Source organism: Orcinus orca, chromosome 2 (genome assembly GCF_937001465.1).
Source record: "Orcinus orca chromosome 2, mOrcOrc1.1, whole genome shotgun sequence".
Lineage (NCBI taxonomy): Eukaryota > Metazoa > Chordata > Mammalia > Artiodactyla > Delphinidae > Orcinus > Orcinus orca.
The window spans coordinates 160,772,933-160,917,111 of record NC_064560.1 but is presented as its reverse complement, the minus strand read 5'-3'; the positions used below and the strand labels follow the sequence as shown (position 1 = coordinate 160,917,111).

General features: G+C 38.5%; 2 protein-coding genes and 1 long non-coding RNA gene across 3 annotated transcripts; 1 reads left to right on the top strand and 2 right to left on the bottom strand.

The window, feature by feature from the left end:
• Positions 1 to 40,963: 40,963 nt before the first annotated feature.
• On the bottom strand, positions 40,964 to 143,567 carry LOC125963580 (uncharacterized). The gene is made up of 3 exons (XR_007475748.1): positions 143,525 to 143,567; positions 100,166 to 100,261; positions 40,964 to 40,979 (listed from the first exon to the last, which is right to left on the bottom strand). It is a non-coding gene; the product is annotated as an uncharacterized LOC125963580 (long non-coding RNA).
• On the bottom strand, positions 48,000 to 50,529 carry SIX6 (SIX homeobox 6). Its single transcript, XM_004262095.3, has 2 exons — positions 49,790 to 50,529; positions 48,000 to 48,714 (listed from the first exon to the last, which is right to left on the bottom strand). The coding sequence occupies exons 1-2, from the start codon at positions 50,359 to 50,361 to the stop codon at positions 48,546 to 48,548; spliced, it is 741 nt and encodes a 246-aa protein (XP_004262143.1). The 5' UTR covers positions 50,362 to 50,529; the 3' UTR covers positions 48,000 to 48,545.
• Positions 73,508 to 130,382, top strand: C2H14orf39 (chromosome 2 C14orf39 homolog). Its single transcript, XM_049706394.1, has 18 exons — positions 73,508 to 73,556; positions 73,654 to 73,710; positions 74,709 to 74,835; positions 78,563 to 78,652; positions 104,811 to 104,998; positions 105,091 to 105,133; positions 106,824 to 106,944; positions 107,887 to 107,978; positions 109,427 to 109,560; positions 110,829 to 110,905; positions 115,420 to 115,505; positions 115,595 to 115,650; positions 118,647 to 118,708; positions 119,765 to 119,937; positions 121,335 to 121,340; positions 121,624 to 121,762; positions 125,628 to 125,685; positions 130,183 to 130,382. Exons 1-18 carry the CDS (start codon positions 73,508 to 73,510, stop codon positions 130,380 to 130,382), a joined length of 1,758 nt encoding a protein of 585 aa, XP_049562351.1.
• Positions 143,568 to 144,179: the final 612 nt, after the last annotated feature.

Here is a 144,179-nt window from a genome sequence, read left to right as displayed (position 1 = left end):
TCAACTTCTCACCTCATGTATATAACTCATCAATATCTGCCTTCTCTCTCACTTCCCTTCATCTGGTCTCAGAGGAGGAGGTGCTGCATTATGACATCTTAAGCGCCCTTATTATTTATTCAGGTGTTCATTTGCTTTCTCTGGAGCAGTTCCATGTCATTGGGCTTGCATTCTAATCATCCTACCTGTTCTACCTCTTCCTGGCTGCTAGACTGCCTTAGGTAAGGTATTATTTTTCTTTTGGGATCATTTGGGACTCAAGCCTGGTTGCTGGTATATTCTTTTTTTTTTTTTTTTTTGCGGTACGCGGGCCTCTCACTGTTGTGGCCTCTCCCGTTGCAGAGCACAGGCTCCGGTCACGCAGGCTCAGCGGCCGTGGCTCATGGGCCCAGCCGCTCCGCGGCATGTGGGATCTTCCCGGACCGGGGCACGAACCCGTGTCCCCTGCATCAGCAGGCGGACTCTCAACCACTGCGCCACCAGGGAAGCCCTACTGGTATATTCTTAAATGGTAGGGATCCTTCAGGACGTGCAAGGCAAATGGATTTTTGACCCAGCCACCAGCCCCTCCTGAGATACTTGGAGGAGGCCCTCTGCTCTCTGCCTTCCTACCTTGGAGGTCAGGGGAGATTAGCCTTACCATTGGCTCTCTCCTGGCTTTTGGGGATCAGGAAGACCAGCATACTGACATGTGGGGTCAAGATAGATTATACCAGGAGCCATGGTTTGATGAATGACAAGGTCTTCCCAGTATCCACTGCCTCTGTTCCTCACCCCAAGTACGGTTCACAGGGAAGAAAGCCCCACACCAGATTACTCCACTGGGAGCCTGCATGGCTACAGCCCCACCTATACCCAGTTGCCTGAAGGTCCTAGTAGCCCCATGACTCAGGAGAGGCAGATAGCTTGTGGGAATAGACAGGAAGGAGCTACCTTCAGGATGCCTGTATCTGGGATCCAGATAGCTAATTGTCTCTCTAGTTACTTATTGATCTCTTTCACTATTGCCAACCTTCTCAAAATAAACTATACCTGTTTTTTCCCTTTCCTATTTCACATTGCTTTCAAATCCAGTGCAATGAGACATTAGTCTCAGTGCCACTTCCCCGAAACTGCTTTGGCAAATGCAACCATTGACTTCCTAATTGCTTCATGCCTCAGGCTCTTCATGGTTCTCAGGCCTCGCTTGACCTCTCAGGTGCATTTACTCTTTTTTTTTAATTAACTTTTATTGGAGTATAGTTGCTTTACAATGTTGTCTTAGTTTCTGCTGTGCAGCAAAGTGAATCAGTAATATGTATACATATATCCCCTCTTTTTTAGATTTCCTTCCCATTTAGGTCACCACAGGGCACTGAGTAGAGTTCCCTGTGCTATACAGCAGGTTCTCATTAGTTATCTATTTTATACATAGTAGTGTATATATGTCAATCCCATTCTTCCAATTCATCCCATCCCCTCTTCCTCCCTTGGTAACTGTAAGTTTGTTCTCTACATCTGTGACTCTATTTCTGCTTTGCAAATAAGTTCATCTGTACCATTTTTCTAGATTCCACATGTAAGCGATATTATACGATATTTGTTTTTCTCTTTCTGACTTACTTCACTCTGTATGACAGATTCTAGGTCCATCCACCTTACTATAAATAACTCAATTTCATTCCTTTTTATGGCTGAGTAATATTCCTTTGTATATATATACCACATCTTCTTTATCTGTTCATCTGTCAATGGACATTTAGGTTGCTTCCATGTCCTGGCTATTGTAAATAGTGCTACAGTGAACATCGAGGTGCAGGCGTCCTTTTGAATTCTGGTTTTCTCCAGATATATGCCTAGGAGTGGAATTGCTGGGTCATATGGTAGCTCTATTTTTTGGTTTTTAAGGAACCTCCATATTGTTCTCCATAGTGGCTGTACCAATTTGTATTCCCACAAACAGTAGAGGAGGGTGCCTTTACTCTTGCTGATCACCCCCACTCCCCTTTTGACTCTTTGGCTTCCATGACAGTACTCTCTTCTAGTCCTTCTCTTATTTCTCTTGTTCTTCTTAGTCTCTTTTTCTGGCTTTTCCATTTCTCTTGTGCTCTTAGTTTTGGTATCACCCATAGTTCAGTTCTCTTCTTTTCTCACTCTACTTGCTGTCCTCTGGGGAATCTCATCTAATCCTTAAAATTTTATAGTTAGCCGCCTGTATGTGAATGATTCCCAAATTCAGGTCTCTAGCCCAGTTCTGTCTTCAGAACTCTAGATCCATTTATGCCACTGCCAACAGGACATTTCCTGGACATTCCATAGGCATTCTGAACACAGCATTCCAAAGTGGAAAGTAATCTTTCTCAGAAGTAGTCCTCTATAGCTCAGGGGTTGGCAAACTGAGGTCCATGGGCCAAATCTGGGCTACTGCCTGTGTTTTGTATGACCTGAGAACTAAAAATGATCTTCAAATTTTAAATAGTTGGGAAAAGTCAAAAGAATAATATTTCATAACACATGAAAATTATATGAAATTCAAATTTCAGTGTTTATACGAAAAGTTTTATTGTAACACAGCCTCACATGCTGTTTATGTTATTGCTCATGTGTGGCTGTCGCTTTCCCCTACAATGGCAGAGATGAGGAGTTGCAACAGAGATCAAATGGTCCACAAAACCTTCAGTATTTACTACCTGGCCCTTTATAGAAAGTTTGCTGACACCTGGTGTAGCTAAATGGACCAGCTCTACCACTTGGTTCTCAGCTCTACCACTTATTCTCCATATAACCTGGGCAAATTACTTTTCCTCTTTCAATCATAGTTTCCTCAGCTATAAAATGAGAATAATTGCTCCAAGTTTTTGTAGATTAACTGAGATAAAGCATGTAAGACACTTGGCAAAATGCTTGATATGTATTACCTTATAAATGTTAACTGTTGTTCTTTCTCCCCAAACTCACCCTTCATCTTGTTTTTTTCTATCTTTGTGACAGCTGCATAGTCTACCAGTAACCCAAGCCAGAAACTTGGGAGTCATCCTAGGCCTTACATCCTATTTGTTGCTGATTTTGCTTCCACAAAATCTAAGATGTCCACCTTTTTTTCTTCATATCCACTGCTATTGCTTTAGGACATACCCTGATCTCCTCTTGCCTAGACTGTCTCTGACTCAGATCTTGCCCACATTTCTCAGGTTTTTTTTGTGCTGCAATTTGAGTATTTTAAAGTGAAAATCTTATTGTGTTACTCTCCATCTTAAAACCATGTAAGGGGCTTCCCTGGTGGCGCAGTGGTTGAGAGTCCGCCTGCCGATGCAGGGGACACGGGTTCGTGCCCCGGTCCGGGAAGATCCCACATGCCACGGAGCGGCTGTGCCCGTGAGCCATGGCCGCTGAGCCTGCGCGTCTGGAGCTTGTGCTCCGCAACGGGAGAGGCCACAACAGTGAGAGGCCCGCGTACCGCAAAAAACAAACAAACAAACAAACAAAAAACATGTAAGGACTCCCCATTGTCTGCATGATAAAACCTAAGCTCCTTTCACCATCCTCCATGGTCAGTTGTCTGCTCAGACTTAGTTCTCACCATGCCTACCTTAGACACCATGCACCAGCCTTATAATGGCTTGAATTTCCAAGGTAACCTGGAATGCCCTTCACCACCCTGTCAATCTAGGCAGCGTGTAGTACTTCACTGTCAACATTCAACATTGAAGCATCACTGTGGCCATGAAGTAAGCTTTTCTTTCATTCTAACCTCTCCCTGTTTTTATGCAGAATTGAGCGCTTCCTTCTTTTGGTTCTTATGGATTCTATGTTCTTTAGTCACAGTAGGTAATTGTGATTCTAGGTTATAAGTTCCTGAGAGCAGGATACATATTCAAATCCCAGAGTCTAGTACAGTGTTTGACACACTGTGGAAACGTACGAGTATTTATCAAAAGATAGAAAGAACAAATTCCTACAAAAATTAGACACATATGGAGATACTCAAATGACTGTTTGTCTACCTGTTTTTTTCTCTGCGATTTTTTTTTTTAAATTGAAGTATAGTTGGTATTCTCTGTGATTTTTCAAAAGAGCAAAGTGATTCTCAAAGTGTGGTCTCCCTGGAACCACACCATCTGGCCATGTGTTAGAAATGTACATTCTTAGGCCCCATCCCACACTTCCTGAATCAGAAACTCTGAAGGTTCATTCAGCACAAATGAACCTGTATACAAAATAGAAACAGACTCACAGATATAGAGATCAGACTTGTGGGTGCCAAGGGATAGATAGGGAGGGAAAGGGATGAACTGGGAGTTTGGGGTTGGTAGATGCAAACTATTACATTTAGAATGGATAAACAGCAAGGTTCTATATATAGCATATGGAACTATATCCAATCTCCTGGGATAAACCAAAATCGAAAAGAATATTTAAAAAAAGAATATATATACGTGTTTAACTGAGTCACTGCTGCACAGCAGAGATGGCCACAACATTGTGAATCAACTAGACTTCAATAAAAAAAAAAATGAATGTGGGGCCCAGTAAGCTGTTGCCATAAGCCCTCCAGGTGATTTGGATGTATGCTGAAGTTGGAGAACCATTGCACCAGACTAGTTTTTCTTAAGTTGTGACTGTGGACCAGCTCTATTAGACTCCCCTGGGCTGACTGTTGAAGCTAAAGTGCCAGGCCTCATCCCAGACTCTCAGGGGCATGAAATAGCTATGCTTTCAACCCTGACTGCATATTGGCAGTACCTGGGCAAGACTTTTAAAAAAAATCACTAGTGCTCTGACTTTATTACCAGAGATTCTGATTCTTTGGGTTTGGTGGAGGACTGCCACCAAACTGCCCAAGTTTTTTTAAAAAGCTCTTCAGGTGATACAAAGGTACAGCCAGGGTAGGGAGCCCCTGCTCTCTGCTCTGTGAGCACGGGTTCTGGGGTCTGATGACTCAGCTTCTAGTCCTAGTGTGACTTTGGGCAAGTTAATGCTGTTTCAGTCTCTTGTCTGTTTTGAGGATTAAATGAGGTAATATGTGTGATGTGTTAAACACAGGGTCTGTCCCACAGCAATCTCTTAATAGATGTTAATTAGATTTTCATTAATGAATATAAGCCCCTATGGTTCTTTATGTACACTAACATTTAGGAACCATGGAGCCAGAGAATCTCCTATTCCCTGATACTGATTGAGTGCTGGTAGAATTACTTTGCTCTTCCTATAGTTTGATCAGGAACCATGTAAATCCCTCAAGTTCCCAGTGTGCTGTTTCATCCAGATAAACAGTCCAGTCCTATCTTGATGGTGGTGACAAAGTGCAGGTGAATCTGCAGAGACACGTAGCATTGGAAGTACTTTAAAAGTGTATTATCATAAAAAAAAAAAAGTGTATTATCATGATCTCTGGCTCAGAAGTGTTTCATAGGTATGTCTTTTCTTCCTAATTAGACTCTAATTCTTGAGGACAGGGATTGAATCTTATATTTTGTTTTCATATCATGGTGCCTAGCAGAGAGCTAGGTATACAAGAGACCTTCAACTTGACTGGAACAAAGACTCTCCACATGCCAGTCTCAGTTCTGCCTAATGCGATCCTGATTAGGTTTTCTGGATTCCTTGTGTTAAGGGAGGGAGTTAGTTATTTCAATTTACTTCCTAGGGCTGCTATAAAAAAAGGTCCACATAGCACCTTAGCATTTCTAGTATGCCTTCGATTTGCAAAAATTCAAATAAAACAGACACAAAGTTTCCCCACAGCTGGTGGGGAATACTTGTTGGAGCTCCAAGTATTTATTTTAGGTTGACATTACTGGCATCACCAAGTAACTTAGTACAGTCTTCCCTCAGTGTGATATCTCATTGTGAATGGTCATCTTACTATGAATTATATAAAAATATCCAATTACAAAAAGAATTAAGTTTTCAGGCGCAGCTGCTTTTTAAAAATTTTTTATTGAAGTATAGTTGATTTACAATGTTGTGTTAATTTCTGCTGTACAGCAAAGTGATTCAATTATACATATGTATTCTTTTTCATATTCTTTCCATTATGGTTTATCACAGGATACTGAATATAGTTCCCTGTGCTATACAGTAGGAATTTGTTGTTTATCCATCCTATATATAATCATTTGCATCTGCTAATCCCAAGTTCCCATTCCTTCCCTCCCCTACCTCCCTCCCCCTTGGCAACCACAAGTCTGTTCTCTATGTCTGTGAGTCTGTTTCTGTTTTGTAGATATGTTCATTTGTGTCATATTTTAGATACCACATATAAGTGATATCATATGGCATTTGTCTTTCTCTTTCTGACTTACTTCGCTTAGTACGATAATTAGGTCCATTCATATTGCTGCAAATGGTATTATTTCATTCTTTTTTATGGCTGAGTAATAGTCCATTGTATATATACGACATCTTATTTATCCAGTCATCTGTTGATGGACATTTAGGTTCCCTGTCTTGGCTATTGTAAATAGTGCTGCTATGAACATAGGGGTACATGTACCTTTTCGAATTATAGTTTTCTCTGGGTATATGCCCAGGAGTGGGATTGCTGGATCATATGGCAACTCTATTTGTAGTTTTTTGAGGAACTTCCATACTGTTTTCCATAGTGGCTGCACCAATTTATTGTGGCTGCACCAATACATTCCCATCAACAGTGTAGGAGGGTTCCCCTTTTTTCTACACTCTCTCCAGCATTTGTTATTTGTAGACTTTTTAATGATGGCCATTCTGACTGGTGTGAGGTGGTACCTCACTGTACTTTTGATTTGCATTTCTCTAATAATTAGTGATGTTGAGCATCTTTTCATATAGGCACAGCTGCTTTTTAAGCCTTGCTGTTGCCCTTTTATTTTCCTTCTCCTAAAGTCCTAAAAGGCATCTATTCTCTAAGATTTAATTGGCACCTTTAATAAGGAAAATAATAGTTAATTATAGAAGCACAGAAGGCCACTATGTATCTCATATACTTTATGGATGAAGAGTATGTTAAACAGATGGCTATTCTGATTTTTATCTGTGATAAAATGCATAAATCTTGTTTCCAGGACATTGATGTTGTTGTTTCAGTAATCAGGGCTTTGTAACGATGCCATCTATGTGATTTTTATCATTGAATCCATTAGGAATGATTGTCACTGTTGAAGGTTTTGGGTCAGAAATCAGTACATCAGAGAGTAGTTCCTTTGAACTGTGGTTAAAGCAGAACTTTGAAAGTCAGAAGCAGGCTGGAGTTATTCTCAAACTCACCTCTTCTCACTACAATTATGTTCTGTACCTTTCTCTATCCTTCCTTAAATCACAGAGCATTGTTCTTAAATTTTTATATATAGTTACTATAGTGCTTTAGGCAGCTGGTTTTTATTTTAGTTAGAATTAGTTACACTGTTCTCTTTGCCTTGGAATTTGTAAGAGTTTTGGATGGAGAGACTGTTCTTGGAAGCTGAGGCCTGTGTAATTTTGTTAAAGTTTTTTTGGCTTGCTGAATTCATTGTTATGGTTCTCCGCAAATGAAGGGTGTATGTGAATTGGCTGTAATTTCTTTGTTGTATCAGGCAAAACTCTCCACTGAGTGACTCCTTTTTTTTTTTAAACATCTTTATTGGAGTATAATTGCTTTACAATGTTGTGCTAGTTTCTGCTTTATAACAGAGTGAATCAGCTATACATATACATATATTCTCATATCTCCTCCCTCTTGCGTCTCCCTCCCCCCTCCCTATCCCACCCCTCTAGGTGGTCGCAAAGCTCAGAGCTGATCTCCCTGTGCTATGCAGCTGCTTCCCACTAGCTATCTATTTTACATTTGGTTCCACTGAGTGACTCTAATAAATCAGATTTATTTACTTTCTGAATGTTAGAGCATTACATAGGACTCCTAGAAAGAAGTTGGGTAGTTATGAGTACCCCTAGATTGTCTTATCACTGTAAGATTCTCCAAAATACCTCTAATTGTGTAATGATATACTATAGGAGGTGTAATTTAGGTTTGTGAGCATTTGTAGGATGATTCTGGTGTCTTTGAGTGTTAGGGCTTGGATGATCTATTTAAAACCTTCTCATTTATGTCATAATTTATCCTTCAGATAATCCAATTAGGAATTACTTAATTTTCCACCATTGAAATTTCCAGTCACATCAATGTACGTTTGTGTTTCAAAGTTGGTTTAATTTCTTGTATTTGATCAAATTCTAATGGTAAAGTTTTGCGATTCACCCTGCAGAGCTAATTGGTAGAAAACATTTAGTATTGATGTTACGGCTGATATGGTTTTTGATCTAAAAATTCCACTGAGTTCTTTCATTTGTCAGACATTTTTTGAGTCTCTGCCATGTGCCAAAGGCTGGGATACCTCTGTGCCAAGGGCTGGGATACCCTGGGAATGCAGAGATGGATGACAGCCTCTTCCCTCAGGAGCTCACAGTCAAGAGGGTGTCAGGTGGATAGTAAAAAAAATAGTCCGATACAACATGCTAAGGGCTGTGCTGGAGACGCTGTTTACAGTGCATTCCTGCTATTTTCTCCTTCTTGCCAGGGGAAGTCAGGAATGGTCTTTCTGGTCTTTCTCTACCTCAGTCTCTTCTGAAAAGTAGTGAAGACTCCGTGATTCACAGCACAGAGGCATATATGCTTCCAGTTGGTTCTTGAGGAAACAGAACAAAACAAAAAGCTTTTGCACACGAGGTGGTGCTACAGCGCTGCAGCAAGAACTAGCCATCACTCTCAGAGGTGGGTGGGAGTCTCCTAGTATCTTTTGGCTTGTGCTGAAAGGCTGAATTCTTAGACTCTATCCTCCTCGGCCTTCTAGAGCTTTTAATTCCGAGGTACATTTACTTTCAGAATGAAAAGACCTACTTCATCTCTGAAGTGCTATTCATCTCTCATCTTACAAGGGAATGCTTTTGCTTTCACTAAAAGTTATCGAGGCTTTCTTGGGAGTGTTCTTGAGAAATATGGTATTTACTACCTAAATGCCCTGGGGTTTTTTGTTTTGTTTTGTGATTTTGGTTGGCTTGATGAACTTTTGGAATGGTCTTAGCTGTTGAAGGACTTTTTTGAAAGGGTGGAATGGAGGCTGGAGAGGGAGGTCCCAAGGCGCTGAATTGCATTTGAGTTTTTACAATGGCTACAGTATTTCTGGTAAGAAAAGTTATTAGGTGTTTATGGATGTTTCAAAAGACCAAGGGAAAAAAAGCAGATTCCATGTTAAAATATCCACTTGGGGACCCTTAACACTCAGAACAGAACCTAAGCTGGGAATGCTAAGCAGTGTGATCAGCTTAAAGCAGCATTCGTTTCTAATGGGGGAGGGGTGTTAGCTGGATGCAGTCCAAGAGGAAAGGGGTTGCCAGAGCATTCCCAGGGGAGGATGGGTTGGCTTGGCCAGGTGGATCAGGAATACAGGTTTTCTTCCTACTGAGTCACACCCAGCTTCCTCCCACACAGGGAAAGCCCAGTTCGGTTAATGGAAGGCTCCCTCCTTGTCTGCCTCCTCTGGGAGCTGTGGTGGAAGCAGGCTTATGGGAAGAGATTTAAAAAATCAGAATTCCTCAAGGGGCACAAACAGGAAGTATTTTTGGCTAATAATTTTAGGTTGCTGTTTTAGAATAAAATGGTTTGTCCTCTTGTTGGAGATGAGGTTGCTTTGAATTGGTCTTTGCAGGGCAGATGAGGAAGTGACCTTGACCTGGTCCACTTGGAAACCACAAGCCACATTTGCTGTTCAGAATGTAGCATTTAGCCATGTGTTCCTTTAGAATTCAAATTTTGGAATATTCTGGGAAAAATCTGTAAGATATGTTTAAAAGGTTATGAAAATTATGTCAGATATTCTTTTCAAAATATTGTTTTGAGTCAATGGTATGAATAATGGGACCCAATGTTTATATCCTTCTAATCCCTTTAGTGCTAAGGTGGTAAAAACAGTGTACTGCCACATAACATCTCATGGTAGCGTTTGTACCCAAACTGATTTAACATATATATGCATTACACTATATTATATAAAGTACATGTAATATATGCATATTATATAAGATGATTATATAAAACATTGTGCATTGGGATGTATGTAACGTTAATAGAGGTATACAGTGCACGTTTTAGTTATATGTTAATGTATGTGGCTGCTTTTTATTGTATATTGTGGGATACGGCAGCAGTAAAAAAACTACTACTTAGTAAGATTTAGGGCTAGATAAACAGTAATTATACATTCTAAAGTTCAAATCAAATTAAATATTAATTTGGCACCTAGTCTCTGTAAAACTCTTTCCTAATCACTATTTGACATACCTATAAGTTCAGCACACAATTATGAAAAATTAACTGAATTAGGCAAGACCCAACTTATAAATGGGTTGTATTCCAAAAATTTCTTTTACATCTTTGTAAATCAGGACACATTCCTATTAAAAGGGTCATATATGAGGATTAGTTTCTCTGGGTAGGCAACAAAAGCTCGATTAAACCATAATGACATTTATAATGACTCCAGCCTGATTTCTGGGGCTTGGAAGCAAGGAGTCATGAATATAGAGATGAGAGGGAAGTAGAGTTTTTCTGCTTTTCTGAGGCAGAGCCAACCCTCGGCAACATATTTTAAACAAGAAAAATTTATATTTCTCTAGTGCCAACTTCCCTTTCTATACCCTTCTCCTGAGGATCCAGGACTCCCATACTATCCTAAATGCTTCCCACCTTGTGGCTCCCCACTCAAGTCTAACATCCTCCTAATGTACTCCATGTTCTAGAATTACCCATCCCACCCATTATGTCAGTGATTTGGGAAATATGGTCGTTGCACCACCTGCATCAGAATCACCTGGGTTGCTTGTTAAAAACATTTCTGGATCCCACCCTAGACCCACTGAATCAGAACATCCAAGGATGGGTTCTGTGAATCTATCTGGATTTATGGCAAGCTCCTTGAGTCACATTTAGTTTGGGCAACTCAGAAATGAAATTCATTTCACCAGAATAGCCAAAAGTGTAGAATATTATTCAGCCTTAAGAAAGGAGATTCTGCCATTTGTGACAACACGAATGAATCTGGGGCCGGGAGATGGGGGAAATGGGGAGATGTTGGTTAAAGGGTACAAAATTGCAGCTATGTAGGCTGAATAAATCTAGAGATCTAATGTACAGCATGATGAATGTAGTTAATATTCAATAATACTGTATTGGAACTGGAAATTTGCTCAGAGCAAATCTCAGGTACTCTCACCATATGCACACAAAAATGGTAACTATATGAGGGGATGGATATGTTAATTAATTTGACCATAGTAAGCATTTCACTCTATATATGTATTTCAAAATATCATGCTATATACCTTAAATATATACAATTTTTATTAAAAAATAAAAATATATAAAAATCATGAGAAAAAATAAATAAGAAAGAAGAGCCTACGGTGTAAACGAGTGTTTCTTGAACTTTGGCATACATCAGAATCCTCTGGTTGGCTTGTGAAAACACAGACTACTGGACCCTCATCCCCAGTTTCTGATTTAGTAGGTCTGGGGTAGGCCCCTGAATTTTCATTTCTAACAAGTCCCCAAGTAATCTTCATGCTGCTGGTTTGAGGACCACAGTTTGAGAACCATTGATCTATTTATTATGTAGACTCAGTGGAATCCAGAGATATTTGCATTTTAAAAAGAAGTTGCTTACTAACCCAAATGGATCTCAAGCAGTGGAAAACTGAAAAAAAGAAAATGGGAAGGACATAGAGGGTTAGGACTATTGGGTAGAGGCTGAGGGGTGTGTGTGTGTGTGTGTGTGTGTGTGTGTGTGTGTGTATGTGTATGTGTATACACGTGCATGGAGGAGGTTAGGGTGAGGCGAGTGAGCATCTTGAGAACTAATTAGGAATCTGACTGGAATCCTCTGCCCCCCCAGATCAGGCCCTGTTTTTCACAGCTGCTTCTCTCTAATATAATCCCACATCTTCCCCTAGTAGTCCAATAGCAATAAGAGGATAAGTTGGGTGAGGAGAGGTATGGAAGCTATGCCTCTTTTGGAATTGTTCATTTCGGAAATTTTTCTATTGTGCTCCATTTCTTTAAATTTGCTGATGTTAGGATTTTACTTTGGCCACCAGAGGGCTCTCCTAACATTGTATAAAGGATAGTGAGGCTTGAAAGAGAGAAATGGAAGTGATCCTTTAAAAGACTGGAGTGTTTGACTACATTTGCAATTACGGAGTTTCTACATTGTTTTGATTACTACGTTTGCCCAGAAATTAAAATAAGACTTAAAAATCACTAATTGATAAATAGAAAAGGACAATAATATATAAGAACGATAAGTAAACTGAGGCTTGGAAGTTTGAGTTTTTAGTGTAGATGTTGGCTAATAAAAGTTGTGTGATAATTGCCAGGTGTGTGGGGGAACAATGAGAATTAGTCTTTTAAAAGAGTCTAACAATTCCAGACTCAGAGGGGTTTTTTTTTGTTTGTTTGGTTTGGTTGTGCTTTGCTTTCTAGACCAAGAAGCCTGCATTCACAGTTCATATTTCATAGGTAAGATGTTTTTCCTATTTTGGATGGGATATGAAGTGTAAGTCCCAAGTGTCTCTACGTATCGATTCTGTGGTTCAGCCTTTTATTAGTCTTGACAAAGTGAAGGAGCTTTCAAGGCAAATCGAGTTGTTTAAATAGACAATAATATTGTGCAGAGTTCAGTTATTTGTGGGATCTTATAGACAAAATGAATACCACATTGAGAAAGATGACATATTTCCTAGCCATTCCAAAGAGACTTGTTCTAAAGTAAAATAAAAGAATGGAAGCAAGTCTTGTTTCGCAGGTTTGTGTCCTGTGCAGTCACACAGGGCCCTAAGCTTAGGAGAACCCCATGCTTGGTTTAATGTTCTTCTTGTGTTCTTAATAATTTTTGAATAAATGGCCTCACATTTTCATTTTGCACTGGCCCATGAAAATTCTGTATGTAGCTGGTTCTGAAAGCAGTAGATTGTTTTCCAACCTTCTGTTGTTTTTTTTTTAACATCTTTATTGGAGTATAATTGCTTTACAGTGGTGTGTTAGTTTCTGCCTTATAACAAAGTGAATCATCTATACATATACATATATCCCCATATTTCCTCCCTCTTGCGTCTTCCTCCCACCCTCCCTATCCCACCCCTCTCGGTGGTCACAAAGCACTGAGCTGATCTCCCTGTGCTATGTGGCTCTTCCCACTAGCTAGCTATTTTACATTTGGTAGTGTATATATGTCCATGCCACTCTCTCACTTCATCCTAGCTTACCCTTCCCCCTCCCTGTGTCCTCAAGTCCGTTTGTTTTTGAAAAGTAGTTCTTGTCTTTGGTTGCACTTTAGAATCACCTGGGGAGTTTTTGAAAATACCAATTCCCAGGCTGTCCCCAGACCGATTACACCACAATCTTCATAGGTGGGTTCCAGGCATTGGTACTTAAAAAAATTCCTCAGATGATTACAATGTGCAGCCCAGGCTGAGAACCAGTGTAAGTTTGGAGCCTTATTTCCAGAACCTTACTTCCATACCGATCTCCCTTGCTTGGATTGCTCTTGCAGTTTAATGGGCTTATAAGATTTAATTAATTTATTTATTTATAATTGAGGTATAGTTGATTTCCAATATTATGTAAGTTTCAGGTGTACAACATAGTGATTCACAATTTTTAAAGGTTATACTCCATTTATAGTTATTATAAAATATTGGCTATATTGCCTGTGTTGTACGATATATCCTTGTAGCTTATTTATTTTCTACACAATAGTTTGTACCTCATAATCCCCCACCCATATCTTGCCCCTACCCCCTTCCCTCTCCCTACTGGTAACCACTAGTTTATTCTCTATATCTGTGAGTCTGTTTATTTTTTGTTGTATTTACTAGTTTGTTTTATTTTTCGGAAACCACATGTAAGTCGTATCATATGCTTCGAAGATTTTAGATGCTTTGCACAGGTTTTGTGAGTTAGAGGAACAAAAGTGTATGAAATCTGAGTTCTTCATATGATGTTTTTTATTTTTATTACTCTTAAAGATTGTGGAGTTACAAAGAAAACCATCTTTCCTAAATATAGGTCTAATCACTCTTGTATTTCCTTTAAAGTAGCAAATTAATGTACTTTGAAAGAAAAACCTCAGTGAGATTAAAACTGAAGAGAGAAATACATAGACTTTCCTCTTTTTTGCTAATGACTGAATATTCACTAAGCACCTTGCCTGGTCTGGGCTTGTATCAGGTTTCATTAAATGCCTCTTTACTATCTATCTGAAGGTGATTTTTTTTTTTTTTTTGGATACTAATTGTTTTTTCCTTACGAGTCACCTGTGGGCTTTGGCAATAATCTAGAAGCATCTGGTCCCAATCCTTCTGGATTACAGGAATTGAAGTTCCCAATTAGAGACCTGGGGTCCTGCAAGGGCAAATCCTTTTAACCTTAATTCACTGGGGGCCTCCTCCGAACAGAGCTGTTTTGCGCCTCCAACCTTCTTTGTTCCCTAACAAAACGGCACACAAGGAATTGCTTTCTCCTTAGCGTGTCTCCCTAAAGTTATGTCTATTTTCAGATAATTTAGGGATTAATTCCAACCCTAGATATTTTACTGTAAGAGTTATATTAAATCTTTCCACTTGTTTAGCTTTGAATTGAGCATGGAACAGAGAATCGCTTAATGGCAAAGTAATTAAATGTTTAATGAAAATATTAGTAAGCTGAAACCCAAAGGGAGATGAAAAACAGAATAATCCTTTGGCTCTCGGAGCTCAGAAATTCAGACCCACAGGGAGGCAGCGTTTTACTGCTAAGACTTACGGCCAAATTAGAAACCAGAGATGATGGTGAAGCTAAAGTTTGGAATAAGTTATTTTAATATTAAACAGTTTTTCTTTAGCAAATCTCAGAGTAATCTAAATAATTTATGTATATAATTTCAAATTTTGGAACGTCAATTTGTTTTTTGCATATATCATCCTCTGAATTGGGATGTGTATTTTTTTTCAGGTTCATAAACATACCATTTAATGAGCACTCATGCAATATCAGATATGTTGCCAGGTGCTTTACATGTATTATCTCTAAACCTCAGGACAACCATGCAAGGTAGAGATTATTGTCCATTTTAGAGATGAGAAAACTGAGTCTTAGGCTAAATGACTTTCCCCCGGTCACATAGCCCGTAAATGTCAGAACTGGAACTGCAACTACCTCTTATCTCCAAGCTCTGCCTGTTTCCAATTAAAATAAATTGTGATAAAATATACATAACATAAAATTTACCACTTGAACCATTTTAAGAGTACAATTCAGTGGCATTAAGTGCACTCACATTTTTGTGCAACCATCACCATTATCCATCTCAAGATTTTTTTTCTTTATCTTAAACTGATAATGTTTCTAAGGTTCATCCATATTGTAGCATGTATCAGAATCTGATCCCTTTTTGAGGCTGCATAGTATTACACTGTAACTATATACCACATTTTATTTATCTGTTTATCCATTGGTGGAGACTTGGATTGTTTCTACCTTTTGGCTATTGTGAATAATGTTGCTTTGAACATTGGTGTTCAATTATCTGTTCAAGATCCTACTTTCAATTCTTTTGGCTGTATACCCAGAAGTGGAATTTCTGGGTCATATGGTAATTCCATGCTTAGTTTTTCTGTGGAATCACGTACTGTCTTGAAGGCATAGATTTACATTGGGGCATTTGATTTAAAAAATAAAACCTCTACATGGAAGGCTGAGATGACACTCAACTACTGAATGGACCAATAAGACCAGGTCTGTCTCTTGGTTTGTGAGCTCTGATCCAAACATAGAGTTAAGGAGACATGAAAGTCATTGAAGCGGGATATGATGAGAAAGAGATCCTCCTCCCCTCACTGTGGGCTCTTTACCAACAAGTGGCCAAGCATATTTGTCTGACTCTTGCCCCGGGTATTCCAGCAAGAAGGAAGTCCTCTTGAAAGTATGCACTTGTGGGGTAGGGTTATCTTTCTCAATACAACTAAACCCAAGCATCTCTCTTTTGGGACTCTGGAGGGAGCAAGGTCTAATCTCTGATCATTTTATTGTTCAAAATGCAGACACACAGACCCACCTTGTAACTGCAGATATTGAATAATCCAATTTATGAACCACTTGTCATGTTTTCATAATAATAATGCTGATAGATACAGATGATACTGGGCTTCTTTTTCTGTGGGGTCAGGCCAAGTAAGAACCACTGGAGAAAAAATAAAAATAGTTTGGCAGGGTGGATGTCAGTCAGCTAATGATGACTTAATAATAGGTTTCAGCTACACCTCTAATGCCTTGTGTATTAATGGATATTTAATAGGATTCTATGAATTTGCTTTGGCAATAATCATTGTATGTCCGTGTTCAATTCAGCAAACATTTATTGCATGTCTGCTCTGTCTTGCTATTAGGACTAGAGGAACAAATAACTAAAGGGCTCACCAATGATTACCCATATACTCCATTACAGGCTTTCGTCCTCATTTATACAACTATAGAGCTGGAATTTATAGAATTCATAGAATTTAGCCCAATCTCTCTCTCTTTTGATTCTACTTCCTCAACATATTATGGATGAGGAAACTGAGGCCCACAAGCACAGAGTTCTGAGTCAGAATCCCTACTTGTGTGTGTATATCTTTCAGTGGCTTACTTAAGCTTTCTTAATCTCAGTTTCTTCATCTGTAAAGGTGAGCTTCAGGCCCTCCCTTTGTTGTGAAATATTGTCTCCACACAGCCTGTGTGACACTATACCTTTCAGATTTTCTTTTTCTCTGGTTATTTATTCTCTTCTTTCAAAGTCCCTCCTCCTTTACTTGTCTCTCAAATATTGGAATTCTTAGGACTCTGCCTTGGGCCTTCTTCTCTTCTTCCTCTATACTGTTTCCTTGAGCAATCTCATCTATCCCCATCTATGGTAACCTCTAAATACGTATCTCCTGCCCTGATATTTCTCCTGAGCTCCACACCAATATACCCATTTATGTGCTTGATCTCTCTGCAGGGGTCCCTCAGGCAGTTCAACTCCACATGACCACAATGGGGCTCAGGATTTCCCCCATGCCTGCTCCTCCTCCTATATTTTCTATTTTAAGAAAAGGTACCACAGTTCCCAGAGGTTTCCAAGTCAGAAACTGAGGGAACTTTTATATCCAATCAAATTGCCAAGTTGTTTCTACCTACTGACTATATCCATCTTGTATCCATCTCCATCTCCATCTGTACCAACACTTTATTGCCACTATCCTTATTCAGATTCCCATCATTTCTTACCTAGACAACTACCACTGTCTCCTAAATAATCTTTCTGCTTCAAAGCTCACTCCCCTCCAATCCATTCTCCACACTATACTCAGAGTGATCTGTCACTCAAACACATCTGATCTATCACTCAAACACATTAAAAAAAGAAGAACCTCTATTTAAAACCCTCCAATGGGCTCCAGTTGCCCTTAGACAATACCCAAACCTCTAAACCTATGTAGCAGAGCAGAACATTTATTATCCTAACAACAGGAACTAGAATTTTTCTTATTAGGGAGAAAATGGTCTTTGTTAAGAAAAATAATGTGTTACTGGGGATGAGCTGAGGAAAGTTCTAATGACATGAGATGCCAAAAACTAAGGTAACAAAATAATTGTCAGTCAAAATAAATAGAAATATGAAGTTGGTGAAAGTCCTGATGGTGAAGAGGCTAAGGACTTTGGAGAACCAGAATTCTAGTACTCACTTTAATTTTTATGTTGCAATGTTATAACCCTCTCATACACTCTGTAAAATCTGCTACTTACACAAATTACCTGGGTGTGTTGGTGATAGTGTGTGTACATATGTGGGTGAGTGAGTGTTTGTGTGTAAAAGAAAAGAAAGGGCTGGTTCCATGTCCTGGTCAACATTGTGTAGGGATAGGACTAGTCCTCACTCATGACAGTGATAATCCTTTAACTGAATTAAGCAGAAATTCACAGTCAGTAATATAAACCTATTAGAAATTTGATGGAAGGCTTTGGGCCTTCTGAATTCTGGTGGAATGAGGTTTTAGATCTGGCTTATCTAGGTCTTTATGTAGCTGACCGTGTGTTGCACTTGATTACATTATCGTCCATTATTTCTCCATTGACTTTCTTTTCAGATTCATCTTGACATAAATCATCTCTAACCTCCTTGCCTTTGCAAATGAAGCACTGCTCTTCCCATTTTTAACTGGCCTACCTCTATTCTTCCTTCACATTGCAGCTTATATGTCATTTTGTCAGGAAACTTTGCCTCATCTTTATCTGACTCTGTTTATAAGGTAGGCTGCAGATTGATTTAGTACATAACCTGAATGGGAAAGGTAAAACTATAAAGTTAATAGAAATAATGTTTAAAAAAAAGTCTTTAATGACCTAGGTTGGGGAAGCAAAAGTCATAAGGAGAAACACTGATGACCTTGATTCTATCAAGATTGTTTCATTCAACGAATGAAAATATGGAAAAAGGAAACAGATGTGATAAATTTGGAGAAAATACTTGAAAGGACCTAATATAAGGTATTCCTACAAACCAACAAGGAAAGAGCAGAAACTACAACAGAAAAATGGGCAAAGGTCATGAATAACTAATCCACAGAAAAAAAAAATCAAAATGTTAACAAGCATGTGACAAGAGCTCAAACATTAGTTAATTAGAAAAGTGGGCATGAAAATAACGAGGGAGCACTTTACATGCATAGAAAAGGCAACAATTAGCCAGTTAGTTGAGGTCAAGTGCTGTCAGAGAGTGAGGATAGAGGAAGCTTCATGCCCTGCTTAGCACCTTTTTTAGAGAGCAGTTTGGTGCTCTACAGTCAAATTAAGTGCACCTATTCCCTATGAGCCACCAGGTCCTTCCTAGGTATGTAACAGGGAAGAGCCAAATCTGACTACATGTTGGATCTGTTTCTTTTACTTTAACCTTTGCTTCCCGTTGCTTTTGTTCACTAAAAGGATACTGTCTATACATACTGGCCTGCCCTGGGGAACCCTGCTCCTCTGCCTGAATGTTAAACCAAAGTTCAGGGAAACATCCAGACCCAGTCCACCTGTGGATGGCTGCAAGAAAGAAGAAATTAACACATCCCCTCCCTCAGGCTGCCCATTCCAAGAGATATTTGCAAAACTTATGGCCTTTTCACTTTACTTCCTCATCTCCTCCCCTTCTCTGTGCTATAAAAGAAACTGACATCCAAACCCTGATAAGATGGTTTTTCGGAGACACTAGTCCACCATCTTCTCAGTCTGCCAGCTTTCCGAATAAAGTCGTATTCCTTGCCTCAACACCTTGTCTCCAATTCATTGGCCTGTTGTGTGGCGAGCAGGGCGAGCTTGGACTTGGTAACAGGTACATATTCCAGGAAATTCCTCCACAGGTCCATAAGGAAACATATTTGCAGATGTTAATTCTTGAGTTGTTTGTGTACTAGGAGACTGAGGGCAAATTAGGTGTCCCTTACTGGGAGAGTAGAGATGAAAAAAGTGTGGTAGATACACACTGTGGAATACCATACTAAACTGGTTAAGAAGTGATGAACTAGATGTTCACCCAGCAACATGGAAAGTTGTTATAAATATGATGCTGAATGAAAAAGGAAGAAATAGGATGAAGTCTAGCACAGGATGACTTAAGAAAATAAAAATATAAACTAAACACCACATGCTTCATAAAAACACATATGAAAGGACTTCTGGTTTCCAGCCCTACATACAGATAAAGAGCTTGGAGATTGTCACTCCCATCGTCACAATAAGGAAAAAGCTGAACAAACTCAAAATCAACAACTCTTAGATTCATCAGATAATTGAGGCCACAGGGTAGACTCCTGCCCCCAAACCACAGAGACAGATGGGTGGATAAAGGGAATCACAGCTTAACAGGGACAGAAGCCTGAAGCTGAAGCTAGTATGAGTAGGAGCGCTTTAAATTTTATGTGACCAATTGCTGAGGTTTCGATGTAGACTAGCTTGAGAGTTAAAAACTCTGAGGGGTCCCAGGCTTAGGAGGCTACACTTTCACGAGTTTTACCTCCAGAAGCCCCCACCAGCTTCCCAAAGTATAGACTGGAGAAAAAAATCCCCTAGTGCTTCTGGCAGGGGGAGGGGAAGAGTAACCATTTTGAAATATGGTTACTCTCAGAGCTCTCTGTTATTCTTAACAAGGGCTGCCCTAAAGGGAAACTATTTTACCAGAACCTAACCGACTGGCACTTTACCAAAGCCTAACCAATCAGGGAAAGGGAAATACCCAACTCCAGCCTACACTAGCCTTTGACTTAGAAGAAGAAAAATACCCAGCTCAAGTTCACTAAAGGATTGAGGCCTGATCACAGGACTGTAGAACACTTCCCTTCCTTGACACCTCAACAGGGCTCCTGTGTAACAGGGGATTACAACTAAAAGAACTGAAAGCCTCAGACCCTATTTAAGGAGTCCTTAGGGAAACTCAAAGACAACAGAGGAGACAAAAACAAGGATACTGGAGGAAATTTTAGCCCCTGAAACAACAGCCACAGCCAAGAGTAATTATAACCTAACTCTTAATGAGATAGGCTAGGGGATACAAAATGGTACAGCCCCTTTGGAAGACAGCTTGGTGGTTTCTCACAAAGTCAAGCATAGTCTTACCAAACACTCCAGCAGTTGTACTGCTAGATATTTACCCAAGTGAGTTAAAAACGTACACCCACATAAAAACCTGCACACAGATATTTAGAGCAGCTTTATTCAAAATTATTAAAACTCGGAAGCATCCAAGATGTCCTTCAATAGGTAAATGGATAAACTATAGTATATACATGCTATAGAATATTATTCAGTAATAAAAAGAAATAAGCTATCAAATCGTGAAGAGACATAGGGGAAACATATTACCAAGTGAAAGAAGCCAGTCTGAAAAACTGCATGCTGTATAACTCCACGTATATGACATTCTGAAAAAAGCCAAATGTTTGGAGGCAGTAAGAAGATCAGTGGTTGCCAGAGGTTTGGGGTCAAGGAGGAATGAATAGGTAGAGAGCACAGAGAATTTTTAGGGCAGTGAAACTATTCTGAATGATAGTGTAATGGTGGATATATGTCATAATGCATTTGTTAAAACTCAATATACAACACAGTGTCATGTACAATATGGACTTTAATTAATAATAACATATCACTATAGGTTCATCAGTTGTAACAGTTGTACCACGCCACTGTAAGATGTTAATAATAGAAGAAACTGAAACTAACGGTGGTAGTGGGGGCAGAGAGAATATATAGAACATACGGGAACTCTGTATTTTTTGTTCACTTTTTCTGCAAACCTAAAACAGCTCTAAGAAATGAAATATATTAATTTCTTTCTTTTTTTTTTTTTTTTTTCGCGGTACACGGGCCTCTCACTGTTGTGGCCTCTCACATTGCGGAGCACAGGCTCCGGACGCGCAGGCTCAGCAGCCATGGCTCACGGGCTCAGCCGCTCCGCAGCATGTGGGATCTTCCTGGACCGGGGCACGAACCTGTGTCCCCTGCATCGGCAGGCGGACTCTCAACCACTGCGCCACCAGGGAAGCCCGAAATATATTAATTTTTTAAATGTCTTTTTTTAAAAAAAGCATGTGCAAGACCCAGCACAGGGAAATAGAAAAGCCAATATGCTTGGGAGCTTTTATTTTAAGCTCTTTCCACTTGGAGGTCCCGAGGTTGATCGTGATAACCTAGAAGATACTAAAGAGGCAGGTGGTGCCAAAAGACACCTCCTTGCCCATTCTGGATAGATAAGTAACAATTTTGTATCCAAAATCCCTGGGGGAAGTGTTCCAAACCAAAAGCTGCCAGTATCTGGGAGATTCCCAAGGGAGGGCCAAGTAGGTGGCTGCAGTCAGGTGGCTGGATGAGAATCAAATCTGTGGATTTGAACCTGAATCCACTGAAGTATATAATGATAAAAAAAGAAAGTTCCCAAGATTCCAACTGTAGTCTGTGATAAGGAGATGATGAGATGATAAGAGATGGTTAAATCCCTGGAGGCCATTCTGCCCCTTCCCAGTTATTGATACTCATCTTCAGAGCCAGAGGATTCTTCAAAGGAACATGAGGTTTGTGGCAACTAAAATACACTCTTCTCCTCTTAGAATTTGTTCTCATTTTGAAATACTTTTCAAATATGTTTTGCTGGACTTCCTGGTGGTCCAGTGGTTAAGACTCTGCGCTCCCAAGGCAGGGGGCATGGGTTCGATCCCTGGTCAGGGTAGACCCCCAATGCCGTGTGGTTCAGCCAAAAAAAATGGTTTTGCTTTAATAATTGATTTTATAAGTTTGCAATATATATTATCCTTCATGTGGCACCTAGAGAAAAATTGTTTTTAATGCTTTATTAATAATAACTGATTAAATCTTCAACTAAAAAAACTTCCCACCCACCTGTGATTATAACATATCAACACATTAGAATGATTACCTATTGGCAGAGAGGGGAATGGAAGTAAGGAATGGGAATAAAAGGTCTAAATAAATAAAACTAGAGATGACCTTACACACACCAATAATAGTGGTGTGTCCTGAACAGAGGATGATTCCATTAACCCTCTACAATGGCTTTTAAAAATGATCAGTAATTCTCATTTGGGGTGGAGAATGGCATATCAAAATCTCTCAGGTATGTTAGAGTGGATCAAAGGCTGAAAAGAAATGAGTTAGATGGTCTTTCCAAGCTTGTTGAAAGTGATTTGATGTAGTGAAAAGAATGCTGGATAAGGAGTCAGAAATGAGTTCTGCCTAGGCTACTTCAATGGCACAGGCAAGGGATGAAAGCCTGGATTACACAAGCAATATCAGGGGTGGGTCAAAGATGGTTTGGAGGTCAAGCCATTACAATAGGAAGTATTTTGGGTGATGAGGGTGAAGAAGAGGAAGAAATCAAGGATGACTATATAACTTCTGCTTTGGATGACTAGGAAGGTAGGGAACACAGGTGGAAAGGGAGGTTTGGCAGCTGGGTGAGATGAATTCAGTTTGGATGTATTGAGTTTGAAGTGTGTAGATGTGAGGAAAATGCACCTTGCAGAAGTGGCTGACTAGGGGTAGCGTGTTTGGTTAAGGGTCCCAGGTGCTGCTGTGTACTGACACCAATTATATCAATCAGGCCAGGCCAAGCCTCCAATGGGCAGCTCCCAGCCAGTGACTGGGTATGGCAGGAATACTGAACAGGTCCTCCAGGCAGATTTAGAATTTCTTTCTTTAATCAGCAATATTGGCTGAGGACTCTCCATCAGTCTTGCTGAAATTTCTTAGAACTGTTACCAACCAGAGTTCTTGGCCTTTCCCAAGCAATAGAAATTGACTAGAGGCCAGACAAAAAATTCAGGCAAGGCTTTATTGGGGCCCCTGCTGTGGCAGGGGGGACCAAGAACAAACAACGGGTTCCCTTGCTTGCTTGCTCACCCTGTGGGGGGTGGGTGCGAGCTGGTTCCTTATATAGGGTGAGGGTAGGGGTGTGTCCAGGGGTCGGGCCAGAGGCGTGGCTTAGGTGGTTTGCCCATCCCTTAGGTGATGTTGTGTGCAGGGGGCATGCGCAGTACTCTGCTTTTGCTCCTGACACCCTGTTTTTGCTCCAGGCTCTTCAGAAGTGGCAGTTGGGTTTTTTGGTCTCTTTGTAACTTTTGGGTCCAGAATTTGCCCCAACTGCAGCATGCACACACTTATTTTTAGTCCCATATAGTTTCTTTGTATTTTGTTGCTGGAGGAGAGGTGTGTCCAGGTGCAAGCATTGCAGCAAAGGGTCCCAGGTCCCAACAAAGGGTCCCAGGTCCCAGCCTGTCTCAGCACTGCATAGCAGAGTAAGGCTCTTCCACTCAACCCCGCTTCCTTCTTTCCTTCCTTCTCCCCTCACAAAGGGGCAGACTAGTCTGCCAGCTTTCACAGCTTCATGGACATCCTCCCCATTTTTCCCTTGCCAGTATCGCCCCCAATTAATCTCTTCCACGTCTAATCCCATTTTGACACCTGCTTCTCAGACAACCCATGCTAACACAAGTTGTTATTGGGACATCCATTTAGAGATGCCTAGCTGACGGTAGCAAATATAAGTCAAGAGCTTTAGAGAGGTTATATCAATTAGAGTGCAAGTAATAGAAAACCCAGCTCAAACTGGCTTAAATGATAAAAAAAATTCATAATCTTGTAATCTCACTCAAAAGGGAGTCCGTAGGGACAGTAATTTCTAGGAATGGTATGGACAGGGTTCTCCATTTCTCCCAGACTCTTTTGGTTCTTCTCAATTTTGCATATGGACTTTGTCCTCAGGTGATGGTATTAATCAAAAGATAGCTCTTCTTCCAGCCTCAGCTCAAATGTCTCATATTCTGTGGAGGCTTACTCAGTCAAGCCGGTTGGATGCCATTTCTCTTCCTTTCAGACTTCAGTGTCTTGGTTCAGGCTGATATGACAAAAATACTGTAGACTGAGTGGTTTAAGCAACAAACATTTATTTCTCACAATTCTGAAGACTGGGAAGTCCAAGATCAAAGCACTGGAAGATCCACTGTCTGATGAGAGCTTGCTTCCTGGCTTACATACAGCCACCTTCTCACTACACCCTCACTTGGCCTAGAGAGACATCAACTCTCTTGTGTCCGTTCTTATAAGGTCACTAATCCCATTCATGAGAGCTTCACCCTGATGACCTAATTGCCTCCCAAAGACCCCAAATACAATCACATAGGGGATTAGGACTTCAACATATGAATTTTGGGAGACACAAATATTCAGTCCAACACTTGAATCTATTTGGTACTATTTCAAGGTTAATGGTTTCCATGGCTGCCTCCTTCTAGACTGGAAGGGAAAGTAGAGACCATATTATATTGAACTTTTATCCCTATTTTAATGCTTTGCCCTATAGTTGGTGTTTAGCAAGTATTTATCCAATTAAATTTACTGTTGTTTCTTTGGATAGAGAAATGGAATTTGTGTTTGAATTCAGTTAACATTTCAAAATAATCTAGAAAAGGAGGTACATGAGAAAGCTTGACTTTCATTCATTGCATTTAGTCTCATTAGATAGTTGAACAATGTGCTGATGTGGATAAACTGCAAGAAGATGGAATGAGGATGTGGACAGATGGGTGAAATATAAGAGTTGAAATTTGGGAATGATGCATATGGCTAATGAGTTCCAAGCTATGATTTCCAACATAGGAAAGGATTTAGGAGTCCATCTGGATTATTTCTTGAAGGTTTTGACCTAATATGTTGCCTCAGTCAAAAAAAACAAACAGACAAAAGTAGAAAGAAATACAATCATAAATATATAGAGATGAAAGGTAAGAACAAATCCTCATACTCAAAATCAGAAATAAAATAGAAAACATTATCCTACCAGTGAACAAACTCCTGTTTGAATTTTGAATGATGAATCTCAAATAAAGAGCTAGAAAAGACTATAAATGCTGCTGTGAGGTAATCAAGAGAATAAAAGAATTGCTTAGTGAAGATAGATTGACAACCCAGATCTTGGGTGCAGAAAAACAGTCTGAGAGAAAATATAATCAAGCAAGAGGCACAGCTTAAGATAAAAACAGGGGACTTCCCCGGTGGTGCAGTGGTTAAGAATCTTCCTGTCAATGCAGGGGACACAGGTTTGAGCCCCTGGTCCAGGGAGATCCCACATGCCACAGAGCTTCTAAGCCCGTGTGCCACAACTACTGAACCCGTGAGCCCACAGCCTGTGCTCTGCAACAAGAGAAGCTGCCGCAAAGAGAAGCCTGCACACTGCAGTGAAGAGTAGCCCCTGCTCACTGCAACTAGAGACAGCCCATGTGCAGCAACGAAGACCCAACGCAGCCAAAAATAAATAAATAAAATAAATAAGTTTATATATATTTTAAAAAAAGATAAAAACAGAGTCTTTCTATCAAATTCCAAAATTCAAAAATTTGGGGGCACACTTAATATTGACAAAGCAATTTTAAAAGAAGAAGAAACAACCTTTTTTAACAGGCAGTTTTTAAATTCAGTACTCCAAGAGGTGATATGAATTAAGAGTTGTATTAAATTCAGGGCTATTCAGTTCATACCAAGTTATAAAAATTGGGCTGGTTTAAAAACACACAGAAGTATTTTGAGGTTGATGTTGGGGGGAATCATCATGCCCTTCTGCTAACTACCTTTTATGCCATGGATGGACCTGTTGCTTAAAATGAGAATTTTTCAGTGATCAGTAGCCACCTGCTCTTCTTGAGGGACTGTGAGTGGATCCAAAATTATGAGTCCACTGGTTTTCAGTTTTATATGTGTCTAAGAAACTATTCACACATAACCCACTATTATAGACAAATTGTTTCCCCACCCCCAAATTCATATGTTAAAGCCCTAACCCCCAATGTGACTGCATTTGAAGATAGGGCCTTTAAGGGGATAATTAAGGTTAAATGAGGTCATAAGGATATAGCCCTAATCGGATAGGACTGGTGTTCTTATAAGAAGAGGGAGAGACACCAGACTACCATGTGAGGACACATCAAGAAAGCACTGTCTGCAAGCTGAGGAGAGAGACCTCACCAGGCACCAATCCTGCCGGAACCTTGATCTTGGACTTCCAGCCTCCAGTACTGTGAGAAAATAAAGTTCTGTTGTTTAAGGCACCCAATCTGTGGTATTTTGTTATGGCAGCCTGAACAGACTGATATACTCACTAAGTGAGACACTAAAATTAAGTGAAATAATAAAATTTGGAGTCCAAAACCAAAAAGTAGTATATTATCCAGGTTATATATATGTAGTCTATATATATATATATATATATATATATATATATATATATATATATATATACACACAGACGTAGCATGCGCTAGGCACTGTTCTATGTACTTTACATATAAACACCCTTTTAATCTTTACAATTACATAAGGCTGGTGCTATTATTAACTCCATTTTACAGATGATGAAATTGAGACCCCCCCCCAGTTAATAATTTGCCTAATGACACAGACTGGGTTTCGGACTGACTCCAGACTGTGCTTCTAATCACTGAATATAGTATAGAACAGTGCTGTTCAATAGAAATATGATGTGAACCATGTATGTAATTAAAATTTTTCGAGGAGCCACATTCTAAAAAGTAATGAGAAACAGGTAAAATTAATTTTAATGATATCTTTCATTTAACACAATATATCCAAAATATCATTTCAATGTATACTTAATATAAATAATTATTAATGATATATTTTAATTCTCTCTTTACTACTTAAGTCTTCAAAATCCAGTGTGTATTTTAAACTTACAGCACATCTCAAAATTTATATTATATTTTAAGTACTCAATAGCCACTGTATTGGGCAGCACATGAAAAAAGGTATTATAGCTTAGAAAGAACCCCGAACAAGGTCCTTCAAAGCTCCTACTTTATATATGCACACATATTTGGAATTCTTCCAGTTTTTCAGAAGGAAGTTTTCTTATCACAGTATTCCATTAGTGTTGTCTTGAGTTGGTTGTGGTTTTAAATTGCTCCTATTGGAGTATGAATGAAAATATAGAATTGCTGTTATTTTTTCTTGTAAATTTATGTGTGGTTGAAATTTTGTTATTATCAAGTTCTTTTTTCCCTAGAAAGTGGGAACAGGTCGAGTAGAAGGACTTCCTGGCCCTTTCCCCACCTAAATAGGTTATATAGTTAGAAAAAAAGAAAAACTACTGGGGTAGATGGATTATTGGCCTGACGTGGACCAGCACTGTTTTATTTTATTTTTTTATAACAAGTAAGACACAGTTGTGAGATATGGTTAAAGGAGCTTCTATGATGGTGAAATAGAGTGATGCTAACCAGTTTACATAAATCCTTTATGTTGAGCGCAGTAGAACTGTAGGCCTTCTCGTTACCTTACCATACAGGTATGTATGGTTTAGAAGTGTTTCTGAAGGGGTCTTTTCTCTAACATTAGCCTAACTCCAGTGTTATAGAGAAGTGGTTATTTTTAAACCAAGTAAAAAAAGAGCTTCACCATGTTACAACGGCCACATCCCTTCAAGACTCTTAAAAAAAATGATTTTAGATTATCTCCTTCTGTTTCCCTATATACACATTTATTGCCTCTAGATTCCAAGGATAAGTGGATAAATGTGATGGTTCACATTTGCCCTGTAACTAGTTAGAATTGGTTCTCTAAGGCAAATATTTCTCCTCCTTTGCTTTAGCTTTACCAAATGATCTGAGCTGAAGCAATCTTTTAAAATGGCCACGATGCACTCAGTGTTTTCAAAAGCAAAGCACTGTAACCATTTAGATCTATCGTCATTATTACAATGCATCCAGTAGCTCTTCTTGTAGAATTAATGCATGGAGCTTCCATTAAGTGTTCTCAGAATCTGCTTGTAAATAGGCCAATCTATTGTTCTCTTGACTAAGTATTCATATGTGAGTTGAAAAATATTCAGAGACATCCCCAAGCAGGGAGGAAAAACCCCACAAATGTCAGGTTTGATAAGAAAGAGTTTCTCTCTAAAGGGTTCTTAGGAGGTTCAGGGGGGTTCCCAAGGGACGGTAGAATAAATAAGCTATCAGGAAAGCAGCTAGGAGTCTGGAGATCTGATAGTAGCCCTCAAAACCCCCAAATGGTTGTCAACTTAGAAAATCCATGGAGAATAAAAGATTAAGAAAAATACGCTGATTAGACTAATAAAAAATAACAGAAAATATTATAGCAATCTTCAGATATATGAGCTGTGCCTTAGGCAAGAAGCCTGGGTGCAAGTGAAAGAAGACGAATTCAAACTAGTTTAAGTGAAAAAGAGATTTTTAACCTGTTTACATAACTGAGGAATATCCGAGGAACATCTGCCTGTGGGTATACCTGGATCTGGGGTCTCAAGCAATGCTTTCTTGATTCTGTTTCCTTACCTGTCTCTCCTTTCTCCTCCTTTCTGCTTAGTTTCTTGCTTTTCCATTGTATGTGGCATTCCCCCCAAGGCAGAAAGATGGCCTCTGGCAATGCAGGTGTCATTGCTCTACAGCTTGGGCTCCAAAGGGAGAGAGAAAACTGTCCCTTGGCCTCCAGTTTGGAAAATTTCATGAATATTGATTGCTCTGGGTTGATTACTTGCCAGACTGGCCGCTTGGACAAATCACTGTTTCCAGGGGGCTGTAGTCCTGCGATCAGCTCAGCCTGGCTTATAGGCCTGCCCTTCCGTGGTGTGATGGGGATGAAAGACACTGTGATTAGCAGCTCCACCAAATCCACTTGGAGATTTCATTAAAGTAGCTTCCAGTTCAGTAGGTTTGAGTTGGGGGGCTGAGATTCCGTACTTATAGCAAGCTTCAGGGGCCACCCTTCTTGAGTAGCACTAATCTAGAAGACATTTGTCAATTGGGTATAATTCTATAGCATCTGGTCAGAAGAAAACTGGAGAAGGCTATGTGTGTGAGATTGAGTTTGAACGTTTTAGATTTAATTACTTGAATTATTCCTTAATGGGAGCACTATTATCCAAATTTTGATGTTCCTTTAGGCCATAGAATTTTGTCATTTGCTAAATGCTCTTGACTCGTAGGAGAGCAATGACTAGAGCACTTACTTTGAACATAGTTTTGAGAAATACAAAAGTAAGATACAAATGGAATATGTTGTTCTCCTTAAGACATGAAGTAATTTGAGAAAGAGAAGGCTATGGGGCTAGGGCTGGGACTGTGGTGTACAGTTGGGATGACACACTCACAGGGCAAGGCTGGAGCTAAGAGGATACTTTGCTGTGGGCAGTGCGAAGAAGTCCAGGTAGGCAGAGAATGGCTTATAGGTACTCAGCATCAGAGAGAATTGACCAGTAACAGGGCTCCATCTCCAGGACTGGGGTTCAAGGGACAGTATTCAAATAAAATGGGTGGGGGTGGGGAATGAGAATAAAGGCTGGCATGGGGAGGTAAAGATCAAGGTAAAGTATAGAAACTGGGAGATTGGGCAAATTATTATTATTTTTTCTTTCTTTCCGGTATGTGGGCTTCTCACTGTCGTGGCCTCTCCCGTTGTGGAGCACAGGCTCTGGACGCGCAGGCTCAGCGGCCATGGCTCACGGGCCTAGCCGCTCCGCGGCATGTGGGATCTTCCCGGACCGGGGCACGAACCCGTGTTCCCTGCATCGGCAGGCGGACTCTCAACCACTGCGCCACCAGGGAAGCCCTGGGCAAATTATTGAGATAAGCATTTAAGATACTAGAAAGGGAAAGGCAAGGGCTTAATTTTAGAAGCACAATCAAACTCCAGGTACCAAATCTGAGGTATGAGATGGAAAACAAGCTGGCTTGATGTCTATTCCGTTAGTGCTGAACCAGAGCTCTTCAGAGCCTATGGTGGAGAGAGTAAAAGTCTTGGAGCTGAAGGGAGTGGACGCAATAGGGCCATGAGTCTCGATAAAATTTTCAGGTTTGAAGTCCCACAAGTACCAGGAGTCGCAGGTGTGAAGGAGGGATGTATGGATAGGAAATCACACAAGTTATTACAACTGGAAAGTGTTCTATGGCTTTTATGGATAGCTCTTTATCGTGATTTTACAGTTATTGAGTCTAGTCATTGTTGATTAATTCACTAGTTGAGAAAGAACTGTGTCTGTTCACTGGAGTGGTAGTGACAGTAGGTAGATAAACAGATTTGTAACCCAAAGCCTATATGACTGCCCAGAGGTCCTACAAAGAGGAGGAGTCAGTTCAGACAGTTTTTTGAATCTGAGATACTTTAAGTGTAATATTTCCTCTTGGCCCTTTGGTTAGCTGCGAAGGAAACTACCTAAGTTACAAATCAAAAGCCTTACTACTTTTTACTTCTTTGGATTTATTTCTTAAAAGAATAAGGTGTTGGATCAAAAGGAGAAACCTGGTTGGTTATCTACCCAAAGTATTATGCATATAACCAGAGATGAAATATATTTGTCTTCAAAATTCAGAAATTTCTATACCAAAAATATGCAGAGCAAGGAAATTCTCCAACAATATAAAGGAAAGTGTGAGGAATTTAGATTCCATGGGGATACTTGTTTTCTTCTCTAATTCCACCTTCAAAAGGTCTGCCATTGCTTTCACTCTGCACATATTCACCCCTTCTCTCTAGTCATACTATGTGTGGAAGTGAGCTCCCTTGGGAAGCCTTTGGAACTTGCTTGGAGATGGGGAGGGTCCCCAGAACTTCCCTCGAAGCCTGACTCTACATAATGAGGGGGAAAAAGAATCAAGAATAGTCTTTATTGCTCTATTTTACTCTCCATATAAAATAGTCATGGGTCTTTGATTTCCTTAGGATAACTGCTAAACGCCTTTTGTAGAAGGAAGAGAACAAAAGAATCTTTGCAGAAGACAATAGCAGTCATGCAAGTTTTAGAAGTAATTCAGAGATTCAAAGGCAACAGTATGTTATGTTTTGTGGCAGAGATTCAAGAGTAAGAAACGGATTTTTTTAAAAACGTGGATTAGGGAATGCCACGTTAATGAGTAGATGCAAGTTAAAAACAGTAAGCCCATGGTGATTCATGGTGAGTCAGCTAAGGTAATTTGGTAATCCTAACACAGGATGTTCTTTGATGTCTCTTTCAGTTCGGGGTTTTTCATTTGTTTGTTTTGACTTTTTCTTTTTCTTTTTTTTCATCGGGGAGGAGGAGGGAGAGAGGAAATTCATTTAGGTGAATTAAAATTATGCAAAATCACTTTTCTTGGCTTTTGCAGTTTGATTTAACAAATAAATAAGCACATGTCTATTTGACACCCTTACCTGGAAGCACAAATGTGCTGGAGCCTCTCTATCATGAAGAATGTATTGACTCCAGAAAAGGTGATGATATTTTTTTACTTTTTATTTTGTAATAATTTTAGACATAGAAAATTTGAAGAAAATAGTACAAAGATGTCACATATATGCTTCATCGAGCTTCCCCTAATGTTAATTATTTACATAACTATTAATTAACAGTTAAATATGATGTTAACTATTTCCATCGTATGATGGAAGAACCAGGAAATTACTGTTATCTAAATTATTGACCTTATTGAAAGTTTACCAGTTTTCCCCCAATGTCCTAATTTTCTGTTTCAGTATCCAGTCTAGGATCCCACATTGCATTTGGTCTCTGACAATCTGTGACATTCTTTAGTCTTTCATAACCTTGGCACTTTTTTTTTTTAATTTATTTTTGGCTGTGTTGGGTCTTTTTTGCTGCGCAAGGGCTTTCTCTAGCTGTGGCACATGGGCTTCTCATTGTGGTGGCTTCTCTTGTTGTGCAGCATGGGCTCTAGGCACACAGGCTTCAGTAGTTGTGGCACGTGGGCTCAGTAGTTGTGGCTCACGGGCCCTAGAGCGCAGGTTCAGTGGTTTTGGTGCACGGGCTTAGTTGCTCTGCGACATGTGGGATCTTCGCGGACCAGGGCTCAAACCCGTGTCCCCTGCACTGGAAGGCAGATTCTTAACCACTCCGCCACCAGGGAAGCCCAACCTTCGCACTTTTGAAGAGTACTGTTTAGTTTGTAGAGTATCTCTCAATTTGGGTTTGTCTAGTGTTTTCTCATGATGGGGTTATACATTTTTGGCAATGATAATATACAAGTCATCTTATGTCCTTCTCAGGGCATCATGACAGAGGTACATGATGTTGATTTGTCTCATTATTGGTGATGTTAACTTTGATCACTTGTTTAAGTTGGTCATGTTGGGTTTCTTCACTGAAAAGTTCCCATTTTCCCTTTTGTAATTGATAACTATCTTGGTTATTTTGAGAGTAGGCTAATACCCTGTTTCTCCTAAAAGTTTTGCCCATTGATTTTTGCCTCCATAGGTGGATCTTGTCTGCAATAAATATGCAGTATAAATAATAAATACTGCAGTATTTGCCTAATAAGGTCTTTGTATTTCTTATTATCTCTACATTTGTTAATTAGAATTCTTCTATAAGGAAGAGCTGCCCTCTCTTCTCCATTTATTTATTTACTCAGTTATTTATATTGGTATGGACTCATGGATATTTATTTTATGGTTTATAATCTAATACTATCATTATTTTATTTAGTTGCTCAAGTTCTTCCACATTTGGCCATTGTAGGGTGCCTTTGGGTTGGCTCCTGCATCCTTTGACTTGCCCCATCCTTTTTTGAAAACTTCCTTGTTTTCTGGTACCACAAGATTACCCAGGTTCATCCTGCCCCAGCCCTGGAATCAACCACTTCGCTAAGAAGTCCTGATTCCTTCTATTGGCTTTGTCCTGCACTGCTCTGCCTGGGTGGGTAGCCTTTTGGATATGATGTTCTCCTATACTCAGTTTCTTTCTCTGACTTTGGACTTGGAAGGCCAATCCCTAGACATAAACTGTCCTGAGAAATAGCTAATGAACCTCTTCTGGTGCTTTCATTGTGCCTCTATGTTCCCCTCTGAACTATGGATTTTTTTTCTCCTTTGGCTCTCGGTATCTCCTAGGGACCTTTTGCTACTGTTTTATCTAGTCTGGGACCCATGGATCCCAATATTGGAACTTACTGTTTTATTTACTGTACTGACTGACCCTGACACCTCCCAAACCACATCTCACTAGGTGGCATAGTTGAATGCTATGGAGGACTAAACTCATCAGCTACCTTTAACTGTGCTGATTAGACTGAGAGGTGGGGTAGGGTAAACTTGTTCTTCTCTCTGGGCTTTTTGGGGAGAGTGTAGCTTGAATTCTTAGTGGTAGAGATGTCAACGAACTCCCAGTGAATGGATGGTCCCAGCGGGTAGAGCCAGGCCAGGAGCCCTACAAAAACCCTAAGCAACGGCCCAGTCCATGGGCTCTGATAATAGTCACTTCTAGTAGCAACTGTATTTCCTTCCTCATACTTCTTTTCTGTTATTCTCTAGCCCTTAAGTACAATTTTATTCAGAAGTTGTGGCTTCACATTAGCTGTGCTTCAGGGATTTTAGTGGCGTGTCTATCCTACATAGATGGAGATGCAAAAGGGAGAACAATACCCTCTTCCTTGAATCCAGGGAGGAAGTTACAGTGGGGTGGGGGGATCATAACTGGGAACAGCTGTGCCGGTGGAGTGGCAGTTTCATGTGGTAGTAGGAGGTGGCCATAGCAGAAAAACAACAGCACACCTGTAACACAATCTGGAGAACTTTCCAGTAGTTTCTTTCAATTGAGTCAGCAGGGTCCATTGTAACTTCCAGATTTAGTGGGAGTATGAGCTGTGACCTTATTTTGTAGTTATATGTTGTTAAAGCCTGGAAATTTGGGATAGATCTATTAAAGTTTATCTTGATAGCTTTCCCCCAATGATCCAGTAAGATCATCTTGAATTTTGTTTTTATCATCCATCATATTAATTATTGTTTTTGGTTATAATTCTGTTCATTTCAAAAACATGACTTTTTTTTTTAACCTTAATTCAAGTGCAGAATAAAAATGTTGACTTAGGATGGTGACTTGTGGCAGGCACTATGGTCCTCCCTGCAGTTAGAGAACTATGGCTCAATCTATGGTTTCTAAAATCTACCCTTTTTCCTCTTTCTGAGATAAGGAGATTATCTTCCCATTCTAGGATTCTGGCACCTCTCCCATTGTCCACTGATTCTCTAAGATTTCTTGATTCTGAGACCACCTCAGCAAGTTCCTTCGGGGTCCATGAATGTAATTCATTAAGATGTAGAAATATGAAGTCATTTAATGTGGCTAAGTGCTCCTTTCTGATCTCTACCTATTGGTCATTTACTAATAATTAGTTAAGCTGTTAAAAGATGGAGAGAATTTTAGTGTGGGTAGAAACTTTAAAGTGCCTTGTACCACACTATATGCCCAATACCTGTTGAACGATTAGATGGATGATTATAGGATGACTGAATGAGTGAATGAATTTCTGACCAGATTGCGTATCTATAATAGTGTTAGTGATACCACTGGGTGTTAACAGGGAAAGTACTTCCTCACTAGAGGAATGGGATTTCTGATTTATACAAGTTAAGATAAGTTTACTAGTTAAGATATGATAAATCAAATACCACACCGCTTCCTTTAGCTAATAGGAATGTTATTTAGCTAATTTTAAATTAGCATCTGGGTATATTGTGTGTCAAAAGATCTGACTTTTAAACTAGCGAAATAAGATTAAGACCTTTTTTTTTCTGTCCATAAACCTACTTAACTTTATTGCTTATTAGCATTATCCATCACAGTGGTTTATGTGATTTCCTTTAGGTCACAGAATCTTTCAAGATATGGGGATCCATGATTAAAAGCAAAATACAAGGAGTCCTTGGATAAAGATTGGGGATGACGAGACAAAATCTCTAAGGTCCCTTTCAATCTAACATTTTATGTTTTACGTTTTAAAAATCAGCTTTATTGATGTATAACTTACATACAACTAAATTCACCTGTCTGAAAGTGTAAATTTTAATAGGTTTTAAGAACTTTTTTTTACTGGGAAGAGAAACACTAATTGGTAGATGGAGAATTTTGTGCTCTCTGGTTTTTTTTTTAACATCTTTATTGGAGTATAATTGCTTTACAATGGTGTGTTAGTTTCTGCTTTATAACAAAGTGAATCAGTTATACATATACATATGTTCCCATATCTCTTTCCTCTTGCATCTCCCTCTCTTCCAACCTCCCTATCCCACCCCTCTAGGTGGTCACAAACCACCGAGCTGATCTCCCTGTGCTATGTGGCTGCTTCCCACTAGCTATCTCTGTTATCTTTTATTTTTTTGTGTGAAACAATTTTATTTGAACATTTTGTATTTAGCTTCAACATTGGTATCATTATCATCACCAGGGCTGTTTACTCCATTTATTGAGACCTCTAACAGAGTTGTCCAGAGCACATCATCTTCATTTCTATATAAATTATTTGATCTGTTGCACTTTTTAAACCAAAGGATGGTGCTAGCACTTCATGCATATTACATTAGGAAAGAAGGTTCTTCCTTTCATGTTGTAGGTGAATGATCGCTATAACAAAACCACTTTATTTAGAGTTTATTTTATTCATTTAGTTTGAATTATCCTTGAATAAACAATGAATCACCTGGTTAGAAAAAGTATACAGTGAAAAGTCTCCCTCTTATCTGTGAACCCCATCTGCTCAGTTGCTCCCCCAAATTTGAAATCACTTTACAGTTTCTTGTGTATCATCCAAGAGTTTATTTATTCATATATGAATAAATATAAATTTAGGTCTCACTTACGCATCTTTTAAAAAACACTGGCACCGTTTAACATTCACCATTTTCCCCTGGAAATCAGTGAGCCATTTTTTCTTTTATTTTTCTTTTGGAAAAAAGTACTTTTTATTATTTTTAGAACTTATTATTCAGACTGAAATTTCCTGAAATGAAACATAGAGATTCCATATATCCCTTTGTTATGTTCATTCATCTGTTTAATTCATCCCTTCAACAAAAATCTACTGATTTTCTTCTGTGTCAAAAGATCCTGTACTCAGTTCTCAGGATTCAAAGATTATGGATCTTGTCTTTGAAGAACATATAGTATAGTAGGAGCTATAAGACATAAAGCTAAATAACCATGAGAGACATATGAAATGCCACAGCAGTTCAGAAAAGGAAGAGATTAGCCAAATCCTATGGATCAAGGAAGGCTCTGGGAAGAAAATGACCTTTGAGCTGAGCCATGAAATTTTGAGTCTATGTACCTGTGGAGATGGGCTGAGAGAAAAGGAAGAACAAAAAGAACGATATTGGGTCATTTGTAGAGATGTGGATGGACCTAGAGTCTCTCATACAGAGTGAAGTTAGTCAGAAAGAGAAAAACAAATATCATATATTAATGCATATATGTGAAATCTAGAAAAATGGTACGGATGAACCTATTTGCCAGGCAGGAATAAAGACACAGGTGTAGAGAACGCACGTGTGGAAACAGGGCGGGGGGAAGGGGGGATGAATTGGGAGATTGTGATTGACGTATATACACCACCATGTGTAAAACAGATAGCTAGTGGGAACCTGCTGTACAGTGCAGGGAGCTCAGCTCAGTGCTCTGTGGTGACCTAGATGGGTGGGATGGAGGGGGTTGGGAGGGAGGCCCAAGAGGGAGGGGATATATGTATACATATAGCTGATTCACTTTGTCGTACAGCAGAAACTAACACAACATTGTAAAGCAACTATACCCCAATTAAAAAAAAAAGTGACAGGAACTTAAAGAAAGAAAAAGTAGGGAGGTAACGTATTAGCTTCTGTAAACAAAACTAGAAAAGACAAGGCTGGAGCTAGCATCAGTGTCAACAGCATACAAAGACTTTATTAAGTTAGGCTTTTCTGTCTCTCCTCCCTCCATAGTGCTTCTTCTCCTGGAGGCTCCTTCTTGTAACAGGTGGTATGGTTGCCAATAACTTTGGCACCATATCCTTACTGGTCTCAATCCAAGAGTAAAGAGACTGTTGCCCCTTTGCTTCCAATTCAGAAATTTTGGGAAAGAACTTGTCCAACTTGGTGATTATACCCCACTGTGAGTTGGGGAGGGAGGTCCTGTGTTTGGCAGCCCCAATAGAAACACGTCGAATTGGGGAGCAGTGCTCTAAGAGTGCTGCTACCAGAGGAAGGTAGGAAGGGTGCAGGGCAGGTACAAAGCATGGAGGCTCATTTACCTCTCTAGCATGAGCAAAGGCATGAAGGCAGAAAAATTACAGGCTGTGCTTTGAGTATGGTGAGAAGTTCAGTTAATGTTTCAGAAGCTAGACTGAGACCAGTATGAGGGAAGTGAGGCATCTCTGGTGCAAAATTTAAGGAGATACTAGCTCTCAGATGCCAATCCTGAACTTGTAAAACTCTGAGTGAGTGCCTTCTTAAATTTTGTACTTTAGGCAGGTTGCTTTCCTCAACCTAATCCTGGCCCTGTTTAGAAGGAAGGGATGCTCAATAGTGTTGAAAATCAACAGGCTGAGTTGTTTGAGGACCAAGTAGAGTGACCTTTGAGGGAACAGTTTTGATGGAATGGTGCAAGTAAAAGCCAGACTGCAGGAGATTGAGGTATAGTCTTAAAAATGGAGGCAAAGAATGTAGACTACTCTCTCATGAAGTTTGGTGGTGAAGGGAATGATAAGGAAGGAAGTGCAACTTGAGGGGAAAGCTGGGGAACCAACAAGTTTATTTTCATTTTATTTTTGATATTGGCAGTATCTGACCCCCAAATCAGTCATCTGCTTCCATGGAATGACTTGAAGTGTTCCTGGCTCTCTTCCAACCAAAACTAATTTTCTACTGGCCTATGAGTGATGTCTGAATTGCTACCATTAGTGATTTGGGGTTATTAAATTAAAGGATTATCTCCTAGCAGTTAGTAAGTACCCTCCCAGGCCCCCATCTGTAAGTAATTCATTAAGCTTTTAGCAGCTATTTGTGTGTTGATGTGAATTGGTTTATCTGATTTTTTGGTGACAACTAAAAATAGATTTTGATAAAGGGAGAGTGAAGAACACTGAAGAGTTTTTGACAGTTTGGGATGCAGCACCTGTAAAAAGGCAAGGTGAAGACACCCCCAAAAGGAAAGGTAACCAGGTTCTAAGGGGTAACCTGTCTACCTCAATTCTACCCAAGGTCAGCTTTCCATTTGCAATCTTAAGCTCTCCCTTCCTCCATCAATGGATCATTTTTAAAGACAGCTTTTGAGTAGAACCTTGTCAAAACTTTCTTGGAAAATACAATTTTGTCCCAGGTAATAGAAAAGAATACTGAACTTGGAGTCAGAAAACCTCTTTTTGTCAAACTCTCACTGGGCATGTGCAGAGGCAGAATTACCTTGAAGCAAATGATGCTTGGGTTTCAAGATACCTCACCTGCACATGCCCCTTTCAAGGCCCTGGGAGGGATTCTAGCAATCTGTTCCCATGATCATGCATTTAAAAAAAATTAGCAAAATAAGATGATGTAACTACAATAGACCACAGTCTCTTTCCACTCTTATTTTCTCTTTGTCACATTTCCCCTAAGTTCTGGGTGGCACCTGAGTAATTACAGTCATCTTTGTGATCCAGTAGCTAAAGGGAAGTTGAGTTGGAGATGCAGGTAGTTTGGATTTAGTAGTATAAATTGTTATGGTTTGCTGTCACTTCTGTGTATTGCTAGGTTATTGCTAGCTGCTTCAGTGCAAGGATGTCTTGCAGGAATATTCCTGCTGCCCACTGTGCTGCTTTATGTGTCACAACATGAATGTTTAAGGCCTTTGATCACAAAATGGTTAATGAGTGTTACCAATGCAAAGATTATTTAAGGTGGGTCACTGTTCAAGGAAACTTGAAATATCATGAAACCTTACTGCTTATATATGACAGAAACTTTATAGAGGCCTTCCCAAATTTAATACCAAATTGTATATGGCATTACCAATCATGAGCTATGAAGCTGCAAGAAACCTTTCTAAACCATAAATAATAAAAAAACATTGAAATCAACCCACATTACAGGAAAGACTGAATTATCTTTCTATTTGAGATTGTACTATAAAATTGTTGTCATATAAAGAAGGAAACAGGGACTTCCCTGGTGGCGCAGTGGTTAAGAATCCGCCTGCTAATGCAGGAGACACAGGTTCGGGCTGTGGTCTGGGAAGATCCCCCATGCCGCGGAGCAACTAAGCCCGTGCACCACAACAACTGAACCTGTGCTCTAGAGCCCGTGAGCCACAACTTCTGAGCCTCCGTCCTACAACTATTGAAGCCTGTGCGCCTAGAGCCCGTGCTCCGCAACAAGAGAAGCCACCGCAGTGAGAAGCCTGCACACCGCACCAAAGAGTAGCCCCCACTCACCGCAACTAGAGAAAGCCTGCACATAGCAACAAAGACCCAATGCAGCCAAAAATAACTAAATAAATAAACTGTTAAAAAATCATTTAAAAAAAAGAGAAGCAATCAAAGAACATAACAGAGGAAAAAAAGTAGGGAAAAACTATTCTAGAGGTTTATACAACAGTTAATTAATAAAATGATTTTGTTAGTGTTTGAATTTTGTGATGTTTGTTGTATTTGCCAGGTTTTAAAATTTTGTAATTGTTGTCACTTCTTATATCTGATTTTTTACTCACAATCTGGTATCCTTTATCTTAAAGAGTATCCTCCTCTCCAAACTGTGTTAATTTCAAGTTCTACAAAATCTGGATTCTTACCCCATCCTGTGACTTTGAGCAAGTAATGTGAGCCCCAGTTTTCTTATCTGGAAGGTGTGAATCACCATATCTGCTGACTTAACCATACAGGGTTCTTGTGAGGAAGTGAGATGATGCAGGTGAAAGAACTTTATTATTAGCTCTAAGAACCATACAAATGTAAATAAAGTGGGATCTCTGCTTCCTCCTCAAAGAAATGCACCTTGTCTTTTCTCCAAGAGATTATGTTATCTTTTCAGGATCAAACGTTACATTTGGGGTCATCCTGACTTGCAGGATGGGGCAGGATCTTTTGGAGAGTTTCACATAGATGACAAGCAGCCCCAAGCAGAGTAAAAAGCCTAGGAAAGAATGATGGTGTGTTAGCCTAAGCCCATTTATTACCACTGTTGGAAAACCAACATGCTAGGTTCTCCCTGCTGAGTGTGGTGAGCAGAGCTGCTTCTGATACTAAGGACAGCATTTAGCATTTAAATTCAACAATATTCCAAATATGTAGATGACATCTATTTAAAAAACAAATTTAAGGGGAGTTGTACAGCCTTTTTCTTTGCCCTGGCATTTAACTAGGAAAAATGGGAAAGGGGAAGTTCCATTCACTCAACACCTATTATATGTGTATTATTATGTATGGTTCTGTGCCAGGTGCTTTAAATACATTATCCCAGACACCTAGCACAGAACCATACATATAATAGGTGTTCAGTGAATTTATAGACAATTTCTCCGGATATTGTCAACCGCTTTTTGCAAAAGTAAAAACCAAGGCTTAAAGAATTGAGTGACTTGCCCACATTCACAGCGATTTGGTATTTTAAGCAAGGTGTGTTTGATTCTACCCTCCTCAGGTACCAGCTCATTGCTACATCCTGCTTACAGTCTAGTTTTCCTTTTCCTATTTGCTTGTCTGTTTTTTTTTTTTAATTATTTATTTATTTATTTTTGGCTGTGTTGGGTCTTCGTTTCTGTGCGAGGGCTTTCTCTAGTTGCGGCGAGCGGGGGCCACTCTTCATTGCGGTGCACGGGCCTCTCACTGTCGCGGCCTCTCTTGTTGCAGAGCACAAGCTCCAGACGCGCAGGCTCAGTAGTTGTGGCACACGGGCCTAGTTGCTCCACAGCATGTGGGATCTTCCCAGACCAGGGCTCGAACCCGTGTCCCCTACATTGGCAGGCAGATTCTCAACCACTGCGCTACCAGGGAAGCCCGCTTGTCTGTTTTAAATTGATGAATCCAGCTCAGTCACAATTACCTGCAAAAATAATTTTATAGATCAGATGTCTAGTATATACACATAGGTCTTTTGTTGAAATATATACTTTGTCATGAATTTATGGAAAATCAAGAATATATCCATAGCAATAGAATATGCTTTATATATATTTTTTGATGTGGACCATTTTTAAAGTCTTTATTGGATTTTTTTACAATATTGCTTCTGTTTTACATTTTGGTCTTTTGGCCATGAGGCATGTGGGATCTTAGCTCCCTGACCAGGGATCGAACCCGCACACCCTGCACTGGAAGGTGAAGTTTTAACCACTGGACCTCCAGGGAATCCCCTAGAATATGCTTTAAATGGTGCTTAATTTAAACATAAAATATGATTTAAATGGACAAATCTTTATTAGGAATTTTAAATACCTGAAAATGTTTGAGATGCACAATAAACTAGTTTACCACCAACCACGCTTTTCATATATCAATTTAATATGCACCACCTCACAACACTGTAAAGCAATTATACTCCAATAAAGATGTTAAAATATATATATATACAGAAAAAAAAATGCACCACCTGAACTCAGATATTTGATTTCATGCTAGAAAATTCAAGATTAATCTCTTCATCCAGGAAAAAAAAAAAAGGAAACCAACATTCTCAGGTTGCAGATTGACAGTACCAGGCTAAAATGGCTTTCCTCTTGGCAGCTTTATAAATATTTTATCAGAATTCAAAATTACACACAGTTCACTTGCTTCTTTCCATTAAATTTTAAAATTGAGATGAGTTTGGTAGCCAGTAGTTATTCACAGGGCTTTTGTGATTTATGATTTTAATGAAAACTCTGCCCCCTACCTCATCCCCCAGGTTAGCCTAAGCGTGGGGTGGAAATCAACACACTTTCAAAATTGGACACCTCGTCTGATTTGTGATTTTTTGTATTTACTTTTTAGTTTGTAGGTCAAAACTAAAATTGGGGAGGGAATGAGAGAGAGAGAGAGAGAGAAGAAGGGAGGTGTTATTTTGGAAGGTGAAACTTCTATCATCTTATCATAGACAAAAACTATTAGGAATTATATTCTACAGGGTTCAGAGAGTGTAACAGCTAGAATTTTCAAAACCTAAGGGAATGACTTGTACCTTTCTATTTGGGAAAATATGTTTGTGAGAAGATAATGTTCATGTTATGAACCCAAAACCACAGGATTCTGAAAAACTGTATGTCTAAAGGGAGAATCATCCCAGAGAACCTGAGAAGTAGGTACGAGCCATTAACCTGAGCTGGGAGGATTCAGGTGAACTTTGGGTCCCATCAACATAAGTCATCTTTGCTGTTCAAATGAGCACAGAGCTGCCAGAACTCCTCCATTAATTCAGAACACAGAGGGCTTCAAGGAAGATCCATTAATTCATTCAATTTAAAAATATTTATTGAGGGCTTCCCTGGTGGCGCAGTGGTTAAGAAGGAGCCTGCCGATGCAGGGGACACGGCCCAGCTCTGGTCGGGGAAGATCCCGCATGCCACGGAGCAACTAAGCCCGCGTGCCACAACTACTGAAGCCCGGGCACCTAGAGCCGGTGCTCTGCAACAATAGAAGCCACTGCGATGAGAAGCCAGCACACCGCAAGGAAGAGTAACCTACCACTCGCTGCAGCTAGAGAAAGCCCGCATAGCAACGAAGAGCCAACGCAGCCAAAAGAAAAAAGACACCTGTTTCACCTTTATTGCTCTGAAATCGTTTCTGGAACCAAGGACAGAAACCAAGTTTTATATATATATATATATATATATATATATATATATATATATATATATATATATATATATATGTATTGAGCACCTACTACTTAGGCGAGGCGCTGGGAATATACAGATGAGTAAGATTCAGTCCTTGCCCTTAAGGAGCTTACACTCTGGTGGGGGGGTGATGGGTGAGTCCAACATACAGATAAATAAATGCACAAATGTATTACGAACTTTAAAACAGACGTTTAGATAAGGTAGGGCGGCAGCATTAAAAAGGAAGTGGAAAAGTCGCTGTGGGGAGCCCAATGATTCTAGAAAGACTCCTTCGAGGAGGGGCAGGACTGATGGATTGACAGGTTAGCCATCGAGGTAGGGGGCGACGTTCTGGGCAGAGGAAACCACTGGGCAAGCGGAAATAGCTAGAAGAGAGGCACTGAGGCGTGAAACTGCTTGTTCTGCCCTGGGATCGGCCTTACACCCCTTTGTCTCCAGACAAGGAGTTCGATCCCTCACGGTAGGGTACGTCTAAAGAAGTTTGGGACTAGAAATCCTAGCAAGTAGGGCTGCTAGGCAGGATCTAGCCTGAGGAGATTTCTAAGAGCTGAAACGAAAGCGGCCAAGTTTGCAAAAGAAGGGGGCTCCGGTGGCGGCTTGCCAGAGTCTAATTGTGCGGTCGCGGACATTTGGTTCTCAGGGAGCCCTGCTCTGGGTCCCCGCCCCGACGGCTGACCCTGTGGATCTGCCAGGTGCGCAAATTCCGCTTCCTGAGCCTGGAGCCCCCCTGCTCTCCCGTCCCTGCTCGGAGACTAGCTCGGAGCCGCCGAGAGACGGCGGTGGCAAATTCTACTCTCCTCCCCGGCCACGCCAAGCTGCTCTCGGCGGCGTGTCCAGGTCCGACGCTCGCGGCCCGCCTGCGCAGGCCCCTTGCGCAGGGGCCCGACGCACGCGGCAGCAACTTGCGCAGGCCCAGACCCGCGCGACAGTCCTGCGGCGCTGGCCGCCTCCTCCCGCTCTAGGCTCACGAACCGCCGCGCTGTCAGAGGCTCGAGGGCGGGCGAGCGCCTCAGCTGCTGCCAGAGCGCACCTGTGGCTGTTTATCCCCTCACCTCTGTTTTTATTTAATTCTTCCCCACGCCCCCATTTTGAGAGGTTTCTTTCTTCGATCTGTATGTCAGGCAGTCTAACAATAGGAGTGGCTCGAGGCCTACACGTCTGAGAGCTCCCAGGGCGCCGGACGGAAAAGGTGGGTGTGTGGAGTTGTCACCTCACAGAGTCGCGATCCGGAGCCTGGAGGAAGGACCCACCTTCCCGGGTACTGCGGGCCCACTCTAGGCTTCTCCTGGGGAGCAAAGTTCGGGCTCCACTTCCTCGCTCCAGGCTGCCTCCCCTAGGAGACCCACGCGCCCACCGCTCCGGCCGCCATTTCCCACCAGGCCTCCAGGGGGCCTCCCCGCCGCGGCCTTCCAGTCGGCTGCTCCGGGCATGGGGGCGGCCGCGCGGCAGAGGGACGCGCCTCGGCGCCCGGGCCAGTGCGCGGACAATGACTCCTTCTCCCCTCGCTGCCTCCTCCTCCCGACACCACCCCCTCGCAGCCCCCAGGCAAACCTATTAGCCATTCAGACCGACAAAACCCCGCGGCCCCGCGCATTGTCCCGCGGAGCGCCCGGCCACCGTCATTAGCCCTGATTACGCTGAGCCGCCTGACAGCCCCGCGGGCCGCTCGGCGGACCACCCCCCCATTCACCGCCGACCCCCGGCCCCGCCTCACAATAGGAGCGGAAATCGTCGGCGCTCCCGCGTCCCGGATGAATAGAGCGACAAGCTGCTTCTCTTCTCCTCCCGCCCTATTCACTCTGTCGTTGGATACAATATTTTTTTTCCTTTTTGTTAAAATTGGGGAGAAGGAACGAGGTCAAGGAAGATTTTGCTTGAGCTCTTTGCCTGTCATTTGTTTAATGTAAACAAAGAACAAGTCTTCCCCCACCCCCAGCCTCTCATACCCTCCCTCCCAGATTTTTATAAACAAACTGGTGTTGGGAAAGGCGGCACAGGGAGTCGGGGTGGGATGGGGTACGAGGGCGACCGTGGAAGCCGAGTGGGTCATTAAAGTGGAGGACAGAGGAACTGCGGCATTTGGGGCGCAGGAGCTGTCGCGCTTTTGGTTTAACTGCCGGGTGGTTGAAATATTTATTACCCGTAAAGGAGCCCAAGCTGGGGCTGAGGGTTAAATCCTCACACTGGTCAGATCGGTTGAAATGTAAAAATGCAGCTTCTTTCTACTCTGCTGCAGTAACTGCTTTGGGGGAAATTGTTATAGGAAAAGAATTTTAAGAAAAGAAACCCATCATCATAAGTATTTCTCCAGATTCAGAAACCTTCAGCACTGCTAGTAACTGGAATTAAAAACAAAAACAACAACAACAACAAAGAACCCCTTTCTAGACCAGGATAAAGCTGATAAGGAAAAAATATCTTAAAAAGAAAACGAAAAACTTTACAATACCTGTCCATGGGAAGATTTGGACCAATTAAAATAAAGTAAATCTGTGTGAAGATTTGGACTAATTTCCAGCAAGTAATCATCAATGAATTGATTCTTCACAAAGAATGATTATTCATAGTTAGGTGCCACCAGGTTTCAGATAAACATTTAAAAAAATCTTTTAAATAATGTGTCACCTCTTAAGATGCTAAAGTGAAATTATATAAATAAATCAACAAATTGGTGAAACAGAATAGTTACTTTATCATGTAACCCTTAGGCAGCATGTCACTTTAAGCAAATTAGATGTACTTTAAAGGCTTTCACCAAAGCAGGAAGAAAAATCCTCCATCACTGTTTGGCCTTCTCTTTTTTGCCACACAATTAAGCATTATTTAAAAAGTATTTGTAAAAAGAAAGTTTAGTTCTTGCTAAGAACTATGTTTATGTTATGTTACCCCCCCTTTTTTTTCCCCTTGAGAATGCAGAATGGACACTTCCTTCTGCTCTTAGGCATCATTTGAACTGCCGAGTGGTGTGGGATTTTTAGAATCTTAAATTCCTTCACATCGTTCCACTAATTAGTCCTTTTCCTTCCCTCTTAGACCTGGAAGCATCAGCTTAAGAGATAAAATTTGCCAGCTATTTTCTTCAAATGCTGGTCTAGACAGCTGTGTAGTTAGCATGGAGTCTGACTGGGGAGCAAAACTGGAAATCTATTGATTTTTCGTTGAAGAGCGATACTCCTTAGCAGATTCAGGGCTCGGGTGAGGCAAGGGAGGCACCTAGAGTGCAAAATTTAAGGAGGTACTCACTCCCAGATGCTGTGCACTTGCTTGACCTTGAGAGTGAATGCCTCTTTAAATTTTGTAGTCTAGATGCCTCCCTTCTCTTTGGAGTCCTGGTCCTGCTTCTTGGCATTCTAGGAAGTACCAGGGGCTCTAGGAAATAAAATAGAGCCTTGAAGAAGCTCTACCATCCTAGCCTTTCAGGACCCACAGAAGGGCATTTGGTTGCTTTCCGGAAGAACACCAGCTTGATCACAAAGACTTCCCCACTCCTTCCATGTAGAGCTCTTGTGCAAGAGCGTTTTGATTGTCAACAATTCTCTGGATAAGGGTCCCGGTATACAAAGACAACCATTTATACAGCCCAAACGAGGCCAAATCTGTTTAAGTGATTTAGAAACTAAAAATCAGCCCTTATTCATGTCCTGGGCTTTCCCCATATATCTTGCCATTTGACTGCTTTTTGTCTTCCATGACTTCACTTATTTTTGTTTGGTTTGCACATTGGCACTTCTACCCAAATAAGTTAGCAGGCTTCTGAACCAAAGAGCATCTGCTAAGGACGGAGAGGCAAATTGAAAGAAGTCCAACGGTGGAAGTGAGGGCGGGTGCTCCAGGAGGAAGTTCAGCTCAAGTGATTTAAAGATCAATGTCAAATTTTAGAATATGCAATCCATTTCACTAGGAAAAAGCTTAGAGACCCTTCCAGGTAGCATTTACTTTTTTAGTGCTAGGACAGTAGGTGGTTTGTTTTGTTTTGTTTTTGGTATGTGTGTGTCTATGTGCCTGTGTGCACCTGCACACTTTGGGAGGACAAATTTAATCCTGAGAATATTTGATATTTTTAATAGAGGCCATTACAGGACAACGAGGCTCTAGATAACTTGTTTCATGTTCAATACAACGATCAGATTTTTAAAATGCCAGTCCTTTCTCTGCAGCCTTCTATTTGACCTCACTATGTGACATGATTACATCATTTCCCCCATCTCAGTATCCGTTTTGTTGAAAACAATGCATTTGATTAAAACCTGCTTCTGCGTTGAGAAGATGCTAGTCTAGTTATTACAACCTCTCCTATCTTCTTTTGTCTTATTTTAGTACAAGTTCAATACTAAATGCAGTATGTGCTCACTTGCATGATTATGGGTACCTACTGCTTTTGTACGGGTGGGGGGCCTCAAAGGAGATGGAAAACCTTTCTCATTGCAGAGCCTCTGTTGGAATAGTCTTGCATTTTTATAAAATAGAACTCACTATTGAGTTCCAGAGTTTGGCTTCCAAAATTGTTCCTGAAAGCCGAGTGAGTATCAAATGGACAAGCCATAGTTAGTTATCTGTGCTGGGGATGCGAGGGAGTTGCCTTATAGGGGATGATCATGTTGCCAGTTTCTAGGTTTAAATATATCACACATGCATGCATATGTATGTACATACATACACACATGCATACAATTTGACAAGGAAGTGGTTATGGACCTACCTTGGGCTGTTTTAAAAATATACCAGGAGACATCAGAAAAGGCAAAAGATACAGAGAAGACTCTCCTGAGACCATTTGCACAAGGACCCCTACCTGGGTTCCCAAGAGAAAGATCTCTCTGTTTTCTTTTTAGGAATCTGAGAGCAGCTCTCTTAATTAAGAAAGGTTGCTCACCAGGTTTTTATTGTTTGGCTTCTTCACACAGAACCCATCGGCTTCACCCTGCACCTTTAGAAACAGCAAGTTCTCTGGATACAGAGAAACCTACCATGCAGTCTCTTAAATAAGTAAATAAACAACATATATATGTTTTGTTAAAAAAAACTTTAAAGCAAAAGTTATACATATGTAACAGCGTCCTTTCGATGTGAAATACCCACGGGAGATTCAGGGCAGGCTCTCAGCGTGCAGTTCGGGTTCCGGAGGCATCTTTGCAGCAAAATCCTTGGGAAAAAGCAAAGCAAGGAGAACGTGGAGCTGGGTCTGGCCTCACCGCGGGCCCTTGTGGTAGCAGCCGGAGGGTGCCAGTGGAACGGGTCAGGCCGCGGGGCAGACACGGCAACCCGAGCCCGCGGGTCCCTGGCCACCTGGATTCGCAAGCGCTGGGTTGCTTGGTCTCTCGTCCTTTCTCTCTCCTTCATTTTGTTTGTCTCGTTTTTTACACCGAATTCTGTTTCTGAGAGTGCTGGGCGGGCAGCTCAGATGTCGCACTCGCTGTCGCTGGACGTGATGGAGATGGCCGAAGTGGCTGCCTTGCTGGACAGGCTGGCGGCCGGGCTGGCGGCGGTGCCCAGCACCTCGGGCGTGCCCTCTTCCTCGGCCCTTAGCGCCCGGCCGGGGCCCTGCGACAGGACCTGCTGCTGAAGCCTACGGGGAAGGAAAGGAAACGAGTCACTGTGTGTAACATAGCCGCCGGTACCCCCGTCCCCCGGTCCGCATCCCTTAAGCCCAGCAGTCAGCGACTCTCCCTCAGACCCGGGCAGTTAAAGCGGGTAAGACGAGGCAAGAGAGGCCGGGCAGGAGGCATGCGGCGGCTGTTCTGTGGAGCCCTGCGGTTGCCCCATCCTCCTTCTTAGTCCTTTCTTGGCTCCCTATCTCCCCAATCTTTGGGATGCTGTGCTCGCAAGGTCGTTCCTGGTGTTGGTCACCTTTGGGAGATTTACAATGCTCTCAGGATAAATGAGGTGTGGGTGACAAGGAGAGGTCAGGCTCTGGGACAGGAGACCCCTTTCCCAGCCTGTGTCTTCCTAGGGCATACGCCTGTGTGAGTGCCCCCGAGGCTGGCAAAAAGGGCGGCCTGACGATTCCACAGAGGCTTTGGACCTGGGAGAAAAGGCTGGGTTCTTGGTCAAAATATTTGGCTGATTGAGAGCCACATGCTGGGGAATGAAAAACCTCTGCCAACTAGTTTGCCGTTTTGAGACAGGGCTGCCCACACGTGGGAAGAGTAGAACTTGACTTTCCACTTCTTACAGACATAAGTTAGAAATTTCAAAGCATTAGAGAAGGATGCATCTGGGCTTTAAAAATGACAACACTAAACTGCCACACTGCTAATAAGCCAGGCCTCACTTAATAATAGGAGCCTGGGCCCGGGCTGACAAGAATTAGCTTTGGGCCTTGGGGTCTGTAATTGCTTATGGGATTTTAATTTTTCTTTCCTTCTCCCTCTCAATGTAGCCTTGGTTTGGTGACTGGAACCAGCTGCTGGAGCGACCCCCAGGCGCCGAGAGCCAAAAAGAAAGGGTGGGGAATCAAAAGCCCGGAAGGAAACCCCGACCCAGGATCCCAGAACGCAGTGGACTCAAAACCGAAGACCTCAGTCCCATCCCAATTCCTACGAAATCCAAGTCTCCAGGCCTTGGGTAAGGGCGCGGGGGGTGCGGTCACCCTCTCCCTCCCTGGTGAGTTCAAGGCTCAGAGAAGGCCTTTAGGTACCGACCTGTTCTTGGCTGCAGCCGCCCGGTCCCTTTGTCGGCGGTTTTTGAACCAGTTGCCCACCTGCGTAGGGGTCAGTCCGGTTGCCTGGGCGAGCTCACGCTTTTTGCTGGGGTTAGGGTATGGGTCCTGCAGGTACCATTCCCGAAGCAGGTGCCGCGTGCGCTCCTTGAAGCAGTGTGTCTTCTGTTCGCCATCCCAGATGGTGCGCGGCAGCGGGAACTTCTTCCTCACGCGGTACTTGTCCACTGGCCCCAAGGGCCGTCCTCGCAGCTTCTCAGCCTCCTGGTAATGCGCTTCGAGCCACAGCGCCTGCAGTTTGGCGTGCGACTCCTTGGTGAACTTGTGGTTTTCCAGAATATGGTAGAGCTCGCGGTAGTTGCCACCATGGAAGGCCACGATGGCTCTCGCGCGCAGCACGGATTCATTCTTGTTGAGCGCCTCGCAGGCCGCAGGGGCCACAGGCAGCGACCAGAGGAAGCGACCCAGGCGCTCCACGTCGCCGCTTTCCTCTAGAGTCTCGCATACCCCGGCCACTTGCTGGGGACTGAAATTCAAGATAGGCAGCTGGAACATCGAGGCAGCGCCGGCGGCAGCGGAGGCGCTGAGTCCGCAGCGGGACACGCAGCAGATGCCCGCGGGCGCTGCCGGGTGCGCCAGACTCTCCTTGGGGGAGCGGCTCCGGGCCACCAGGACGCACGGCCGGGGCAGCGGCGGCGGCGCAACCGCGGGGAGCGAGAGAGCGGAAGGGATTGGAGGAGGTGCCGGCTCCGCAGCTCGGGTTCGGCTCGGCTCCGTTAGGGCACGCAGGCCAGCTAGCGGGCGCCGCTACTGGGGTGGGCGGATTGGCGGCGCGGGCGCCATGGAGACCCCCTGTCAGTCACTGGCCGGCTCTGCCAATCAAGACTGCGACCGGAGCGCCCCGGCCATTTCAGCACCTCCCCGCTCTCGACAGCGCCCGCAGTTCTCCGGTAGATTTAGTATTTTGCAGAACTTGGAGGAGGAAAAGACGGGCGAGAGCCGCAGCGTTTCACTACCACCCCCAGCCTTGTTCCTCTCTCTTCCCCCGCAACCCTGCCCCAGCGTCCCCCCCCCCCCCAAGAGGCAGTGATGCTACAGAAATCCACTTTGGGGCGAGGCGCTGCCTGGGTCAAGAGGCCTCCAGAGGACAAAGAGGACTGGGCCAAATCGAAATCCTCCAAGAGAACTCACCAAGTTTAGTTGTAACGAAACACAAAACCTTGAGGGAGGGCACGAATGGGGAGGGAGGGGAAGTGGATCACCTCTCTTCTTGCCAGGACCCATCCCTGCATGCCTTGCCGGCTGCCAAAGCAGCCGAGTAGGAATCGAATGTGAAGCAGAAGGAACAGGACCCGGGATCTGTAGAAGAGGTCAGTTTGGACTCTACCCCCATCACCTTCCAAAGTCTCCTAATATCATTTAAAATACGAGCTAGGACACTCTCATTCCTGATAACACAGGTGCTGACCATGTAGTAAAACACTTGCAACAAAAGCGGCGCCGCAAACCCCAAGTTTATACTTTTCAGTTTTTTCTCCCCAGTTTAATGGACTTCAACAAATGTGCAGCGTAGCCACATCTAGAGTGAGAAGTCACTGGTAGGTCAGGACAGCAACTTAAAAGCTTGTTTCAAAGACCTTTTTAAAGAAGTATCGATTTGCTCTTCTTGCAGGCTAATTTTGCCATACCCTGTGTTAGAATGTTTACCTCTTGAGCTGGGGATAGAAACTCTAACCTTGGCCTTTGGACCCAAAAGTAATTCAATAAAAGTAAAATAGAGAAGGGGGAACCACACCAATAGAGAAGGGGGTGTAGAAAGCACTTCTTAAGCCCCTGAGCCCTGACCCTTCCTGAAGAGAGAAAGGGCCTTCTTGGCGGCTCTGCCTTGGGGCCAGCAGTTGAATTGGCAACTTTATTGATTCTCAGTTGACATTCTCATCATGCCGTTTTCTGAGACCTAGGTCAAAAGTAACTACGATATCACCTGGGCTTTTGATAGGGGTTTATTTAGTTTGAAGAAAATAATTGGAAGAGGGGAGTCCAACGAAAACGCCAGGAAGAATATCTTTGGAGGTCCTATCCCCAGAAAGGAATCAGATGGGAATGTTCGCCCCAGAACTGGACTGGGCCCGGCTGTCTTTTCTTTAGTATCAAGTACAATTTGTATGTGGCTTGTACAGCTCTGGTAAATCAGAAGGCAGATAGATAGCACAGATGGTTGGAGGTGTCGGGTCAGATCATGCTACGCCTGAATGCAGGGCAAAGCTCATTCTGACGGAAAACCCTGATATTATTTTCACAGATCTTCACAGTTCACTCAAAAAAAAAAAAAAAAAAAGCAGAGAGGAAGAAAAAAGCCCTGCAACCATTTACATCATTTCTGTGAGTTTGCTGCCACCTCAACGGAGAGACTTTCTTTTCTAAGAGCTTATTTTCATGAAATGCGACAGGCAGAGGCAAAATGGAGAGGGTGATGAGGATAATGTCAAAGCACAAACCTTCTCTAGCTTGAGGAGACTTCCGAATCCTCCGCAAGGACAACTTCTAGTGAGAAACATCACAAACGAGGGCCAACAATGCACGGTGTAGAAAACCCCGCAGGCGGGGAAGGGGTGAAGAGGGACCCCAGGAGGGTTGCGTTCCCGGCACCCCTGGCCAAGGAAGGAAAGCACCCCATTGCTCCAGTTTGCAGAGGTTTCCTAATTTTCCCCCTTTGGACTCTCTGTAGCCCAATAGCTTCTTGATTGCCCTCCGCGAGCAGAAGCAGCCGCGGGTCCGCGGGATCTTACAGCCCTCGAGCGCAGAGAGGACCCCCAGCCTCTGCTCCTAGCCGCCGGAGGTGAGGAGAAGTTGTCGGTGCCCCAGGGGACCGCGCCTCCGCACGCCTTTTTGCTGCACTATTTGAAAGTGGTGAATTCCGGCTTCTTACCCTAAGCAAGTCGTGTAATTTTCCGAGTCTAGGTGCCCTATGCAAGAAATAGGAATGTTTCTTTCCAGATGTCCCCTTTGGCTTCTGCGTTGTCTGGGGCTCTCCGGCGACTGAGACCAAAAGCCTAGGTTGGCCTTGGTGGAATCGCGGGAAAAGGGCGCTGGCTGCTGCCGCCGAGTCCGAACCCCGCCGGACGCTGTGTCTGGGCGCCGGGGCGGGCGGGTTCTGAGAGGTGTCTAGAGGCCCGGGTCTACTGTCAGGATATCCTGTCTTCACCATCGCAGGGGACTTGGCTTAATTTTATCAACTCAAGGGGAATAAACTTCTCCAAGGCACACTGAGGTAGCACATTCGTTCATCAGCTTCACTCTGGGAAGGGACAGAGGGAAGAAATTTGTGAGCCCCCGTCCCTGAGAATGAGGAGCTTCGAGGATTTCCTTAGAGATAATTCCACTGTGAAGAAGATGGCCCCCCACCCCACGGCTGAAGCGCACTTTTCCGGGTTTGCCAGGCGAAGGCTGGAACTTTTCTTAATTTTACGGAGGGATAGAATTTTACCAATTTTGGAACGTTGCGCCAACCTTGCAGAAAACCCGCTACACCCGACTTCATTTTTCTTATGTGTTTGACCAGGTAACCTGGAAAGCGCAGCGGCGGCCTTTGGCCTCGGCCCATCGGCAGGTTTGCAACTTTCTGTGGTTGGTTTGCAGCTACTAGTAGATTTGGGAGGCCTTAGATTCTCACTGGGAATACGTAGATGGCTATTCTTTCTGCAAACTCAAGACTTTTATTTTATGGAGAAAAAGCGGGTATAAGATAAATGCCCTCCCGGGAAAAAAATGTGTCTGATTGTTCATTGCAGAGGCGCCAGGGCAAATTGCCTCCAGGGAGTTGTGAGGTTCATACCAGAAATCTTGAGTTCAGTCTAGGACTTCTTGCACGTATCAATCTCTCCCCTCGTTTTGCCCCTTCTGATTTTGCTCTCTAGAGTAGAGGGACACTTGGAGCCCAGGTTACACTCTGCTGAAAGATTTGCCAGTGGAGAGCACTTTGTAGAGGTCAATACATTCTTATGTCTAGTTTCCAGTCTCTTGTCTTGTTTTGTCTTTCTTTTCTTTGACTTCTCCTACATCAAGCTGTAAAATAAATGATGTGTCTTTGTTTTATTTCCTATACAATTCACATAGTCAGGGATTTTAAAGATATCATAATTGAATGCATCTGAATTCCTTGATAAAGACGTTTGTGCTGCATGTGAGAGTTACAGACTGGAAGACAATGAGGTCCCAGCCTTTTGTGTATGTCCATTTTGACTTTGGGGGGAGAGATCTTTGTTTTCCTTTCCTGGGCCTCAAAGCCATGTGTTGTGAATAGGTGAGAATAATGTAAAAAAAAAAAAAAATCCAAGATTAGAAAGGCATTTTACTGCCTTTGAAATTACAGTATTAAAATTTCACACTCTCATTTATTCATGAATTTAGAATTCTGATTTTTAGATGATACTGTATAAATATAAATATATATTTGTTTATGTATTTGGTGGTCCAGCTCTTCAGATTATGAAATTAATTGAATATCCTAGTTTTAAAGTACCAACTATCCTAATAAGTTCCCAAGATAGATTGCTGTCTTTCATGCATTCTTCCCCTGACTGTATGTATGCACCTTGTAACAAAGAACAGAGATGCCTCTTTGAGAAATGTTTTGTAGATTTCTTGGTGCTGTAAAATTAACTGGCAAAAAAGTATTACAATCAAAGTATTGATCTAATTTTAATAGGTTAGATATTTTTGTTATTATTTGCAAAATTATTTATCATCTATTTTTTAAATGATGCAAAATTGCTTGTGTTGTTAATTGGAGGAAATGTTTATAAGTTTAAATGTGAGGAAATGTACCATTTGAAGGTATTGGTTAATTAGCAGTAATTGTTTTTTAAAATGTTAGGCTGACTATGTAACTTTGTTTTGACCTCCAGTTTGTTGCTGCTTCTAGGCATTTGGATGATAATTTGTATTTAAGCCAAAGACTATATTGCAAGTTATACCCCTTTTTTAAACTATGGTTTTAAATTCACTTTTCTCTCTCTTCTACTTCTGTGAGGGTAAGTCTAAATCTTCAGAGGGCTAACCACACCACAGCATAGCTTGCTTAGGGCTATGTATCAGTGGGTTCTTATGTGAAGGATTAACTCTTAAAAATGTAACCAGCATGTCATTTATAAACACTTTATTATCAGTAATGAAACATTAGTTGAATGACTGAAAGAATAATTAATTTGTAATTCTCTACTAGAACCTTGTTTTTTTCCACTAGCAGGTTATTTTTGACCATTTTCAAATCTAAGATCAAAGTATCTTTCTAAAATACACCTAGACACCTTATAATTCAATGAAGTGAAAGAGTGTAAATTTGTTTATGTCTTCTGGCATGAGTCAAACATTATTCACATTTGATTTTATGTATTGTATGTCATATATATGCATTAATTACATGTATTATATGTGTAATAAATGATAATTTCCTTCCAAGTAGTGTAAAATCAAATAGAAACATTAGCCTCCAATAAATACCTTAAATTCTGCATTAATCCAGTTCATTAACAGAAAATACTTTTAAAGAATTACATTAAAAAATATAATTTTCATGGCATCTTACCCTTCAAAGTAGCAAATCTCAGGAAGGCAATTATAACCCCTCTTTCCAGGGGACATTTGGCAATGTCTGAAGACATTGTTGGTTGTCACAACTGGCCCTGAATGCATGGAGGCAGAGATGCCGCTAAACATCTTACAGCGAATCGCCACAGCGGCCCCCACCCCTAACCAAAAATGTCAGCAGCATCACTGTTAAGAAACTCCGCTTCAGAGGAGCTCAAAATAATCAACAAGACACAGACAGACAAAACCTGCTAAAATTGTTTATTTTGGAGTTGAAGCACTTTTAAAGGAATCAGTGCCCTTTTAATTTCATCTTGGGTCTCGGCCATACCAATAAAATCTTTTCCTAAGGACCCACTGTAATTTTGTGTAATTGATACTTATGGTGACTGAATACTTATAAATTTAGAAATATCTCTGAGGAAAGTGGAGTTTTGTTTCTGTCTATGTTCTTTGAGTAACTGGTGGGACAGACAACAATGGTTGAAAGTTATTGCTCAGACCCTCTCCATTTTACAAGTGAATAAAATACGAAGACCAAGAGGTTAAATGATTACTCATATTATACAACTAGTTAGTGGCAGAGATACATTTAAAACACAGATGCAATCCTCTATTTATCACATACGTTGCTTTCCCTACCCAAGGAAGATGGTATAATTCCCGTTGAGTTTGAGGGTGAGGATCTGAATCACACATGAATATTTATTGGTGACTGCCATGTGTAAGGTCCTATGCTATTTCCTGATGTTGTGACTTTCATAGTTTGATGCACACTAGTTCATGGATCTCAGAGAGGTTGAAACTATTCTGGGTCTTGTCAAATGGTGTACCCTTGCAAACCCTAAAAAGTCCTTGAATCTCAAATGTGATTCTCGGACTTCAATTATCTTCTTTGCGGGGTGGGAATGTTGGAGTCTGGGTTTATTGAAGACCTTTCTCTGAGTCATCACACTGTATGCTGGCAGGAAAATGGAACTGAATTCAGGCTCATTGGGGAGGAGAGACTGGACTTGAGGTGCTGTAAGGCTTGGTTCAAGTAAAAAAACCTCCGAACTCTTTTGTCAGGTCTTTCAAAAGAATAACAGTGATGCTCACTAGCATTTCTATAATTAACAAGCTGTCAACATTTCTATTACAACCACAGAAGTCTATTACAGATAGAGAATTGTGACAAATGTTTCTTTAGGTCTGAAATGTTAGCCTTCATCTTCTTTTCAGCCTAAGGCAATTTTTCAGACCAATTTTGTTTCAATCATTTTGGATCAGTTGTGTGGTAATTTTGGAAGTGCAGATGCTCTAGGCCCACCTATTGAAATAAAGACTTTTAAATGGAAACACAGAGAGGAGTCTGCTTAAGCCCCAGTGGGGACCAGCTGCAAAGCTCTGGCACGGAATTATATAGGCAGACAGTGACAGTAGGTTTAGAAAAAATTAAGAGGCAGAGAAATGTGTGCATGTTTCCTTTAACAGTAGATATTTTCCCCCTCAGATCCTTCACACTATGGAATTTTAATCCTCTCTTTTTTCTGTTCTGTATTTTATCTGTTACTTTCCCTATTATTCCTAGGTTTTTGTGAAGTTAATGTAAGAGAATTTGTCTTTACAGTGATTAAAATTTGGGGCTGAACTGATTTTTTTGGAATTTTAATATTTAATTTTAACTTTCATTTAGTTAAATTTTCTTTCTACCCCTCTCATCTCCTTTCTGCTTGACCATCTTTTTATCCTTGTCCTTGAAATAATAATTTAGAAGTTCTGCAGTATTTTCTAGTCCATCAATGGTTATCTCTCCTTTCCTTGCTCTCTTAATTGTTACATATGACTCTATCATTGTCTATAAACAGGACACTTAATATCTTCCCCATTAAGATGCACTGTTTTTCCTACCATGGCATTACTTTCCCCATTGTTCTCGCCATCCAAATAGGATTAGACTTTTACAGTATTTTCACTTCCCCACTTTCCTCCTCCTCTGTTACCCCAATCCCAAAGTTTTCTGAAATGATGTAGTACCTAGAGTTTTCCTTGTAGTGTATCCCTTCGGTTTTAAAAATACTTATTTAGCAATTATGTCACACACTTCTAGACAGTCTGTTCTTATTACACACACATACAGACACATATTCCTCTCCATTCTTTCCCTCTGCTATGGTTCATTTGTTGATATTTAGATTTTTTTTTTCTCATGTATTTTCCTCATCTGGAGTGTTATTTTTTCCCCTACTGGAAATACCTTTTGTGTTTTTCTCTTTATAAAAGCAACACATGCTCACTGCAATAAATATCCATATACTTATGGAGTCAAAAGTGAAAGTTTTTTTATAATGTCATTATTCCATAGATAAATCACTATTAGTGCTCAGTGCATATCCTTATGTACTTTTGTTTTTCTACACACAGAGATACAGATTTTTTTCTTTTGACAGAAATGCTGTCATATTATCCATACTGTTTATAGCCTTTTTTTAGCCTTCTTTTTTATGATAACATTTTATGAACATTTTTCCTGATAATAAATACATGTTATCATTTTGAATAGCTGCACTGTATTCCACAGCATACATACCATAACTTATTTAACCAGTCCCTATTGACGATTGTTTAAATTGGTTCCAAATTTTCACCATTATAAACAATGGAACAATGAGCATCTTTATGTATTGTCCAATTTTTCCTTCAAATTCTTGGAAGTAAGATGAATGGGTTAAAGGGTTTACATATTTAAAAAGTGATATGTATTTCCAAATTGTCATCCAAAAGGATTTTTACCAATTTTTACTTATACCCACACCGTGTGAGTGTCATTTTCCCCCACACCCTGGCCATTATTCTTCTTTTAAATCTTTGCCAGATTGATAGATGAAAAATGGTTTCTTTGGGACTTCCCTGGTGGTCCGGTGGTTAAGAATCCGCCTTCCAATGCAGGGGACGTGGGTTCGATCCCTGGTCGGGGAACTAAGATCCCACATGCCGCAGGGCAACTAAGCCCGTGCGCTGCCATTACAAAGCCCGTGTGCAGCAACTACAGAGCCCATGCTCTCTGGAGCCTGCGCGCGACAACTGTGCAACACAACAAAGAGCCCGCGCACCACAACAGAAAGATCCCATGTGTCGCAACTAAGACTCTACACAGCCAAAAATAAAAGTAAATAAATAAACAAATATTCGAAAAATGGTTTCTCATTGTTTTCAAAATAGCCATTTCTTTGGTTATTAATAAGGTTATGCAGTTTTACATATTTACTGGTCATTTGTATTTCTTCTTTTGAGAATTTCCCAATTCTATCCCTTGATTTGGGATGTTTATTCTTTTTATTCATTTGTAGTATTTCTTCCAACATTAAGGATGCATTTTTTCCCGTCATATATTGCAAATATTTCTTCCTGCTTTTTCACTTGCTTTTTCACTTTATGGTGTTGTTTGTCCTATAGTTTTTATAATTTTCACATAGTCAGATCTATCAAATCTGTTTCTGTCTCGGGTGTTATACTTAGTACAGTGTCCCTTCCATGTTATAGATAACGTGTATTTTCTTCTCCTGCTCTTTCTAGATTAAAAAAAAATTAAGCCATCTGGATTTATTTTGAGGTCTCATGGAAATTTGGACTCTAACAGGGTTTTTTCCCCCTTCAAATCATTTTCTAATTCTTCTCCCTCCCTCCCCCCCCCCCACTTCCTTCCTTCCTTCCCTCCTTCCCTGGACCAAAAAAACTAGAAACGCATCCCCTTTGATCCCTGGCCCCATTTCCTTTCTAGGCCCCTTCCTCCTTCAATCAAAAGAATGTAAACTTTTCTTTGTGACTTTTCTTCCCCCTTCTGCTTCAGCTAATTCACCTCAGGCCTCAGAATGTCCTGGAAACCTCCTTCCATTCCAGACCTGGGTTTGTCTTCTGACAGCCTGGGTTCTCTTCTTTCTCTGGCAGTCTTGCTTGGCCTGGGTGTGTCTAGACTGTGCTTGTTCTCGGAATGTTAAGAGGGTGGAAGCAGGTGGGGTTGCCTAAGGTGCCAAGAAGACTTGCGCGGCTGGAAGAAGACAGGAGCGAGTGTGTCACCATGCGGGAGAGGGAAGCTCTTGACCTGAGCCTTAAGGACTTGTTGGGATGAGCAGAGATTCAGGTTGGAGATAATGAAGTGGTCTGGGGACAGTCTGGAGATTAAAACCAGCGCTCTAAGAGATTTTTTAGACCAAAAAGTGCCTCTGTTGCATATTTCCCAGAGTTTAGTTTTACCACCTCTGAATCCTGCCATTATTTATTGATTGATAATTCTTTTCCCACAGATATGAAACTCCACTTTTATCACATATTAAATTTCTATGTGTACATAGGTATTCTTTTGGACTTTCTTTTCTCTTTCACTGATATGTCTATTTATTCCTATGGTTCCCCTACTGTCGTTCAAGTACATTTTAATATTTGATAGGGCAAGTTCTTCTTCAGTATTTTTAAAGAAAAATTCTTTGGCTGTTTTGTGAATATTTTCTTCCAGATCAACTTTAAGGTAAGTTTTGTCAAGTCTTTTTCACAACCCCAGATTCCAGTGGAGTTTTCATGGAATTGTGCTGTTTTGCAAACTGGTCCCATACATGGAGGCAGGGAGAGACTGAAGAAAGAGGCAGACCACTCCAGATTGGTAGGTGGCAGGTTTAATAACCAAGGGAACTTATTTATGAGACTTGTCTTGGTTGACCACAAGATGAGTAGATCTCTGCATCTGCCTGCCAAATCTTAAAGTTTATATAGAGACCTTAACTGGGTTCAGTCATGTGTTTAGTCCAGATGGCCTCACCAGAACCTTACTCTCTTAAGGCTACATCCATGAAAATGGCTCCGACGTGGGAATGGTGGGCAGAACATTCATTCCAAGGATGGGGAGGAGGTGAGGAGCCTCTGATTGCCTGGGTCTAGCGCATGGGTCAGTTGGTTGTCATGTCCTCTTGATGACTTCCTCCAACACTCCACCCCTTGTGACTGGCTCTTATGGTCTTACACAGCCACTCTTTCCCACTGTGCCCTGAGCGGCCAGCAAGGGGTTTCACTAGCATGGCGGTGGCTTGTTTGGCAGCTATCTGGCCATCCGGGTGACATGTACCATTGCAAATTATAGTAGATGACACCTTTCCCAGACATGATAGGGCCTTTGGTGTTCTCAGCAGCATAGCAGATTGATCCATGGTGAGAGTCAGGCTGTTTCCTACAACTTCCATACCTTTACGGTATTGAGTGTCTCGTCAGGGGTCCCTAGTCTGTCATATGGGGCAACAGGCCCTACTGGTTGATCGTTCAAATGTATTAAAGCCAAGGCGGTTTTACCTGTTAGTATTTTAATCTGCTGCTTTGATATCCTATTTTTCCTTTCTATCAACCTTGCTGCTTGCCAATTATAGGGGCGATGAAACCTCCATTCAATGTCATGTTCTTTTGCCCAGTCCTGCATATCATAACCCTTGAAATGTGACCTCCAATTACTATCTATTTGATGAAGGTATCTGTACATGGTACTCAGCTTCTCTAATCCCCTAATGGTGGCAGCCTGGTTTGAGCCGTGGCAGGGGAAAGATTGGGTTAGGCCAGATGCAGTGTTCACGAAAACCAAGGCATATTTAGAAGCCTTACTTGGAGGGAGGGGACCAATATAATCAATTGCCAATACCTCAGTGTTTGGGAACTCCAGTATATGGCCCCAGACTCCTTTGGTAATTGCCTTAGGTGTTGTTTAGAACACAAAGGACATGTCGTTACTGCATTAACCAAGTCACTGTATTTCAAGGGCAATCCAGCATCCTTGACAATATGCCATCCCACCCATATGCTATTGTGGGTGGTCACTCTTTCTATGCAACCAATCTGCCATATATAGTGAAGGGTCAGTTGCTAGGGCTTGTACCTGAGCTAGGGCATCAGCTTCTTGATTGCCAGGGTGTGTCAGTGCCTTGTGAACCAGCATGTGGAAGACAGTAAGGACAGCCTGAAGCTCTTCCAGGTGAACCTAAAAGTCTTTCCACACATCCTGACCCTACAGAGGCTTTTTCATGATCATCCACTCCTTAGCTTCCCATTGTCCAAGTCATAGGGTTCGTCCCTTTATAATAGCCCAACTGTCATTGCAAAGGGTTAATGACCAGGGTTCATGAGTGATCACCAGCCAAACTGCTCTGAGTTCAGCCCACTGGCTGCTGTGGTTTGTTCCTGTTTCCAGGCATTTGTTTATCAGATATCAGCAGGAATTTCCTCCACTCCCTCTGTATAGGCTGCAGGGGCTGCCACAGGAATAGGGGTGGAGGCATTCAGAGCATCTTCATATTCTACAGGGCTTAATAGCACCTGTATTTCTAGAGACAGTGGGCTGGCAGACAGGGTGCTCTTCTGCTGCATATAGGCATGCCACTTAGTCAAAGTGGGAATTTGAGCCATGACAGAAGTGGGTTGATGAAACATATTCTCCATCCACCCTTTGATAGGAAGGGAAGTTCTTACCATGATATGCTGTTCTTTAGTAAGAGAATCTACCCTGAGGAGCACTGTATACACTGTCAGGAGCTGTTGCTGTATGTGTGTGTTGGGGGTGGGGTGGGTATATTGGGTTTCTGCCCCCTTCCAGGACTGGGACCAAAATCCTAGGGATACTTTCTCATTCTGTTGCCCCTGCCACAGCACCCAACCCAAAGCTTCCAGAGTCACAGATACATCTAACTCAAATGGTAGCCCTGCATGAGAGATGCCCAGAGCTTTAATCTGCTTCACTAATATTTTTGTCTTTTCAGAGGTAGCTTGTTGCTCTCATTCCGAGTCCCACACATGCCCTTTCTTCAGCAGGCAGATAAAGGATGGAGGCACTGTACTATGTAGGGAATAAAACCAAAACCCCCAAATTCCTACAAAAGCTTGGACCTCTTTCATGTTCTTAGGGCTTGGATAGGCTTGCACCTTTTCAATCACAGCTACTAGGATAATGCACATCTTACCCAACCAAATAACTCCCCCAAACTCTATGACCATGCCTGGGCCTTGAATTTTCTATGGGTTCACCACCCATCCTCTCCCTCACAGATGTTCCAGCAAAGTCTGCAGAGTGTCCTACAGCAGAGGCAAGTCTTCACATGTTAACATAATATCAGTGTAATGGGCCCATTTTACTGTAGTGGGGAAGGAGAACAGGGACAGATATGGGGCTACCATCCCATAAGATGCTGTGGGGCTGTGCAGGTAGCCTTAAGGAGATATTTGAAAGGTCTATTGTTGTTCCTCCCACATGAAAGCAAATTGATCTTAATTATCAGAAACCTGTACTGTCAGAGTCTTTTCCTTAAAACACCTTGAAGATGAAGCACTTTTGCAGGAACATTTATATTAATAACATATATTTATACAAAATAACCTAAAGAAAGTTTAGCATGACTTCTTATTTGACAGTGCTTCCCATGTAATTTAATATATCAAATAAGCCTAATTAATTTAATTCTCTTTTATAAGGAGAGATTACATATCTCTGAGATGTTCCAAGGGCCCTCTAGAAAATCCCAGTTAGTTCAAGGTCAACAGGACTTTGTTAAGAATTTGATTTGGGGTAAGTTTGTCAAAAATATCGAAAGGTTTAAAACACTTGATTGAATAGGACCATAGGTCACCGTGAAACAGTACCTAGTTATCCAGTTAACCAAAGTGATAATTAGAGACTTCAAAGGCAAATACATAAAGTTATGTAGTTGTAAAAACAAAAACACAACGTACCTCTTTTAATAGAGAAGACTCAGTTTTCTTAAGTAATCAAAGCCTGATAAAGACAACATGAAGCACAGAAAATTATTTTGATAAAACACAGAATCTCTGTTTTCTAGGCAGATTACTTAAAAGGTGAAGAAAAACCTTTCACAGTCCCACTAAGAACAGACCAACAGTCCAAAACAACTTTGTCCTTTTAGCAGACAAAAAAAATTGTTTCATTTTTACATAAGTACACTATTGATATTAAAGCTTATTTTTCTTTAAGCCAATTAAATAGAGCTCATTTACAGATTAATTTTGACAACACCCTCCAGAGGTAGAAAAATGTCACATATATGTAACGTATATTCATAGACATACATCAACATACAGACAGACACAGAGACCCCATAGTTTTCATTCTAAAACTTTAGCCAAGAATCAGGTACAACAATATAAAACTCACTAATTTATAAGCCAGTTGAATCCAAATGTGTTTCTGGTAGATGGAACAAGTTAAGTTTACCCACTCACATGGCTAAAGCTTTTTACTAATATTTGTGGAGAAGACTTTTAAAATTAAAATTTGTATTTGCCCTTTACCGGTAATCTTATGGAGCTGTGGACTAGATTTTGAGCAAGGGAGCTTCTGTAGTCATCTGTATTTTAAATAGTCTCTTTCCCTCCTTTTTTCCATTCAGTCTCAGGCAATCATGGGCTGTTTTAGTTATCTCCTTAGGTATTTACATTTCAGATAAAATTTAGAACTTGAAGGGACAGAAAATGAATGCAAGTTTTCTCCTGGGAGTTTTGGGGTGTATTTCTCTATTATCAAAGTCTAGGGTAATTACTATTTAAAATTTTTCTTTGTATTAAAGGTCGGATGGCATGGGCCTACTCTGCCTATTTCATTGTCAATCGCCACAATACCCTCCTCTTTGCTCTCCTCACTTTCCCAAAGATTCTACCTCTTACTGTCCTAATCAGGCTTTATCACAAGCATACGGACTTTAATCAATGGCAGCTTGTGATCTCCTAGCTTTCCAAAATAGCATTCTAAGGTCTCCAGCTTATTATTCTGGTCTTCCAAAATTGTCTGCCGCTCCTGAAACTAGCAGAGTAGTGGATAACTGCATGTCCTTTTCTAACTTCAGCTCTTCTTCCAACTTTCTAACTCGAGTTAGTCTCTAGTTGGGCATCGATGGTCAGCCAAACTGCCCACAGTACAGGCCAGCCCACTGTGGCAGCCATTTGTTTTCCTTCTTTACTCAAGTTCTCTCTTAAGTGTAGTTTCTCAAACAAGCTCATTAAAACAGCCACATTTTTGGGGTGTCCTCATACTCATGGGGTGGTCCACATGCATCTGACATATGGGCCACCTCTCCTCACATAGAGGTCAATGGCCAACTCAGGATTTCCCCCACAGATTACTCTTTCTCAAGGCCAATTTATTCCATCTCCTGGCTGGCTCACCAGTTGTTGGTTTGCAAACTGGCCCCCTGAACACAGACAGCAAGGAGAGAACAAAGAAAGAGGCAGACTACTCCAGATTGATAGCTGGTAGGTTTAATAAGCAAGGGAACTTGCTTACAAGACTTGTCTTCGGTGACTGCAATTTGAGTAGGTCTCTGAACCAACCCACCAAATCTTAAAAGTTTATAATAGAGGCCTTAACTGGGTTCAGTCACATATACAGTCCAGATGGTCTCAACAACACCTCACTCTCTTAAGGCTTCATCCTTGAAGATGAGCCCACTATTGGAATGGTAAGCAAAGTGTACATTCCACGAACAGAGGAGGGGGTGAGGAGCTTCCAGTTGCCTGGGTCCAGCTCTTGGGTCAACTGGCGGTCATGTCCTCTTGATGACCTCCTGCAACAAGTTTCATTACATAGATTAATTTGGGATAAATTGCATCTTTACAATGTTGAATGCTCCCATTCAGGTACATAGACTGGCTCTCATTTATTCAAACACTCATTTATGTCCTTCAATAAAATTTTATACTTTCCTCATGTAGGAAAAACAGACATGAGAATTGAAAAAGCATCATGGTTTGAGGTTATTATTATAAAGGTCTTAAGTCCTATACAACTCTGTGGATTTTGAAGGCATCATTGTATTACAGCATGGTACAATAATTAACATTTACTATTGTTTAAAATGAATGAGGAAGTTTTTCCGTTGAGTCCCCCTGAGTTGGTAGATATAGATAATTGGAACAGGAAGAGGAGCAGAAAATGAGGTTAGAGCTTGAGGAATTGTCTAGGGCAGGGTCTTGATAATTGGCCTTTCCTATCTGCCCCCTACTCCTGTGAAAGCACCCAGACTGAAGCCTAAGAAATAGTCTTTAATGAAATTGAGTGGTTAGCCTGGGAAGGTATAGGTCTTTCAAAGTGGAGAATTTATGCTTACTCAGGGCTTAGAAATTATGCTAGTGCATTCAAAAATCAGTAAGGAGCCTGAGGGATTTAGTGATATGGTAAAGAAGACATATGGTTCTTCTGTATACAGGGGGAAAAAGTACACTTAGAAACTCTGGGGAAAACAAAATCTGTATAAGAAATCAAGGATCAAATGTGAAACAAATGAAAATATGGCATGATTATAATCAATTGGTGGAGACTAAACAAAGAAAATTTAATTGATTTTGATGCTTGGAAATTTTATACTTTTAGATTTTTTTTGATGTGGACCATTTTTTTAAAACGAATTTTGTGACACTTTGGTTTTATTTTATTTTTTAATATTTAGTTATTTATTATTTATTTGGTTGCACTGGGTCTTAGCTGTGGCACACGAACTCTTACTTGTGGCATGCATGTGGGATCTAGTTCCCTGACCAGGAATTGAACCCGCACCCCCTGCAATGGAAGGTGAAGTCTTAACCACTGTACCACCAGGGAAGTCCCAATGCTTGGAAATTTGATGCAAGTAAATTTCAAATGGCATGTGTAGTGACACGAAATTTCATCATCTCTACTTTTCTGCTTTCTTTAAAAAGACTTTAAGGGTGCAGGCAATATAAACCCAACTCAGGCTATCTTGTATGAAAAGAGAATCTCTTGACTTACAGAACTGGCTAGCTGACTCTTCTATATCTTGCTTATGCGTTCATCTGTGTTGCCTTCATTATAGGGCAGATTTTTCCATGTGGTGAGAAAGATAGTTATCATCTGCTCCATCTTTACAAGGTTTTTGGAGTTCACCAGCTCAGAGAGACAATTTTCTTCTATTATTCTACATGTACCAGTTAAGGAAAGACTGGCCTCAGAGGTGGAGTGCTGTGATTGGCCAGGCCATTCCCTACCTAGTCACATGTCCATTTCTGAGATCAGAGCCCTGCGGGAGCTAGATAGTAGTGTTACTGATTACTGTTATGAAAGAGGAGTTCTGTTGTCTGAGAAGGGAGTCTTGGATGTCCTGAGACTTTAGCTCTTTATAACTGATCGAATCTTTCTTGCGAGCTTCTACCCTGCTGGATACCAGGGGCAGTCAGGGCGACAACTTTAAACTTCTGATAGATATGGCCAGTTTAAAAGTTTCTTTTACATAACAGTCTGCTTCAGAGGTATGCTAAATCTTTTAGATTTCCTTTGCCTTCCTCTCTAAAATGGCATTTTAATGTATGGGGAGTGGAGTAAAAGTGACTTCATTGTGGGGTAGATGGGGCTTCAGATACATTTGGTTTTCTTTGGATCCTTTCTGGTCTCTGCTTTGGAATGGATGGTTTTACAGTATGGATTGGCCCCATATGGCTTTTTGGAGTGTTGGACAGCCACCTGTTGCTAGAATCTGGGTTTCTAGACATTTACCTTTATGAGTGAAACACCATACACCTTGTCCTCTGCCTGTACATTTATAAGTAGTCTCTTCAGTAAAGTCTTATCACTTGAATCATCTGGGGCGATTTTTGTTTCCTGCTGGAACCCTGACTGGTACAGAGTTGCTGACTGACTTTGAATTAAAGGTCACTGAAGTCACTGATTTAATATCCCCAAACTATCATCCCATCACATATGTGTATTTCTATGATAGTAGTCATAACTATCAATATCTGTCTTCACTGTCAAATGGTGAGGTTTTTGAGAGCAAGGACTTTGTTCATCTTTATAAAACCAGTGTTTGTTAAGTAGTACACACAGTGCCATATACTTCAGAGAAAAGGAATATCTATAATAGTCAGGGAAGGCTTTCTTGGGAATTGAACTCTGAAGAATCGTAGATCTTGATTGGATCAAGGAAAGAAACTTTCCAGTTGGGAGGAACATTGAACACAAAGCCATGGAGGCTTAAATAAACATAATGTCTTCATGGATCAGTGAGGGAACAGCTTAAAATAGAGAGATTTTGTTGAGAAATAAAGTTGAGGTCAAATTATAGAATATCTTAAAATAGTGCAGAGGCAGTCCAATTTGAAGCAGAGGAAAATATAATCATTAATTTCTTTGAATTATATGAGAATCATGATGAAATGCATGTAAGAAAAACCAGTATTGTTACAGGATGGAATAGGAAGAATATAGAATAGATCAAAGGGGAAGGGTTGTCCCCAGCCTGTTACAGTAACCCAGATGTGAAATGATGTAACCACTTTTTGAGCATTTACCATTCATTCATTTATTCCTTAAGGTTGAGTTTCTATCATGTATTAGGCACTCTGCTAGGTGCTGGGGATAAATGGTGAGCAAAAAAAGAATAAAAAAAGAATAAAATTAAAGAATTATGTGACATAAAGGATAGTATAATGAAGAGTAAATTAAAATTTAAAATCCCACTTAATAGGATTTTAGAAGTAAGTAGACATATTTGAGGGAAATAGCCTTGCACCAAGAATAAAATCAAAGGTACATGAACAGTAAAGCAATGGATGAGTCAGATTAATGTTAAATGGCATCTACAAGAACAAAAACAGCTGTTTTTTTTTTATTTGCCTAATATGGTTTGCACACACTTGGAAACCTACTAGTGTTAGAATTACTGTCAAGAAAGGTCAGCAGAGTTGTCAGACAACTACCTATATTTTATTGACTTGGTAATTCAAGGAGATGATGAAGGTATAGAACTAATTTGACCGGGAAAGTCAACTAATTTCAACACAGGGGATCAACTGAGAAAACAAAGGAGAGGTTTTTGTTTTAATATTAAAATGTAAATTTAATCATACATATTTGAAAATCCTGGCACACTTTAATCCTGTTGTTTTTCCCACCGACCTGATTTCTATTCATGTAAATAAATTTGTGTTAGCGGATTCACATTTCTTCACTTCCTATTTTATGACTATTTTCCCTATAAGGACTGTTCTTAGAATGAAGTGGAGTTTATTCCCTTGGAATTGCTTGTGAATTGAATTAGGACTATAGCCATTATAACAAAACACTACTGTAACCTATTCTTGTGGCTGCCAAGATATTTGTATGTGTTGGGGGAGGGGAAAAAGGGGGGCCTGTTTTCATGGAGCCTACAGTATGGTAGATGATATAGATATTTATACAATACCTGCACAAATACTTTAAATTATAACCATGTGAAAGGCTATGAAGGATAAGTACAAGAACTTTGAGAGTTGATAATGGGCATTGCTGAGGCTGTGATACTTTAGTTGAGATTTGAAAAATGAGTAGGAGGTTATTAAATGAGGAAGGATAGAGCATTCCAGCCTGAGGAGCCAGCAAGTGCATTGTCCCTGTGATGGAAAGAAGCATGTTAACGCTGGATTTCAGGAGGAAGATAAAGTTGGTATAATATGAAGAAGCAGAGATAGATGGGGACAGGATCATAAACGGCCTTGTAAGCCATGATAAGAATTTTGTCCCCTATTCTTAGAAGAATAGGAAGCCATTGATGTGTCTTAAGTTGTGTGTGTATGTGTGTGTGTGTGTGTATGTGAGAGAGAGAGAGCGAGAAAGAAGGAGAGAGACAGAGACAGAGAGAGAGTCAGAGAGAGTACAAAATTTGCAATTAAGAATTGCTCTGTTGAAGGATGGATGATTAATGGACAAGAGGGCCAGAGTAGATATGCATTAAAACCATTTTGGAAGCTATTACAATAATCTAAATGAGAGACTGGTGGTAACTTGGCCTAAGATGGTGGCAATTGAGATGGAGAGAAATGGGTGGATTTGAAAGATATTTAAAAGGTAAATTTGGTAGGATTTGTGATGGATTAGATATGGGGGATGATAGGAGAGGAAGGCTGTCAAGGATGATGCCTAGGTTGGTTTCTGGTATGTACAGCTGGATACTGATCCCATTCATGAAAAGAGAGATGATAAAAAAGGTCCAGGATTAGTGGGGGGAACACACGAGTTGTGTTTTGACTTATCGTGTAGGCAGTTAGATATGTGGGTTTAGAATTCAGAGGTTAAATATCATGGAAAGTCCCTATTATTTTTGACTTCCCAGCATTTAAATCCACTTCTTATGTTTGGAGTTCATACCTTAACAGTCTGAAAGGACAAAGAAGTGGAGTATGGGCCTAGGCTTCTCTAATCAAATGTATCGATCCAAAATTTTGGATTGGGAATAAATGACACAAAGAAGTATGCCCTAGGAAGAACCCCCTCTGGCAGTGGAGGCAGTTGAAATAAGATCAAGTTTTTAGGGCGGTTGTGGTACTGAAGCATCTTGTGCCGGTAGTAGTGGTGTGAGCTGCAGCCTGTAGCTCTTGGTTGTGATTGGGTATCTTGACCACCAGTTCTGTAGTATGAGTTTGGACACTGATCCTTGCTCTGCTGCTTCCTTGCTAGAGCTTGGATCTCAAGCTATTCTGGGGATTGTGTGTTACACAATATCCTCTTTAACAAATTTGATATTAGCTTAAATCAGCCAGAATCAACTTCTGTTATTTGCCACTAAGGACTTGAATTGATACTAGAGGTCTGTGCTAGAGATACACATTTGTGAGTCATATGTATAGCGGTAAGCTATAGACAGTGATGAGATTACTTAAACATAGAGAACAGAATGAGAGAAAAGGGCTAGGACTGAGCCTATGAAATTTATGACAGTTAATGATTGAGTAGAAGAGGATGAATCTGAAAGAGGAGATAGAAAAATTATTAGAGATAGAAGAAAAATCAAGTAAATACTGTGTCTTAGAAGCCAAGATGTAGAATTATTAATTCTCACTTTACATTTGAGGAAACTGAAGTTTAGGTTAGAAACTTGCCCAAAGTTTTGACTTAACAAATAACAGAACCAGAAGTTGAATCCATATCTAACTACAAAGACTATTTACAGAGTTGATTGGATGTATACAAGGGATATATCAAAGAAAAAAATCAACAAGATTTTGTGAATAATTATTTATAAGAGGGAGTAATGAGTCATGTAAGATACCAACTCTTCACGTATTGATTTTGTGGAGAATTACTCTGCCACTGAGACAGGTATGTCAGAGGGAGAGGAAGAGATGACTTTGGATTTGGATCAGATTGAACCCAGATTGATGGAAAGGCATGTAAATGTAAATATTGGATAACTCTCAGATAATAGGATACAACTGGGAATATAGATTTGGGAGTTTTAAGCACATTTTGAATGAATAATCCAAAGAATGTATAGAAGGGAGTATAGTTAAAGAAAAAGCTTAGATAAGAGTCTATAGTTGTGTAGTGATGGTGAGAGGGAAAGACGTAGAAGCCAAAATCAGAAGGGCAGGTAAGAGAAGTGGGAGAACTTTAAGAAAGTAGTGTCTTGGAAGCCAGGGTTAGGGTTGCAGAGAATTTTAATGGGACCAAGTATGGAAGAGAGTTAGGAAAAAAAGAGGGAAGGATAAGACTGAGAAAATACCATTATATTTGGAATAAAAGTATTTTATTGATTATCTGAGAAAGCAGTTAAATGTGATGGGGTACAGTGGTTGAGTTGAAAAAGTCAATGAAGAAAGGAGTGGAAAGGAATTGTAGGTAGGAGACGTGCTTTCTATTGATAAATTTAGCGGTAAATGTAACAGTGATACAGTGCAATTAGAATGGGCAGCAGTTTTAAACTAAGAATTTCTTTAGATTCTGATTCACATGTGTGGAGCAAGAGGGGAAGTTGCTAAAAATAGGTAGGGAGAGATTTTAATGAGTTGTTAGGATAAATGCTTACCTGAGTCAACATTCTAAAATTTTTCAAACAGAACATTATATTTCATTGAGGGGATTTAGACGAGAGAATAAAATTTATTATTTAAAACTCTCCAGTAGATGGAACATCTTCATCTTCATTGCTTTTCCAGAAGGAATTTTCACAATGGAATAAGGGGTAGTGGAGTTGGTAGAACTCAGGTATATTTTTATGAGAGTAATTAGGATATGCATAAATGTGAATGTAAATGCAAATAAATTGATTTTCAGGTCTCAGTAAGGTGGTGTTTCTCGGTTTCCACAATTTTACATAAGAGAATCTACTATTAAGTTGAAGTGGATCAGCTCTTTTGACCTGTCACATTTTCTTGACAGTCATAGCAAAGCAGTGCTAGCAAGACTAATGATAACTGAGACTTCATATCCATTCTCTCATACCTTCCTAAAAAGGGATAGCTAATAAATATAAACAAGTATAAGAATAAAGCTTCTAAATCTCTTATGTCATCAAATTAGCCTTGATGACTATCATTAATACTAATGAGCAGCATTACATCACATTATAATAAAATTGGTTATGCATATATGATCTGAAGTACTTAAGCAAACAAATCTCTGAAAGTATCTTTTTCATTTTAATAATCTGTGAAACAGGTTGTTGGGAATTGAGGCAACTATTTACATCATTTAGTATTAAGAATATTTTCACCAGAAATACACCAATAATGAAGGCAGTTTGGGGGACTATTTGTTTAATTATTGTGAACAAGTTATAAACCATAAATAATTTATAAATTATAAATAAAGTGAACTCTTTATTTCACCTTGTATATGCAAAGTCTAAGCATAAATTACCCAAAGACAGCATTTTGGACAGAAAATATTAATGTGCATTTCATTTCAAACTAAATAAATGAGTCACTCTCAAAACATTTTGTTGAAAGAAAACGTATTTGAATTCTTATACTTGCTTTTCAAGAAGTTTTGAATGCTGAATGCGAAATTGAATTTTGACGATTGGAGAGGTTTTTGTTTTCATGTTAAAAGTTAATATAAATTTTAGTGCTGTTCTCCACAATATATTCTAAACTGTTATTTCACAAGCGGAATGGATAGCCTTAAAAAAAAAAAAAGAACCAGCCCCTGACAGGTTCCCTAGCCTGGTTTTAGGGCTTCTGACCCCAGCACACCCTTCTGGGGCGGTGGGATGCTGGGTTCTCGCTTCGCCGCGGGAGGAAGGAGGGGGCGCCGCCGCACAGATCTCGCGTGGAGTTGCGTCTTTCTCTTCAGCGTGATCTGCAGCTCCGGCCGTGGGCTTTGTCGCGCTGGTTGGGCCCGAGCGGGGTCAAGGTTGGGCTTGGGTCGTTCTGTGTCGCGACCTGCTGTAGTGTCCTCGGCGCTCGCGACCCTGACTAGAGTCTGGGATCCGGGAAGGAAGGGTGGGCGTTCGGGTCCCAGAGGGGCGGCTGAGGTGGGTGGGAAAGAACTGCGTGTGGCGGTTATTCCTTAGGCAGGCGGCCCTGAGGGGTTTGGGGGGTTGGCGGGCCCTGTCCCCGATGTACGACCGGAGGTCGCGTTCTGGGGGCTTCCCAGCGCGTGGCCTCGCCCTTGGCCACACTGCCGCCCGAGGCTTCGGGGGCCGCCGTGTGGCCGGAGTTTCGGGGGCGGACTCGGGTGAGGAGAAACGAGTAGGCTGTGAAGGTAGTCGGCGAGCGAACTCCCCGCTTCAAAACGCGCGGGAAGAGTAGCTCCTCGACTCTGCGGGTAGCGAGTGATCCAAACCCCGCCATACGCGTATTTTTTTTTTTTTTTTAATGCGTCTTGGTAGTCCAGTGAATACCTCCGCTTTTGGATTCTCGGTGGTAAATTCGCAAGTGTCAAATTGCACGGTTCCTGTAGGTTTTACTTCGCTGTTGGTGACTGACTTTCTCTAAGAGTTTTTCAGCGTGTAGTAGTACGCACGCCGAGAAAGGACATATTCAGAGATATTTATTTTAAAGGCATATCCTTTTAAGAAATCGGGATGTCCGTAGACTCCAGAATATCCAATAACTTATGGCACGACCATGTATAAACAATTATGAAGTTTCAGTCATGCAACGACATTCAATTTATTTTATTATAGATAACTGTATACATTTATTTTAATATATATAACGACACTCATTTATTAAATACCTGCTAGAGCTCTGCCCAGTACCGGGATGAAGGTGTCTCTTCCCTCCCCACTTCGTGCCCCACCCACATTTTTATGTAATAATGCTATGTCAAAGGTTGTTTTTAGAAAACCCTTCCTTATTATTATTTTTTTTTAGCAAAGTATCCAAGATGAATGACAGCCTATTTGTCAGTTTGGACAGACTTTTGCTAGAATTTGGTAGGTATAAAATGGAAATAAAAAGTAGATAACTATTTGTATTATTATTGGACATTTTAACAATAAAATGAAGTCACAAAAGAGTAATTTATTTTAGTTTTCCAGTATGAACAAGATATAAGTACTAAAGAAGATATGATTCAACGAATTAATAGTAAGTAGTTTTGCATGACAAAGATTTTTTTTTTTTATGGAATGTAAGGTATTATGCTGTTGCCTTGTTTAGGGTAATTTATAGTTGGCATTAGAACTTTTCCCCTGGTTTTATCTAGTGACTAATAATGAGCTATTTACCCTATTTTTTCAATAATTTTCTGTATTCAGTGTTTAATTATTTTGTGTTTAAGAATTTTGTTTTAAGTAGATATCACCCTTAATGAAATACAATTGAAAATGTTATTTTTCTCAAGTAACACAGGTTATTTTAAACATTTGAGTGAAAATTTTAAAATATTTTTAGAAATCATCAAAAGTCAGTGGCCAGGATTAATGGAAGCCACATTTTCAGGAATGCTGATTATGAAAATTAATATGAGTGGAATGACAAAGCAGATTACATGAATATAGTATTTTAAGATCCTACATAAAAACTATCAAAAGAAACTACACTCAATAATTTCTTAATAGTTCTGAAAGGTATTATAGAATTTGGTTATCTTTTCTGCAGCAAAAAAGGATATTGGATATTAAGAATTTATTTTAATCTTTTTAAGAAATTACATTTTATTTTTAGCTTGTGTTTACTCACTATAACAAAGAAATAAGTGAGTTGAAGGTGCATTAAATAATGACATGGAACTGATGAATAGAAATTACACATTTGTCAAAAACAAAACTCTTATGTTAGTATCATATGAGTAAATGTTTACATGAACTCATAGCATCATAAGATGCCATTGATCTTAGATATTACTTAATCCAGCCCTCTTACATTAAAGATGTGGGACAGGGGACGTTTATTTCTCTTCAATCTAAAACACAAATTCTTAGCTTCTGGGTCTAGGAGCAAGCCTGACTCTGGTCCTGTGCTTTTTAGTATAGGGCCCTTCCCATCTCAAGCTTCACTTCCTCTCCATTCTCTGGTTCTCCTTTTCTAGGTCAGTTGCCATACCTTTTTTTCTACTGTATTTATTTTGAATTTATGATTTCCAGAGTGCTTTGAAGATATTAAAGAAAACAAAGCGACCATTTGTAAGATACATGAAACTATAAATACAACAGATGAGGAAATCGGTCATTACTGTAAACATAGTAAGGAGATCGAAGACAACTGTAGTGAGTGAGTATTTTAAAGAAATTTTCAATAGTTGTCATTAGATTCTCTTATTCGAGGTTTTTGAGTTTATAGTTGAAGACACTGTTGCTTTAAAGTAGTATTTTATATTAGGAAAATGATGAAGCAAGTCTTAAATTTCCTTGTTACGTGCCACTGTAAAAGGGATCACAGAAGTTTCAAAAGAAAAATAGAAGAGCTGTAAGATCTAATTCAGATCCAGTTAGTCTAAATACGGTATGTTGAATAATCTAGGCTCAGTATAGAAAATTCCGATTAGATAAATAAATTTGAAATAATTTCCATCTTCGAATTTTCAAGATGTTATTTTTGTCTAAGGGAACCTAGCCTAAAATTAGTAGCTTTTCAAAATAAAACTATTTAGTAAGTTAAGAATTCTTTCAATATAGCTTCAGGTTCTGGATTCTAGTAGTTACATCTATTATAAGACAAACATTTTGAAACAAAGACTTGTTAATGGAACTTAATTGTATGGACAGGTACTTACAAAAATAAAATGTTTAGTTTTCTGTATTTAATTTTATGTTGATCACTGTCATTGTAATAAGTACTATATTAAGAATCATATTTGTTTTAAAATATTTTGTTATTTAAAAATTTCATAAACTTTTTGGTTTTCCCTCATTACTTTTTTTATATTGGTTTTAAAATTTTATAAAAGTAACACATGCCTAGTATAAAAATTCAAAGACTATACAAATGTATGGAGTAAAAAGGTTTTCCCTGCCTGTAGTCCCCATCCCCACCCTGTCCTCTTCCTTACAGGTGATCACTCTTAACAGTGAGTACCCTTCCAGACCTTTTAAAATATATATTCAACATCACTATTACATATGCTTATATATACATCTACCTGTATATCTGCCTTTCCTTTTTTAAAAAATGCGATCATACCATACTTATTTTTCAACTTGTTTTTTAAATTTAACAATATGTAATGTAAATGGTACTATACATGTAATGATTATGTATGGATTTCATTCTTTTTTTTTTAACAGCTCCATAGTATTTTATAGTATTGATGTATCCTAAGTTATTTAACCATTCTCCTATTAATAGACATTTAGGTTATTTCCAGTTATTTCCTATTATAAACAACATGTACAGGTATCCTTCCATATTTCTAGACCAGTTGCTATAGAATGACCTCCTGGAAGTGAAATTGCCAGGTTGAAGAGTATGCATGTTTAAATATTTGATAAGTAATGCCAAACTGCTCTCCCAAAATAATTATACTAATTTATACTTTCACCAACAATATATGAGAGTTTCTATTCCTCACACCCTTGCTAACACTGAAATTATCAATGTTTAAACTTTTTGGCAATCTGATCAACGAAAAAACTACATATTGTTGAACTTTTTCTTTTAGTTTGATTTAGGTTTATGGTAGTTAAGTTTTACCAGTGGTTTCCCTCAAGTAGCTGCAAAGGGTGCTGGAAAAGTACTGGTAGTTTCCCCGCAGAACCTACTGTGTCCAAGATGTACTTTACTTTAAACAAGATTATTCTCTGCTGGGTTCTGAGGGCAGTTAGTAGGATCTGTTGATTTTAGGATCTGTTGATTTTAATGCATGAATACCTCTAGTTCATGATTTCAGCCTGCTGGTTAAGAGGTTTAAATGTGAAATATGAATTCATGAAAGTATTAGAAGAAAATATAGGTGACTATAATCTTTGAGAGAGGAAGACCTTCCTAAGTATGTCATCAAAGGTAGAAACCACATAGGAAACAATGGAGAAATATGACACATGCAAATTAAAAAGAAAAACACCTCAAAATGATACAAAAAGCAAAAGGATAAGGTAGGAAAATGTTAAAGAAGGGTTAATTTTTAAAATATAAAGTGCTTGTAGAAATTAATAAGAAAGAGCCAAAGTCCCATTAGAAAAATAAGCAAAGAAGGTAAACAGGTAAATACCAAAATGAAGAAATGTAGGTCTAATAAATGTGAACAAATGCTCAATCTTACTAATAATCAAAGACATCCAAATTAAAGCAATAATAAAATACTATATATTCTTTTGCCTTTAAGTTTTGCAGAAATTTAAAGAAGGATAATACCCAATGTTGGCCAGGAAATAAGAAAATCACCCCTCTCATACACTGTAGGAATGTACACTGGTATATACCTTTTGGATGACATATAAGTATACTTCAAAGGCTTTAAAAATAAGCATGACTTTTGATTAAACAGTTCCATTTCTGATAATTTTTCATAAGGAAATAATTAGGCATTTTCTCAAAGATGTACAACAAGGTATTTATTTCAACTTTTTTACGATAGGAAAACATTGCAGGCAACTCAAATGTTCAACATTAGGTGATTGTTTAGATGAATTTTGGTATATCCATATGAATGAACAGTAGGCAGCCCATTAGTTTATGATATAAGTGAATATTGACATGGAAAGGTGTTAACAGTATATTACAAATTGAACAAAACATTAAAACAACATTCATAGAATAAACTCAATTTAGTAATTGTGTATTTATGTGTAATTTAAAAAGTCTAGAAATATGTACATCAAAATGGTTACAGTGAATATCTTTTTAGTGAACATGTATTTCTTATGGAATTTAAAAAATATTCAGAATGTGTGTATATATAACCTTTGACCTTATAATTCTATTTTGGGGAATATTGCCTAAGGAAATGGTTGCAAACTCAGACAGGTGTTTAAGTACAAGTTTTTAAGAGAAACTTAGACTAACCAAAATGGCCAACAATATTGGAATGGTTAGATAAATTGTGTAATATGTTGTATTTATTAAAACTTTTACAATGAATTCTTAGTGACAAAGAAAATGTATATATTGATAGTTTAAAAGTAAGTGATAAAGGATGATATGTTGTATATGTGAATATGATCTCAAAGATGTTAAACTATATACTTATGGTAAAATCTGGAAATAATTTATTAAAATAATATCAATATTAGTAGTTATTATTCAGTGTTGAGAATATAGATGATAATTATTTTCTTATGTATACTTTTCTGTTCTTCCAAAATGGGTATGCATACTTTTTGAATCTGAAAAAATAAAAAAGATTAGAAAAAAGAGCTAGAGGAAATATTTGAACAATACTTAGAATGTAAGCTGCCATGGTGTATACTTAATTTTAGATTTTTCACACTGGCAACATTTTTTGAGTCATGTAATAAAACAAATGTATAAGTTGAATATTCATTTTATTCTTACTATCTGATTTTATAATTCATTATGGTCTAGTTTCTTTCTTTCAAGTTCAGGAGGGTATAAAACCTGACTTTCTAAATTTCAAAGGAGAAAAAAGCCTCTCTTTATCCCTTATCCTAGCTCTTTAAATGTTTACTCCAAAAGAATTTCTTAGCTAAGATCTTAGAAGTATGATGAGGAACAAAGCCTGATGTTGGAGCATTGCAGAGTATATTCCAGAAATGCCATAGTAATACACAGTCCATCCATGTCACATCTGTTCCTTCCCTAGTCATGGTTCCAAAACAAGCTTTATGTAAAAATTAATCGATATTGATATTTGAGCATATGTATGATTGCATGAATGGTCATAGTGGTGGTGATCGGAGATGGGAATGTTTTTCTTGATGTAAGCTTGTTTTTTCCAGGAAAGGAAAGATTTGTTTATCTTTAAATGGTTACATTCATTTTTATTATTTCTTAAATTAGTTTATCATTCTGAGATGCTAATTACAGTATTTTTTTTCCATAGCTGGAGGCCAACATGTGATATATTTCATAAACATGAAGACTATATGAAGGACCAGTTTACTATTTATCAAGAAACTGTTGAAAAAGACAGGTACAGTACATATATTAATTTAAGCTTATCAATTCTATAACTTAGTATTAATAAAATATTCTTTGCAAAAATATTAATTGAAAAATTTTTTTAGTTTATTTATTTTTAAAGCAAATTCAGTGTTTTGGACTCTGGTTGTCACTGTTGGCCTACCTATTTGTTATAAAGCTCTATCCAACCTCTGATATATTTAAATATATCCTTAGAAACTATTTATCAGTAGCAGTTATAAGGCAGAGTGCTTCAATTAATATTTTTTATGACTGAATTGCTATAGTCAAACATCTGGGGGAGTAGTTAGCTGTATAATTAGCTTATGAAAAATTTGGAGTGTTGACTTTTGAAGGGTATATTTATATTGAACTTGTTTTTCAGAGTGCTGATTTAGTGGGGTGTTATATTCTGACAGAGAAATACTATTGGGTTGGCCAAAAATTAAGATGTTACGGAGAAATCCGAATGAACTTTTTGGCCAACCCAATAATATTTGTGTGGGCTTATTTAATTATGTGTTAAATCACCTGGTTTGGGGGAGTAAATGTAATTAATGAATATAATGAAACAAGGTGAGGAACTTTGAACACGTTATATAGCATTATAATTTCGCTTAATTTAAAAAATTGAAATGTTTTTATTTTTAACATAATTGGACAAGAGCAGTGTTGATTTAATTTTTATTTATTTATCTTACTACTTTCCCCCTAGCTTTATTGAGGTATAATTGACACATAGCAGTAAGTCTGAGGTGTAAAACATGATTTAATACATGTGTGTATTGTGAAATGATTACCACAATAAGGTTAGGTAACACATCTATCACTCTATTATATTTTTTGTAGTGAGAATATTTAAGATTTACTCTTTTAACAACTTTCAAGTATATAATACAGTATTATTATATTCACCATGCGTTATATTAGATCCCCAGAACTTATTCAGCTTTTAACTGGAAGCTTGTACTCTCTGACCAACATCTTTTCATTTCCTCTACCCGTCAGCCCCTGGAAACCACCATTATACTCTCTGCTTCTATGAATTCAGCTTTTTTAAAAGATTTTACATATAAGTGAGATCATAACAGTATTTGTCTTTGTCTGACTTATTCAGTTAGCATAACACTCTCAAGGTCCATCTGTGTTGTCACAAATGGCAGGATTTCCTTCTTTTTTAGTGGCTAAATAACATTCCATTTTTATATATATCACATTCAAAAAATCTATTCATCTGTCAGTGGACACTTAGGTTGTTTCCATGTCTTGGCCATTGTGAATAATGCTTCAATGAACATGGTGCAGATATCTCTTTGGGATAGTGATTTTATTTCCTTTGAATATGTAACTAGAAGTGGGATTACTGGATCATATGGCTTTTCTATTTTTAATTTTTTGAGGTGCCTCCATACTGTTTTCCATGGTGGCTGTATCAATTTACATTCCCACCACCGGTATACAAGGGTTCCCTTTTCTCTACATCCTTGCCAACACCTATCTTTTGTCTTTCGGTAATAGCCATTCTACACATATGAGGTACTATCTCATTGTGGTTTTGATTTGCATTTCTCTGATAATTGGTGGTATTGAGCATCTTTTCATGTACCTGTTGACTATTTGTCTTCTTTGGAAAAATGTCTCTCAGCCCTTTGCCCATTTTTAACTTGGATTATTAGTCTTTTTGCTATTCAGTTGTGTGAGTTCCTTATGTATTTTGGATATTAACCCCTTATTGGATATATGGTTTGCAAACATTTTCTCCCATTCTGTAGTCTGCCTCTTCATTTTGTTGATTGATTCTTTTGCTGTGCAGAAGCTTTTATAGTTTGATGTAGTCCCACTTGTTTATTTTTGCTTTTGTTGCTTGTGCTTTTGGTATCATATCCCCCAAAATCATTGCGAAAACCAACATCAAGGAGATTTTTTCCCTAGGAGTTTTATGATTTCAGGTCTTACATTTAATTTAAGTCTTTAATCCATTTTGAGTTCATCTTTATGAGTGGTATAAGATAGGGGTCCAGTTCCATTCTTTTGCATGTGGCTATCCAGTTTTCCCAGCATTGTTTATTGCAGACTATCCTTTCCCCATTGAGTATTTTTGGCTTCCTTTCCAAATATTGATTGACTGTATATGCATGGATTTATTTCTGGACTCTTGATTCTGTTCCATTGGTTTATCTGTCTGTTTTTATGCCAATACTATGCTTTTTTTGTTTGTTTGTTTGTTTGTTTTGGCGGTACGCCGGCCTCTCACTGTTGTGGCCTCTCCCGCTGCGGAGCACAGGCTCCGGATGCGCAGGCTCAGCGGCCATGGCTCACGGGCCCAGCCACTCCGCGGCATGTGTGATCTTCCCAGACCGGGGCACGAACCCATGTCCCCTGCATCGGCAGGCGGACTCTCAACCACTGGGCCACCAGGGAAGCCTGATGCTATTTTGATTACTATATCTTTGTAGCATAGTTTGAAATGAGGAAGTGTGATGCTTCCACGTTTGTTTTTTTTTTGAGATTTCCAGAAATTGACTATTTGGGGCCTTTTGTGGTTCCATAGAAATTTTGGGATTTTTTTTCTATTTCTGTGAAAAATGCCATTGTAATTTTGATGAGATTGCATTGAATTTTTAGATAGCTTTGGGTAGTATGGATATTATAACAGTATTAATTCTTATCTGTGAGCACAGAATATCTTTCCATATTTATGTCTTCTTCAGTTTCTTTCATAGTGTCTTATAGTTCTCAGTGTACAAATCTTTCACCTTCTTGGTTAAATTTATTCCTAAGTTTTTAAATGTGTTTGATGCTACTGTAAATGGGATTGTTTTCTTTATTTTTTTTTTCAGGTAGTTCGTTGTTTGTGTATAGAAGTGCAACTGATTTTTGTATGTTGATTTTGTATCCTGAAACTTTATTGAATTTGTTGATTAGTTCTAATAGGTTTTTGGTGGAGTCTTAGAATTTTCTATATATTGATATAAGGATATACTATTTACAAACAGACCATTTCACTTTTTCCTTTCCTATTTGGATGCCTTTTATTTCTTTTTCTTGCCTAATTGCTTTAGCTAGCTCTTCCAGTATTATATTGAATAAGAGTGGTGAGAATGGCACCTTTGTCTTGTTTCTGATTTTGGAGGAAAAGCTTTTAGCTATTTACCATTGAGTATGATATTAGTTATGGACTTGTCATATATAGCCTTTATTATGTTGAGGTATACCCAATTTATTGAAAGTTTTTATCATGAAAGGGTGTCAGATTTTGCCAAATACTTTTTCTGCATCTACTGAGATCATATAATTTTTATCCTTCACTCTATTAATGTGGTATTTCATGTTTAATTATTTGTGTATATTGAACCATCCTTGCATCCAAGGATAAATCCCATTTTATATTCGTGTATGATTCTTTTAGAGTGCTGTTGAATTTGTTTGCTAGTATTTTTTTTTGAGAATTTTTTCATCCATATTCATCAGGAATATTGGCTTCTAGTTTTCTTTTCTTGTAGTGTCCTTATTTGGCTTTTTATCAGGGTAATGCTGGCTTCATAAAATGAATTGGAGAGTGTTTTCTCCTCTTCCATTTTTTGGGAAGAGTTTGAGAAGGATTGATGTTAATTCTTCTTTAAATGTTTGGTACAGTTTACCAGTGAAACCATCTGGTCCTGGGCTTTTCTCTGTTGGGAGGGTTTTGATTACTGCTTCTATCTCCTTACTAGGAATTGACCTGTTCAGATTTTTAAATTTTTTTCATAATTCAATCTTGGTAGGTTGTATGTTTCTAGAAATTTATCCATTTCTTTTAGGTTATCTAATTTGTTGTCCTATAATTGTTAATAGTAGCCTCTTAAGAGCTTTTGTATTTCTTTGGTGTCAGGTATATTATCTCCTCTTTCATTTATAACTTTGTGTCCTCTCTCTTTCCCTTGGCTAGTCTAGCAAAAGGTTTGTAAATTTTGTTTATCTTTTCAAAAAAGCATCTTTTTTTTTTTTTAAAAAAAAGCAACTTTTTGTTTCATTGATGTTTTCCTGTTGTCTTTCATGTCTCTGGTCCATTTATTTCTGCTCTAACCTTTGTTATTTCCTTCTTTCTGCTATCTTTATGGTTAGATTGTTCTTCTTTTTCTAATTCCTTGGGAAGTGACCTTCTTTGTCTCTTGTGACTGATTTTGACTGAAAGTCTATCTTATCTGATATAAGTATAAGCACTTCTGATTTCCTTTGGTTACATTTGTATGGAATATCTTTTTCTATCCCTTCACTTTCAACTCATGTGTTTCATTAAAGCTAAAGTAAGTTTCTTGCAGGCAGTATATTGTTGGGTCTTGTTTTTTTTTAATCCACTCAGCCACTCTTTGTCTTTTGAATTTAGTCTATTTACATTTAAAGTAATTATTGATAGGTATGGACTTACTATTGCCATTTAATTAATCGTTTTCTGAGTGTATTTTTAGTCCCTTTGTTCCTTTCTTCCTCTCTTGCTGTCTTCCTTTGCGATTTTTTTTTTGTAGTGGTATGCTTTAATTCCTTTCTCTTTCTTTTTTGTGTATCTACTATAAATTTTTTCTCTGTGGTTACCGTGACGCTTACATAAAACATCTTATAGATATAACAGACTTATTGATAACAAGTAACCTTCAATTGCATACAAAGACTGTACTTTTACTTCTCCTCCCCCCACATTTAATGCTATTGATGTCATACTTTATATTGTGCATCCATTAACAAATTATTGTAGCTATAATTTTAATAATATTTTAAACTTTCATACTAGAGATTAAAGTGATTTGCATACTATCATTACAGTATTATGGTATTCTGAATTTGAGTATATATTCACCTTTACCATTAAGTTTTATTCTTTTATATGTTTTCATGTTGTTACTTAGCATCCTTTTATTTCAGCTTGAAAAACTCCCCTTAATATTTTCTAAAAGGTAGTAGTAATGAACTCCTTTAGTGGTAATGAACTCCCTTAGCTTTTGTCTGTCTGGGAATGTCCTTATTTTTCCTTCATTTCTAAAGGACAGTTTTGCTGGGTGTAGTATTTTTGGTTGGCAGTTTTTTCTTTCAGTACTTTGAATATGTGATCCCATTCTTTTCTGGCCTGGAAGGTTTGTGCAGAGAAATCTCCTGATGACATTACAGGGGTTCCCTAGTGATGAGTTATTTTTCTCTTGATGCTTTCAAAATTATTTTTGTCTTTGCATTTTAACATTTTGATTATAATGTGTCTTGGAGTAATCTTCTTTGGGTTGATCTTGCTTGGGGTCTTTTGGGCTTCCTGTACCCAGATGTCTATCTCTTTCCTAATATTTGGGAAGTTTTCAGCTATTATTTCTTTTCTTTTTAAAAAATTTTTGTTGGGGTATAATCAATTTACAATGTTGTGTTAGTTTCAGGTACACAGCAAAGTGAATCTGTTATACAAATACAGATATCCACTCTTTTTTAGATTCTTTTTCCATATAGGCCATTACAGAGTATTGAGTAGAGTTCCTTGTGCTATACAGTAGGTCCTTATTAGTTATCTGTTTTTTTTAAAATAAATTTATTTATTTATATGTTTATCTTTGGCTGCGTTGGTTCTTCGTTGCTGCGCACAGGCTTTCTCTAGTTTCAGTGAGCAGGGGCTACTCTTCGTTGTGGTGTGCGGGCTTCTTATTGTGGTGGCTTCTCTTGTTGTGGAGCATAAACTCTAGGCGTGTGGGCTTCAGTAATTGTGGCACATGGGCTCAGCAGTTGTGGCTTGCGGGCTCTAGAGTGCGCTCTCAGTAGTTGTGGTGCATGGGCTTAGTTGCTCTGTGGCATGTGAGATCTTCCCGGACCAGGGCTCGAACCCATGTCCCCATGCAGGTGGATTCTTAACCACCATGCCCCCAGGGAAGCCCTAGTTATCTGTTTTATATATAGTAGTGTGTATGTGTCAATTCCAATCTTCCACTTTATCTCTCCTCCCCCAACCTCTGGTAACATAAGTTTATTTTCTACATCTGTAACTCTATTTCTGTTTTGTAGATAAGTTCATTTGTAGCCTTTTTTAAGATTCCACATATAAGTGATATCATGTGATATTTGTCTTTCTCTGTATGACTTACTTGACTCAGTATGAGAATCTCTAGGTCCATCCATGTTGCTGCAAATGGCATTATTTTGTTCTTTTTTATAGCTGAGTAATCAGCTATTATTTCTTTAAATAAGCTTTCTGCCTCTTTCTGTCTCTCTTTTCTTCTTCTGGGACTTCCGTGATGCAAATATTTGTTTGCTTTGCAGTGTTCCATAATTTATGTAGATTTTCTTCACTGTTTTTCATTCTTTTTCTTTTTGTTCCTCTAAGTAGCTAATTTCAAATGAATAGTCTTTGAGTTTGCCGATTCTTTCTTTTATATGATCAAGTCTATTATTGATGCTCTCTATTGAATATTTCAGTCCTGCTATTGTGTTCTTTAGCGCCACAGTTTCTGTTTTGGTTCTATTTTATGGTTTCTATTTCTTTATTAAACTTCTCATTTTGTACATGCATTGTTTTCCTGATTTCGTTTAGTTGTCTGTGTTCTCTTGTATTTTATTGAGTTTCTTTAAGATGATTACTTTGAATTCTTTTCAAGGCAAACTGTAGATCTCCATTTCTTTGGGGTCAGTTACTGAAGATTTATTACTTTTCTTTTGATGGTGTCATGTTTGCCTAATTCTTTGTGATATGCTTAGCCTTGCATTGGTGTCTGTGCACTTGAACGAACAAACACTTCTTCCAGTCTTTACAGTCTGGTTTTGGGAGGTAAAGACCTTCTCTTGTTGGTTTCCTGGGCTGATGGGGTTACCTATAGAACTGCAGTTGTGCTGGGTTGGAGCTGATTTTGAAGCTGTCATTGAGTTTGTAGTGGGATCCATGGTTGGTGTGCTTGTTACCAGGGGCTCAGGCAGGTATGGATCCTGTCTGGTCCCTGGGTGGGTGAGACTTCCTCCAGTACTTTGTTCAGTAGAATAGTACTGGGACAAAGGTCTGATTCAGGTTCCACAGTTGGGTCCTTAGTCAGCAGGCATATTACCAAGTGTGTAGACAAGTTTGTCTCCCAGCAAGTCCCTGGGAGAGTTCATGCCTAGTCACTGAATGGATTCATGGGTGGTCAGGACTGGCCCTGGACTGTGGCTGAGAGGGGCTAGAACTGAGTCTCAGGGCTGTTTCAGATTCTGCAAACAAAACTGAGGTCTACAGTCCTGGTTCTCAAGGCACAGATAGGCATGTATCCAACCAGCTCCCTCTGTGGGCTGGACTGCTCCCTGATTGTGGCTAGAGGGGCTGGAGCCAAGTATAGGGCCCTTTCAAGATCTCCAGGGGAGCATATAGCAGTATCTCTTTGGGTCCCTGGGCCAGAAGTTCTGTTAGTGCTAGACTGCTTGAGATCTAGAATCAAGTATGGGTCCTTTCATGATCTATGGGGTGCAGACAGGAGTGTCTCTTGCTTGAACCTTGGACCCGCAGTACTGTGGAAAAACTGTGCTGTGAGAGGGCTGGAACCAACTATAGGGTGCTTTAGGATCTTTAGGGGCATAGACAGGAGTGTCTCCTGCTGGGTCTGTGTGCCAGCAGGATTCTTCAGTGACTGTGGCTGGGACAGGTTGGAATCTAGTTACAGGGCCCTTTCAGAATCTACAGTCTCACTGAGCTTGGCAGGTTTATCTCCTGGTATTCTCAGACTGTGGCCATGAAGGGCTGGAACTGGTTCACCTGCTACTTCTGAGACCACAGCCAGGACCAGGGTCTGTATGCCTATTGCCTGACACACAGGTAGGTGTGACTTCTCCCAGGTCCCTTGGTTTATGGGACTGGTTACAGACCCAATGCTAGATAGGCCTGTAGCTGAGTTCTCAGGGGTACAGAGATGTTTTCTGGGTCTGTAGCCAGGACCACAGTCAGCAAGTTAAACCACCAAGATGTGAGTCCGTTTTATCAAAATGGCTTTCCTCAGTCTTGGACTGCACCAGGATTTCACAGTCTCCTACCTGGATTCCAAAGCTTCCACAAAGGCACTTTTGTCCATGGTTTGATGGCAAACTTTTATTGCTGAGGGGGGTGATATGCGCAAGGGGCATTTTATTTTGCCATCTTGCCGATGTCACTCCTATTCTAATATTCTAATTAAAAACACCCACACAAAATCTAGAATGCAGTACATTTCATATTAAAAACTGGGTCTTAAGGTAGGGACTGAGGTATAGATTTGGACTTCATTGGCATTTGAAATCATAAAAATAGATGAGATTGCCCAGGGAAAGTATAAAGCAAAAAGAAGAGAAAGCTGGAGTACATGCTCATCCAAGAAACAGGCAGAGGGTAGAATTAACAAAGGAGACTTACTTTGTTATTTATAGGCCCCACTTCAATTCAAAAAGAATTTGAAATGATTTATATAAATAATACCATAGTGTTAAAATAAAGTTAGACATACAAATTGAGGCTATAGGGAAGTTAGGGTAATATAGGAAGATGAAGCCTTTGATCTGGATAGAAATTCATACGATATGGTCTTACACATTTGTTAGATATAGGCAAAATTAGGCTTTGAAATTCCTAATAGTAGTCAAAGCATTGTGGAAGTGTGATCAATTTGGAATTCAGAATATTCGTTTAAAAAACAGTTCAGGGCTTCCCTGGTGGCGCAGTGGTTGAGAGTCCGCCTGCTGATGCAGGGGACACGGGTTCGTGCCCCGGTCCGGGAAGATCCCACATGCCACGGAGCGGCTGGGCCTGTGAGCCATGGCCGCTGAGCCTGCGCATCTGGAGCCTGTGCTCCGCAGCGGGAGAGGCCACAACAGTGAGAGGCCCACGTACCGCAAAAACAAACAAACAAACAAACAAAAAAACAGTTAAGTTGCTTAGGATAAGCAGAGGTTTTTTCCCTAGTACTCAGACTTGAGAGAAATTTGTTCCCTGGATTCTCATAAAGGGGAAATTGTGCGATATGGTAGTCAGTATCTTCAGTGGCCTCCCTCAAATAAACACAATATGTATTACTGCTTTTTATAACATCTCTCAGTGCAAGCTATAGCTATAAAATATTATTTAAAATGATTCTATGAGGGGCTAAAGCAAACCAGTCCAATAAGTACCTCTCTGATAGTGTTTGTTGTGGATGACTTCTCTTAGCTAACCAGAGGTATGGAAGTGAAAACAGCTATCTCTTTCTTTCTTAAACCAGCCACATAGGTTGATTGACTTGATGACTCAATACTATGTATTTATAAGAGGAAAAGAGTCCATTTGTTGGTATCATGGGTAATGAAGGAAGTAGAGGCACCAGCTACTTATTTCTCCTAATCTCCCATCCCTGTCCCAGGCATTCACGAAGACTAGCATTGCTGGCAAGAGATGAGATAGTAATGGCTCTTCTTGAATCATGGCTTGGGCTAGCAAGGTTCTTATATGGAGTATATTAGAAGAATTGCCGTGAATATGCAGTCTGAACAGGGTAGATGGGGTGTGCTAATCTCATCTGAAACTGGTGTCCCAGACTCAGTTTTTTTATAGGTATTTCCCTCCTTTTGGACTATTTTCCCAAAAAGTGAAGGCTTAATTAGCAAATATGCATTTAGAAGAATAGGAAGAAACTTGTTTTAGGCTAAACTACTTTATTTTGCATAAGGGGACAGAGTTTAGTAATATTAAGAAATTAAAACATTCTTAAGATTCAGACCTGCTGACCAGTAGAAGGCTGTTATCCTTTTCTTCTTACTATACAAGCAGTTTATGAATACTTCTTTTCTCATCTGCTAAGGCAAGATAATCATTGAAGTATCTTTTAAGAAATTCCCCCATATAGTATGGCTTGATTTAGAAAATTTATAAACTTTTGAGGAATATAAGGACTATATATTTTTAGAAAATTTTCTATGAATGTTATTTTTTGAAAGTATGTATTTGTTAATAACTGGGTAAAAAAAGGATCCAAGAATATATTTTCTTTTTTTAAATTGAAGTATGGTTGATTTACAATATTTACAATATTGTGTTAGTTTCAGTGTACAGCAAAGTGATCAGTTTTATATATATAAATACATATATTTATATATACATATACACATTTTCCGATTGTTTTCCATTATAGGTTATTATAAGATATTGAATACAGTTCTCTGTGCTATACAGTAAAGCCTTGTTGTTTATCTGTTTTATATATGGTAGTGCATATCTGTTAATCCCATACTTCTTATTTATTCCTCCCCCTCTTTGGTAACCATAAGTTTGCTTTCTATGTCTATGAGTCTGTTTCTGTTTTGTAAATAAATTCATTTGTACTATTTTTTTTTTTAGATTCCACATATAAGTGATATCATATGGTATTTGTCTTTCTCTGTCTGACTTACTTCACTTAGCATGATAATCTCTAGGTCCATCCCTATTGCCACAAAAGGCATTATTTCATTGTTTTTTATGTCGGAGTAATATTCTATTATATATATATGCCACGTCTTCTTTATCCATTCATCTGTTGATGGACACTTAGATTGCTTCTATATCTTGCCTATTGTAAACAGTGCTGCTATGATCATTGGAGTGCATGTATCTTTTCAAATTAGAGTTTTCATCTTTTACAGATATACGCCCAGTAGTGGTAACTCCATTTTTAGTTTTTTAAGGAACCTCCATATTGTTTTCCATAGTGGCTGCACTAATTTACATTCCCACCAACAGTGTAGGAGGGTACCCTTTTCTCCATACCCTATCCAGCATTTATTATTTGTAGACTGTGAGGTGATACCTCCTTGTAGTTTTGCTTTGCATTTCTCTAATAATTAGCAGTGTTGAGCATCTTTTCATGTGTCTGTTGGCCATCTGTATGTCTTCTTTCGAGAAATGTCTATTTAGTCTTCTGCCTGTTTTTTGATTGGGTTGTTTGTTTCTCTGATATTGAGTTGTATGAGCTCTTTGTATGTTTTGGAAATTAAGCCCCTGTCAGCTGCATCCTTTGCAAATATCTTCTCCCAGTCCGTGCGTTGTCTTTTTGTTTTGTTTATGGTTTCCTTTACTGTGTGAAAGCTGTTAAGTTTGATTAGGTCCCATTTGTTTATTTTTGCTTTTATTTTGCCTTGAGAGACTGACCCAAGGAAACATTGGTACGATTTATGTCAGAGAATGTTTTACCTATGTTCTCTTCTAGGAGTTTTATGGTGTCATGTTTTATATTTAAGTCTTTAAGCCATTTTGAATTTATTTTTGTGTGTGGTATGCGGGAGTGTTCTGACTTCATTGATTTACATGAGTCTGTCCAGCTTTCCCAACACCACTTGCTGAAGAGACTGTCTTTTCTCTATTGTATATTCTTGCCTCCTTGGTCAAAGATTAATTGGCCATAGGTGTGGGGGTTTATTTCTGGGTCCTCTATTCTGTTCCATCTCTATATGTCTGTTTTTGTGCCAGTACCACCCTGTTTTGATTACTGTAGCTTTGTAATATTGCCTGAAGTCTAGAAGGGTTATGCCCCCAGCTTTGTTCTTTTCCCTCAGGATTGCTTTGGCAATTCTGGGTCTTTTGTGATTCCATATAAATTTTAGAATTATTTGTTCTAGTTCTGTGAAAAATGTCATGGGTAATTTGATAGGGATTGCATTAAATCTGTAGATTTGTTTGGGTAGTATGGCAATTTTCACTATATTAATTCTTCCAACCCAAGACCATGGGATATCTTTTCATTTCTTTGAATCATCTTCAGTTTCCTTCATCAGTGTTTTATAGTTCTCAGCATATAAATCTTTCACTTCCTTGGTTAGGTTTATTCCTAGTTTTTTTTTTTTTTTTTGATGCAATGTGATTTTAAACAGGATTGCTTTTTTACTTTCTCTTTCTGATACTTCATTGTTAGTGTAAAGAAGTGCAACAGATTTCTGTATATTAATCTTGTATCCTGATACCTTGCTGAATTCGTTTATCAGTTCTGGTAGTTTCTGTTTGGAGTCTTAAGGGTTTTCTGTAGAGTATCATGTTATCTGCATATAATGACAATTTTACCTCTTCCCTTCTAATCTGGATGCCTTTCATTTCTTTTTCTTGGCTGATTGCTGTGCCTAGGACTTCCAATAGTATGTTGAATTAAAGTGATGAGAGTGGGCATCCTTGTCTTATTCCAGCACTTAGCAGGAAGACTTTCAGCTTTCCACCATTTAGTATCATGTAAGCTGTGGATTTGTCATAAATGGCTTTTATTATGTTATGTTCCCTTTATACCCACTTTGGTGAGAGTTTTTATCATGAATAAATGTTGAATTTTATCAAATGCTTTTTCTGCCTCTGTTGAGATGATCATGTGGTTTTTGTATTTTCTTTTGTTGTTGTGGTGTATCACATTGATTGATTTGTGTTTGTTGAACCATCCTTGTGACTCTGGGATGAATCCAATTTGATTATGGTGTATGGCCCTTTTTATGTGTTGTTGGACTTGGTTTGCTAATATTTTGTTGAGGATTTTTGCGTCTACATTCATCAAAGATATTGGCCTGTAATTTTCTTTTTTGGTAGTGTCTTTTTCTGGTTTTGGTATCAGGGTGATGGTGACTTCATAGAATGACTTTGGGAGTGTTCTCTCCTCTTCAGTCTTTTGGAAGAGTTTGAGAAGGATAGATATAAGTTCTTTGTATGTTTGGTAGAATAACCCAGTGAAGCCATCCAGTCCTGGACTTTTGTTTGCAGGGAGCCTTTTTTATTACAGATTCTATTTCACTTCTAGTGATCAGTCTGTTCAACTTATCTGTTTCTTCTTGATTCAGTTTTGGCAGGCTGTATGTTTCTAGCAACTTGTCCATTTCTTCTAGGTTGTCAAATTTGTTGGCATATAACTGTTCACAATATTTTCTTAGTAATTTTTTGTATTTCTATGGTGTTGTTACTGAGTCCAAGCTCACTCTGCTTGCCACATGGCAGGCCAGTAAATCGGGAGAAGAGGTGTTGAGGCAAGGAATAGTGACTTTATTCAGAAAGCCAGCAGACCAAGAAGATGGCAGACTAGTGTCTTAGAAGAACCATCTTATTGGGGTCTGGATGCCAGTTTCTTCTATAGAACAGAGAGGGGACAGAGGTGAGGAAGTAAAGTAAAAAGGCCATAAGTCTTGCAGATATCTCCTGGAATAGCCAGCCTTAGGAAGGGGATGTGTTAATTTCTTCTTTCTTGCAGCCATTCATAGGTGGACAGGGTCAGGATGTTTCCCTGAACAAAGGCACTTTGGTTTAACATTCAGGCAGAGGGGCAGGTTCCCTGAAGCAGACCATTATGTATAGACAGTAACCTTTTAGTGAACAAAAGCAGCAGGAAGCAAAGGTTAAAGTAAGAGAAACAGATCCAACATGTAGTCAGATTTGTTCATCCCCGTAACAATATTGGTTATTTCTCCTCTTCCATTTCTTATTTATTTGTATCCTGTCTCTTTTCTTCTTGGTGAGCTTGGCTAGAGGCTTGTCAATTTCATTTATCCTTTCAACTATCTCTTGGTTTTATTGATTTTTTTCTTTTTTAAATCTCCATTTATTTATTTCCTCTCTGGTCTTTATTATTTCCTTCCTTCTGCTGAATTTAGGTTTTATTTGTTGTTTTTTTTTTCTAATTCTTTTAGGTGGTAGGTTAGGTTGTTTATTTAAGATTTTTCTTGGGGCTTCCCTGGTGGCGCAGTGGTTGAGGGTCTGCCTGCCGATGCAGAGGACACGGGTTTGTGACCCGGTCCGGGGGGATCCCACATGCCGCGGAGCGGCTGGGCCCGTGAGCCATGGCCGCTGAGCCTGTGCGTCCGGAGCCTGTGCTCCGCAACGGGAGAGGCCGCAGCAGTGAGAGGCCCGTGTACCGCAAAAAAAAAAAAAAAAAAAAGATTTTTCTTGTTTTTGGAAGAAGGCCTGTATTACTATGAACTTCTCTCTTAGAACTGCTTTTTCTGCATCCCATAGATGTTGTATGGTTGTGTTTTCATTGTCGTTTGTTTCAAGGTATTTTTAAATTTCCTCTTTGATTTCATCACTGACCCTTGGTTTTTTAGTGGCATGTTGTTTAGTCTCCATGTAATCATTTTTTTCTCATTTCTCTTTCTGTGGTTGATATCTAGTTTCATACCGTTGCACTCAGAAAAGTTGCTTGAAATAATTTCTGTCCTCTTAAATTTGTTGAGGCTTGTTTTGTGTCCTGGTATGTGGTCTATCCTAGGGAATGTTCCATGTGCTCTTGAAAAGAATGTGTATTTTGGGTTTTTTTTGGATGTAATGTCCTGTAGATATCAATTAAGTCTGTTCTATTGTGTCATTTAGGACCTCGTTGCCTTATTGATTTTCTGTCTGGAAGATCTGTCAATTGATGTCAGTAGGGTGTTAAACTCTCCTACTATTGTTGTATTCCCATCAAGTTCTCCCTTTTTGTCTCTTGATATTTGTTTTATGTATTTTGGTCCTCCTGTATTGGGTGCATATGTGTTAATGAGTGTGATATCCTCTTCTTGTATTGATCATCTTATTATATGTTGACCTTCATTGTCTTTCTTTGTGGCCTTCGTTTTAAAGTCTATTTTGTCTGATGTGAGTATTGCTACCCCCACTTTCTTGTCATTTCCTTTTGCATGAAATATCTTTTTCCATCCCCTCACTTTCAATCTATATGTGTCTTTCACCCAGAAGTGGATCTCTTGTAGGCAGCATATTGTAGATTCTTGTTTTATTATCTAACCTGCCACTCTATGTATTTGATTGGTGCATTTAGTCCATTTATATATAAAGTAATTACTGATAGTATGTATTTATTGCCATTTTATTTTTTATTTATTTATTTTTTTAACATCTTTATTGGGGTATAATTACTTTACAATGGTGTGTTAGTTAATGCTTTATAACAAAGTGAATCAGTTATACATATACATATGTTCCCATATCTCTTCCCTCTTGCGTCTCCCTCCCTCCCACCCTCCCTATCCCACCCCTCCAGGCTGTCACAAAGCACCGAGCCAATATCCCTGTGCCATGCGGCTGCTTCCCACTAGCTATCTACCTTACTACGTTTGTTAGTGTGTATATGTCCATGACTCTCTCTCGCCCCGTCACAGCTCACCCTTCCCCCTCCCCATAACCTCAAGTCCGTTCTCTAGGAGGTCTGCGTCTTTATTCCTGCCTTACCCCTAGGTTCTTCATGACATTTTTTTTTCTTAAATTCCATATATATGTGTTAGCATACTGTATTTGTCTTTTTCTTTCTGACTTACTTCACTGTGTATGACAGACTCTAGGTCTATCCACCTCATTACAAATAGCTCAATTTCGTTTCTTTTTATGGCTGAGTAATATTCCATTGTATATATGTGCCACATCTTCTTTATCCATTCATCCGATGATGGGCACTTAGGTTGTTTCCATCTCCGGGCTATTGTAAATAGAGCTGCGATGAACATTTTGGTACATGACTCTTTTTGAATTTCGGTTTTCTCAGGGTATATGCCCAGTAGTGGGATTGCTGGGTCATATGGTAGTTCTATTTGTACTTTTTTAAGGAACCTCCATACTGTTCTCCATAGTGGCTGAACCAATTCACATTCCCACCAGCAGTGCAAGAGGGTTCCCTTTTCTCCACACCCTCTCCAGCATTTATTGTTTCTAGATTTTTTGATGATGGCCATTCTGACTGGTGTGAGATGATATCTCATTGTAGTTTTGATTTGCATTTCTCTAATGATTAATGATGTTGAGCATTCTTTCATGTGTTTGTTGGCAGTCTGTATATCTTCTTTGGAGAAATGTCTATTTAGGTCTTCTGCCCATTTTTGGATTGGGTTGTTTGTTTTTTTGTTGTTGAGCTGCATGAGCTGCTTGTAAATTTTGGAGATTAATCCTTTGTCGGTTGCTTCATTTGCAAATATTTTCTCCCATTCTGAGGGTTGTCTTTTGGTCTTGTTTATGGTTTCCTTTGCTGTGCAAAAGCTTTGAAGTTTCATTAGGTCCCATTTGTTTATTTTTGTTTTTATTTCCATTACTCTAGGGGGTGGGTCAGAAAGAATCTTGCTGTGATTTATGTCATAGAGTGTTCTGCCTATGTTTTCCTCTAAGAGTTTGATAGTTTCTGGCCTTATATTTAGGTCTTTAATCCATTTTGAGCTTATTTTTGTGTATGGTGTTAGGGAGTGTTCTAATTTCATTCTTTTACATGTACCTGTCCAGTTTTCCCAGCACCACTTATTGAAGAGGCTGTCCTTTTTCCACTGTACATTCCTGCCACCTTTATCAAAGATAAGGTGTCCATATGTGCATGGGTTTATCTCTGGGCTTTCTATCCTGTTCCATTGATCTATCTTTCTGTTTTTGTGCCAGTACCATACCGTCTTGATAACTGTAGCTTTGTAGTATAGTCTGAAGTCAGGGAGCCTGATTCCTCCAGTTCCTTTTTTTGTTCTCAAGATTGCTTTGGCTATTCGGGGTCTTTTGTGTTTCCATACAAATTGCGAAATTTTTTGTTCTAGTTCTGTGAAAAATGCCAGTGGTAGTTTGATAGGGATTGCATTGAATCTATAGATTGCTTTGGGTAGTAGAGTCATTTTCACAATGTTGATTCTTCCAATCCAAGAACATGGTATATGTCTCCATCTATTTGTATCATCTTTAATTTCTTTCATCAGTGTCTTATAGTTTTCTGCACACAGGTCTTTTGTCTCCTTAGGTAGGTTTATTCCTAGATATTTTATTCTTTTTGTTGCAATGGTAAATGGGAGTGTTTTCTTGATTTCACTTTCAGATTTTTCATCATTAGTATATAGGAATGCCAGAGATTTCTGTGCATTAATTTTGTATCCTGCTACTTTACCAAATTCATTGATTAGCTCTAGTAGTTTTCTGGTAGCATATTTAGGATTCTCTATGTATAGGATCATGTCATCTGCAAACAGTGACAGCTTTACTTCTTCTTTTCCGATTTGGATTCCTTTTATTTCCTTCTCTTCTCTGATTGCTGTGGCTAAAACTTCCAAAACAATGTTGAATAAGAGTGGTGAGAGTGGGCAACCTTGTCTTGTTCCTGATCTTAGTGGAAATGCTTTCAGTTTTTCACCATTGAGGATGATGTTTGCTGTGGGCTTGTCGTATATGGCCTTTATTATGTTGAGGAAAGTTCCCTCTATGCCTACTTTCTGCAGGGTTTTTATCATAAATGGGTGTTGAATTTTGTCAAAAGCTTTCTCTGCATCTATTGAGATGATCATATGGTTTTTCTCCTTCAATTTGTTAATATGGTTTATCACATTGATAGATTTGCGTATATTGAAGAATCCTTGCATTCCTGGAATAAACCCCACTTGATCATGGTGTATGATCCTTGTAATGTGCTGTTGGATTCTGTTTGCTAGTATTTTGTTGAGGATTTTTGCATCTATGTTCATCAGTGATATTGGCCTGTAGTTTTCTTTCTTTGTGACATCCTTGCCTGGTTTTGGTATCAAGGTGATGGTGGCCTCATAGAATGAGTTTGGGAGTGTTCCTCCCTCTGCTATATTTTGGAAGAGTTTGAGAAGGATAGGTGTTAGCTCTTCTCTAAATGTTTGATAGAATTCGCCTGTGAAGCCATCTGGTCCTGGGCTTTTCTTTGTTGGAAGATTTTTAATCACAGTTTCAATTTCAGTGCTTGTGATTGGTCTGTTCATATTTTCTATTTCTTCCTGATTCAGTCTTGGCAGGTTGTGCATTTCTAAGAATTTGTCCATTTCTTCCAGATTGTCCATTTTATTGGCATAGAGTTGCTTGTAGTAATCTCTCATGATCTCTTTTATTTCTGCAGTGTCAGTTGTTACCTCTCCTTTTTCATTTCTAATTCTATTGATTTGAGTCTTCTCCCTTTTTTTCTTGATGAGTCTGGCTAGTGGTTTATCTATTTTGTTTATCTTCTCAAAGAACCAGCTTTTAGTTTTATTGATCTTTGCTATTGTTTCCTTCATTTCTTTTTCATTTATTTCTGATCTGATTTTTATGATTTCTTTCCTTCTGCTAGCTTTGGGGTTTATTTGTTCTTCTTTCTCTAATTGCTTGAGGTGCAAGGTTAGGTTGTTTATTCGAGATGTTTCCTGCTTCTTAAGGTGGGCTTGTATTGCTATAAACTTCCCCCTTAGAACTGCTTTTGCTGCATCCCACAGGTTTTGGGTCGTTGTGTCTCCATTGTCATTTGTTTCTAGGTATTTTTTGATTTCCTCTTTGATTTCTTCAGTGATCACTTCATTATTAAGTAGTGTATTGTTTACCCTCCATGTGTTTGTATTTTTTACAGATCTTTTCCTGTAATTGATATCTAGTCTCATGGCATTGTGGTCAGAAAAGATACCTGATACAATTTCAATTTTCTTAAATTTGCCAAGGCTTGGTTTGTGACCCAAGATATGATCTATCCTGGAGAATGTTCCATGAGCACTTGAGAAAAATGTGTATTCTGTTGTTTTTGGATGGAGTGTCCTATAAATATCAATTAAGTCCATCTTGTTTAATGTATCATTTAAAGCTTGTGTTTCCTTATTTATTTTCATTTTGGATGATCTGTCCTTGGGTGAAAGTGGGGTGTTTAAGTCCCCTACTATGAATGTGTTACTGTCGATTTCCCCTTTTATGGCTGTTAGTATTTGCCTTATGTATTGAGGTGCCCCTATGTTGGGTGCATAAATATTTACAATTGTTATATCTTCTTGGATCGATCCCTTGATCATTATGTAGTGTCCTTCTTTGTCTCTTTTAATAGTCTTTATTTTAAAGTCTATTTTGTCTGATATGAGAATTGCTACTCCAGCTTTCTTTTGGTTTCCATTTGCATGGAATATCTTTTTCCATCCCCTTACTTTTAGTCTGTATGTGTCTCTAGGTCTGAAGTGGGTCTCTTGTAGACAGCATATATAAGGGTCTTGTTTTTGTATCCATTCAGCTAATCTGTGTCTTTTGGTGGGAGCATTTAGTCCATTTACATTTAAGGTAATTATCGATATGTATGTTCCTATTCCCATTTTCTATATTGTTTTGGGTTCGTTATTATAGGTCTTTTCCTTCTCTTGTGTTTCTTGCCTAGAGAAGATCCTTTAGCATTTGTTGTAAAGCTGGTTTGGTGGTGCTGAACTCTCTCAGCTTTTGCTTGTCTGTAAAGGTTTTAATTTCTCCATCAAATCTGAATGAGATCCTTGCTGGGTAGAGTAATCTTGGCTGCAGGTTTTTCTCCTTCATCACTTTAAGTATGTCCTGCCACTCCCTTCTGGCTTGTAGGGTTTCTGCTGAGAGATCAGCTGTTAACCTTATGGGGATTCCCTTATGTGTTATTTGTTGTTTTTCCCTTGCTGCTTTTAATATGCTTTCTTTGTATTTAATTTTTGACAGTTTGATTAATATGTGTCTTGGCGTATTTCTCCTTGGATTTATCCTGTATGGGACTCTCTGTGCTTCCTGGACTTGATTAACTATTTCCTTTCCCATATTAGGGAAGTTTTCAACTATAATCTCTTCAAATATTTTCTCAGTCCCTTTCTTTTTCTCTTCTTCTTCTGGAACCCCTATAATTCGAATGTTGGTGCGTTTAATGTTGTCCCAGAGGTCTCTGAGACTGTCCTCAGTTCTTTTCATTCTTTTTTCTTTATTCTGCTCTGCAGTAGTTATTTCCACTATTTTATCTTCCAGGTCACTTATCCGTTCTTCTGCCTCAGTTATTCTGCTATTGATCCCATCTAGAGTATTTTTAATTTCATTTATTGTGTTGTTCATCGTTGCTTGTTTCATCTTTAGTTCTTCTAGGTCCTTGTTAACTGATTCTTGCATTTTGTCCATTCTATTGTCCATTCTATCTCCAAGATTTCGGATCAACCTTACTATCATTATTCTGAATTCTTTTTCAGGTAGACTGCCTATTTCCTCTTCATTTGTTAGGTCTGGTGCATTTTTATCTTGCTCCTTTATCTGCTGTGTGTTTTTCTGTTTTCTCATTTTGCTTATCTTACTGTGTTTGGGGTCTCCTTTTTGCAGGCTGCAGGTTCGTAGTTCCTCCTGTTTTTGATGTCTGTCTCCAGTGGCTAAGGTTGGTTCAGTGGGTTGTGTAGGCTTCCTGGTGGAGGGGACTAGTGCCTGTGTTGTGGTGGATGAGGCTGGATCCTGTCTCTCTAGTGGGCAGGTTCACGTCTGGTGGTGTGTTTTGGGGTGTCTGTGGCCTTATTATGATTTTAGGCAGCCTCTCTGCTAATGGGTGGGGTTGTGTTCCTGTTTTTCTAGTTGTTTGGCACAGGTTGTCCAGCACTGTGGCTTGCTGGTCGTTGAGTGTAGCTGGGTGCTGGTGTTAAGATGGAGGTCTCTGGGAGATTTTCGCCGTTTGATATTATGTGGAGCTGGGAGGTCTCTTGTGGACCAGTGTCCTGAAGTTGGCTCTCCTACCTCAGAGGCAGAGCCCTGACTCCTGGCTGGAGCACCAAGAGCCTTTCATCCACACGGCTCAGAATAAAAGGGAGAAAAAGTAGAGGGAATTAGTAGAAGTATGAGGAAAGAAAGAAGGAAAGGAGGGAAGGAAGGAGGGAAGGAAGGAAGGAAGGAAGAAAGAAAGAAAGAAAGAAGCAAAGAAGGAAAGAAGGCAAGAAGGAACGAAAGGAGGGAGGGAGGGAGGAAGGAAGGAAGGAGGGAAAGAAGGAAAAACAGAAAGAAAGAAGATACAGTAAAAATAAAATAAAGTATAATAAAGTTATTGAATTAAAAAATTCTTAATTAGAAAAAAAAAAAGAAAAAAAAAGAAAAAAAAAAAAAGGACGGATAGAACCTTAGGACAAATGTTGGAAGCAAAGCTATACAGACAAAGTCTTACACAGAAGCGTACACATACACCCTCACAAAAAGAGGTAAAGGGGGAAAAATCATAAATCTTGCTGTCAGAGACCACCTCCTCAATTTGGGATGATTCGTTGTCTAAAGGAGGGAAGGAAGGAGGGAAGGAAGGAAGGAAGGAAGGAAGAAAGAAGCAAAGAAGGAAAGAAGGCAAGAAGGAACGAAAGGAGGGAGGGAGGGAGGGAGGAAGGAAGGAAGGAGGGAAAGAAGGAAAAACAGAAAGAAAGAAGTTACAGTAAAAATAAAATAAAGTATAATAAAGTTATTGAATTAAAAAATTCTTAATTAGAAAAAAAAAAAAAGGGACGGATAGAACCTTAGGACAAATGTTGGAAGCAAAGCTATACAGACAAAGTCTTACACAGAAGCGTACACGTACACCCTCACAAAAAGAGGTAAAGGGGGAAAAATCATAAATCTTGCTGTCAGAGACCACCTCCTCAATTTGGGACGATTCGTTGTCTAAACGAGAGAAGGAAGGAAGGAAAGAAAGAAAGAAAGGGCGAAGGTAAAGTATAATAACGTTCTTAAAATTAATTATTAAGAAAAAAATTTTAAGAAAAAACCATGGACGGATAGAACCCTAGGACAAATGGTGGAAGCAAGACTATACAGACAAGATCTCACACAGAAGCGTACACATACACATTCACAAAAAGAGGAATAGGGAAAAAAATCATAGATCTTGCTCCCAAAGTCCACCTCCTTAATTTGGGATGATTGGCTGTCTATTCATGTATTCCACAGATGCAGGGTACATCAAGTTGATTGTGGAGCTTTAATCCGCTGCTTCTGAGGCTGCTGGGAGAGATTTCCCTTTCTCTTCTTTGTTCTCACAGCTCACAGGAGCTCAGCTTTGGATTTGGCCCTGCCTCTGCGTGTAGGTCGCTGGAGGGCGTCTGTTTTTTGCTCAGACAGGACGGGGTTAAAGGAGCCGCTGATTCGGGGGTTCTGGCGTACTGAGGCCGGCGGGGAGGGAGGGGCACGGAATGCGGGGCGGGCCTGCGGCGGCAAAGTCCGGCGTGACCCTGCACCAGCCTGAGGCCCGCCGTGCGCTCTCCCGGGGAGGTCGTCCCCGGATCCCGGGAACCCAGCAGTGGCGGGCTGCACAGGCTCCGCGGAAGAGGGGCGTGGAGAGCGACCTGCGCTCGCACACAGGCCCCTTGGTGGCGGCAGCAGCAGCCCCAACGTCTCCCGCCCGCCTCTGGGGTCCGCGCCTCCAGCCGCGGCTTGCGCCCGTCTCTGGAGTCCGCGCCCTCAGCCGCGGCTCGCGCCCGTCTCTGGGGTCCGCGCCCTCAGCCGCGGCTCGCGCCCGTCTCTGGGGTCCGCGCTTTCAGCCGCGGCTCGCGCCCGTCTCTGGGGTCCGCGCTTTCAGCCGTGGCTCGCGCCCGTCTCTGGGGTTCGCGCTTTTAGCCGCGGCTCGCGCCCGTCTCTGGAGTTGCTTTAAGCAGCGTTCTTAAACCCCTCTCCTCACGCACCAGAAAACAAAGAGGGAAGAAAAAGTCTCTTGCCTCTTCGGCAGGTGCAGGCTTTTCCCCGGACTCCCTCCCGGCTAGCTGTGGTGCACTAACCCCTTCAGGCTATGTTCAAGCCGCCAACCCCAGTCCTCTCCCTGCGCTCCGTCCGAAACCGAAACACGAGCCTCAGAGCCTCAGCTCGCAGCCCCGCCCGTCCCGGCGGGTGAGCAGACAAGCCTCTCGGGCTGGTGAGTGCCGGTCGGCACCGATCCTCTGTGCGGGAATCTCCCCGCTTTGCCCTCCGCACCCGTTGCTGTGCACTCCTCCGCGGCTTCGAAGCTCCCGCCTCCGCCTCCCGCAGTCTCCGCCCGCGAAGGGGCTTCCTAGTGTGTGGAAATTTTTCCTCCTTCACAGCTCCCTCCCACTGGTGTAGGTGCCGTCCCTATTCTTTTGTCTCTGTTTATTCTTTTTTCCTTTTGCCCTACCCAGGTACGTGGGGAGTTTCTTGCCTTTTGGGAGGTCTGAGGTCTTCTGCCAGCCTTCAGTAGGTGTTCTGTAGGAGTTGTTCCACGTGTAGATGTATTTCTGGTGTATCTGTGGAGAGGAAGGTGATCTCCGCGTCTTACTCTTCCGCCATCTTCCTCTGTCGCTATTGCCATTTTAAACCTTGTTTTCCGGTTCATTTTGCACATCTTTGTTCCTTTCTCCCCTTTCTGTTTTTCCGTTTGTGGTTTGTATTATGCTTGAGTTCCTTTATTTTTGTTTTTTGTGAATCTATATTATGTTTTTGATTTGTGATTATCCTGGTTTTCAAGTATGTTATCTCATAACTGTATCTACTTCCTTTAGAATCATAGTCATATAAGCTCAAACACATTCTAAAAGATTTGCATTTTCTTACTCCCCTCCCCCACATTTTGTGATTTTTAATGTCCTGTTTTACATCTTCATGTTTATCTTTTTGCTGTTCATTGTATTTATAATTGCTTTCACAGAATTTTTTTGATTGTTTTTTAATCCATGTACTGGCTTATTTAAGTGATATTCAATCCTTTTATATATTTGCCTTTCCTATTGTGAGTTTACCTTTTTTATTGATTCCTGCTTCTTTTCTATTTAGAGAAGATCTCTCAATATTTCTTTTAGGATAGATTTAGTATTGCTGTCTTCTTAGTTTTTGCTTGTCTGAGAAATTGTTTATCTCGCCTTCTATTCTAAATGACAGTCTGGCTGGGTAGAGTATCCTAGGTTGCAGGTTGTTGTTCTTCAGGACTTTGGATATATCTTGCCCCTCCTTTATGGCCTGCAAAGTTTCTTTAGAGAAATTAGCTGGTAGCCTTATGGGGGTTCCCTTGTAACTGACTCTTTGTTTTTTCTTTTGCTGCCTTTAGAATCCTCTCTTTATCTTTCACTTTTGCCATTTTAATTATGATATGTCTTGGATTTGGACTGTTTGGGTTCATCTTGTTTGGGAACCTCTGTGCTTCCTGTACCTGTATTGCTGTTTCCTTCTTTAGGTTTGGGAAGTTTTCAGCCATAATTTCTTTGAAAACATTTTTGATCCCCCTTTCTCTTCTTTTTTTCCTGGGATTCCTATTATGTGTAGATTGGCTTGCTCTTATTATTCCATAGATCTCGTATGTTGCTTTGTTTCATTTTTTCATTTGTCTTTCTGTCTGCTGTTTTGCTTGGGTGATTTCAGTTATTCTGTCTTGCAGATCACTTCTTATTCTGCATTATTTAGTTTACTATTTATGCCTTTTGCTCAGTTTTCATTTTGGAAATTGAGTTGTCTAATTTCGATTGGCTTCTTTTTATAGTTTCTAATTCCTTGTTACAGTGATCTGCATTTCTATTGATAGTCTTTCGTAGTTCCTTCAACATTTTTATTACCTCCGTTTTGAACTCAGCGTCTGGTAGATTGGAGAGGTCTGTTTCATTGTTCTTTCAGGGAATTTCTCTGGTTCTTTTAATTCAGAGTAGTTCCTCTGCTTTTTTCATTTTACTTATATTTCTCCAACTCTATGAATTTTGGAGAAACAGTTATCTACTGTGGTCTTGAAGGTCTGTTTTTATGTGGGAGTGACCCTTGTGTAGACTGTGTGAGTGCAGTATTTTCGGTGCGAGGGCTGTTTGTGGTATGGATGCTTGCCAAGACTTTCCTCAGGTTGTGCTGGCCCTTGTCCCCTTGATAGGGGATGTGTTTGGTGTTGCGGTGACCAGAGCCTGCACTGGATGTTCGGTGGGGCCTCCTCTTTGCTCTGGTGGTTGTCACAGCCCTGTCAGGGTCAGGGTCTGCTCCCCAGTTGTTGGAATAGAAGCCCCCAGATCCGGTTCTAAGCTGTGATGTGAGGTAGGTGGGACTGGGAGCTCTCCCTCTGAGAAAGGAGGCACTGCCTGTTCTTCCGTAGGAGCTGTCCACTGGGACATGCAACTCTGTGATGCCACCTGCTACTTGGTGTGCACGCCCACAAAGAAATCTCTTGTTAGCGCTGCCCTCGAGGGGCCACATCCACTGCTGAAGTGCTCATAATGAGCTCAGAGGTCCTTTAGGCATGCACGTGTGCTCGCAAATCTGCCTGCACAAGAACCTGCCCGAGCCTCACCCCCATGCCAAAGCGGAAGTGCAGGTAATTGGCTCAGATTTCAGCCCTTCTGCAGGAGCAGTGGTTACATGGGAATTTTTCTTGTAGCTTTGGTTGTGTGAGATCTTCTGCAAGTTTTCAGTAGGTATTCTGTGAGAATTGTTCCACTTGTAGATGTAGTTTTGATGTGTTTGTGGAGGAGGTAAGCTCCACGTCCCTCTACTCTGCCATCTTTTTCTCCTCCCAAGAATATGTTTTTTGCAATGAACCTGGATTGAACATGTTCAGTGTTGTAGATGAGGACTGACAAACTTTTTTTTGTAAAGGGCCATATAGTAAACGTTCCAGGCTTTGTGGGAATATACAGTCTTTGTCACAGCACTCAAGTCTGATACTGTGGTACAAGAGCAACTTTAGGCAGTACATAAGTGATTGACTGTGTTCTAATAAAACTTTATTTATGGACATTACAGTTTGATTTTCATATAATTTTAATATGCCATGAAACATTATTCTTTTGTTTTTTTAATCATTTAAAAATGTAAAAATTGTTCTTAGCTCATAGGCTGTACAAAAACAGGTGGCAGATTAGATTTGGCCCATTGATCATAGTAACTGACCCCTATTGTAGATCAAGCAAAATTCAAATGAGAAGGAAGAGTTAATATCCTTTTGCAAGAATTGACCATCTCATTCAAGACTGGTTCCGAAATAGATGACCAGGCACCTCTACCTTAGTTGTACTTGAAGGAGTTCCTCCAAACAGTGCTGAAATTTTCTTATAAAATAGTTCTGGAGTATACAAGAATGTTTGTGACCCCAGAGTTCTATCACGTAGAACATGATAACTTTAGCTTAGAAAACTGAAGAGATTTAATAGCATAGTTATAGAGGTAGCTGAACTGGGAAGAATAGAGATTCAGAACTCAGGGAGGATAGAGATTCAAGAAGTCATCAAAAGAACCAGGTTCTGCAGTGTCATTTAGGATGAAAAGTGAAAAGAGATCACTAAGGTGGACAAATTAGATCATTGATAACCTTGGGAAGGGTAGTTTCATTAAACTGGTGGAAGTGGAAGTTTAATTGAAAATGATTAAGGAGTGAGTAACTCAGGTAGTGGAGAAAAAGAGTAGAGAATTGAAAAGTGTAATAGAGTTAAGAAAAAAGTTTGAAGGACAGACAGTATTGAGGGAAGCAGAATAAGTAGATTTTTAACTTGTCTGTTATGCTTAATTTAGTAGACTTTAACAAGTGATTTTAGATATACTTTTGTTATATTGACATCATTTCTTTTAATTTTAACAGAAAAATGTACCACAGTTATATATGTCAGTATAAAGATGTTTTAAAGCAATACCAACAAAAATACTCAGAAACACCTCTTTCACATGAATATTATGAGAAGAAAAGAGAACATGAAGAAATTCAAAACAGAGTGTTGGCATGTACTGAACAACTAAAAATGAATGAAACTATTTTTATGGAATTTTTAGGTATTAATGGTTTTGTTACATACTGTTTTAATAACATTACTTTTGTAATAAAAATATAATACATTAGTCTAAAATATAACTTTGTTTTTCAGTGCCTGCTCCCTTTCCATCACTTACCAGTTGGACATTACATATGTATCCACAGTAGTATTTCTACTTAGAATTTTTATTGGATAAGTATTATTTCTGTATTTTAATTGTTATTGCATTTCCTTGTGAGAATCACATTGATTTGGTATTTTGTTTAATTAAAAAATTTAGAGATTACTTTAAAGATCATTTGGGATTAGTTTTCATACATGTGCATGTCATCAGAAGCAAGAAATTTTAATGCCAATAAGTGGTATATGTATCTGTCTTTAAGTGGCATATCTTATCACCCAAACCAATGAAAAAGTCATCTTGCTCTGTCTTACCAAAGAGTTCCAATTAAATCAATTGATTATTACTTGTTAAGATGGAAGATGGTAAGGAGGTGAGTCACAATTCATTGGGTACCTACTTTGTGCCAGGCAATACTCAAGAAGATACAGAACTTTCTTATAAGGAGCTCACAGTTTAGTAGAGGAAACAGACATGTAAACAAGTAATACAGTGACATTGTATTAGATGCTTAAGTAATTCTTAATTGGTCTAAGTCTCATCTGTTTGTCAAGGAGACCTTCCCTGATGATGAAGTTGGAACTTTAATCCTCTTCCAACCTCCACAATCCTTCATATGCTTTCCTATCAGATTATAACTCCACTGTTTGTACTAAGTCTTCTTTATCCCTGCATTCTACCTTGCTTCATTCTACTTCATCCCAAATCATCCTTTTAACTCCTTTGCTGCTTGCTCTCTCCATGTTTGGGTTTTAGCTTATTCTGTACTTAGTTGTTCATTTGCTGCCCTTCTGTGTTTAGGAAGAGGCAGAGGTTGGTAGATGCATAAGGCACAGCAGGGGTTTAGGGAGTTGGATGTAGAAACGGATGAGACATAAGATTACATGACATGAAGAGGTGATGGAGGTAGGGAGAATTGAAGATTAGGATTTAAATGTCTATATCTGAAATTTTAAATTGATACTTTTGATAACAGCATAGCATTATAAATAATGTTCATCTGAAATTTCATGTGCTAGCATATAAATCATAAGTTTTAGCGAAATAGGAAAGGTCTGATAAAGATTTTCTCTGGAATTCTTGTTCATTGACACTGTTTTATTCATTTTTAAATTCTCCTAAATGGATTGTAGAGTAACTTAGGAAATGGTAGTAGCTAATAACCATGCAGGGTGTCTATTAACAGCTGAGAAATTCTCTACTTGAAATTGGGTATAAATCCAGTTCAAGCAGAAAGTTCAGATAGAAGATGCAGCTCTCTTTTGAGTTCTGCAGGGTGCACTGATGGACCTTAAACAGCAAGAAAAGGAAAATTGAGTGGATTTTTAATGTTAACTTTGGAACAAATAAATTATAGAAACACAAGATGTTAAGTTTGGACCTGAATTGATTATGTTCATCATGCCAAATGACATGATAAAGTTGGGTAAAAACCAAAAGTAAAAAAACCACCCTGTGAAAATATTTAACTGAAAGAAAAAATCCTGACACATATTTTTGAAGAAATGTTATTTTTAAGCTAAATATATAACATAGATGAACAATAAATTGTCTTTGTCAGTTTGCCAAATGTTTGTACTAGTCTTACAGCTATTTTCAGATATTGTTATTAATATTGCTTATATGGTACATATACAAATAATGTTACATAATACTAATTATTTTTATATAGTGTATATAAGTGTGAAAGTTACTTGTATAACATAGTTCCTTAACATAAAAGGGTTAATTTGAGATGTAAGACACAAGATACTCTTAAACATGCCAACAAATTTTCCAAAAGATCATATGAATTGAAGAAAGAAGTAGATGATGTGGAAATAGAAATTAATTATTTAAACCAGGTATTAATTTTGTTATATGTTTCTAATATATGTGTTAATGTATAAGTGTAATGGTGTGTTAGATGAATGTCTAAGAAGAGCTGTTTCTAAAGAGCCTCGATATGGAGAAAAGCTTATAATAATTTATTTGCCTCAGATTACCATTGAAGCCAAAATGTGTTTTAGGTATTGAGTGTATTCAGCTCTGAGTTTTGGGAAATAGTTTAACTTTCTTTGGGTGCTAAGGAAAGAAGATAGGAAGGAACAAGATGGAGCTTAATAATAGGTATTTAAAGGCATTAGCAGAGCTTACAACAGTGTTGTCAAAAAAGAGAACAAGGCAGTAAATAATTTAAAAGACTTAATCTAGAAAATTTATGACTATAATCTTTATAAAGCTAGTTTAGCCTTTAAGATTGATGGTGCATGATATCTTCATGAATACATTTTTAGTATTGTATTGAAATGTGGCTTTCATTGATGGATATGAGAACCCATCAAAGTCACTTCCAAATCTTGAAAAAAAGTTGAATAGCTGATTTTCTAAATTTTCTGAAAACTGTGTAAAGATGGTATATTTATCATTCATAGGCATGAGGTTCCAAGTAGTATTAATATCATTTTAGTAATGAGAAGAAAGTGGATGCTACTTTCTTTAAAATATATGGTAACTACATCTCTATGTAGGTAATCAATGTCTACTTTGCTTCTGACTGTCCTTTTTAAAAAAGAAGATGAAAGTTCATTGAAATCTAATAGGTTTGCTAATGGAGTTGTAAGAAAAAAGGAGTATGATTTATTGTTAATTTTGACTCTTTTCACTAAAAGATTGCTAATACTACCAAAAATATGTCTTGTGATTATGTAGAAAAAATCATATTCATTAGTTAGGATAAACCATATGTTTATCCTTAATGCTTTGCAGGTAATTATTTTGTTTTGCTTTATCATTTTTCCTTTTAGCAGATTACAAGACTTTATGAAATGAAGAATCTTTCAGAAACTCGGGAAGAAAAAAATAAAAATATAGAAAAGAGAAAGGAATCGAAAGAAAGGTATAAGTAAACTTTAAAATGGGATTTTATATGAACAGTTATTCTGCATTTAAAATTTGATTACATATTCTAGCCCAAGCCACTAATATTTACATAGTATCTATAAACATTTATTGTGCAGGCTGTTTTCTATTCATTTCTTACAAAAAATATTAATTTATACCTTTAAGTATTATGGACTAATATTCAAAATTGCTTATTATTTAGTAAGGTAAAGGATAATGTGTAGAGAGAAATAGGGTAGCAGCAGCCCATTTGCTGTTCTGTAACCTGTCAGTTGTACATTTCATCCAGTTTTCCATTATGGGTCACCAAAAGGAGTAAAACAAGAGGAAAAATGATGGGAACAGCAATGTATTTGCCTTTTTATCATCCTGTCACCAGCTTGACCAGTTCTCCTTTGCCACAGAGAGTGAAGATGAATCAAAATGTTACTGAATCTGTGGCATCATATGTTTCCTTGTCTTTCATCCTAATGGTGATAAAATAGACATCAGTGGTGGAGGCACTTAAAAAGAAAAGATTGATTTTGTCTGTTATTGTGTGACAGAAAAATAGATGTATTACTGTTGCTGTTTTTGATAAACTTTCTACTTTTTCTCTTTCTGCCTATACCCTTTTAAAATCTTAAATTCCTCTTCTCAGGCTATATTGCTCTTAATCTGATTTTTCAACACACTCTTCTCCCAAGTTAATTTCCCTTATCTTATTTCCTTGGATCTGTTATTTTTATTGATTTCCCCACTCCCACGTCTCACATCCATGGTAATGTGTCTTTAATTTTATAATGAAATTGATTAGAAAAATACAGAAATGTACAGAATTTCACTTTATTGATAACTTTTTAATATAAAAATTCTCTGTTGAGAGAAACTTATATAACTTTAGTTATTTTTACTTATATTTTCATAGTTATTATCAAATAATACCAGTATTTACATTATTATTTAACTATCAATAATATAAATTATTTCTCTAATTTAGGAAAAATTCAATGGAATTATTCTTCCAGTAAAATACTTAAGAGATCCATTTATGATTGTAATATTGCTTTAATGATGTCTTGTGTTCATGCTAGTTGATTTTTTTCTGAATAAATCTTTTTAAAGTTTGAAGTAGTACTTCAAAATCTAAAGCATGCTATTTGCAAATACAGTTTTGGTTTAAAATGTTTTTCACAGGTTTAGAAAGTCTTTTAAAATGATTATGTTTTAAAAATGAGGGTGTGGTACATTGAGAAGAGCACTGGACTTAATCAGGAAACGTGTATTTTAGTTGTGACACTAGTAAGTAATTTAATAATATTGGGCAGGTTTGTTAAATTCTCTGGAACTTCTTTTCATTATCTGCAAATTGAGGAGTTTTAACTATATAATATCTAAGTATCTCTTCTAGCTTTAAAATATGTTAATTTTTCACTTAGCTAATATTTATAATTCACTCTTTAGAATTTTTGAAAAAGATGAACAGCATGTACTTGTGTTGAATAAAACCCCTCAAAGCAGTCAATTATTTCTTCCATATGAATCACAGAAATTAGTCAAACCAATAAAGATGCATCCTTCAGAACCAAGAGTTAAAGGTACAGTATCTGTTTATTATTCAAAAACTTAGTTTTCTTTGAAAACACTTAAAAGAAGAAATAGAAAGGAGCAACTTTAGTTATCATTTGGTGTAAGCAAGAGCAAACAATACTGGAGACCTATAGACTCAGTAAAGTGCCACTTTGATTTTTTCTGAGAGCAAACAAGATGTGCCTTCTATACATAACATTTTTCTCTTTGAGAAAGAAATCACTCATACGATTTTTTTTTTTTCTTTTTTTTTTTCGATTTTTTTAAAAAAGTGTTTCAGCCTGGTTTCCAGCTGTCAGGGGAGGATGAATAATTATATATTTTTCATTTGAGAGGTTGTATTATCAGTATGTATGATTAAAGTGAGTGGCAGACTTGTGATAATGATATTTATGACTTAGTCACTGAGATATTTGAATGTTTCATTCAATGGATAGATTAACTGCATTGTGTTAGGTTAACTGTATTGGCTGTTTTAGTCCCCCAGTCATTAATATCACCACTCTTTGTTCTTTGGTTCCCCATTATAAAGATGTAGTCCCATTATAAAGATGTAGTTTTGTCAGCTGTTTTTTTATTTTATTTTTTTTCCCTTTTTTTTTTTTTTTTTGCGGTACGCGGGCCTCTCACTGTTGTGGCCTCTCCGGTTGAGGAGCACAGGCTCCGGACGTGCAGTCTCAGCGGCCATGGCTCACGGGCCCAGCTGCTCCGCGGCATTTGGGATCCTCCCGGACCAGGGCACGAACCCGTGTCCCCTGCATCGGCAGGCGGACTGTCAACCACTGCGCCACCAGGGAAGCCCTGTCAGCTGTTTTTTTTTTTTTTTTTGCGGTACGTGGGGCCTCTCACTGTTGTGGCCTCTCCCGTTGTGGAGCACAGGCTCCAGATGCGCAGGCTCAGCAGCCATGGCTCACAGGCCTAGCCGCTCCGCGGCATGTGGGATCTTCCCGGCCCGGGGCACGAACCCGCGTCCCCTGCATCGGCAGGCGGACTCTCAACCACTGCGCCACCAGGGAAGCCCTGTCAGCTGTTTTTTTAAATTTAATTTATTTATTTTTGTCAGCTGTTTTTCATTTTACGTTCATGGTTATTGTAATAGCTATTATATATATTGAGGAATTAAGAATATGTAGTGATTCATAATTCTTTATTTTAATTTAAATTAAATATTAATGTAACTTGATTTTTTAAAATTACAAGATTAGGTTAAATATTGGGCATGCTATTTGATTCTATTTCTGGAATTGATTTGAAGTAGTACCATTTAATAACCTAGATAAAAAAGAAGAAAGTTCTGTGAAGCAGTCAAAACTTGCCAGTATTGACTTCAGACAAAAAGAAAGTGATACTCAGGTAGGTATTTCTTTTTTAATAGTACAAATTAAGTGCTTGCATTAAATGAGATAGTGAATGTATTGCATTTAGGACGTGTGTGTGTGTGTGTGTTATAAATATATTAAAGTAGCCATTAGTTCAATCTCAGGATCTAAAAGACTTAAAAGAGTTTCAATATGGCAGCCTGAGCACATACTGTAGCCTTCTCCCTTACTTCTAAAAATAAAAGATACTTGAAAATACCAATCTCTGTACCCAGTAGACCAAAAACGGTAAGACATTTCTAAAGGAATTGTATTGAAGAGGGAAATTGTGGCACCATCTCCACAATGTCATCATTTCTCAAGCTCCATTGGTGTTTTCTTTCCCTGCTATCCTTAATGCTAAGCTTTCACCTCAAGGTTATTTCATGGTCAGAAGCTAACCATTACAACTTGTCATCATATCTTCCTTCTAGGCAGGAAAGAAGAAGGGGAGAAAGGCTAGTTGAGTCAGCCTCATTTTAGGGATCTTTTATGGAAGCTTCTTAAACAATTTATGTTAATGTTTCATTGGCCAGAACTTTGTAACATGGCTACCTCTATCTGCAGAAAGGTTGAGAAATATGATGGGTTTTTTGTTTGTTTGCTTTTAAAATCACAACACAAAGGAAATGTAGATATTGGATAGGATAGATATTGGATAGTTTCTATCTTATGATAGAAACTGGCAGTTTCTGTCATAAGAACAAATCAAATAGATGAAAAATAAGTAAGGATGTAGAGGATCTGAGTAGCACAATTAGCAAACTTTTTACCCAACATACACAAAATTCAGTTAAATTTTGTTTGCAGTATTCACCAAAATTGACTATTTACTAGAACAAAAAGGATATCTCAACCAATTCTAAAAAGCTGCTCTCTTCACTAACCACAGCATAAAAAAATACAAGTTAAACGAAAACATAGCCCTCTCCTCAAAAAACTATTTGGCTGAGAAAAAAGAAATTCACATACTTTGAAATTACTTTTGGGTTATAGAAGAAATCAAAATAGAATTTAAAAACTACTTAAAAGAATACTATAAACCCAAACCTGTGAAAAGTAGCCAAATTGGTCCTCAGAGAGACATTTATATTTGAAAACAAATATACTAGAAAATAAGAAAGATTAAAATTAGCTGAACTTTAAGTATGAAAAGTTGCACTCAAAGTATGAAAAGCTTAACTCAAAATACAGAAATAAAATAATAAATGCAAAGAAAGTAGAAATTAATGAAATTTAAAAGTTGGGTTAATTAATATAGCCAAAAGCTAATAAGTTTCAGCAAGTGTAGAGAAAAAAGAGAATACCCCCCCATCAAAAGAAAATAATAAAAAGGGGGAAAGGTGCATATCTCTACACTTATGTAAGACATCTTTTCTAAGTCCTAAAAGGATACTATAAAACCAAATACCCATAAATTTGAAAATTTAGGTAAGATGGACAGGTTTTTAGCACAATATAAATTGCTAAATAGACTGAAAAAGAAAAACATGAATAGATCAATAACTTAGAAGAAACTGATGTAAGTGAAATGGAAGTGTATATAAATACCTATTTCCCTCTTTTCTCCCTTATTTCCCTCCCTTTTCCCTCCACCACACATGCCCTTCAGAACACGCCAGACTCAATTTTTCAGCTGAATTCTACCAAACTGTTAAGGATTAGATCAGAGTTTCTCAATAGTGGCACTGCTGACATTTTGGGTCAGATAATTCTTTGTTGTGGGGTCGTCTTGTGACCCACTAGAGTCCAGTAGCACCTCATCCCCAAATTATGACAATCAAAAATATCTCCAGACATTGTCAAATGTCTCCTAAGAGGCAAAATTGCCCCCAGTTGAGAACCATTGGATTAAATAATCTTTTTATACAAACAATTCCAGAGTATAAAAAGAGTCGGAAACTATCCAACAAATTATAAATGAATAATCCATTAGATAGCAAGGACAAGGATAGTGAAAGAAAAGAAAAATTATGGTATGTAAGTCTCAAGAATGAACATAGATGTAAAAATCCTAAATAAGTTACTAGCAAACCAAATTTTGCAATGTAACATTGAAAGAGTAATATATGGTGACTAACCTTGGTTTTCCCAAAGAATACAATGATTGTTTAGCATTAAGAAAAATCTAACAATATGATTTCCTATATTAATAGATTAATAAATTATTTTAAATAAAGATTTTTAAAAGAATATTAGGGAGACTCTTACTACCAGATATTAAAATTTTTTTTTTATTTTTTAATTAATTAATTTTTAAATAACTTATTTATTTTTGGCTGCATTGGGTCTTCGTTGCTGCGCGAGGGCTTTCTCTAGTTGGGGCGAGCGGGGGCTACTCTTCGTTGCGGTGCGCAGGCTTCTCGTTGCAGTGGCTTCTCTTGTGGAGCATGGGCTCTAGGCGCGCAGGCTTCAGTAGTTGTGCCACGTGGGCTCAGTAGTTGTGACTCGCAGGCTCTAGAGCACAAGCTCAGTAGTTGTGGCACACGGGCTTAGTTGCTCCGCGGCATGTGGGATCTTCCCGGACCAGGGCTTGAACCCGTGTCCCCTGCATTGGCAGGCAGATTCTTAACCACTGCGCCACCAGGGAAGTCCTAAAATGTTTATTTTTAAACTTTCATTACTGAGATATAATTCACATATAAAATTGATTGTTTTAAAGTGTACGATTCAGTGGTTTTTAGTATATTCACAAGATAGTGTAACCATCATCACTGTAATTTCAGAACATTTTCATCATTCCCAAACATTTTTAAACATTATCAAAATGCAGTTATTATAACAGTGTGGTACAATAAAAGACAAATTGATCAATGGAATATATCAAAATAAAAAAGCTTTTGTATGGTGAAAGACACTAACAGAGTTAAAAGAGCGACAGAATTGTCACTTAGGGGATTGGTATCTGTAATGTATACTATACAAAGAAATACATAATAATTCTTAAAAATTAATTTAAAAAATTATAAAAATGGTCAGAGGATAAGTCAGCTTACATAAAAGGAAAGACTAAGGGTCACTAAACATAACAAGATGCCTGACCTCAGGAGAACAGGGAAATGCAAATTAAACCAATGAGATACCTGGTTTCACCTGTCAGATTTGCACACATTAAAACATTTGATAATGTCTAGTGAAGTCAACACCAGTGGGAGTATAATTTGGGACAACTGCTTTAGAGGACTGGTTCACAGTACTCATTAAAAATAAAAATGCACATACTCAGCAATTTCACTTCTTGGCACCTACTCTAAACAATTACTTGAAATACTTGTACAAATACTTGTACCAGGAGGAATATACAAACATGTATATTGTTTAAAACATACATCAAGGGCTTCCCTGGTGACGCAGTGGTTGAGAGTCCGCCTGCCGATGCAGGGGACATGGGTTTGTGCCCCGGTCCGGGAAGATCCCACATGTCGTGGAGCGGCTGGACCCGAGAGCCACGGCCGCTGAGCCTGCGTGTCCGGAGCCTGTGCTCCACAACGGAAGAGGCCACAAGAGGCCCGTGTACAGCAAAAAAAAAAAAACCAAACAAAAAAACATACATCAAAACTGTAACAACACTTGTTCTTTAAGGGCCAAGTGTTCTTTGAGGGACAAGGTCTTTTTCTTATGATCTAAAGGCACATAAGATGACAGAATTAAGACCAGTGGCTGTTATAACAAATATAAATGGATAAACTTTCCTATTAAAGGTATTTTAATTTCAGGTCAAATAAGAAAAATCAGTGACTCTTCAAAATGAGTGACTCAGGGAGAATGAAAGACTTGAAACAGACAATACAAACATTAGTAAAGTAGCGATTTAAATATTAGTATTAGTGCTTTGTGACTACCTAGAGGGGTGGGATAGGAAGGGTGGGAGGGAGGGAGACGCAAGAGGGAAGAGATATGGGAACATATGTATATGTATAACTGATTCACTTTGTTATAAAGCAGAAACTAACACACCATTGTAAAGCAATTATACTGCAATAAAGATGTTAAAATAAATAAATAATGTTAGTATTAAATAAAGTTAAAAATGAAATATTAGCTTTGTCATACATATTTTAAAAAGAAAGTTTCAGGCTTTAATCTTTTAACCTACTGCTTTCCTTTCCTATAGTCAATTTGTGAGATTATAGGGGATGGAGAGACACAGACATCAGGTTATTAGTTGAGAAAATGGTAAGATTCACTTGATTAATCATGAATAAGGAAGAAAAATTTTAAAGTTTACCTTAAATGAAGAAATACTATCAGGCATAGTTATTATACTTGTCAAAAACATCAAATTCCTTGAGAGTTAAACCTTTTTTGTTTCCCAGTGTTTGACTTAATGTTTTGTATGTAGTTGTTTCATTTAATTTAATGTTTTGTTTGTAGTTGTTGTTGATGTTGATAATAACAGTGAGGATGAGGAAGATGACAGTGTTCTTGGAGAGCCCTGAGTATCCATGGCAAGCAAAACATTCTGTTGTTTTGTGTAGTCAATTCTAATGCTTAATTTCTTTTGTTCAGGTATTGAATGACTCTGCTGTGAATAACCATTCAAAGTGTTCACATGTTACGGCTTCTAAAAGTTCACAAAATTTTATGCAGTTCAGGTAACCTTTAAAAATAAGAAAATGCTTTAATTTCTGAAATAATTTATCGCTCAGTAAATAATACAAAAATTTTGTTTATTGTATTTTAGATTAACTCCACCGAAACAATCAGATTGCAATCAATGGTTGGAAAAGGGAGATACAGGTATTTGCTGTTTATATTTTTCCTAAGAAATGGGAGTAACAAGTTATATCAGGTTTTTATACTAGTCAAATAAATTATTTGTATTGGTTGCATCTCTGGTTAACTGACCATGCATGCCTGGTTTTTAAATACATTTTTCTTAAATATAAAACAAATACATTTTATTGTAGAAAATTTGGAAAATGGAGAAAAATATAAAAGAAACAAAAATATGACCACCCAGCTATAACTGACACTACATAATACTGTTGTATATTCTTATATTTTTTTCTATGCATATCTGTGTTTTGTTCTTTTAGTTTATTCCTCCAAATTTGAAGCATACTATGTATATTATTGTGTATCCTTTTCTTTCCACTTGATGTACTGTTAAGGATATTTTTCCATGCCATTAAATAGATTTTATTTGTGATGACTTATAATAGGTCTTTGCATCGGTATGCTGTAATTTATTTAGCCATTCTCTCACAGTGAATATTTTGTTATTTCCAGGTTTTTTGCTGTTATAAATAATGCTACTATATTCTTTTATATAAATATTTTATTATCTTGGATTATTTTCTTTGAATAAAATCATAGAAAGGTCACAGAATATATATGTATGAGTTTTTTATCCTAGAATCAACTAGCTATTGGAACTTTGATGCACCCTTGAGAGACAGAGACTCATTCTCTGTCTCTATGTATATATGTATATGTATATGTATACATGTATGTATATGTATATATAAAATATATAATATATCATAGAGACACATAGATATGTATATATATATATATTTTTTTGGTAGCCCAATAACGCATAGTAATTATTCTATTCATTAGGCTATATAAAAGTCTTTACCTCTTCTTGTCTATAGCATGTGGATTACTGACTTATTTTGAAATTTAAAAAATGGCTTATTCTGACAGTGTAGTTTTCTGCAAATATATACACATTCAGAATGGTCATATAATATACTATGAGTCTATTCCTCTCACTCTCAATATAGGATTCAACCAAGACAATATGCTTATTTAATGCAGATGGATAGTCTTCCTGCTTTCTTCACCTGTTTATAATCCTCTATATATGCTAAGCTGACAGAGTGTTAGACACGGGAGGAACAGATAATCTCTAGGAACAATATACCCCCTAATACAGATATATGGGGAAATGCATGTATCTGGCATAGTCCTAGTTGCCATTGAGCATGTATGGTGAGGCTTCACACCCAAGAAGGCATATAATTATCTTCCAAGAAGAAAAGACTCTTCAACAATCTCCAACCCTATCTTTTGAAGAAGTTAATATGTTGTGAAAATAGTACTGTGACTGAACTCAAGAGACAAAACTATAAAACATTCAGATGACCAAATAGGGAAATATTTATTCAAGATAGGAAAGAATTTCTTAAAAAGAATTAAAAAGCCAAATCATAAAAGAAAAATTGATAAATTTGGCTATATTAAAATTAAGAATTTCTGTTCATCAAAAGACACTATGAAAAGAATGGGAGGCAAGAGAATATATTTCCAATACATAAAACTGTCAAAGGACTAGTTTCCAAAAATGTATAAAAAACTTCTACAAACCAAGAATAAAAATATGGACAACCCAGTAAGAAATATGTGCAAAATAAATGAATAGGCACTTCAAATAGAGAAACTTTTGTGGCAGATAAACATGAAAAGATGTTCAGCAAATCAGGAAACTGAAAAATAAACCCACAGTGAGATATTATACACCCATCAGATGAGCAAAATTCGGAAAGTCTGACAATAGTAGATGTTGATGAGAATGTAGGACAGTTAGAACTCTCATAACTATTGGTAGGGACTGTCATTTATAAATGAAATATATTGTCATATAACTAAATTATAATTGGAACTAGTAATTTTGTCTGGTGAAATCAAATGATTTCCTAGGATAGCTCAGGATGGCTAGCTGCCACAACAAAAATTGGTGAATAGTTTCAAAACTAAAGTTTGGAAAATAGTTTAACATCTGGTAAAATGAAAGATACACTACCCTATATTTTGTAATTCCACTCCTAGGCATATACCTAGAGAAATACAAGTACATATATACAAGTATATATATAGAAGAATGTTAACAACATTGTTTGTAATAGCCTCAAAGCAGAAACACCCCAAATGTCCATTTGCAATAGAATGGATAGATAGATATATTGTGTTTGTACAATGGAATACATCCGTAAAAGGAAGCAAACTATGTCTATATGCAACAATACAGAACGAATCTCATAAGTGTATACTAAACAAAAAAGCACGACAAATGTATTATTATTTCATCATATGACATTTTAAAACAGGAAAAAAAACTATATTGCTTAGGTGATAAAACTGTATAAAGCAAATCAGAGTATTGATTATTACAGAAGTCAGGTTAGTGTTTACCGATGAGGAGGAAGATATGTGGAATATGGGGCCTTATGGAGAACTCATAATGTTCTATTTCTTTACCTAGGTGGTGGTTACATGGGGTGTTCTCTTTATAATTTCGTTCGTTAAACTGTTCATATAGGTTTTATTCTCTTTATGTATTGGGTTGAACTATCTAAAATCTCCATTTTAAAAAAAATTTTTATTTATTTATTTTATTTTTGGCTGTGTTGGGTCTTCGTTTCTGTGCGAGGGCTTTCTCTAGTTGTGGCGAGCGGGGGCCACTCTTCATCGCGGTGCACGGGCCTCTCACTGTCGCGGCCTCTCTTGTTGCGGAGCACAAGCTCCAGATGCGCAGGCTCAGTAGTTGTGGCTCACGGGCCTAGTTGCTCCGCGGCATGTGGGACCTTCCCAGACCAGGGCTCGAACCCGTGTCCCCTGCATTGGCAGGCAGAGTCTCAACCACTGCGCCACCAGGGAAGCCCTAAAATTTCCATTTTTATAGACCCAGAATAGTTAAATATTGGCAATTTCATATGGTTTGGCTAATATGTTTTATTTACAATTAAATTACAAACAGAAAATATATTTTGTTCTCATATAACAAACAGATGCTGAGTGTGGAGATAAAGAGACGGTAAAACAATTGAGAGAATCAAAATGTACTTCACAAGTAAGTCAAATGTTTGGTTTCTAATTTCTAAGCAAAATATTACAATTTAAAGTATTCTGTTTCCATTTTAATTTCAATTTGGTATAATGAAGATTATTTATGTGAGGTCTAGATCTTATTAGTTTGGTAATCAAGTTGCTGTGATGTTACAGATTCTGTCCCTTGGAGGAGTTATAGATTTAAAAATGAAGCCACAAAAAGTTTACATGAAAATTTACACAAAAAATTGTCATTAATAATTGACTATATATAATTGATAGCACAACAACTAAATCATAACTGAAGAAAACAATTTTGTTTGGTAAGATTGAATTATTTGCCCAGGCTGCCACAAAAGTATCTTCAAAATATTTTTTAATAGTGGAAAGCTTTAGTGATGATAGGTGTAGGCAATGTACCGTAGCTACTAAGGGATAAGACAGGAGAAACAAGAGTAGTATTCTGCTGTAAAGAAATACAGGTAAAAAGCACATTTTCATTTTTTTGCTGGAGGGACCCAAACTGTTTCCGTAATGGGATTTGTTAACAAAACATTTGAGAAATCATATTCCTAAGCCTACAAAATGATATAAAGGAAAATTAGTATTCAAGTTCTCAATCTTTGCAGGGAAAGTAGTATAATGAATTTATTAGGGCAAAAAGTGCAAAGAACATAAGAAGTGAGAGCAAGATTACTCTTTTCTTTCAAGGGGATATCGTATACAAATCTTGACCCAGAGCATGATGTGGAAATTTTAAAAGAAAAATCATTCCTAACCATTTTTCTTATCAATCTGAGTATGTCCTGGTTATGAGTTACTTTTTCAGGTAGGGGTAGGTGAGATAGAGCTGGGAAGAAAAGAAAAATTGGAAAATCAAAAATAATTATTTTCCTGTTTTTTGAACAGATATATTTTGATATCACTTTCACCAATTATTATTATTTTACTTATTTTGTCTATGAAATGATAACATCGTATGTTAATAGGATGTTTTTAACCTCATATTTTTACATATATGAGTTTATTAATGCAATAACATTCATTTTTATAGTTTTCTGTTACTTTGAATTTGCAGGTTACATATGCCGAACATTTGGGAAAGCCAATAGAAAGTAATAGTGATGAAGTAGAAGAAAGGGCTGAGATTTTTCCACGAACTCCTGAAATTCCTTTATTTTTAAGGACTCCTGAAGCTGTAAGAACACCTGACTCTGTGGAGAAATTACCTAAAACCCCCTCATTTGAAATGTAAGATTTTAATTAGTAATTATAATGAAAGAATCTACATATTAAGTTATGTAAGTAATTGATAGGAATAGTAAAATGCCTAATACCTGTAACTTTTAAAAGTTTTTATTATGGAATATTTCAAATATACAAAGGAGAGAGAGAGAGTAAGTATAATGAACTCTCATGTACCTATCACTCTGTTGGAACAGTTATAAACATTCTGCCATCTCGTTTCATAGATCCTCTTCCCCATTTTCCCTGAAACATTTAGCTGAAGGTGGACTAGATCATGAGTACTTATCAAGTTCAATAGTATAAGATTTAAGATTTTCAGAAGAATAAAAAATGTATGGAAAAATTTTAAACGTCGAGCTAAAAAGTTACTATCACATTTGGTAGGTTGTGTACATCATTGAATAATGTTCCAGCAGTCATTTTTCCTTAATGTTATAGTGTCTAAAACAAGAGTTACCATTCTTTTAAGTAACCTTAGTAGGCATAAATATCTGTAACATCATTATTTAACTTTGGAAAATACAGATTTGTAGTTTACAGCCAAGAAAATAGTGCTGCATTCAAGCTCTCTGTTTAGTTCAATCTTTTCTTAAATCTGAACCCTGAGATTCTTCTAAAATGTATGTCAAACAGATTTCACTTCATCAGGAATCTCTCACCTGTGTTCTACTCTGTTTTTTAAATTGCTACTAAGATTTTTATATATGAATGTCATGCTGTTGACTCAAACACAGCATGTTCAAAGTGGAACTCATCATCAAATCTGAGAACTGTAAAAGTATGTGGCAATCGTATACTAAAACCTCTCTTTATGGATGAGAAAACCAATCTGTAAAGTGACTCATTAATGGTCATGGAGAGTTATAGAAGTATCTTCAGACTTCTATTATTTAACACGCACTTAATAACACTATGTGTAAGCATTTAATAAATATTGCTCCTTTCATATTCACAACGGCTTTATGAGATGCAAGTACATTATTATCCTTATTTTATAGATGAGGAAATAGAATCACAGGTGATACAACTCATTGGTGGCAGAGTTGAGATTTAAACCCAGGCAGTTCTGCCTCCAGAATTCATGTTTTAACCACGTGTTATATACTGTCTTGTCTAATTATTTTTCCCAAATCATTTTATAACTTAACTCCCTTATGAAGCAATCTGTCATGGCTGGCTTCTCATTAAGACTAAAATTTTGTGACTGCTTTCAAGATCTTGGGGACAGTATAGCATCAGGCTTAAGAGCTTAGACTTTGAATCTTTGTTGCTACATTCAAATCCCAACTCTGGCACTTACATTCTTTTGAGCAAATCATTTAATCTTCCTATGCTTCAAAATCCTCTTCTCTGAAATGGAGATGATAATAATGGTAGATATCTCATAGGGTTATTGTGAGGAATAAGTAAATTAATGATAATGAAAATACATAGAGCCTGACAATATATTCTTAGTAGGAATTCTTTATTATCATTTCATAATTGATTATTCTACTTTAGTTAATATTATTCTCCACCCAAAACCATAGGTTTGTTTTTTTCTCCATAGGTTTGTCACTTCAATAACTACTTCCCCCCTTTTCCTGCTATGCTAATTCTTACCTCTATGCCATTGCCTATGGTGCTTACCAGTCTGCAATATTTAATAATATGTATTTAACATTTTGATGATTTATTTCTCTGTATCAGAAATAGAAATACAGCTACTGAATGTCAAACACAAAAGGAATCCCCTGGATTTTCTTTTCTTATGAGTTATACTTCTAGATCTCCTGGATTGAATTTATTTGATTCTTCTGTATTTGATTCAGAAATCTCATCACATCAGGTAATATGAGAAGCTAAAGTTTTATTTCTAAAAAAATTGTATGCTGAAACCTCAAAAAGTTTAATTCTTTAATACTAAACTTCCTTGGAGCACAGTACAAAACAGAGGCAATTTATTTTATTTAAAAAATTTTTTATTGATGTATATTTGATTCACAATGTTGTGTTCATTTCTGCTGTACAGCAAAGTGAGTCAGTTATATATATATATTCTTTTTCATATTCTTTTCCATTATGGTTCGCCACAGGATATTGAATATAGTTCCCTGTGCTGGACAGTCAGAACTTGTTGTTTATCCATCCTATATACAAAGTCTGCCTTTGCTAATCCTAGACTCCCAATCCTTCCCTCCCCTCCCGCCTCCTTGGCAACCACAAGTCCGTTCTCTATATCTGTGAGTCTGTTTTTGTTTTGTAGGTATGTTGACTTGTGTCATATTTTAGATTCCACATGTAAGTGATATCATATGGTATTTGTATTTCTCTGACTTACTTCGCTTAGTATGATAATTTCTAGGTTCATCCATGTTGCTGCAACATGGCATCATTTCATTCTTTTTAATGACTGAGTAGTATTCCATTGTATATATATATATGCCGCATCTTCTTTATCCATTCATCTGTTGATAGACATTTAGGTTGTTTCCACGTCTTGGCTATTATAAGTAGTGCTGCTGTGAACACAGGGGTGTATGTATTTTTTGGAATTATAATTTTGTCTGGATATATGTCCAGGACTGGGATTGCTGGATCGTATGACAACTCTATTTTTAGTTTTTTGAGGAACCTCCATACTGTTTTCCATTGTGGCTGCACCAATTTACATTCCCACCAACAGTGTAGGAGGGTTCCCTTTTCTCCACAGCCTCTCCAGCATTTGTAATTTGTCAACTTTTAAATTATGGCCACTCTGACTGGTGTAAGGTGGTATCTCATTGTACTTTTGATTTGCATTTCTCTAATGATTAGCGATATTAAGCATCTTTTCGTGTGCCTATTGGCCATCTGTATGTCTTCTTTGGAGAAATGTCTGTTTAATTCTTCTGCCCATTTTTTGATTGGCTTGTTTGTTTTGTTGTTGTTGTTGAGTTGTATGAGCTGTTTGTATGTTTTGGAAATTAAGCCCTGTTGGTCACATCATTTGCAAATATTTTCTCCCAGTCTGTAGGCTGTCTTTTCGTTTTGTTTAAGGTTTCTTTTGCTGTGCAAAAGCTTGTAAGTTTGATTAGGTTCTATTTGTTTATTTTTGCTTTTATTTCTATTACATTGGGAGACTGACCTAAGAAAACATTGGTATGATTTATGTCAGAGAATGTTTTGCCTATGTTCTCTTCTAGGAGTTTTATGGTGTTTTGTTTTATATTTAAGTCTTTAAGCCATTTTGAGTTTATTTTTGTGTATGGCATGAAGGTGTGTTCTAACTTCGTTGATTTACATGTAGTTCTCCAACTTTCCCAATACCACTTGCAGAGGCAGTTTTTAAAAGATTCTGAGTATTGATAGCATAACAACGTTCCCCCATTATCTTTATGTTTTCAACCTCAGGTGGCTCAAATTGACATCAGTTCATAAAACAGAATCTCAGGATAGCAATGATTTAAATTGCAGTTAAAGGCAGTTTAAAAATTAATTTGGCTTTGTAATTCTAAACAAACTTCATATATTCTCAGTGTGAAAAAATTTTCAGGTAGGTAGTTGGTCTTTTCAACTACATGTGTATGTAGAAACAAAAATTGACAGGATTAAAGGGAGAAATAGACAAAAACACAAACTTAGTTGGAGGTTTTTAATACTCCTTTCTCAGCAATTGATAGAATTAGGCAACACAATCAAGAAAGATCTCATATAAAATCTGAACAACCCCATCGACCCCCTTGACCTAACAGACATTTATAAAATACCACATCTAACAACTGCAGCATATTTATTCTTTTCAAGCACTGATGGTACATTCACCAAGATAGACCATATTCTGGGCCATTAAATGGTTCCTAATAAATTTAAAAGGATAGAAATTATGCGGAGTATGTTATCTGATCATAATGGAATTATATTAGAAATCAATAAGATATTAGGAAAGTCCTAAATATTTAGGCCATGGATCAAAGAAGAAATTAGAAAAGATTTTGAAATGAATGGTTATGAAAATTCAGCATATCAGAAACTGTAGGATGCTGCCAAAACGAGAGCAAAATAACTTTAAATAATTTAATTAACCATTTAAATAATTAAATTAATAGAAAAGAAGAAAGGTCTGTAATCGGTGACCTAAAGTTCCACCTTGAAAAGCTAAAAAAAGAAGAAAGTAAACCCAAAGTAAGTAGAATGAAAAACTACGAAGAATAAGAAGTCAATGAAATAGAAAACAAACAATAGAGAAAATTAGCAAAGCCAGAGTTGGTTGGTTGAAAAAAATTGACGAAATTTATAAACTTACTAGATTGACAAATAAAAAGATAAGATTTACCTATATTAGGAATGAAAGAGAGGATATTATTATGGCTCCTACTGATTTTAATAATAAGAGAATAGTATGAAATAGAAGACTGATAAGGGGGAACTTCACTTTTACATATTAAAATATCCTATAAGCCTAGAGCAATCAAAATAGTGTGGTAAAGGTACAAGGATTGATTGATTGATCAATGGCATGGGAAATGTCTTGAAACAAAAGAATTTAGAATGCAATATAGATAGGACCACAAATTAGTGGGGATAAATTAGGCATTTGTCTTACACTGTACACCAATAGATATTATAGATGTATTACATTTTAAAATGTTAACCATAAAATATTTCAGAAGAAATATACGTGAATATTTACCAGATCTTAAGAGAAGGAAGTATTCTCTAAGCATAAAAACAGTGGAAGAAGAGCCAAAAGAAAATAAAGAGGGTTTTGGTTTGGTTACATACAAAATTTTATATGTTAAAAAAATTTAAAGGCAAAATGATAATGTGTTATAAAATATTTGCAATAATATCACAAACAGTTAAGGTCTTTATTGTATAAAGAGCTTATATGTACCAGCAAGAAAATTACTGCCTCAATAGAGTTATGGACAGAGTCTATTTGGTGAATAGATAATTCACCGAAAAAGAAATTCAAGTGCCTTATAAAATCTCTGGGAAAATCAGCTTTCCTTATTAATTGTCAAAGAAGTATAAATCTATGCATAATAGTATATATTCAAGTGTGATTTATATTAGAAAAAAATAGAAACAACCTAAATGTTTTAAACAAAAGCATGATTGAAACTATATTGTATGTCCATATTAGAGGAATAATAAAATGCCATAAAATAAGGTTATGGAAGAATAGTTATGTGGAAAAATGCTCATAATGCAATGTTAAGAGGAAAAAAAAGAGGACAGAAAACTATGTTTCATGATCCCATTTTTTGAAAACCCTGTTTTACAGAGAAAATGGACTCTTTTGGCAGCAAAACTTTATTTGAACTGACATGAAGCTGTAATACTTTGTATTATTTTTATAGTCAGGAAAGCAGTAACAACAACCTGATTTGTAAAAGGCCTTCAGAATAAAACAAAGTTAATTAGAATTTTAGGTTATATTAATATTCCAAAGTAGGAAGTATCCTTGGTATAATATATATATATATATAGCCTATTAATATTTTATCTATTGCCAGAGTCAAATCAATAAACCTTATTTTAATATAAGTCAATGATAGTTTTGAAGATAGATCTCTTTTTAATTACAATAATGCGCTATAAAGAATGTTGCAATTTTGTCTACTCTAATTATGCTTATTAGACAAACTAGGCTTTAGAGTCTAATATAAATGCTATACCTACTGTTCTACTGATTTCATGAGTAGTATTTAATGGAAATTTTTTTTCAGTTTCATGAACATTATTCTGCAGGAAATTTAAATCTTCTCTCATCACAACAAGAAATTGGTAAGTGATTTGAAGTTTGCTATATATAAAACCATGTTAACTTTCACCATTTGTGTTTAGTTTGTCTCTGATTTTCTTAGGCACTCAGTTTATTCTTTAAAAATATCCGTTACTTCTGCACCATTCACTAATTATTATTATTATTTTTTAGCAATTTAGCTTCTTCTCTCACTACTCTACCAAAACTTGCTTTTTCCAATATTACTAATGACTTACTAATTATCAAACATCATGAGTATTTTATTTTTATTATCATATTCGGTCACTTTGCAGCATTTGATATTGTTGACTATTCCCATCTCCCTTCTGGAGTTTTTGGATTTTGTCTTGTCTCGCTGGGGCTTATTTTTTATTGGACCTTCTTTCTTCCGTTGATTAGTTCATTTATTCAACATATAAAAATAAATATATATAGTATATTTTATATCAGGTACCGCTTCTGGCTCTGGTGATAGAATAGTGGACAAGAATGCAAAATTCTCATAGGGTTTATGTTCTAGTGGGAGAAACTGAAAATAGACAATGATTGTATGTAAGGTAATGCACTAAAAAACAGTTGATATGGATTTGAATTGGCAGTCAGACTCACTGTCAACAATTTTTAGTCTTAGAATTACTTTATAGAAAGATACAGGATAGGAGATAACAGCATGTACAGCGTCTTTATCTTATTGAGAGGCCCACCGGCAACCCAAATAATAAGCTTTCTTTTGCTACCTCGTCTACATGGGATATGTAAAGCTGCTAGGACAAAAGGCATGATGCAGGTAAATCACCTTGACACACAAAAGCTGCAGCCTTGGTTTCCCACCTAAGAGCTAGGAAGGACTATATACCAAGTCACAGGTCCTCTAATTCAGGTGTAGTCCCACCCAGTAGACTAGTCAAATACATCATTATACATTTACCTTAATTCTTATTTTCTAAGAAAACAGTGCTGTGAGGAGTCAGACTCCAAGGTCATTCTTCCAGGTGGGCCTGTATCAGCACAGGCCTGATGTTAACTCTACTCACTTGTGGGGTTAAATATTATGAAGAAAACTAAAGCAGAGTAAGGGAAATAGGGAGTATTTGGATTGGGAAGATAGTTGCTGTGTTCCAAGGGAATCAGAGAAGGCATCACTAAAAGGCAGCATTTGAGCAGAGACCTGAAGGAGGTGCAGGTACAAGCTACTGGGATAACTGTTCTAGGCAGAGGGTTCAAAGGCCTTGAGATGGGAATGTGCTCAGCATGTTCATTGAACAGCAGCTTAATTGATATGATTGGAATCAAATAAGGAAGGAAAAACTGGTAAGAAATTAAATCAGAGAAGTTGGAGGGAGAGCAAACTATAGGGGACACTTAGACCATTTAAGGACTTTGGGGTGTTTCTTTCTCTGTTTGAGATGGGAAGCTATTGGAGAGTTTTCAGCAAGGACTGAAATGATCTGACAGGTTTTAAAAGAATTGTTTGGCTCCTATACGGAGAAGAGACCATATGGAAACGTGGGGGAGATCAGGGAGATTGATCAGGGAGCTATTGAAATAGTACAGGTGAGAACTGATAATAGTGCGGATGATGTCAGTGGAAGTGGTGAGAAAGATCAGATTTTGGTTATTAAGTTTTCTGAAGGTAGAGTTGTAAGGATCTGCTTATGGAGTGGATGTAAGGATTAAGAGAAAGAAGGATGATGCCAAGATTTTGACCTGAATAATTTTAAGAATGGAATTAACATCTGTTGAAATATAGAAGGCTGTAGAAGTTGATTTGAGATTGACAGGAGTTTAATTTTAGAAGTGTTTTCACTGAAAAGCCTATATTAGATATCTGAGTGAAAGTAAGTAGGAAATTTTATATATGAACCTGGAATTCATTGGGGTGAGACATAAATTTTGGAATTGTCATAAATGGTTATTAAATGCCACAAGACCAGAATGAATCCAGCAATTGTAGACATTCTTTAAATGCAACTATCTAAAATATTAAATGTATTTACATTCTCCCCTTTGACACTCTCATTTGACACTCATTCACTTCAGCATTTTCAAATATTATAATACATATCTTCCCTCCCTGACTTCTCCTAACTCTCTTAAACTCCTGGACCTTACTTTTCTTAGTCTCCCCCCACGTTTTACTGAGATAAAATTGTCATACACCACTGTATAAATTTAAGGTGCGTTACATAATGGTTTGAAGTACTTATATTGTGAAATGATTCCTGCAGTAAGTTTAGTTAGCATCTATCATCAAATATAGATACAATTAAAAAATTTTTTTCTTCTTTGTTATGAGAACTTTTAGGATTTAATCCCTTAACACTTTTCATATGTATAACACAGTAATGTTAACTATGGCATCATGTTTTACATTACATCCCTAGTACTTATTTATCTTATAACTGGAAGTTTGTACCTTTTGACCACCTTCTCCCAATTTCCCCTCTCCATACCCTCACCTCTGGTAACCACAAATCTGATCTCTTTTTCTGGGAGTTTGGTTTCTTTCTTCTCTAATTTTTTAGTTTCTACTTATAAGTGAGCTCATACAGGTCTGACTTATTTCACTTAGCATAATGCCCTCAAGGTCCATCCATGTGGTTGTAAATGACAGGATTTTCTCCTTTTTTATGGCTGAATAATATTTGTATATGCATGTATACATATTTAGATATCTCACAACTTCTTTATCCATTCATCCATCATTTCACACACAGGTTATTTCCATATCTTGGTTATTATAAATAATGCTGCTATGAACATAGGGGCGCAGATATCTTTTCAAGTTAGTATTTCATTTCTTTTGGATATATTCCCAGAAGTGGAATTGCTGGATCATATAGTGGTTCTATTTTTAATTTTTTGAGGAACTTCCATACTGTTTTCCATAGTGGCTTTAGCAGTCTATAATCCCACCAATAGTGCACAAGAGTTCCTTTTTCTTTTTCTTTTTTAAATTTTATTTATTTATTTATTTATTTTTGGCTCTGTTGGGTCTTCGTTTCTGTGCGAGGGCTTTCTCTAGTTGCGGCAAGTGGGGGCCACTCTTTATCGCAGTGTGTGGGCCTCTCACTGTCGCGGCCTTTCTTGTTGCAGAGCACAAGCTCCAGACGCGCAGGCTCAATAGTTGTGGCTCATGGGCATAGTTGCTCCGCAACATGTGGGACCTTCCCAGACCAGGGCTTGAACCCGTGTCCCCCACACCTGCAGGCAGACTCTCAACCACTGTGCCACCAGGGAAGCCCAAGAGTTCCTTTTTCTGTACATCCTCTCCAACATTTTTTATTTCTTGTCTTTTTGATGATGGTCATTCTAACAGGTATGAGAAGATATCTCATTGTGTTTCTGTTGTTGTTTTTTTCTTTTTTCTTTTTGGCTGCACTAGGTCTTCATTGTTGCACGCAGGCTTTCTCTAGTTGTGGCAAGCGGGGGCTATTTGTTGCGGTGTGCGGGCTTCTCATTGCAGTGGCTTTTCTTGTTGTGGAACATGGGCTCTAGGTGCGCGGGCTTCAGTAGTTGTGGCCCATGGGCTCAGTAGTTGTGGTGCGCGGGCTCTAGAGTGCACAGGCTTCAGTAGTTGTGGTGCACAGGCTTAGTTGCCCCACAGCATGTGAAATCTTCCTGGACAAGGGATTGAACCCATGTTCCCTGCATTGACAGGCGGATTCTTAACCACTGGACCACCAGGGAAGTCCCTCATTGTGTTTTTAATTTGCATTTTCCTAGTGACTAGTGACGTTGAGCATCTTTTCATGTACCTGTTGGCCATTTGTATATCTTCTTTGGAAAAATGCCCATTCAGATTGTTTGCCCTTTTTTTTTTTTTTTTTTTTTTTGCGGTACGCGAGCCTCTCATTGTTGTGGCCTCTCCCGTTGCGGAGCAACAGGCTCCAGACACGCAGGCTCAGCGGCCATGGCTCACGGGCCCAGCCGCTCCGTGGCATGTGGGATCTTCCCGGACCGGGGCACGAACCCGTGTCCCCTGCATCGGCAGGCAGACTCTCAACCACTGCGCCGCCAGGGAAGCCCTTCTGCTTGTAAACTTTTAATGAGTTCATCTTATCTATCAAATAAAGTCCAGATCCTATAGCTGGAAATTCAGCAGTCTTTACAAGCTCATCTTTATTAATTCCATTTTAATAACTCTTTGTTATTTCTCAATGGTTCTGATAAGCTGAATTGACTTCTGTTACCCTTATATTTCCTATGTACACCTATTTCTGTTCCTCTGTGTTATTCTCTCCTTTTGACATTTATTACTCCTCTTTCTACCTTATATACTAGTTCTTTATATAGTTGAATTCAAATTACATGTAAGTGGGGTTTAAGTTTGGACCTGTTTAACCTTCCACAGTACAAAGGACAATGCTTTACACATAAGAGAAAAACAGTTAAGTATGTGATTCAATGTTACCCTATTTATTGTGTGCAGTATACTGTAATTTGGTAGATTATAACCAAATTAATCATATTATGTAACATGAATACCATGATATTGTAATATTTATCTTCCTCAGGAAACTTATTTGGGAAACCAGAAGGAGAAGATACCTTTACTTTTTCTTTTCCATTGGACTCTTCAACTCATACATTGGGAGCTGGAAGAGATGATTTTAGTTTTGCATTTCCATTTGAACAGGATCAAAACTCAACACCTTCTTCTGAAAAAGAGTTTTCATCCTCCTCACAAAATACCACACAATTTACTTTATTTTGAACTAGTTACTAATTTATTGAATTATTTTACTACTCTGTAATCATCTAGGGCAGAAATTTACATTATCACTTAAACTATGAAGACCACTTTCTTTTGTTGATTAAAGAAATTGTTACCATAGTAACATTATTTGATTATATTTATTTAAATATTGAAGGAAATTAAGACTGTGTCATCTACTTTTGTTTTTATTTGCAGCATTAACTATCATTATTTATTTTGGTTTTGATTTTGCAAGTTATATTCATACAGAACCTATGCTTCACTGCTGCAGTAAAAGAGTGGTACTTTAATAATGATCTCAAAGAATTTGTTATTGATAGTGAATAAAATGTGTTATTTTCTTCTAATACAACAAAAATTAAAATATTATCATTTATTCTAATAGCTTTAGTAGAAGGAAATTAAATGTGAAAGGCTAGAGTAATTTCTGAAAATTGGTTGGTTGCATTAATTGTGATACCATTAATATTTTTGCTTAAACTTTTTTGAAGAACATTTAAAATTTTGTTTCCTGTCTTCAACAAAAAATTCACCTTTATGTTTTATATGTAGTATTTGCTTGTCAATCAATTATATAGCTTAAATGAAGATAATTAAAATTTGATGAAATTATATAAACATAATTGCTCAATATCTTTGTATTTGTGCTTTTTAAAATTAGTTGTATTGAGTTATCAAGAAATAAAGAGTCTGATCCATATCTTGATGTGTGACTGCTGAAAGATTTTGAGCCTCACCCTGTTTTCTTCCCCTTCTGCCCCACATCTGGTCAAGCTGGTAAGAAAGCACAGGTGTTTCCTTCTTTGGCATCAGTGGGAAGTTCAAACCATGTATAGGAACTTTTGCCATGGCTCACCCCTAACCACCATAAAAACCCAAAGCCAGTCTCCCTTCTCTGCTCTATCAAGCCATTTTCAGACCAGCTTGTGAAGCCTGGTCTCCTCTCCCCAGAAAATGTTATTATATGAGTAATAACTTTTTCATACCCTATTGGAATGTGTGGTGTCATCAGTCTCAATATCCAAACCAAATTTTGGGTGAGAATCAATCTTGCTTCTTCAGGGTATCCATAACATATCACAATTGTATTAAAGTAAACCTTCCCAAACTTTTTAGAAGTCAATGTAACTAATGATAGAAAGAATTTAAGGAAACTTTGGATTGTGTTTTAAAAAACCTTCAACAGCTGGTTGAAAGATGAAAATTTCAGTTAAAAACCTGGAATTTTTCTTTTTATACCAACTATTAATTTTATTGTTCCTATGATTTAATTAATTGGTAGTTTTGATGTAATAAAGACATTTACTATCTATGAGAAAGGATAAAAATGTTGTAACTGGCTTATTATTTAGTAAGAGGTTCAAAACTGGTTTTAGTCATGGAAAACCCACTGATTCCATGGTTTATTTTTACCTTAAATAGAGAAATGTCTAGCAAACCAGTATGGTTAGATTTATCATGTATCAATAAAAGAAGTAAAATAAAATAAGTGCTTTTAAAGTATCTACAGTGTGTGTGACATTTTGAGGGCATATAAAAGAGCCAAAAGATATAGTCTTATACCCAAGGAACTTATAATTTAGTTGAGGAGACAAAACTTAGGAAACAAAAGCACATGCGAATAAAATAGTTGATAATCAGATTCTACAGCTTATAACTTGGTTTCTGCTAGAGAAGAGATTGAGTGCTTTAAGAATTAGAAAAGAAAGTCCATCATGGACTGGAAAGCCTAGGAAGGATTCATTGAAGAGGTGGGACTTGAATTAGGACTTTAAAAGTATGTAGATGATAAAATTCTTGAGTATAAGGTTGATGCCTTTTCTAGTTTACATTTTTTATTGCTTAACTTCACTGGCTAGTGTTTAGTAGGATTTCATTAAATGCTTGTTGAATTTATAGAGTTGAACTGAATTGGTAAAGGAGGCAGGGAGGACTTTCTACGTAACGGAGACAATATGATGAGCAAAAGAAAAATGCAATCACAAATTTAATGTATGTGGAAGAAATTCAAGAATAGGCCTAATTGGAGTGGAGAATAATACGTAGTAGGAAATTGAGTTTAATAGATATGGTACTGATTTGTAGAGGATCTTCAAGTGTTTTGACTTGATTTCTGAGGCCAATAAGGAACTTAATCTTAAATGCCAGAGTTGCAAGAAAAAAGAAATGGCTAAGAAAGATTAAACAGACAATACAGTTAGAGTTGGGAGAAACTAGAGTTAAACCAATTAGGCATTATGCAGTGTTAAGTTCCAGGTGATAATAACGTTGTCTTGTTGTTTGATACTCCTAACACCTAAAATTGGAAAAGTATACCTTAAGTACATTTGATTGAATACCATCTAGGTATAAGGTAAGAGGAGGAAGGAATCAGTTATTTGGTTGTGTTTGAATGTCACAGGTCCTCCAACTGGTGAAGGCAAGTGCAGTGTTTCTAATACAGATCACAAAAATAACTTTGTATGATCAAATAGCCTTCTAAAGGTAATTTTTTTTTTTTTTTTTTTTTTTTTTTTGTGGTACGCGGGCCTCTCACTGTTGTGGCCTCTCCCGTTGCGGGGCACAGGCTCCGGATGCACAGGCTCAGCGGCCATGGCTCACGGGCCCAGCCGCTCCGTGGCATGTGGGATCTTCCCGGACCGGGGCACGAACCCGTGTCCCCTGCAAGGGCAGGCGGACTCTCAACCACTGCGCCACCAGGGAGGCCCTAAAGGTAATTTTTTAAGGAGCGGTATTCTCCTAAAGATAGATGAAATCTGCTGTAATCTTCAGAACAGCAATTTGTCTCTACTTCTACTCAACAAGATTTCAGAAATATGAGGTCCAGTTCCAGAACCCTCTCTCATTTAGTTAACAACTAACACTGCATATCTTATCATGTTTAAGAAAAAAGCTATTTTAATATGTTTAGACTAATTTTTTCTCTACAATTATGAAAGGTATTCTCAGTAGATGAGAGGAATATTCCAAAATCAGTCAAGACTCTGATTTATCCTCAAAGGAGCACACAATAATTACTGGGGTATCACTACTCCTCAGTGGACAAAGCCAGGATCTCTCAGTAGACAGAGCTAGGAAACAGATGAATGTTTACTAATCTATCTGTACATACATGTGTCTATCTAACTGAATAAATGCTCAGAACAAAACAAAACAAACATGAGCTTATAGGGATAACTTCAGCAACATGAGGCTCATTTTAGTATTACCCTTTTGCTTATTTGTATAACTCCTTTCTCTGGCAGTGAGAAATCTGGCTTTTATTATCTACAATTTATTTATTTTCTGTTCAACCCTAGGATACATGTAGTTTCAGGATTGTGAACTCAGACCTTGTGAGAAATTTATTATAGGTCATATTAGTTTTCTATGGCTGCTGTAGCAAATTACCACAAACTTGGTGGATTTGAAACAACAGGAATTTATTCTCTTACAGTTGGAAGTCCAAAATCGGTTTTACTGGGCCACAATCAAGGCAAGACCATGCTTTCTCCTGAGGCTATGGGAGAATCCATTCCTTGCATGTTTCAGCTTCTGGTGGCTACTGATATTCCTTGGCTTGTGTCCACATCACTCCAATTTTCCAAGGTCATTATGTTAGGTTTTCAGAGAAACAGAACCAATAGCACCATCCTTTTTCCTCCCTCCCCCTCTTCCTTCCTCCCTTCCTCCCTTTTCTGTCTCTCATCTATCATCTTGATTTATTTTAAGGAACTGGTTTTCATGATTATTCAGGTTGCACTTCTGAAATCTGTAGGACAAGTTGGCAGGCTGGAAATTTAGGTAAGGGTTGATTTTGCAATTTGGGTCTGAAATCTGCAGGGAGACCTGGCTGGCTAGAAACTCAGGCAGGGTTTCGATGTTACAGTCTTGAGGCCAAAATTTCTTTGGGAAACCTATCATTGCTCCTAAGGCCTTCAGCTGATTGGATAAAGCCATAGCCAGAGTAATCTGCTTTGCTGAAAAGTCTACTGATTTAAATGTTAATCACATTAAAAAATACCTTCACAACAATATCTAGAATGGTGTTTGACCTAACAACTGGATACTAAATCCTAGCCAAGTTGACACATGCAATTAACCATCACAGCCAGCATCTTCAAATCTCTCTCTGCTCTGCCTTCGCAAGGCTTTCTCTCTGTGTGTGAAATCTCCCTCTGCCTTTCTTTTATAAGAACACGTCATTGCATTAGAGTCCACCTGGATAATTCAGATAATCTTCTCATTTCAAAATCTTAATAACATCTGAAAGACCCTCCCCCTTTTTCTTGTCATATAAAGTAACATTCAGAGGTTCCAGGGGATAGGACCTGGGTATCTTTGGGGAGATATTTTCTAGCCTATTATATAGTATATAGTATTAGAGTATCCAGTCAAAACACTGTTTTCCAAAGTTACTTAGGATAGCTCCTGTCTTCCCTACCCCCTTGATTATGATTATGTCACTCATTTGTAAAGCAGGTAGATTCATTTGTGGTCATCTGCATTTCATCTTGAGTTTATCTGAATTCCTGATTGATTTTTAAGAAGTAAAACTTCTTTGTGGTGTGCAGTGATGTGCAGGTTTTAACAAATAGAGTTTCATATATCCAGCATTACAGAACCATACAGAACAGTTCCATCACCCCTAAAGTTCCCTAGTGTTGACCCTTTGTAGTCAACCCCTCTCTCTACTTCCAAAGCCTGGAAACAGTGGACCTGTTTTCTGCTTCTATAGTTTTGTCTTTTCCAAAATGTCATATAAGTGTAAATATATTCTTTGTAGCCTTTGGGGTCTGGCTTCTTTCACTTAGCAAAATGTATTTAAGCTTCATCCATGTAGTTGCATAAGTCAATAGATTGTTCCTTTTTATTGCTAAGTATTACATTGTATGGATGTAGTACAGTTTGTTTATTCATTTACCTGTTGAGAGGCATTTTGGTACGTTTTAGTGATTATAAATAAAGCTGCTATAAACATTTATGTATGGGATTTTATGTGAATATAAATTTTATTTCACCTGAGTCAGTACCTGGGAGTGGCATTCTTGGGTTGCACAATAAGTATATGTTTAACTTTATAAGAAACAGCCAAACTTTTTCCAAAGCGACTGTACTATTTTGCATTCCCACCAGCAGTGCATGAGGGTTCCAGTTGCTTCACATTTTTTTCAGTACTTGGTATTATCAGTTTTTAAGATTTTAGCCATTCTAATAGGTATAAAGTGGTATATTGCTGTAGTTTTAATTTGTATTTCCCTAAAGTCTAATGATGTTGAACATCTTTTCATATGCTTATTTTCCATCTGAATATCTGTTTTCATTAAAAATTTGGGTTCTTTGTTTTCTTATTGTTGAATTATGCAAATTCTTTATGTATTCTGGACACAGGTCCTTTATTTGCAAATATTTTCTCCCAATCTGTGGCTTATCTTTTTATTCTCTTAACAGTGTCTTTCACAGAATAAAAATTTTTAATTTTGATAAAGTCCAATCTATAATTGGAACATACTTTTGGTGTCATATTTAAAAGCTCTTTGCCAAACCCAAGGTCATAAATTTTTCTCCTATGTTTTCTTTTAAAAGTTTTAGAGTTTTGTATTTATATTTATGTCTGTGGTACATTTTAAGTTTTTATATAAGATGTGAGGTATGTATCAAGATACATTTTTTTTTGCATCATTTGCTGAAAAGACTACCCTTTCTCCATTGAACTGCATTTGTACCTTTGGCAGTAATCAATTTTTTTTCTTTGGCTGCGCCGTGCAGCTTGCAGGGTCTCAGTTCCCCAACCAGAGATTGAACCTGGGCCATGACAGTGAAAGCCCAGAATCCTAACCACTAGGCAACCAGGGAGCTCCCTGGCAATAATCAATCGACCATGTTTGTATGGGTCTATTCCTGGACTCTCTATTCTTTTCTATTGATTTGTATGTCTGTCCTTTTACCAATACCACATTGTTTTGATTACTGTAGATTTATAATGAATCTTGAGATTGGGTGGTGCAAGTCCTCTAACCTTGATCTTTTTACTTTTTTTTCTTTTCTAAAATGCTCTTTTTCTTTTTTTTTTAAGTTGAGGTATAGTTGATTTACAATATTATATAAGTTTCAGATGTATAACATAGTGATTCACCGTTTTTAAAGATTATACTCCATTTATAGCTATTCTAAAATACTTGCTGTATTCCATATGCTATACAATATATCCTTGCAAATTATTTATTTTATATATAGTAGTTCGTTCCTCTTAACCCCCACTCCTATCTTGTCTCTCCCCTCTTCCCTCTCCACACAGGTAACCACTACTGTTCTCTGTATCTGTGTTTGCTTCTTTTTTTGTTATATTCACTAGTTTGTTGTATTTTTTAGATTCCACATATAAGTGATATCATACAGTATTTGTCTTTCTCTGACTTTCTTCACTAGGCATAAAAACCTCCAAGTCCATCCATGTCGTTGCAATTGGCAAAAATTCATTCTTTTTTATGGCTAAGTTGTACCATTACATATATATATATATCTATCTCATATTTTCTTTATCCATTCATCTGTTGATGGACCCTTAGGTTGCTTCCATATCTTGGATATTGTAAATAATGCTGCTATGGACATTGGGGTGCATATGATTTTCAAGTTCACGTTTTTCTTTTCATATATATACCCAGGAGTGGAATTGCTGGGTCATATGGTAGTTCTATTTTTAGTTATTTTAGGGACCTTCATACTGTTTTCCATAGTGACTGCACCAGTTTACATTCCCACCAACAGTGTACAAGGGTTCTCTTCTCCACATCCTTGCCAACATTTGGTTTTTGTGGTCTTTTTTTTTTTTTTACATCTTTATTGGAGTATAATTGCTTTACAATGGTGTGTTAGTTTCTGCTTTATAACAAAGTGAATCAGTTATACATATACATATGTTCCCATATCTCTTCCCTCTTGCGTCTCGCTCCCTCCCACCCTCCCTATCCCACCGCTCGAGGAGGTCACAAAGCACCGAGCTGATCTCCCTGTGCTATGTGGCTGCTTCCCACTAGCTGTCTACCTTACGTTTGGTAGTATATAAATGTCCATGCCTCTCTCTCGCTTTGTCACAGCTTACCCTTCCCACTCCCCATATCCTCAAGTCCATTCTCTAGTAGGTCTGTGTCTTTATTCCCGTCTTACCCCTAGGTTCTTCATAACATTTTTTTTCCTTCAATGCCATATATATGTGTTAGCATACGGTATTTGTCTTTCTCTTTCTGACTTACTCTGTATGACAGACTCTAGGTCTATCCACCTCATTACAAATAACTCAATTTCATTTCTTTTTATGGCTGAGTAATATTCCATTGTATATATATGCCACATCTTCTTTATCCATTCATCTGGTGATGGGCACTTAGGTTGTTTCCATCTCCGGGCTATTGTAAATAGAGTTGCAATGAACATTTTGGTACATGACTCTTTTTGAATTTTGGTTTTCTCAGGGTGTATGCCCAGTAGTGGGATTGCTGGGTCATATGGTAGTTCTATTTGTAGTTTTTTAAGGAACCTCCATACTGTTCTCCATAGTGGCTGAACCAATTCACATTCCCACCAGCAGTGCAAGAGTGTTCCCTTTTCTCCACACCCTTTCCAGCATTTATTGTTTCTAGATTTTTTGATGATGGCCATTCTGACTGGTGTGAGATGATATCTCATTGTAGTATTGATTTTCATTTCTCTAATGATTAATGATGTTGACCATACTTTCATGTGTTTGTTGGAAATCTGTATATCTTCTTTGGAGAAATGTCTATGTACATCTTCTGCCCATTTTTGGATTGAGTTGTTTGTTTTTTTGTTATTGAGCTGCATGAGCTGCTTATAAATTTTGGAGATTAATCCTTTGTCAGTTGCTTCATTTGCAAATACTTTCTCCCATTCAGAGGGTTGTCTTTTGGTCTTGTTTATGGTTTCCTTTGCTGTGCAAAAGCTTTTAAGTTTCATCAGGTCCCATTTGTTTATTTTTATTTCCATTTCTCTAGGAGGTGGGTCAAAAAGGATCTTGCTGTGATTTATGTCATAGAGTGTTCTGCCTATGTTTTCCTCTAAGAGTTTGATAGTTTCTGGCCTTACATTTAGGTCTTTAATCCATTTTGAGCTTATTTTTTTGTATGGTGTTAGGGAGTGATCTAATCTCATACTTTTAAATGTAGCTGTCCAGTTTTCCCAGCACCACTTATTGAAGAGGCTGTCCTTTCTCCACTATATATTCCTGCCTCCTTTATCAAAGATAAGGTGACCATATATGCGTGGGTTTATCTCTGGGCTTTCTATCCTGTTCCATTGATCTATATTTCTGTTTTTGTGCCAGTACCATACTGTCTTGATTACTGTAGCTTTGTAGTATAGTCTGAAGTCAGGGAGCCTGATTCCTCCAGCTCCATTTTTCGTTCTCAAGATTGCTTTGGCTATTCGGGGTCTTTTGTGTTTCCATACAAATTGTGAAATTTTTTGTTCTAGTTCTGTGAAAAATGCCAGTGGTAGTATGATAGGGATTGCATTGAATCTGTAGATTGCTTTGGGTAGTAGAGTCATTTTCACAATGTTGATTCTTCCAATCCAAGAACATGGTATATCTCTCCATCTATTTGTATCATCTTTAATTTCTTTCATCAGTGTCTTATAATTTTCTGCACACAGGTCTTTTGTTTCCTTAGGTAGGTTTATTCCTAGATATTTTATTCTTTTTGTTGCAATGGTAAGTGGGAGTGTTTTCTTAATTTATCTTTCAGATTTTTCATCATTCGTATATAGGAATGCCAGAGATTTCTCTGCATTAATTTTGTATCCTGCTACTTTACCAAATTCATTGATTAGCTCTAGTAGTTTTCTGGTAGCATCTTTAGGATTCTCTATGTATAGTATCATGTCATCTGCGAACAGTGACAGCTTTACTTCTTCTTTTCTGATTTGGATTCCTTTTATTTCCTTTTTTTCTCTGATTGCTGTAGCTAAAACTTCCAAAACTATGTTGAATAAGAGTGGTGAAAGTGGGCAACCTTGTCTTGTTCCTGATCTTAGTGGAAATGCTTTCAGATTTTCACCATTGAGGACGATGTTGGCTGTGGGTTTGTCATATATGGCTTTTATTATGTTGAGAAAAGTTCTCTCTATGCCTACTTTCTGCAGGGTTTTTATTATAAATGGGTGTTGAATTGTGTCAAAAGCTTTCTCTGCATCTATTGACATGATCATATGGTTTTTCTCCTTCAATTTGTTAATATGGTGTATTATGTTGATTGATTTGCATATATTGAAGAATCCTTGCATTCCTGGAATAAACCCCACTTTATCATGGTGTATGATCCTTTTAATGTGCTGTTGGATTCTGTTTGCTAGTATTTCGTTGAGGATTTTTGCATCTATGTTCATCAGTGATATTAGCCTGTAGTTTTCTTTCTTTGTGACATCCTTGTCTGGTTTTGGTATCAGGGTGATGGTGGCCTTGTAGAATGAGTTTGGAGTGTTCCTCCCTCTGCTATATTTTGGAAGAGTTTGAGAAGGATAGGTGTTAGGTCTTCTCTAAATGTTTGATAGAATTCGCCTGTGAAGCCATCTGGTCCTGGGCTTTTCTTTGTTGGAAGATTTTTAGTCACAGTTTCAATTTCAGTGCTTTTGATTGGTCTGTTCATATTTGATGTTTCTTTCTGATTTAGTCATGGCAGGTTGTGCATTTCTAATAATTTGTCCATTTCTTCCAGGTTGTCCATTTTATTGGCATAGAGTTGCTTGTAGTAATCTCTCATGATCTTTTGTATCTGCAGTGTCACTTGTTACTTCTCCTTTTTCATTTCAAATTCTATTGATTTGAGTCTTCTCCCTTTTTTTCTTGATGAGTCTGGCTAATGGTTTATCAATTTTTTTTATCTTCTCGAAGAACCAGCTTTTAGTTTTATTGATCTTTGCTATCATTTCCTTCATTTCTTTTTCATTTATTTCTGATCTGATTTTTATGATTTCTTTCCTTCTGCTAACTTTGTGTTTTTTTTGTTCTTCTTTCCTCCTTTGCTTTAGGTGCAAGGTTAGGTTGTTTATTTGAGATGTTTCCTGTTTCTTAAGGTAGGATTGTATTGCTATAAATTTCCCTCTTAGAACTGCTTTTGCTGCATCCCATAGATTTTGGGTCGTCGTGTCTCCATCGTCATTTGTTTCTAGGTATTTTTTAATTTCCTCTTTGATTTCTTCAGTGATCACTTCGTTATTAAGTAGTGTATTGTTTAGCCTCCATGTGTTTGTATTTTTTACAGATCTTTTCCTGTAATTGATATCTAGTCTCATAGCGTTGTGGTCGGAAAAGATACTTGAAATAATTTCAATTTTCTTAAATTTACCAAGGCTTGACTTGTGACCCAAGATATGATCTATCCTGGAGAATGTTCCATGAGCACTTGAGAAAAATGTGTATTCTTTTGTTTTTGGATGGAATGTCCTATAAATATCAATTAAGTCCATCTTGTTTAATGCATCATTTAAAGCTTGTGTTTCCTTATTTATTTTTATTTTGGATGATCTGTGCATTGGTGAAAGTGGGGTGTTAAAGTCCCCTACTATGAATGTGTTACTGTCAATTTCCCCTTTTATGGCTGTTAGTATTTGCCTTATGTATTGAGGTGCTCCTATGTTGGGTGCATAAATATTTACAATTGTTATATATTCTTCTTGGATTGATCCCTTGATCATTATGTAGTGTCCTTCTTTGTCTCTTATAATAGTCTTTATTTTAAAGTCTATTTTGTCTGATTTGAGAATTGCTACTCCAGCTTTCTTTTGGTTTCCAATTGCATGGAATATCTTTTTCCATCCCCTCACTTTCAGTCTGTATGTGTCCCTAGGTCTGAAGTGGGTCACTTGTAGTCAGCATATATATGGGTCTTATTTTTGTATCTGTTCAGCCAGTCTGTGTCTTTTGGTGGGAGCATTTAATCCATTTACATTTAAGGTAATTATCGATATGTACGTTCCTGTTCCCATTTTCTTAATTGTTTTGGGTTCGTTATTGTAGGTCTTTTCCTTCTGTTGTGTTTCTTGCCTAAAGAAGTTCCTTTAGCCTTTGTTGTAAAGCTGGTTTGGTGGTGCTGAACTCTCTCAGCTTTTGCTTGTCTGTAAAGGTTTTAATTTCTCCATCAAATCTGAATGAGATCCTTGCTGGGTAGAGTAATCTTGGTTGTAGGTTTTTCTCCTTCATCACTTTAAATATGTCCTGCCACTCCCTTCTGGCTTGCAGAGTTTCTGCTGAAAGATCAGCTGTTAACCTTATGGGGATTCCCTTGTGTGTTATTTGTTGTTTTTCCCTTGCTTCTTTTAATATGTTTTCTTAGAATTTAACTTTTGACAGTTTGATTAATTTGTGTTTTGGCATGTTTCTCCTTGGATTTATTCTGTATGGGACTCTCTGTGCTTCCTGGACTTGATTAACTATTTCCTTTCCCATATTAGGGAAGTTTTCAACTATAATCTCTTCAAATATTTTCTCAGTCCCTTTCTTTTTCTCTTCTTCTTCTGGAACCCCTATAATTCGAATGTTGGTGTGTTTAATGTTGTCCCAGAGGTCTCTGAGACTGTCCTCAGTTCTTTTCATTCTTTTTTATTTATTCTTCTCTGCAATAGTTATTTCCACTATTTTATCTTCCAGGCCACTTATCCGTTCTTCTGCCTCAGTTATTCTGCTGTTGATCCCTTCTAGAGTATTTTTAATTTCATTTATTGTGTTGTTTTTCGTTGCTTGTTTCCTCTTTAGTTCTTCCTGGTCCTTGTTAAATGTTTCTTGCATTTTCTCTATTCTATTTCCAAGATTTTGGGTCATCTTTATTATCATTTGTTCTGAATTCTTTTTCAGGGAGACTGCCTATTTCCTCTTCATTTGTTAGGTCTGATGGGTTTTTATCTTGCTCCTTTATCTGCTATGTGTTTTTCTGTCTTCTCATTTTGATAATCTTACTGTGTTTGGGGTCTCCTTTTTGCAGGCTGCAGGTTCGTACTTCCCCTTGTTTTTGGTGTCTGTCCCCAGTGGCTAAATTTGTTTCAGTGGGTTGTATAGGCTTCCTGTTGGAGGGGCCTACTGCCTGTGTTCTGGTGGATGAGGCTGGATCTTGTCTTTCTGGTAGGCAGGTCCACGTCTGGTCATGTGTTTTGGGGTGTCTGTGGCGTTATTATGATTTTAGGCAGCCTCTCTGGTAATGGGTGGGGTTGTTTTCCTGTCTTGTTAATTGTTTGGCATAGTGTGTCCAGCACTGTAGCTTGCTGGTCGTTGAGTGAAGCTGGGTGTTGGTGTTGAGATGGTGATCTCTGAGAAGTTTTCGCCATTTGATATTACGTGGAGCTGGGAGGTCTCTTGTGGACCAGTGTCCTGAAGTTGGCTCTCCCATCTCAGAGGCACAGCACTGACTCCTGGCTGTAGCACTAAGAGCCTTTCATCCACACGGTCAGAACAAAAGGGATGAAAAGTAGAAAGAAAGAAAGAGGGTAAAATAAAATAGAGTAAGATAAAATAAAGTTATTAAAATAACAAGTAATTATTAAGAAAAAAATTTTTTTAAGTAAAAACAACAACAAAAAAAAATGGACAGACAGAACCCTAGGACAAATGGTGAAAGCAAAGCTATACAGACAAAATCTCACACAGATGCATACACATACACACTCACAAAAAGAGGAAAAGGGGAAAAAATATATCTTGCTCTCAAAGTCCACCTCCTCAATTTGGCATGATTCTTTGTCTATTTAGGTATTCCACAGATGCAGGGTACATTAAGTTGATTGTGGAGATTTAATCCGCTGCTCCTGAGGCTGCTGGGAGAAATTTCCCTTTGTGTTCTTTGTTAGCACAGCTCCCGGGACTCAGCTTTGGATTTGGCCCCGCCTCTGCGTGTAAGTCGCCAGAGGGCGTCTGTTCTTCACTCAGACAGGACGGGGTTAAAGGGGCAGCTGATTCGGGGGCTCTGGCTCACTCAGGCTGGGGGGAGGGAGGGGCACGGATGCGGGGCGAACCTGTGGCGGCAGAGGCTGGCGTGACGTTGCAACAGCCTGAGGTGCACCTTGTGTTCTCCCGGGGGAGTTGACCCTGGATCACACGACCCTGGCAGTGTTGGGATGCACAGGCTCCAGGGAGGGGAGGTGTGGAGAGTGACCTGTGCTCGCACACAGGCTTCTTGGTGGCGGCAGCAGCAGCCTTAGCATCTCATGCCCGTCTCTGTGGTCCCTGCTTTTAGCCGCTGCTTGCACCCGTCTCTGGAGCTCCTTTAAGCAGCGCTCTTAATCCTCTCTCCTCGTGCACCAGGAAACTAAGAGGGAAGAAAAATTCTCTTGCCTCCTCGGCAGGTCTAGACTTTTCCCCGGACTCCGTCCCGGCCAGCCGTGGCGCACTAACCCCTTCAGGCTGTGTTCACTCCGCCAACCCCAGTCCTCTCCCTGGGATGCGACTTCCGAAGCCCGAGCCTCAGCTCCCAGCCCCCACCCGCCCCGGCGGGTGAGCAGACAAGCCTCTTGGACTGGTGAGTGCTGGTCGGCACCTATCCTCTGTGCGGGAATCTCTCCGCTGTGCTCTCTGCACCCCTGTTGCTGCGCTCTCCTCCGTGGCTCCGAAGCTACCCCCTTCTGCCACCTGCAGTCTCCGCCCGCAAAGGGACTTCCTAGTTTGTGGAAACCTTTCCTTCTTCACAGCTCCCTCCCACTGGTGCACGTCCCGTCCCTATTCTTTTGCCTCTGTTTTTTCTTTTGCCCTACCCAGGTACGTGGGGAGTTTTCTTGCCTTTTGGGAGGTCTGAGGTCTTCTGCCAGCGTTCA

Bases quoted from the DNA above. Each gene is read 5' to 3' on its own strand.
- SIX6 (XM_004262095.3), bottom strand. From the start codon at position 50,361: ATGTTCCAGCTGCCTATCTTGAATTTCAGTCCCCAGCAAGTGGCCGGG. The intron at 48,715-49,789 runs GTCGGTACCTAA...CCTTCCCCGTAG, and splicing joins GCGGCTGCAGCCAAGAACAG to GCTTCAGCAGCAGGTCCTGT.
- C2H14orf39 (XM_049706394.1), top strand. From the start codon at position 73,508: ATGAATGACAGCCTATTTGTCAGTTTGGACAGACTTTTGCTAGAATTT. The intron at 115,506-115,594 runs GTAACCTTTAAA...ATTGTATTTTAG, and splicing joins CAAAATTTTATGCAGTTCAG to ATTAACTCCACCGAAACAAT. The intron at 115,651-118,646 runs GTATTTGCTGTT...TATAACAAACAG, and splicing joins GTTGGAAAAGGGAGATACAG to ATGCTGAGTGTGGAGATAAA.